Source organism: Peromyscus leucopus, chromosome 10 (genome assembly GCF_004664715.2).
Source record: "Peromyscus leucopus breed LL Stock chromosome 10, UCI_PerLeu_2.1, whole genome shotgun sequence".
Taxonomy (NCBI): Eukaryota; Metazoa; Chordata; class Mammalia; order Rodentia; family Cricetidae; genus Peromyscus; species Peromyscus leucopus.
In genome coordinates this window covers 38,220,558-38,364,736 of record NC_051071.1, presented here as the reverse complement: position 1 = coordinate 38,364,736, position 144,179 = coordinate 38,220,558, and the positions used below count along the sequence as shown (strand labels likewise).

The 144,179-nt window shown below is 42.9% G+C and overlaps 1 protein-coding gene and 1 pseudogene across 2 annotated transcripts; both read left to right on the top strand.

Moving 5' to 3' along the window:
* The first annotated feature begins 25,134 nt into the window (after positions 1 to 25,134).
* On the top strand, positions 25,135 to 133,002 carry Adgra3 (adhesion G protein-coupled receptor A3). Of its 2 annotated transcripts, XM_028865896.2 has the most exons (19): positions 25,135 to 25,585; positions 61,268 to 61,339; positions 69,365 to 69,436; positions 72,944 to 73,015; positions 75,370 to 75,441; positions 77,583 to 77,743; positions 80,194 to 80,407; positions 84,580 to 84,744; positions 87,962 to 88,163; positions 88,918 to 89,073; positions 97,347 to 97,508; positions 100,510 to 100,713; positions 107,518 to 107,731; positions 107,940 to 108,148; positions 117,868 to 117,992; positions 119,075 to 119,198; positions 127,351 to 127,496; positions 130,945 to 131,040; positions 131,179 to 133,002. In XM_028865896.2, the coding sequence occupies exons 1-19, from the start codon at positions 25,371 to 25,373 to the stop codon at positions 132,419 to 132,421; spliced, it is 3,924 nt and encodes a 1,307-aa protein (XP_028721729.1). In that variant the 5' UTR covers positions 25,135 to 25,370; the 3' UTR covers positions 132,422 to 133,002. The 2 variants fall into 2 exon arrangements, with proteins under 2 accessions (XP_028721729.1, XP_028721730.1); XM_028865897.1 differs by lacking the exons at positions 25,135 to 25,585; positions 61,268 to 61,339; positions 69,365 to 69,436; positions 72,944 to 73,015; positions 75,370 to 75,441 and having other exon boundaries at positions 77,587 to 77,675.
* LOC114690892 lies at positions 51,708 to 54,457 on the top strand (annotated as a pseudogene).
* Positions 133,003 to 144,179: the final 11,177 nt, after the last annotated feature.

The following is a 144,179-nucleotide window of genomic DNA, read 5'->3' as shown; positions in this document are numbered from 1 at the left end:
AGGAGTTCATTCCCATCTTTACAGGACTTTAAGTCAAGACTCTCTAAGAACAGGTGAAACATGCTCAGGAACCTTAGGGAGAGTATGTGTAATTTATAATATAAAGTTGGCCAGATTTAGTCATGCATGACTGTATTTCCAGCACTCAAGTGGCTCAGGCAGTTTGGCTGCAGACTTGAGGCCATACTGGACCATGCAGCATATATACATATATACACATAGAAATATAGATATATCACATCACATATATATGCCACATACATACACACATATATATCATATCAAAATCACCTTTGATGATGAAATTAGTGAGTGAAATTGGTCAGAAGAAGAGGAGGAGAAAAAAGAAAAAGAAGATGCTGTTGCTAAGAAAAGCATTCTGGGAACAGATACTAAATCACAATGGGCCTTGTCTGAAATAAAACTAGGCAAGCACACAAGAAAAGAAGAAAAAAGGGGGGAGTCATCTTATCTTTGAAGAAAGAATTGTCTTGGAAATAGTTTAAAGAGTGCTCTATAATTTCAAGTTATCCATCATGAATTAACACAGGCTTGCTTTTGTCTTTGGGTGATGAAGATTCCAGGGCAATACTGACTAGAAGAAGCCAGAAGACACTGCAAAACTTCCTAGTTCTGAATGGAAATTATATGCAAACTAGGCTGCCACAGTATATGTCCATTGAGACAGACAGACAACACATCAGGCAAAGCATATTTAACTCACAGACATGCAGCAACAAGAATAATCAGATGCTTAAGATCCCCAGACAACCCAATTAGCAGCCCAAGGCCAAGGCAAGATGTACAGGATAGGTGGATACTTTTCTGTGCATACTTTGTTTCACACCACAGCTGAAACCACTCTTTCCAGGGTGTTATAGCCTAGACATCACTGGGATCTTCAGAGAGTAGCCTTCACCAAAAAAAATTGGAACACATCATATACTGTTGCAGATATTCCCTCCTTTTTTCAGGATATTGCATTCCTGATTTATTTGCCCAAGAATTGCAAGCAAACAGAAGTCCTAGATCAGCCAAGGTAACCTGGGAGCTTTCTTCTTGCAAACTCCTGCTCCAAAGTCGTACTCTGCACTCTGCATGCTTAAGCCTATGAGGCATTGAACATATCTGCTTAAGGTTATCTTTGGTGGGGACAAAAATCACAACTGTTGCTTTGTTCCTTTCTGTCTGCTATAAACATCACATATGAGGTGGTGTATAAATGATGAATACTGGTTTTAGAGGCTAGCAACTTGAGGACCAAACAGTCAGGTGTTTTTAGATTCGGTGCCTTGTGGGGCTCATTTTCTCATAGATGGCGCCCTCTTGCTATCTCTTTATGTGGTAGAAGGTGTAAATAAGCTCCTGTACACACTTTCGTTGGGTTTTGTTTTGTTTAGAGATAGTGTTGCCCCAGGCCAAACTGAGATTACATGCTGCTGAGTACCTAACCAATACCTTGTTACCACTTTGTTTGTTTGTTACTTTGATGCCAGTGATCAAACCCAGTATCCCCCACACTAGTTAAGCAATCTACCACTGAGCTACAGCCACAGTTCCTTAATGTGGCTTTTTTAAAGAGTGTGAAGCAAAGGACCCAGACAAGATATGCCCAATTCCTGATGCAGAGAAACTATGTGATAAGAATGTTATTTTAAGTGATTTATTTTGAGGTTACTGGTTATACACGATGAGATGCCTAATACATTAGAGTCTAACCTTAGATATCAGCCACATTCACTGCTCTTGAAGACAGAGCCTCCACTCCGCCATCAACAATCATGCAATGCTTTTCAGTTTTACTGGCAGTAAAAGCCAAGATACTTAAATCAAATGCCAATGTGGTCCTACACAATCACCATTCCTGTTTGTTCTCTGACTTGATCTTTTGTGAGTCTCCATTATCTTTGCTTCAAAATAGCCTCTAGGTCATTCTGGAACATGAGCATGTACCCCCTCATTCAGAGTTTCTGCATTAGACTTTCACCTGAGGCTTTCTCCAGACTCTTATGTTGTGGTGGTTTCAATGAGATGCCTCCAAAAGTCTTGGGCATTTGAATATGTGGCTCCAACTCAAGTTGGTGGCAGCACTGTCTGGATAGACTTAGAAAGTGCGGACACATGTGGTTTGCTCTTCCCTGTTTAGTCTCTGCTCGGAGGTCTCCTTGTTAGCCAGGCCTTTACTGGCCATCTTATAGAAAGCAGCAATTATTTGTCCATTGTAATGTCTGTCTTCCTTTCCTACTATGTTTCCTCTCCACTTACCAATGCCTTCACTTGTACATTTCTGTCTGCCCTTCCATTCTCTATCAAAATGAAAACTCCAGGAAGGAAAGGACTGATGGATATGCAGCTGGTACTCCCAGCATCAGAACAGAGCTCAACATACAATAAACATGGAGTAAATGCATACCAAATATATGAATGAAGTGGTGGTCCTTTAGCAGTAGAACTGGTACCCGTGACAGCTGTAAACATTTCATGGGGGAAATGAGGGTGGTACAGGATTTTACTCAGAAGCTGTGCAGCACATAACACGCAAACAACCACAGGAACATGAATTACCATTAACATCCCACCATTGGTTAGGAGACAGAGCAAAATTATAATTCAGTGCTATTATAAACTAGTAATTTTTCACATAAAGAAAAAAAATCTCTTCCATAATCACAGACTGTACCCCTAACCTTGGCTAATCATCTTGCAAATGCATGTGATTAGTCACAGTGGGTAATGGGAAAAGGAGTGCCAGGAGCTGGGGCGGCACAATCCATCACCCACACAGGGGAAATAACTCAGATTTGGTGCCCTACTAATGGTGGGTCAGTAGCATCAATTCTGTTCTTGAAGGGCAATCCAAACCAAATTCCCTAAAGTGCACCAAAATTTGGATAACGCCTCTCTGCTAAAAGTAGCGTTATCTAGCAAAACAACAGATTTAGCATTAAGACAATTTGTAGCAGTTGGGAAAGCAACAGAATTAAAAGCATAAAAATAAATGGTGCAAGACAATCTTGGTGCTTTAAAAAAAAGTCCTAGCTATATAACTATATCTATGTAAGGGGATAGTGTTTTATAAAAATGTTATGAAACCTTACTCATTGGTTTATGGAACCTAATAATTTGTTTGAAATTGTCCTACAGCATGGGTACCATAAATTGAAACCAGGTAGAAAGGTGAGTTATATTGCCCCACATGGAATCATTGTTGCATCAATTCTTGCTGCAATGTTTTTAGGCTAGAAATCTGAGAGAGGCATCTTCTCAGAAATTGAATGCATAAATGTATCAATAACCAAGATTTATCAGGAATGCAAAACTAAATATGTAAAGATACCTAAACTTGTGAAAGAGGACAGAGTGGCTTTTTTCAAGGGAGAGATTGCTGTTTGTACACATGCATATCCAAGTCTCTCTCTCTCTCTCTCTCTCTCTCTCTCTCTCTCTCTCTCTCTCTCTCTCTCTCTCTCTCTGTGTGTGTGTGTGTGTGTGTGTGTGTGTGTGTGTGTTATAATGCTAAAAGGTGACAGCACACTAAAATATTTCTATTTGGTCTTCTTCAAGTTAAAAAGGGCCCAATTTTTAAAAAGGGATTCTGGCTCAAGATAGTGGAAAAGATAATAAAAAAGGCACAGAACCACTTTAAGTGAATTTAAGTCTCCAAGACCAAGCAAATTACATCCTCGGAAGCTGAGGGAATTTGTAGATGGAATCTCAGCACTGTTATTTGGGATGAAGAATGGTATAGAAGCCAGAAACTTGAAGTAGCCTTATGCTGCTGCTTTTTACATGGTATGAAATATATAATGTTTGCGAGGGATAGACATAGGCAGCATTCAAGACTAAATTTTGAAAACACACTTTAAACACCTAGGAAGTGAAACAGTGGATCTGCCCTGTGAGGGTTTATGCTGATTGTCAACATGACAGGTTCTACAGTCACAATGGAGACAAATCTCTGGGCAAGTCTGTGAGGGATTATCTTAAATTGATTAACTGAGGTTGGTTGACCTACCCTAAGTAGCACCTATCCCTGAGCTAAGGTCCTAGACTCCATGAAAAATCGAAAGTGAACCAAACATTAGGATCCATCAATCTGCTTTCTGATATGGCCGATGTTTCAGGTTGCCTCATGTTTCTGCAGGTAGGACTTCCCCTCCATGGGAGACAGCGTGTTCATCCTGAGCCAGAACACCTTGTCCTTTCGTAGGCTGCTGTTGTCAGGTGTGTTGTCACAGCAGTGTGTGACATCATTAATACATGCATCAGTAAAGTGCTTCTAACCCAAGGTGAGGACAGAACTAGTGTGCACTGCTGTTGCTTTGAAATTGTTCTTTTTGCTTTTTATATAAAGAAGGAGCACATCTGGAGGAAGAGGCTCACTGAAGCTGAGCATAGCTTAGAATTCAGGCTAGATTCAGGCTCTACCACCTTCTTCCTGGTTGACATTGTGGAAAACATTTTCTCTCTCTCTCTCTCTCTCTCTCTCTCTCTCTCTCTCTCTCTCTCTCCCCTTCCTTTCTATCCTGTTTGTTCCTTTTCTCTTTACTATTTACTCATGACTGTCTCAAAAATGATTTTGAAGATTTTTTTTTTTATTTTTTATGTGTGAGTGCAAGTGTGTGTGCATGTGTGTGTGTGTGAACTAACACATACATTAGGGTGTCTGTGGAGGCCAGAAGAGAGCATCAGATTCCCTAGAACTAGAGGCACACTGTCCTCTGCAGGGGAAGAAACTGGTGTTCATTGCTTAGCTCTCTACCTCTCTGCGCATTCCTCAAAGGCTTTTGTCAAGATCTCATGGACAAATCAAAGTGAAAAGCAAAGCAAAGCCCCCTTGCACCATTTCCAACACACACCTGGCTTAGTGATGTGAGTCAGTGGAAACACTCCATGTCTGGAACTCTGGAATCCCTCAGAGAAAGCCTTCAATCTTGGCCTGTATTCTGATTCCTCCTGTTAACCTTATTGGTGGGAATAGCAGAAGGAAGGAAGTCTGTCCAGCCCAGATCCTCTTCTTGACTCTTTCAGAGCCAGCTTATTGCAAGGATACAATAATTCTTATGACTGCTTAAGCAAAGCAGACAACTTTTCAGGACAAATTTGATACATGCTAGGAGGGCGTACTTGGTTGTCCAATATTGCCTGTCTTAGTTAGGGCTAGAATTTCTGTGATAAAACACCATGACAAAAGCAACTTGGGGATGAAAGGGTTTATTTGTGTTACATCTCAGCATCACAGTACATCATTCTAGTAAACTGAATGAAAATGGCCCACATAGGCTCATAGGGAATGGCATTTTTTGAAAGGATTAGAACATGTGACCTTGTTGGAGTAGGCGTGGCCTTATTTGAGGAAGTGTGCCACTGGAGGTGAGCTTTGAGGTTTCAGAAGCTCAAACCAGGCTGAGTTGCTCACTCTCTGCCTGAGGATCTGGATATAGAACTTCAGCTACCTCTCCAGTACCATGTGTGCCTGAGTGCCCCCATGATGATAATGGACTAAACCTCTGAAATTGTAAGTCAGCCCCCATTAAATGTGTCCCTTTATAAGAGTTGCCATTGTCATGGTGTCTCTTCAGAGCCATAGAAACCCTAGCTAAGACAATTATCAAAGGCAGTCAGGACAGGAACTCAAACAGGGCAGGAACCTGGAGGCAGGAGCTGATGCAGAGGCCACGGAGGGGTGCTGCTTACTGGTTTTCTCCATATGGTTTTCTCAGCCTGCTTTCTTATAGAATCCATGACCACCAGTCCAGGATGGTACCACCCACAATGGACTCAGCCCTTCCCCATCAATCACTAATTAGGAAAATGCCCTACAGCCTTGCTTACTGCCTGATCTTGTGAAGGTATTTTCTTGAGGTTCTCTCCTCTCAGAAGACTTTACTTTGTGTGAAGTTGACATAAAACTATCCAGCACATTGCCTGTGACTGCATAGACAAAACTACTGTAGAAAAGGTATCTGTAAGGACTCTAGAGGTAGATTAAACCCAACTTAGTTTTTATCAACACAGAACTTGATATTCTAATTCTATCACAAACTGATACCTATGTTTTTCTTACCTTGTGGCCAGTTTAGGGTTGAATCTCAGTTCCTTAAATGTTAGAATCCCCTACTGTGCTTTGATAAAGAAAACGGTGAAGTGTATGTTATTGGTTAAGTAATAAATGTTATAGTGATCATTGATACTTCAGCCATAGGGGTATCTTTCTCATAGGTACTAGCCTATGTATCCTTTTCAACAGCCACATGAAGAAGCAGTCATCTGGTGGCTAAGTGACTTAGTTTTTCCTTTGGAATTTGGTCACAAGGACACAAAAGTCTAAATAATATACCTCAATATATGTATATATACATATATATATACACACACATATACTTATTTTTATTCCTAGAGCTTCAAAATTGCTTACAAATTATTAAATTTCTTTAAATTGTATTGCTTGAGTATGCCAGATTTGACCTTTTGAATGAACCAATGAGACAACTAATGAATTTAAATATTAGGAATAGCTTCTAAACTAAATGTACAGAGATATATTTTTAACTTCATATTACAAAAGTTTTCAAACTTATATGAAATTAGACAGTATAGTTTATGCTAAAATGGCATGCATCCATCTCGCCAATTCAAAATGATCTACACTGAGGCTAAACTTATGGTACTTATAAGCCAGCCCTATCTCACAACCACTGTGAGACAATTTAGCACTAGCAGTAGATAGCATAACCTTTCACACATAAAAACTAAATTTGACCTTAAAACAGAGGAGAGTGCTGTCCTAAAAAGGTACAAGCACATAAGAGCTATCTGTATTCTAGAACTAGCAGACCTGCAAGCATAGACAGATTCGACATCATATTTATAATTGTACCAGTTACTTCTCTGTTTATATTTCTGAGATAAAACACCATGATCAAATACAACTTAAGGAAGAAAGAGTTTCTTTTGGCTCACAGTTCCATAGGGATATGAGTCCATGCTGGTAGAGTGGAGATATGACGGCTGGAACAGGAAGCTTAGGAGCGTTTACACTCTCAAACTGCAAGCACAGAGCAAAGAGAGCCAACTGGAAATGGCATGAGTCTTTAAACTCTCAAAGGATGCTGGGATTATCTTCCTGGGAGAATATAAATTGAGAGTATTGGCTCCATAGGAAGGCTTGAGGTATCTTCCCCAATAGTTATGGGGAGGATCTTTTTTGCTATTGTATATAATACAGACTGTACAGATGCCATGAACTGAGTTCTTGGCAAAGGAAGAGGAGAGGACACACAGCCATCTGCATACCTCCAAAGCCCATTTGAGCGAATAAAACTCAGTCTGTTTCCAATTAGCTTCACAGCCTCAGGTGCCGGGCAGTTGCTTTGCCTCAGATGTCTTCAGCAGAATTTCTCATGCAGGGTGAGCAAGGGGAGGTGTGTCAGTTGAGCAAGAGATTACAGTGTGTTTGTCACCTAAGGAAGTTTTGTGACTTTCAGGGGTCTGCCTATTAGTTTGAGGTTCTTTTTCTTTAACTTGACATTAGATTTTTTTAAGTTTTATTTTTGAGATTATAATAAAGTCACATTATTTCTCCTTTTTACGTTTTCCCCCTCCAAACCCTACCATATACCCCTCCCTGCTTTCTGTTAAATTCATAGCCTCATTTTCATTAACTGTTACTACATGCATTTGCATACATATGCATATACACTCCTAAATGTTACCTGCTTAGCCTGTATAATGGTGCATGCATGCAAATTTTCAGGTTTATTCATTTTAGAGGTGGCACAGCATGCCCAGTTACCTGTGTGGAGGTCAGGGGACAGCTTGCATGCATTGGTTCTCTCTCTGTTATGTGGGTTCCAGAGTGCTGAACTCATGTTGTCAAGCTCGATGGCAAATGTCTTTTCTTATGAAGCCATTTCACCAGCCTTTAAGGTCATCTTTGAAAATCACTAATACAAGTGGTGGTGCACACCTTTAATCCTGTACTTAGGAGGCAGAGGCAGAGGCAGGTGGATCTCTGTGAGTCTGAGATCCATCTGATCTACAGAGTGAGTTACAGGATAGCAAATGCTACACAGAGACACCCTCTCTCAAAAAAAAAAAAAAAACCTAATAAAATAAAATAAAAAAATAATTAACAAATACCTTGGGCATCAATGGACCTCCAATGTCTCCCTACCATCCCACCTAAGCCAATGTCTTGCTATGTTGCCCTGGCTGGCCTGGGACTCACTATGGGGCTATGGCTGACCTCAGATTTGTGAGACTCCTCCTGCTTCAGCACTCAGTGTCAGGGTCACGGTCATGAGCTACCATGCCTGGTACTGCTATTGATAACTGTTCCCTCAAATCCAAGAAGTACTCACTCTCTGTTTCACCTTAAAGCCATGCACACAGCTCCCAAGCTTATCTGCTCTCAGTGTCAACAGCAGCTCCCTTTGCTTCTGCTATGCCTGGAAGGGCTGTGATTTGCTCCACTGTAGCTGATCTCACCTGAACCAGTATAATGGGGGACATACAGGTTGCTATGAGACACCGGGATTTAATGTATATGTTTCTTAAACTTAATTACATCACATACATATTGGTGAAATTATTAAGGCCACTTCATGTAGTTAAAAGGGAGGTTTATTTAGTGGGTAACTTACAAAGGAAGGGATAGGTAGGTCTCAGGGTCTGGGGAAGGTGTATCGCAGTCCATCGATGTTCTCGGTCAACCTCCACCATCAAGGGTCCAGGCCCATCCTGATCTCAGGTCTCCAGGGTCCTCCCTTGGCCCCGCCTTGTAGGTGTGACAGTTGCAGAAGCCTCAATGGGGGTTGGAACTTCCAGATTAAAGCTGAAATAGCTACCCACTACACATACATTCCACACTGAAGTCATTAAAAGAGGCTAAACAAGGCAAAGTATGGGGTGGGTGAGAACGAGTTCTCTCAGGATGTGGCTGTCACCTTGTCAGGGAGTTCTCTTGAGCTTCAGGAATCTACTAATTTGAGGTCTGAATCTGCAGGTTATGAACCAAAGTAAGTTTTCCTAGAGTTCATATGGTGACATCTTTACTCCCAATTGTGAATGTATACGGACACATGACCTTAGAGATGGTAACTAAGGTTAAAATGAGTTCTAAGAGTAGCACTCTGACCCAATAGGCTCAATGTGCATATAAGATCTCTCTCTCTCTCTCTCTCTCTTTCTCCAGCCTTCTCTTCCTTTCTTCCTCCCTCCTTCCATCCATTCTTCCCTCTTTACATTTCTCCTACCTTCCTCTTCTCCTTCTTCCATGTGAGGACCTACTAAGAAAATAGCAGCCAACTGTTTGAAAGACAGGAAGATGCCAGTGCACTGGTATTTGATCTTGGACCTGTCGTCAGCTTCCAGAACTGTGAACAAATAGATTTTTATTGTTTAAGCCATTGAGTCTATGTATTTTGTTATGCTATCCTGAGCTGATTAGGAGAGTACACTATTATCAAAGTCTTGGAGACTTTAAATATTTATCTTCTGGTTGGTGATATGGTAAAATTACCTCTGTAGAGGATCCCATATTTAACCCATATTTCAAAGAAATAAAATAGTGAAAATATGAAACAGGGAAAGAATTGATCCCAGGTACTCAGAACAAATTGGTTTTATATAAAAAATGCATTCTGTGGAGAAATAATGTTGATTTTCTGAAAGGCAGGCATCAGAACATCTTGAGTGTAAACCAGTCAAAAGGAATTTGCAAGAACTCTTTACTTAAATATATGGCAGATAGCCTGGGACAAATCCAAAGAATGAAACAACTGTAAAAATAAAAAAGTTGTACAGGAATCTGGCTGACTAGATAATATTGGTTCAAGGTCATTTCAGGCTAAGGGCTCCTGAGCATTCAATGTGCAATTCAAAAATTCATATTGATTTTGCAGGCTGATACCAAAAGAAGAACTTCATGTGTTAAATTCCCTCTCAAAATGGTTCTAAGTGCTTATAATTACATTTCAAACATCTGCTGCAACAATCACAGCTCCGTGCTGGTTTTTGCAACACAGATTGACTGACAGCATCTCTACTGACAACAGTTCTGATTCAGCTTCAGCTCGGGTTGGGAGAATTTGCAGTTGGGAGCCTTATCTGAACTGTCACCATTATGTCTTATCACCCTCAAGCAAATAGCCATTCCTGGATGGTACTCACCACTAGGATTGCCTTAAATTAGAATGTTGGTGGGGCAAGACGCCAGGATTTGCCAGTATGGTTGCCCCATAAAGTTTAAAACTTTCATTTTGAACAATTGGAATTTAATTTTCCCAACTAGTTGTTGGGGTAGGTAGTCTGACAGGTGGTGATAGCGCAAGTGAACCCCTGCTCTGATGGTCGGTCAGCCTACTATCCATTTATACCAAATCCACTAGCTCTGCTGTCATTTTCCTGTCGAGCATGGATAGAGGGGGTCACAATAAAGACTATCACTGCGGGTACCAGATGGCTCATTGGAATAAAACCATTTCTCTTCCAAACCTGAAGACTTGGTTTGCATCCCTGCATCTCAGAATGGAGGAGAAAACTGACTCCTGAGAATTGTTCCCTGAGTTCTTCGTGCATGCTGTAGTATGTGTGCCCCTCCCCCCACAACACAGTTACTGCTACTACTGTTGCTGCTGCTACCACTACTACTAAAAGTATTAATAATAATAAACAGTTTTAAAATAAAAATAACATACAATTTCATGTCAGAATTATATGGAAGTATAATTTCCGTGTCTGTAAACCGAGTCTGACATGACTTGAGAGGCGCTGATTCGTTCATGCGCCGTTTCCCCGCGGTTTTATCATAACCATACCGCCTCAAAGGCCCTTGGATTTACCATCTGTTCTTTGCATACAATGTTTGCTGGATAATCCATGAGACAAAGGCAACTCCCTGGGAAAGGCAGCCCTAATTCTTTACTTGTTTACTTCTTGCCCCATCCCCACCCAAAGAATAAAGTTTTGCTCCAGGGAATGTTTACAAAAAGACTAGCCTAAATGTTTAAGGGACACAAATGGGCAAAAGTCGGCCCCAGTTCAGTGACTGATGAATGAGGTATTCCTCCGTTGTGGCTTGACGACTCTAGAATCTGGAGAGGTATATCAGATGAATTTTTAGCTGCTTCTCTCAAGGACTCAATAGAATGTGCCAAGAGCTGAAGAGGACTCAGCTGAAAGTCTTGTGTTTTTAGGTAATTCAGAGGCAAGCTCATAAAAGGTTGTGTCACCAATTGAGGAAGTGTATGTTAACCCCTGAGTGGGGACGTGCAGAAAAGTTTGGAAAGGAAGGAGAATTTCTGGGTGTGGCGTGGATGAGGATAGTTATGTGCTTTTGATCTTAGCTTTATTTGTTCCTCACCTGAGCACACTATGTCAGAAACATAGAGGAACTCATTTATGCCTTTCTACAATGTCAGAATTTGTTGACTAACAAGAAAGTCATGAGTATTGGCCATTTTAATAGCAGTGATGTGTCGTAAAATTCACCTGCCTTGGTAGCCTGGCTGAGGTGACTGCAAGTTCCATCTTAATTACTAAGATTAACTCATATCACACACCACATAGCACAGGGTGAATATACATATTCGTGTATATTAAATATGGGTTGCAGAGTGGATACAATTTAAAGAGGAGGCTGCAGCGGCATTACAGAGGTTTCAGAAGTGGGCGGAGAAAGAGTCTGGATTGACGAGATAATGAACCAACCAGGGCAGCGAGGGAGTTGCTGCTGGAGCAGCTGGAGATGGTTTGAGAGTGAAGTTGCTGAGGTCATGGGGGCTGTGAAAGACTGGAGCGGGAAACAGGGGTCAGGTCAGGTCCAGGTCCAGAATGGCAGGTGGTTGAGGAGGCTGCTTTCACGGCAGAGGACCAAAATGAGTTGGGGAGTTCTCGGTCCTTGAGGCCCACAGCGGACACCAGATGACAAGTTGGCATGATGTCATACTATTGACGGTTTAGGTGTTCATCACTTTATGGCATCTAGATGAAGGAGTCACACCCTGTCCTCTCCCTGGTGTGTCTGATAAGTTCTTGGACTGTTGTTCCCGATGTGATTGTAATATGCCCATGTGTGCCCAAAGTCTTAACTCACGCCAATAAACTTATCGGGTGGCTCCCGTTCTCCTCCCAGGAATAAGTCATTTATCAGCCTGTGCTGGAGAGGTGGTGCCTGGCAGATGGTGAAGTCTCTGGGCCCACCTAGGGCCTATAGTCATTCTTTTCTCTGAAATGGAGCTGTAAGCTGCTTGTAACCTGTGGTCTCCTAGGGCAGTGCACAGCTGGAAACCCCACTTCATTTTATACACTACTGGAGTAACCCAGAGTAGAACACAGCCTGATCTCAACAGTTCCTGTGCAGTTTAAACTGGTGTTTGGCTCCTCCTAAAGGCAATTTAGGAGTGGTTAATTTAAAACGTGTTTTTGTTCCTGATAAACAAAGGTTTTGTTTTGTTTTGTTTTTTAAAATCTTATTTGTCACTGAGGGATCTCATTAACTCTGCAAAAATCAGATGATCACAGGGATTAATCCTCAACCCCTGTCACATCATCAACTGTGAAATGCCACATGTGGGCTTTATTCTTCATTTTTTTCCTCCTTTCTTTGCCACCAAATCCTTATCCATTTCCTCCTTCTCCTCTTCCAATAGCTTAAAGTGCAGGGTAGAAAGTAGCTACTTGATTTTGCTTTCTCTTGTAATTTTTCTGCCTAGGAACCTCATATACACTTGTGACTCCAAATCAAAGTTTTGCAGTCCATTTTAAAAGAACAAATAATTCACCTGCTCATTCTGAAAACCTCAGGCTCTTCCTACTGCTGCCTTGACATATAACCATTGGCGTGAAAGTGAACTGAGGTTCAGCATGTCCCGACATAATCCTCCTATGAGAACGGTCTTCCTCCAGGGGTCTTTCCTAAGAGAATGTTGTCATCAATCACTCAGGCAAATCAAGACACTAAATGTGTTCTTGTCCCTCATTCCCTCGACTCAGCCACAAAAATGAGCCTGAGGTTCTCCGAAACACTACAGGATTCAGCTATATCCACTTTTTTTCTCATCTTCATCCCCACTGTCCTACTTTAGATTGTCTAAATTTCTGATCTGTAGCTACAAGTTCCTAATCACTGCTAAAATCCACCCTTGTACAGTTCCATTTCCCCCCAGAATCTCACTCCTGAGTCCAAAGAAGCAGATGACATGTAACTTCTATTGCTTTACAGCCTTCAATGGCTTCCAAGTGTTATTAAGATATGTGTATCTGTATGTGTACATGTGTAATATATGTGTGTACATGGTACTTGTGTGTATGTAGTGTATGTGTGTGTATTCATATTTGTGCACATGTGTGTGGTGTATGTGTATATGTACATGGTGCTTATGTGTATGTAGTATATGTGTCTGCATATGTGTATTCATATGTGCGCATGTGTATGTGTAGTGTATGTGTGACCATGGTACATCTGTGCATGTGTGTGCATGTGTGTATTCACATGTGTGCATGTACATGTGTGTATAGAGTATATGTGTGTACATGGTGCCTGTGTATATACCATATGTATATTCATATGTGCACATGTGCACACATGTGTGTACTGTATGTGTGCATGTGTGTATATGGTACTTGTGCATATATAAGGTATGTATGTGCATGTGTGTGTTCTTGTGTGTGTGGTGCATTTTCTGGAATAAGGTATGTGTGTTCATGTGTGTGTGGTGCATTTTCTGGAAAAAGACCAGGCCCTTGTGCATGACATTCTTTTGTTTTTCAAAACATTATTCTTCTTCTTCCTTTTTTTTTCCCTTCTTCTTTTGGTTTGTCGAGACAGGGTTTCTCTGTGTAGCCCTGGCTGTCCTGGAATTCACAGAGATTTGCCTGCCTCTGCTTCTCGAGTGCTGGGATTAAAGGCATGTGCCACCACGTCCACTCAAACAATTTTTTACGAAAAAACTTGTTTTTTTTTTCTTAAAGTATATAGGTGTTTTGCTTGCATGTATATCTGTGCACCATCGGTGTACAGGCTAGAAGAGGGCATCAGATCTCTTGGTACTGGAGTTAGAGACAGTTGTGAGCTGCAATGTGGGTACTGGGGATTGAGTCTAGGTCTTAAGGGAAAGCAGCCAGTGCTCTCAATCCCCAAGTCATCTTTTAGCTCAAAGTATATTTTCTTACATATTGAAAATATATATTGCATTTTTTAAAAGTCAATTTGTCTTTTGATTTCCTGTGTCTGACTTTAAATTTACAACAGATTAAATGTATCAAGTTGTGGCTTACTGCGGTATAACGTACATATACACAAAACTTGTATGATTATATATGCACATGTAGAAATGCTTTTTAAAATGTTAAACTCATATTTTTGTATTTAGTTTTTGTCTCTGTTTTGGAGGAGAGGAACTAGGAGGAAAGATGTGAGCAATTATAGCTGGTGACTTTTAAATGATCGTTATCCACAGCTGAAGGAATTTAAAACTCTCACGGTAGCAACGAAGTCAATGCTTCTTTATTCTCCCTGATGACATCACTTCACAAAGCAGCATCCAAGTTTTCTCTTCATTTAATTTGTTCTCAACACTCAACTGAGGATTGAATTGAAGGCTTTGCACACGCTAGGCAAATCCTCTACCCCTGAGCTATATTCCAGCCCTCTTAACACTCTTTGAAAGAATGATTTGCTCATGGTAGACTTTGGACAAAAATGATCATTAGTCCAATAAAAGAAATGAATTAAACACAATCCTTAAAATAATATTCATAGTTTATGTGCATTTTAAAAAGCAAGTACATTTTTTAAAAACATGAATTAAAGCTCACCTACGTCTTTGTCATCCAGATATAACCATTTTATTTTATTTTTTTCCTGTTATTTTGTCTATGTCATTTGCAAGCTAATAGGAATGAGAGCAAGATGGCAGACAGCCTTTTTTTGTTTTGTTTTGTTTTGTTTTCTGTTACTATCAGTGATCTATTTGGAGAAACTTTTCTCCCTCCAGGGTGCCCCTGTTCCAGCAAGGGTACATTTAACCCATCTCCACCTTCCCTCTTCAGGCATGTATGCCCCAAGACAGATCAATCATAACCCTTATCAGCGTGCTGGAATGTGCATTTCTGCTCTGTTTTTATTTTACCTTGTCAGGGGATTTTAGAATTCGAGGACACTGTGTGGGGAAATGGCTGCCCCTTTACAGGTGAGTTCATTCTTACTTAAGAACAAAGGTAACACTGAACTAAGAAATAGAAGAAAGCATTGTTCAAGCTACTCTGGATTCAGCTATGCCTGAAGCAACATCCTATTGACATGGACCAATATCTTTCTTTTTAAGTTTGAACTAGTTGGAAATTAAGTTTTTGTTGCTTTTATTGAAATTGCTTCAATTGATATTGGAAGAATTTTGATAGTATTTGGAGTTGTTACAGTAAGGACTCTGATCTCACTTCTCTTCCTTTCCAGATTCTGTTATAGTGGAAAATGGAGGGCTCGGATTTGCAAAGAAAACAATGATAAAAGGCACAAGTTCTTCCTAGCTGACTAAAGAACCAGGTTAAGGAAGGTATAATAGAGAGATGAGTCAGAGTGCTGGACAGAGCCCTAGGCAGAATCTGCTCAAGACTTAACACATTACCGGATGAGTTGCCAGCGAGGTTGTTTTTATTACATATTTCCATCAAAGTGGACTGAGCTTTATTTAATGAAGATTAGAGAAGTTAATTAAGTGGATTTAGAATTTAATATACAGGGCTTTTACTGCCAAACAGCTTTCAAATACATGAGTAATTTTCCTGATTGGGGCTGGCTATGGAGTCAGACGACTGCGATTTTATCATTTTATCCAGCAGCAGTAGCAGCAGCAGCAGCAGCAGATAGTCAAAGCATTTTAAAAAGTGTGACAAGTTCTAAGGCACAGTCAGCTGAGCTGAGAGTCCAGTTCATTAAACAAAAGTTTTGCATAAGTTATCAGGGACATATTTAATTGTGGATACTTGGTAGGTATGAAATGACATGTTAATGAGTGGAGAAATATTATTCATTCTCTTTTTTATTCATTAATCTATTCATCATTCAGTAATTTCTTATGGATCACTGTTGTGGTTTGAATGAGAAATGTTCCCCAGAGGCTCATGTGTTTGAACACTTTGTCTCCAGTAGGTGGAGCTGTTTGGTAAGGTTATGGAACCTCGGAGGTGGGCTTTGCAAGTTTAGAGCCTTCCCTCACTCTCTGCTCTCTCTTTTCGCTTTCTCTATGTGGATGAAGACGTGATCAGGCAGCTCCTGCTATTGTCAACATGCTTTCCCTTACCTTTGCATGCCTTTTCTACCATGAGGGACTCTATCCCTCTGGAATTGTGGATCAGAATACCCCCCCCTTTTTTTTCTTACGTTGTTCTTGTCAGGGTATTTTAGCATGACAACAGAAAACTAATTAATAAAACCACTTTTGGAATGCCTGCTACCATCCGGACCCAATAATAAATCAATAGATGCCATAGACTTTTCCCCATCATGCACCATACATTCAAAACATCTCAGTTACATGGAACTAAACTTAGGGTACATGTGTGTTAATCCGTGTAGTGATGGGTATTTTCTTCCCAAGTGATGCAGGCAATCAAGGTAATTAACTGCACAAATAAAACTGTAAATGTGGAGAACATGGGCTTGCTTTCTGTGAAATCTTCCTTTTGATTGCCTCAATTCTCTATTTTGCTTTGTTAGTGGAAGGATAGTCTAATACTGTGAGGGGTAATTATTTCATAGGAGTTAAGAGATGGAATGATGAAAGAAGATGGTATGTGTAATTATAGTGTTACTAAAGATAAAATATTTTCATAATCTGTAATAATGACATGCTATCACTACATAGAAGTTTTTCCCAGTGATTTCATCTGCGCATTACTTTACCTTTCTACTGTGACCAGAAGGCAGAGGTTATCAGTATCCTTCAGTGGTGCAGACACGGAGTAAGTGATATTTGTAAGTCAGTGTTTGACCAGGTGTAAAAGAAAGTCTGATTATAAATTTAAAGGGAGAAAAATCACAGCCGCAGTTTGCCAGATAGCTGCTTCAGGCTTTTTAAGAACCAGAACTTTGGACACATTCATTAATTTCTATAGGCTTTAGCTTTCATCATCTGGAATATGAGGAAAGGGCCAGACTCCAGTTCTACTTGTGTTTTGAGACATCCACTGTGGGCAAGTCCTGTGCTGTGTGCTTCCAATGTTAGATTATCTTAAATTTAAACCAAACCTCACAACATGAGAAGAAAACTTGTTACCAAAGTATACAATTTGCTTATGGTGACTCAGCTCAGGATGCAGTCAATATAGTAATCTGATTCCCACTTTGAAGATCAGTGTTCTGTGTACTTCTGGGTTTCCTGTATATTTTAACAGTTCTGGATTTACATAAAACCCAACATTTAAACTAAAATTCATTTAAATTTATTAATATATAGGCTAGTGAAATATTAACATTTAGGCTTATTAAAGATGTTTTGTGTCATGTTTAAAATAATGCACCTCAATTTTAATGTTTTGAAGAGTCTATAATTTACAAAATCTTTTTGTGATATAGTAATGCTTGTTTGAGGTCTCTAAGTGATAAAAGAACATGTGAAAAAATAGGACATGAGTATAGTTCTTTGATGAAGCAGTTGTGTAGCATGCACAAAGAAAACCCTAGGTTTGATCTCCAGCTCAATAGCCAAACCAAAAATCAAATTTAACAACAAATTGTGGTGTGTGTTCCAAGAAACAAGATGCTTAGTGGTTCATATTCTGGATTAGAGGCCAGATCAAATTAGTAATTACTTTGTTGACAAAGGAATACTTTCAACATACTGTCTCATTCTGCTTGGCTCAACAAGTCAATTTTGATCATATCAACTGACCCTGAGGAAGCTATTATTGAAAAGAAAGATTTAGGTGGACATTTCATGATTGTAAATCTGCTACTCAGCCTTCCATTAATAGTTATTAGTCTTCTGATTGATGTTAAACACTATGATTTTGTATGTAGGATTGAAGCTACATGTAGATAATGCAGATAGGCAGTACAGGACAGGTTGTAATATATTTGGGAAACAGACAAAATATTATTTTGGAAAAGTCATTATATTTCTGTAGTAGACTATATATAGTTCTACATTTTCCCAAAGATGTTGTACTTTCTGTTATGTATTTTGAATAATAATTGAGGATATTTAATTCTATTCTAGAAAAGAAAAATGTGGAATACATGAGGGAAAAATATTAAGTCTATGAGCAAGGAGATGTGAGACTTGGCAGACATGGGAAAGTAAACAGAGTAGATATGGTAAGCAGATAAAAGTGCTGGAATGTATGAGAAAAGTATTTACACACACACACACACACACACACACACACACACACAAACACAAACACACACACACCATGGGAAGACCCAGGAGACACTCACTATTCATGGTTCACTAATATACATTGGGCATTTGAAGCACTCAGTACTAATTGGCTTGAAAATCGGCCTGATCAGTGACTTCTAATCTAATCTGGACTGACATGTGCTGTGTCCAAAAAGGACATACATGATCTACAGCCCTTTATTGGGTTTTTCGGCTGTTTGTAACTATGGTCAGCACTCACTGCCGCATCTGTCCAGTAGAGCTAGTGGTCCCTAGTGTCTTATATCTGTCAGCTCACTTTGTTTTCTGATCTCAGATCTGAGCCTTAAAATCACACTCATCAGTGGGGGATGTTGATATGTCTGAGTTCAAAGACAGAGGTATAAACACATGAGTTAATCCAGAAAGTGCCTATGATATCATAACTCAATATTGAGATGTAGTGATTCTTTATCAATTTGTGTCATAGTTTTTCCCAATTCTTTTTTTTTGGGGTGTGTGTGTGTGTGGTGGTAATCTAATTGTACTGAAATGTGATTTTGATTGTATGTTAATAAATAAAGTTGTCCGGGGGTCAGAGCTATTAGAGCCATAGCAAGAGTGTGGCGGTGGTGGCACACGCCTTTAATCCCATAGATCTCTGTGTGTTCAGGGATACAGCCAGCATTGGAGACATATACCTTTAAGACCTAGGGGGCTGTACATTCAGACAGTGACGAGGCAGTCACGTGTTTGGGTTTACAACCAATGAGAAGGCAGAACAAAATACTATAAATAGACGAACAGACAGGAAATAGGTCTCTTTCGGGAAGCTGGGACACCGCAGGTGGAAGGGTGAGATTTTAGCTCTGAGCTCTGACCTCTCGGCTTTCTCTTTTACATTGTTTCTGTGTTTCTTATTTAATAAGACGGTTAGTTACATCTACAGGGGGGTGTTGAGACAGGGTTTCTCTGTGTAGCTTTGCGCCTTTCCTGGGACTCACTTGGTAGTCCAGGCTGGCCTTGAACTCATAGAGATCCGCCTGCCTCTGCCTCCCGAGTGCTGGGATTAAAGGCGTGCACCACCACCACCCGCCACCACCACCCGGCTACCCCAATTCTTTTTTTAAATTATCTTTATGTGTATATGTGCACGTGCATGTATGTAATGTATATACAGACATACACTTGTGTAGGCAGAGTGTTTTGTTGGGACTATGGGTCAGGTCTATCCTGCTAGCCACTCCCAAATAACCACACAGAGACTTAATATTAATTTTAAATGATTGGCCAATAGCTTAGGCTTGTTACTAACTAGCTCTTACAACTTAAATTAACCCATATTTTTATCTGTGTTCTGCCATGTGGCTTGGTACCTTATCTTAGTACAGCAAGTTCACCTCCTCTTCCTCTACATCTTATCTCTGCCCCCAAAATCCTGCTTAGCCATCGGCCAGTCAGGTCTTTATTAACCAATGAGAGTGATACATATTTACAGTGTACAAAAAGATTGTTCCACAGCACATGTGTGTACAGATGCTTGCAGAATCCAGAAGAGGTCATCACATCCTCTGGACTAGAGTATCAGAGGATCTGTGCTGCCCAATGTCAGTGCTGGCAAGTGAACTCTCGTCCTTTGGAAGAGTAGCAAGTGCTTTTAACTGCTCATGGTGATTTGGGTAGAAATGACCCCCACAGACTCAACGAATAGCATATTAAGAGATGTGGCCTTGTTGGAGTAGGTGTGGCATGGTTGGAGGAAGTGTGTTTCAGTTCACTTCCTAAAGGTTCTGGATCAAGATGTAGAACTCTCAGCTCCTTCTCCAGCACCATGTCTGCCCATTCACAGCTTTGTTTCCCAGCCCCAATTTAATGTTTTTTTCATGAGAGTTGTCGTGGTCATGGTGTCTCCTCACAGCAATAAAACCCTAAGACACTACTGAACCATCTCATTGCACTGTCTGTGTTTTTTAATATAAAACAACCATGTGATATGAGCATATACTGAGCCTTTTTGGTCTATAAATCGGGGCTACCCTACCTGGCCATAAAACAATTGGTAGGTAGCTGCTGTTCTATCAAAGCAATTCATCGCATGGCAGGGCTGGTTGAATTTTCCCTCGTATTTCTGCTTTGTATTTATAACTGATAATAATTACACTGGAGTGGGGGAAGGAAAATATCATTTCAGAAAAATATTTGGTCACCTAAAGAGAGTACCTTACTGTCACAAAGATACATGCCAATAATAGTCTTGGCTGCCACACATGAACAATGAATTCATGGTTCATTAGGACAAAAATCACATTTTAAACCCTGTGCCAGTTTAAGCACTCATTTCAAAAAGTGAGGTATAGTGACTTGCTGAAGGTCACTGCATCTCATAACAGGTGAGTCAGAGCAGGGGCCAAAGCTGGCTAAGAGGCTGGCAGGATATCTGAGACAGTGTTGCTGATCCATCCTGGTCCTGGGTAATGACCAAGCACACATTCTAGCACATGCTATGAAAATACTAAAAATACAAATCACAGCTGTCACAACTAGTAGATTAACATCCAAGGACACAAAAGCAAACTGAGAATGTCTGTTTATTAGTGAGGCTTTACTAAAGGTGTTACCCAGACGTTTCAAGTGCTAACAATTGCTGTTCTTTGCTGTTGTAAATTGGATCATGACATTACACATTTCTGTCTGATCCTAGAATGAACTTCAGCCATTTCAAATTAGTTGATGTTAGCTGAGAATTTATACCCGGCCATACAAAAAAATGCTTAATTCAACAAAACTTATTCTCTAGCCAACACGGTTGAATGATAGCAGCAGATGTGTGAAACATAAAAATGAGTGTAATTTAAATGACGTGAATTAACACATGCTTTTGAGTTCCTTCTGTGTGCCAGGAATGCCCTAGGTGGTAGACAGCTATAACAATGGTGATGTGAACTTGAGGCTACTCACCATTGAGAGAAAGATGTCCAGAGACTTGATTGATAGATAGTTCAACCATGGTCTCAGTGAGCTGAATGCTTTCTGCCCTTCAATATCCTTCTATGGTTTCAAGTTTTCCTTGAGGCTTTTTGCCTTCTGATCATAAAACACATGTTTCATCTCTAGGTAGCACGTTCTCATAAGACCATGTCCAGAAGCAGGAAAACAGAAGTCATGGGAGAAAGGGATGAATTATTAGCCTCCTTATCTCTCCTTCCCTCCCCCACCACGTAACAAGCACACAGAGTAGTCATTTTTGAGACCTCTTATTAGCTTTCTAAAATTTTTATTTTATTTTTAGAAGTATTTATTCACTTATTTATTATGCATATGGGTATTTTGCCTGCATGTTTACATGTATGCATTACTCATGGAGGCCAGAAAAGGCATTAGATCTCCCGTGATTGGAATTACATATGGTTCTGAGCCTCCATGTGGGTGCTGGGAATCTGGCCAGACCTCTTGAATAGTAGCCAGTGTTCTTAACCTGTAAGCCATCTCTCCAGCCTCTAGCCTCTTTTTAAACAGAAACACACAGAAGCTTCTGGAACAACTGTAAAGTCTGCACAGTCCATAATGGTATTCATCAGTTATTATTGGCTAAAGTGACCTGAGGGACTAAGAAATAGAATTTTTGGTTAAAAATCTAAACTTTTAGCTTAAATTAATACAGACTTAAATTTATATAGCATATTGAACAGTATATTTGTTGACTCCTTTTGATAGGTCACATGCTACCAACTGTAGCAAGGATGGCTGTACAAGCGATTTGCCTGAAAAGTTTGAGAACGGCTTTTTGGCAGCAACCTCTGGTGAAAGCTGTGGGAGGTAAATAGGGAGCATCATGGAGCTGACACTGTAGAAGGGAAGAGCTAACATACACAAATGTAAAATTAATACAGGAGGGAACCATGTTCCAAGTTCAGATAAATCACCAGAATCATCTAGACTGGATCTAAATCATCTAGATTCTAGAGGCACGTAATTGTAATTGAGAGGACAGAAATGAGAGAGCATGATTTGAAAACAGGATCAAGAAAAGCTTCCAGAAGCTCATAGTCTGGTAGAGAAGGCAGATACATAAAAGAAATGCTAGTAATAGATTTGGATAGACACATTATCTGTGAACACACATATTAAAACATTTTTATTACACATATTCATGCAGACATATACAGTTAATAGTTTGTTTTTTTTTTTAAATCAAGAACAAAGCATCTTTGATATCTCTCACAAACATTACAAGATTCTCTAGACGAAGTGTTGGAATGTGGTCCACAGACCATCCCTGAAGCTGATGTGATGATGGACTGTGTGTGTATGTGATGGGTTAACAAGCACCGTCTCAGTTTCTATAGGACTTTCTATATTGGAACAGTCACAAACTCAGTGAGAACTCAGAAAGGACCTATGAAACCCTACAATTTCAAATGTCGCCATGTGCTTGAGGCCTGAGGGGGGGATTAGCAGTCACTAGACCTGTCTGGCAAGAAGCTGTCAGGGCTACGGGAGCTCAATTCAAGCATAGGTTTTGGTGTGACTGAGGGGCAAGACAGCCAAGTTCAGGTAGTATCACCCTCTGGGAGTTGTGCAGGTATAAAAAACTCTCAGGTCCTTCATGCTTCTAAAGAGTAAGAGGGCCCTGCATATTCCAAGGTCTACAGTGTTGGGGCTTTCTTCTTTCTTTTCAACCCTGAGACAGGGGTTCTCTGTGTAGCCTTGGCTGTCCTGGAACTCTCTGTAGACCAGGCTGGCCTCAAATTCAGAGATTTGCCTGCCTCTGCCCCCTGAATGCTGGGATGAAAGGCATTTGCCACCACGGCCTGGCTGTTTTGTGAATTTCTAAAGCCTGCTCCGGTTTGTGATTTTTTAAAAACCGAGTTATGTTTAAAGATGGTCTGAATGATTTCCTTGAAAGAAGGCTGAATTTATCCATATAATAAAACCATTTCCTCCATATTTGTTTTTGGATTCAATGGTCTCATTTGTGACATCCCTTTTTCTGGTAATTTCATACTTTAGTGTTCTCAGCTGTAGTGAAGTACAAAGATGACACCAACCTTAAGGCTTATGCTAAGCACATCTCAGAACACTCAAACACATTTATCTCTGTGATAGGGATCATTTTCATACAGTCTAACTTCACAGGGCTGTCTATAGCTGTATCACCAGCAACACGGCAATTAAAGGCTTTCAGATTATTATGGTAAGATTTTATCTTTATGGGGATACCAGATGATGATGACATTGCTGATGTCATTTTCGTTAGGCAATAATCGTCTTCAAGTAAGTTCTACAGAAATGTGCTTGACCAACCTCATCTTAATAGAAAATACCAGTTTATAACTAAAGTTAGTTATAAATGTTAAAACTACTTAATAGTGGCTATAATCTATGCTGTTCAAGACATATGTAGTAGCGTTTAAAGTTGAGTTTAATTAAAGTGAAATAAAGTAAATCAAAACAACAACAAACTTCCTATAGAATGGCAGATACATTTCAAGGTCTATGTAGCCGTACAAGGCTATCACCAGGTCTGGAGCCCTCTTTCCCCCAAGTCATACGCCAAGTTCCAGATCCAGAATAATTGTATCGCATTGAGTGTATTAGTAGATGCTAGACACTATTAGGTTTAGATATTTGATAGTTCAGTCTTCAACAAGTGTTAACTGATGCGTTATTCACACTTATCTAAGTATACACTTAGATATTTACTATTGAGAAAGCCAAATAAGTATTTCTGGGACACGATCTTGGAAACAATTTTTGGGGCGGGGCTTTTAGATGCAAGTAAAAAAAAATGCCCGCCTTTTCCTCCATGTCTCTCAGTGTAGGACCAAGCAGTTGGAATGTCCACTCCTGAGCCCTTGTGGCAGCCTACGTGTGGCTGTCGGGAGGGTCAGACAGACTGAGTAGTCTCAGGTGTCCACACGTGTGCCACGCCCCTCCTGTTGTTGGGTGAAGCGGACCCAGGAAGCAAAGCCAGGCAGGGATGGACAGGCCAAGGGCCGTGTGATTACATGCTCTCTGACTTATATGTTACAGGGTGAAACTCCAATGTACATGAGCTTTTTGTAAACCAAGCTGCTCTTCCTGGTTGTTAAGGAAGTCCGTTTCCCAAGGGAGAATAAAACTCATTTTTGTTGGCTTGTATAGTGTCTATAAAATATAAAGATAGGGTACGTGAGCCCTGGTCTTGCAAATGTTAGGGTGGGGTCTGCAGCTGTAGGCATGAATAATGAATTCAAATAGGGTTTCTTGGATGCTTCATCACTCTTGCTCCAACTGGTTAACACCCGAGCTTTCCGTGGCCTCAGAAATTTCTGTCTAAAGGTCCCTATGCATCCTCAGCTGGCCCATGGCTGTTGCCGCTGCAGGCCAGCGACAGCTTCCCGAGTTCAGTTTATTGGAGAGAAACCTGTTTCCTGCTCTGGCGGATAATGGGGCAGATGAAAGTTTCCAACCTTGCCTTTCTTCGGAATGATTGTTTTCAGGCTCTTTCTCCTCCTCAGGTTGGAGGAAGGAACTTCACCCCCTCGGGCTAGGGCTCTCCGGGGCGCTCAGGGTGGCTTTGTCTGAAAGGCGGCGCCGGCGCTGGGAAACGTGCAGCAGAGCCGCAGCGCGGCTGGAGTTGGGACTGGTCTAGAACTTTCTTCCGCCCCATGCAAGAGTAGCAGAGTTCCGGCCAGGACCTGGGGGCGTGCCCGGGTCGGGATCGGGTCGGCTGGCGGCCCCGGGAGCGCGCGGGGCTGCTGGGGGAGGAGCGGGCGCGCAGGGAGGAGCCGGCTGGGAGGAGGCGGTGCTCCCGCGGGCCGAGCAGCGAGCTGCGACCCGGCGGCCCTGACCCCTCGTCTCCGCGGAGGCCGAGCGCGGCCGCGGACAAAGGAGCATGTCGTTGCGGAGCAGGAGCGGTCCTCGGGCCGCCGGGAGGCTCGGGCCACCGCCGGGCCGGCCTCGCCCCGCCGCCTCCCGCTAAGGCCGGTGCCGCCGCTCGGCCCGCAGGCCCCGGCCAGCGGCATGGAGCCGCCGCCACCGCCGCTGCTGCTGGCGCTGCTCGCCCTGCTGTTTGGAGGAGAGCGCGGGGCCGTGGCGCTGCCCGCGGGGTGTAAGCACGACGGTCGGCCCCGGGGTACCGGCAGGGCGGCCGGCGCCGAGGGCAAGGTGGTGTGCAGCAGCCTGGAGCTCGCGCAGGTCCTGCCCCCGGACACGCTGCCCAACCGCACGGTCACCCTGTGAGTAACCCAGGACGCCCCGTGGCCCTTTCCTGGGGGTGGGGTGCGCTGAATGGGCGCGGGGGGTCTCCCCTGTATCCATGCTCCTTTGTGTGCGCGCAGCGGCGGGCAGGGGGTGGTGCTGGGAAAGCCCTTTAGCTCAGCGTGGGGACCAGGGTGGCCCATCGCCCTCCCAACCGCCTCTGCGCCTTAGTTTGCAAAGAAAAGTTTTCGGGGTTCCCGGGCGCGCCCCATGCCATCCTTGCTTTTGCGCGGCTCGGGCTGCGGAGCACCACGTGAGGATGCAAATAAACACTTGAGTCGGTGCAGTTAAAGCTCATTCATCCTGGCTTGGGGCACCTGAGGTTGAGCTTGCAGGACACTTGGGCGTGGGATGACTCTTTGTGGTCCCCGAAACCATAGGGAGACCTTGCCGTTTTATGCCTTAGCTTTCGTGCTCTTTCAGAACTACTTCTAAAGTTAAGCTACCAATGGCCGAGAAATGTGAGATAAAGTTGTTCAGCCCCATACTTTGAGTCTGTGAGCTCACACTGGAAAGCCAGGGACTTTGGGATTGAAAACTGTGTTTGTTCAGTGAGCCCTCCAGAGGTTGGAGGGACTTTGGGTTTTCGCGGTAGGTTTCCACCTGGAAGGAAAAAGTTTCGTCTTGGAAACGTAGTTCTTTGTGCCAATTGGACTGAACCGTTGGCCCAGGGAGTTTATATTCTTTTTTTTTTTTCTGTGAAAGATGAATTGGCTTGGAAAAGTTTAAGTCAGAGTGTTTCTAATGGATATTTTGTCAGACTGAAATATGAGTCCCTGGGCTTCGTGTTCCTCTGTGTTTTGGTTGGTAAAAAAGAACCAAGGCTGCCACTATACACACATAAAGGGAAAGAAAGGCATGTGTGACCCATGAAACCACTTAAAAGTAGGATTTTTAATTTAGCCCAGCTCAACAGAAGGATGTATGGTGGGATGGGTTACAAGTAGCATTGTCAAATGTCTTTAATGACTCATTCCCATTCTCTCTCTCTTTCTCTCATACTTTTTTCTTTCTTTCTTCCCCCCCCCCATAAGGAGACATTTAACACAAGAAACTGAGTGTGTTTTTTGTTGACCCAGGTTTATAAAGATGGGTAAAGTAGTTTTTGTTTTGTTGGACTCTTACTGACACAACTGGTCGTTTGTTGCCTTTGCCCTTTGGTGGCAGTTGTGTTTATTTAGTTTTTGGCCAGATGCTTTGAAGTGAAAAGTGTGGTACCTTAATTACAGTCTGGTGGAGAAAGGCCCCCGGAGAAGTCACTTGTGACTGTAAAAATTAGTCACACAAGTGACTTAAGCAACCACTTAAATGCTGGGCCAGTGAGTGACCCTCAGCTTGACTCCTGTTTATGTTCAGTTTTTCTGAAATGGGTCAACCACATGTAAATTGTTGGAAAAAATTGGTGATATTGTAGAAAATCACTTTTTAGCCTATTATCAATTGCCCTAGATTTTACATGAGTGTATGTAGCAAGGCCTCTGAAATGTCACTTTGTTCCTTTTTTTTTTTAATGTCGGAAAGCTGTTTAGATGAAAATAAATTTAATAACACTAAGTGACTAGGAGGAAGTAATTAAGGATCAGTTAAGCTGATGATGTGTGTGTGTGAGGGTATTTCAGGCAGGCTAGAAAACCTTATAGGCTACTTACTTTATTTTGCTAGGCAAAGTACCAAAAGAACTGTGGGTAAGTGGTAGATCCAAGTTCCCATAGTGATTTGGTGTCTGGGTCCTGGTCCAAGATTCCTGCCCTGCACTTACGATGTTTCTCATCAGAGACCCATATCTGCCTCCATCTCTTAGTTCAATGTCCACTGTTTTGAGCGGCTCCTTGGTGGAAGATGTGTGGAAGTTTGGATTGCCTGTTGGTCTGAGCTGCTGTAGATTGCCTCACACTTGGCTCCTTGAAATAATAAATTCCTTCTCCCTCAGTTCAGGAGACCAAAGTCCCAAACCAAGATGTTAGCTTCACAAACGCTAGGATAGACTCCTTCCTTGATTCCTTGCACATCAGATACCCTTCAGTGTATGACTGGAGAGAGAAATCTAGCCTCTGCACCTAAGTTTACCTGCCTCTCTTCCCTGTGTCTTTGTGCCTTAGGTCTCTCCCAAAATGAGCAGACATAGATTGAATTTAGGGTCCACTCCAAGTTCAGGATTATCTCATGTCAGGGTCCCTTATTTCATTATACCTGCAAAGACCTGTTTTCCAAATAAAGTTACAAAGGGTAAGGGCAGTTAGTTAAGACTTGGACTTTTTTTTTTTTTTTTTTTTTTTTTTTTTTGGAATCACCATGTTTCTCATTACAGCATAGAAAAGCAAGGAGGTGGGGGTGTTGTTTTCAGTGGTTGAGTGTGATGGGCCTAGCTCATACAGTAGTGTTTTGAGTGTGCGGTCCATCAGTGCAGAAACTAACAACCTTTCTTCCTGAGGGATGCACAGGTATCTGGAGACCAGTTTCTGAATAAATCTTAGAGCAGCATAGTCAATGTTTTATTATTGGGATGCACATCTAGCAAAAATGACCCAGAGGAAGGCAACAAGCTGTGGTGCTTGGTGTGATCCAGGGTCTGGATATTAAGCCAATTCTGGCTCAAATGAAGATAACTGAAGAAAATAGTGGACATGGTGAGGCAAAGAGGGAGTTGGGAGCCAGCGTACTCTACCATGCCAAGACGGTACTCAGGATGCTGCGCAGTTGGTGGCACTGGAATGTTAGGAGCAAATGTCCATTGCCTGGATGCTTATAAGAAGGAGACATTAGAAGATGGCTGGTTCTCTGGTTTAAGTTTTAGGCCCCAAGTGTGTGTGTCCAAAGGTTTTCAGTGAGTGGCCATGTTGCTGCAGAGAGGAGATTTAATTGGTTCGGATTGTGAGGATGACGTAGACAGGCTAATTTCCTATTTGGTGAGGAACTTGACATTCTTGTACCTGGAGGATGTGACACCCTTCAACTGTGTGAGTGAGCAGCCCTCACTTCCAGAGCTGTATTGATCAAAAGAAGTTGAGCAGAAATCTTTAGTTTGACCATACTTGTTCCCAGGTTCTCTTGTAGAACTTTGGTAAGGAATTAAACCTCATTTATGAATATTCCCTATAAGTTGAACAAAAAATTACCTGTACTTAAGAGTTTTGCAGAAAACAAATTATTGACTACATTCCTATGTTCTCTATGAAATGTTCAACAAATAGGTTGTTTTAAAAATTCTCAGAACTTTTTGAAAGTTTTACAGGTTTAGCCATGCTTTTCCACATTTGCCTTCACGGTGACTCTAGGAGAATAAATAGATTAGAAATTGTCACTGAAGTCTGGTTTTCTCTTAGATGGCTTGATAAATGAAAATAGTGTATGATTTTGGATTTTTAGTATATAAAATGTCATGCTTGTTTTCTGTCAACTGGTAATTATTTAGACATTTCTGGTTTGGCCCAGTATAAGGTCCAAGAAGTAGAATTCTTGTATTCTGGAACTTAAACTTTGTTAGAGAGAAAGGACAGGATAGGGATGGGTGGCATTAAGGTACATTTAAAGAATGCCTGTAATTACACAGTAAGCCCTGCATTGCAGACTTTTCCCATGTTTTAGGAGTCTTGAAACGAGGAGAATTGTGGGTAGTTACGGAATCACTGGGGAATATTTTTTCTTTCCTAGAAGAAGTAAGGACCTGAATATGGCCTCAAAGAAGGGAAAGATTGGAGAACAGAGAACATGCTAGTCATAAGATGATGGACTCGTTGTCAGCCCTGCTGAAAGGGAAGTCATGTGTTGGGCCATTAGTGTAGAGCTAGCTTACAGACACTGGCTTTCACACACCCTGTATTTCACGTACCTGCCTTGTTGGAGTAGTTGGGAAAGAGAAGAGAAGGAGGAGGGAATCCCAGGCAGAAACTAGGGGCTGTTGGAACCAGAGGAGATTGTAAAGGAGACCACCCTCCTGGAGGAGCCACGGAGGCTGATGGGGCAAAGAGAAAACTGACCACGAGAACCCAGAGAAGCTTATATTTCAAGGTGGGAGAAGCTGCCTGAGGATGAGGGTAGGTGCCCAGAGATGATGTACAGACAGACCAGGACTAGTCTCTGACAGCTGAAGGGTTGGGAACCCCTCAAGAGGAGGGTCAATGCAACTCAAGCGAAAGATGCCAGGCTGGGTGGCTTGAAGGGAGCAGGGGTTTGGGAAAGATAGAAAACAGCGTATGAATGAGGCAGGAGTTTGGAATGAAGGAAAGCAGGCCGGTGCGGTGTTCTTAAAGGATTTGAGTTTCCCGGGGTATATGGGAGTACACTGAAAAGGACTGGAGACAACAGCCAGGAGGAGAAACAGTGGTAGAAGGAGAGATAGATGGAGCTATGCCTAAGTGGAGTGTGGCTTTTTTGGGCAGCAAGGACTTTCCCTCCCTGCCAGGGAGATAAGAGACACGGTGTAACCAGGCTTAAAGGAACAGGAGGACAGGCAGATCTAGGTTGCAGGGACGGGGGTCTCCTCATTCATTGCTGCCATGTTCTCAGAGAACAGAGGTGAAGGGAGAGGGCTGAAGGAGCAAGGGAGGGCAGGGGAAAGGAGAGCCCTTTGAGAAAGTGAAGCTACGGGAGTTGCAGAGGAGTCAACAGGGCGGATTCCTGTCCAGTTCTGTCTGTCCTCTGATGGGACTCACATTCAGAAGGAAGTGGCTAGCAGGCTTGCTTTCTTCTAGTTGCATTCAACCTACAGCTCCAGCTCCGTGCGGGTTACAGGTTGCTCACTAGTCAACAGGTATAGTCATAGAGAAACGGAACGGTTTTTAGGGAACAACCCTCTCCCCTTTAATTGACCCGTGGTGATCCCAGATAGTCACTGGGTGAGGTCGCCATCTTTGAATTCAAGATCTTGCCTCTAGCCTGGTTGCTGTATATTCAGCACAGCTAAGTTTTTCTTGCTAGAGGTATCTTCTTGCTGCTATGGTGCTGAATGCTGGTGGCTCTGATCTCCAAGGTATGACGCTTTGCTAGGGAGTCTGTGCCAGCGAAAAGGCAGAGGGGTCAGCAGGAGGGAGTCCTGTCCATTTTCACTCTTTGGTTTCTGTCTAGCCAGAGTGCCTCTCTTGTCCCTGGAGCAGAGCTTGTACTTAGCTTTCTGTAGAACATGACTTTCACCCTTGCTTTGGAATCTGTGCTCTGGTAAATTCTGATCCTTCACAGTCTGCCTCAATTTCTGACTTCTTCACTCACTGGCCATCCTCTTGGTTTGGTCTTAGGTCACTTTGTTTTTGTCTTCTCTACCGTTTTCTCCTTTTTCCTCCTGTTCCCTCTCTCTACTCCCAAGGCCTCATTCAGGCTCACCCCACCCTGGAGCACTGAGATGCATCCTGTCCCACCCTTTCCACGATCCTGATACTGGATAGCCACGTCCATAACCTCGAAGGAAAGGGTTCGGAGGAGGCCTCACAGACACAGCAAGTATTCTTTGTTGGCAAGCATATTGTCAACACAGATTCAAGAGCGGATGGCGGAAAATCAACAAGAGTGGAGGTTGAAAGGAGGATGTGAATTGAGACTTTCACACTGTTACAGCCTTTATTTGTTTTAGTCTGGTTCTGTACTGCAGAGCTGGGGGACCCATGATTCAGAAAAGGTGTAAGTAGGTGCAGCCACAGTTACTCCTGACCTGCTTGATCTTCTAGAGCTACCTAAATTCCTGCCATGAATACTTTACAGAAACAGTATGGAATGAAGGCGGAATGAGGGACAGACGGGCATTTTGGTCCTTTGACTTGCCTATCTGAAGTTTTTCTGATAGATGTCAAGGTTTTGCATAACCCTGCCCCCAAGTCCTGTTGCTTCTTGCCTGCTTGGACGCCTTCAGCCTCAGGAATACTGGGGAGCAGTTGGTAGGTTTGGCAGCATGCCAGGTCCAGACACAAAGGAACCTGGGAAAGTCTGGAGATGTGTGTTCAGGTGCTGTCCCTGCTTCTGTCCCCAGGAACCTGTAAAGATGGGCTTACAAAAACAAAGAAGAGGTAGAAAAAGCAGTAAACACACAAACACAAACTCTTGAAAGTTCCTCAGAAAGTGACCTAGGGTAGAGACCTTCTTTTTATTTATTTATTTGGTTTTCTCATTGGCCTCTACTCTTGGTAATCCTCCTGCCTCTGCCGCTTTCGTGCAGATATTGCTGAGCTTTGCCTTCAAGCATGACCTGCTTGCAGCACCGTGAATGGTGGGTTAGTTTCTTTAATTCAGCTGTTTCTCAGGATGCTGTTTTCTGTTCTGCCTCGACTCTGGAAATCTCATGTCCAGAGTCTACAACAAATGTATTATTCTATTAACATTTATTTTTTCCTGTAAATAGAAAAAACTCAGCGAGTACTGTAAGTTTTAGGGGCATGTTAATTCAGTCTACAAGACTGAAAAGCTATAGAGGCAAGCTTGGTGCTGAAGATGTTGATTGTTGCACAGCAACACAGTTTGATGTTAATGCTCTTTGTAGGGTTTATCTTGCATGCATGCTCAAATATAGTGTAACGCAGAAGGCAATTTGAAAAGCAAGAAGGCCCTCCTCTCAGGGTTTGGTTTTTCCTGTTGACTAAATTTTCATCAATTTTGCTTGTCCGGTAAGGGACTCCCTGCATACTGGGATGATCTCCACAGACTCTCCATCTTCTTAGCACATGGGTGTTGTGCTGTCTGCAGAGCGGACATTGGCTTTGCTTTCTGCACTGTTTTTAGCAAAGCATTTCTTGTCCTCTGATTCTTCCTGTTTAGAGCCTGAGGCACTCAAGTACAAGGTCAGACCCCAGCCTGATGTAGACTCTTCTCTCCTTCCACCCACAGCCTCTTCCTCCATTTTCTACTTGCCTGCATACTGCAAGCCCAAGTTTGAACCTGTGCTTTCCTACATACAGTGAGGACTGTCCAAAGACTAGAATTTGCTTTTAATGTTTACTTTTCTTCCTACTAAATATCTTAGTCTATAACTAAATATCTTAGTTATAACTGTTTGATTTCACTTAACTACTAGCTGTTCATATTTGTGGTAGTTTCAGGTCTTATCTCTGGACTTGACTGTTGTATCTTTATTTTATTTGCCTCCTAGCTGTACAATATCTATGGTGCCTGTCCTTGAGTCAGTCCAGCTCTTCAGGATGTGAGTTAACCCATGCTCTCCCACATGCTCACATTCTGCTGACACAGCAGAGTACCGAGATGGTTCATGGGGCTTTAGCTGTCTTAGAGGGAATAAAAGTTCCTAAAGCAGTGTTCGAAGACAGGTTTAGGCAGGACTTTGTCGAAGGGGCCCAGTGATGGATTCATTTGTTCCACTGACCACGGCTGTGTTGTTTTCTCTTTCTTGTCCATCTCCTGGGCACAAAGCCGATCTGCAGCTTCGAGTGTCTCTGATTTGCAGCCCTAATCATGTCATTATTCGTGGAAGTCTCTCCAAGGTTTTCACGCCAGGACATGTCACCTACAGATGGTGGTGAAGTAAGGTGATGAAGGATGCTCCAGGCCTGTATCCCAGCCCTGGAGTAGAAGGGACCCATTGTCCCCACTTTCCCGAAGCCTGATGGGAGCGTGCTGTTGAAAATTTTATTTGCATCACCCAGGAGCATTAAATATCACCATCCCTGGACTACAGACCTATGTTCTGATGCAGTTGTTCAGGGACGGGGCTCCAGACATTAGAGATTTTCAATTGATGCCAATGCCACCTGGGATTAAAAACACATTGTAAGGGATCCGGTGACCTTAAGGGTTAATTGTAGCTACCAGCTGTCCTCTGCTGCAACAAAGGAAGAGGGAAGAAGGAGCATAGAAACAAATTGAGGGCAGCTGCCTCTGGGATGGGGGAGGGGAGGGGGGGGAGACAAGGAGGGGCTGTTCTAAGTGCAGAAAAGAGGGATGAAGCTAAGAACAACTCCTGGAACAGTTAGAGAGCTGCAGTCGGGGGGGCCTTGTTCACGGGAGACTAGAAGAGGAGTTTGCAGAGCCAGGCAAGGTATCTAACACTGCATTGCATGTCAGGTTGGTTGGTGAGGGCAGGATGGCGTGAGAGATGTGCTGTCGAGATGAGTGAGTGAACCTAAAAGGGCCTGACAGCGGCCAACATTTGTCCCGCTGGTGTGTGAGGGCCCGCTGTGTGTTTGATTTTGGATGGGCAAAAAAACAGAGAGGGTCCCTGCTCAAGGTCCCTTTAATCGTTCCCCTGAGATTTAAAGCTAGAAATCGGTTCCTGCCATAACTCAAGGTCCAGTTTCCATGCATGAACCTTCTCAGAGAGCAGGGCAGACAGTCAAGTCATTGGAATCTTCCAAGAGCTACCGCAGTATGAACAGCTAGTTGCTAAATGAATTCTAGCAGTGTAGCTGAAGTTTTTTTTCTGGTCCTGCTCAGCCCCGTGGACCCTGTAGCCACTTAAAAAATAATCACTCAGAAGCTTATATTAATTACAACTGCTTGGCCATTAGCTCAGGCCTACCACTGACTAGCTCTAACATTTAAACTCAGCCCATTTCTGTTCATCTATATGTCGCCATGTGTTCCGTGGCTTTAGCTGTCTGCCGTTACATGCTGCTCCCTGGACGGCGGGCTGGCATCTACTCTCTCAGACTTCCACTTCCCAGAAGTCCTTGTCTGTTTCTCCCGCCTATACTTCCTGCCTAGCTACTGGCCAATCAGTATTTTATTTATCAACCAATCAGAACAACACCTTCACAGCATACAGAACAGCCCACAGCACCAGCAGTTTAAAAACTAGGATCCCCGCTGTGAAGAACACCACAGGAGAAGAAGAAATGGCAAGCACCAGTTCTGGCCTTTGGACAGTCCTCCCTATGTGTGGGAAGGCACAGATTCAGATGGGCTTGCAGGTTCCTGCTTGCAGACAGGTAGGGAGATGATGCTCATGTTAGCAGGAGCAGGGAGGTTCTGTTCAGGGCTGAGGTCTGCTCTTACATTTGTATTTTCCTCAGGCTCTAAAAGGGAAACAAAAAAGATAACGATTGGTCTAATAAAAGAAAAAAAAATCGAGATAACTTAGTTGTCAGTTTGGTTTAATATAATTTAATGTATGGAAGGGTCATTCTTGTTTGGCCAACTTCCCTTTCTAATTATATATATTTGTCTCCATTGATACCCGAGGTTTCCATGGAGGTTGTTGTTGGTTGTTTTGGCTCTTTACTTTTTTGGGGGACCCACTACCCAGCTCCCAAATAAATACACAAGGAGACGAATTCTTATTTATGAATGCCTAGCCTTAGCTTGGCTTGTTTCTTGCCAGCTTTTTTTTTTTTTTTTTTTTTTTTAACTTATTATTCCATCTACTTTTTGCCTCTGGGCTTTTCCTTTTCTTCTGTAACCTTACTTTCATTTTTACTCTGTGGCTGGCTGTGTGGCTGGCTCCTGATGTCCTTTTCCTCCTCCCAGATTTCTCCTTCTATTTATTCTCTCTGCCAGCCCTGTCTATCCTCTCTCCTGCTATTGGCTGTTCAGCTCTTTATTAGACCATCAGGTGTTTTACACAGGCACAGTAACACAGCTTCCCAGTTACACAAAGGCAACATAAACAAAAGTAACACACCTTAAACCAATATTCTATAACAGGAGGTAATTTGCCGTCTGATGTTTATTTCATCCCTTTCTTGCTGTTTCGGCTGGGCCTGAAGGAGGCATTCCTGCAGGCCTCCTTGCGTTGTTGACGACCTCACAGTTGGCAGGTGTGCTGGGGACATGGCTGGAGATGGCAGAGCACAGAACTCCCTTGCCAGGCTGCGAATCAACTCAGCTCTCAGGCATGTGCCAGTTGCCGTGAGCCTCTTATCAGTTCACTTGACTGGCATTCTTGGTTCTTAATTTAAATAAAACACAAATCATACATCTGCTGTTCTTTGTATTCCTTCCCATATTTTGCCTTCTTAAATTTAAATCTGGTAATATTTCAACATTTTTTTTTGTCGTATTTTTCCAGGGTGTTTGCCACAGGTATGGGGGCAGGGCACAGCAGGTCTGTAGAATTATGGAGTCTGTACAAAGAAGGCCGTCTGTTAAGAACTTTTATTGATCTCATTTAGGCCCTTGCCCAGTGACAATGCCACCATAGCAAGAAAAAACAAATCTTTTTTTGTTGTTGTTGTTGTATTTTTTCGAGACAGGGTTTCTCTCTGTAGCCCTGACTGTCCTGGAACTTGCTTTGTAGACCAGGCTGGCCTCCTCTCACGGAGGAGAAAAATCTTTATAAGGCTTGTTAGCTCTGTATGTGAAAGTGCTGCCCTGCCCACCTGTTTTTTTTTTTTTTCTTTTATAATTTAATTTTACATATCAGTCACGGATTCCCCCTCCTACTCCCCACCTTCTCCTCAGTCCACCCCCCATTCCCATCTCCTCTATGGCAAAGACTCTCCTGAGGATTGAGTTCAACTTGGCAGATTCAGTCCAGGCAGGTCCAGTCCCCTCCCAGGCTGAGCCAAGTGTCCCTGTATAAGCCCCAGGTTCCAAACAGCCAGCACATGTACTGAGGACAGTTCCTGGTCCCACTGCCTGGATGCCTCCCAAACAGATCAAGCCAATCAACTGTTTTACTTATCCAGAGGGCCTGATCCAGTTGGGGGCCTCTCAGCCATTGGTTCATAGTTCATGTGTTTCCATTGGTTTGGCTATTTGTCCCTGTGCTTTATCCAACCTTGATCTCAACAATTCTCGCTCATACAAACCCCCCTCTTTCTCACAAATTGGACTCCTGGAGCTCCACCTGGGGCCTGGCCATGGATGTTTGCATCCCGTTCCCTCAGTCATTGGATGGGATTTCCAGCATGACAATTAGGGTGTTTGACCATCACCAGAGTAGGTCAGTCCTGGCTGTCTCTTGACCATTGCCAGCAGTCTATTGTGAAGGTATCCTTGTGGATTTCTGTGGACCTCTCTAGCATCCTGCTTCTTCCTATTCTCATGTGGTCTCCATTTACCATGGTCTCCTATTCCTTGTTCTCCCCCTCTGTTCTTGATCCAGCTGGGATCTCCTGCTCCCCCAAGCTCTCTTTCCCTCGACCTTTACCCTTCATTACCTCCACTCACGTCCAGGTTGTCCATTTATATCTCATCCATTTCTCTGTCATTGGGCGATCCCTGTGTCTTTCCCGGGGTCCTGCTCTCTAGGTAGCCTCCCTGGAGTCGTGAGTAGCAGCCTAGTCATCTTTGTTTTACATCTAGTATCCTCCTATGAGTGAGTACATACCATGTTTGTCTTTCTGAGTCTGGGTTACCTCACTCAGGATGATTTTTTCTAGATCCATCCATTTGCCTGCAAACCTCATAATGTCATTGTTTTTTCTCTGCTGAGTAGTATTCCATTGTGTATATGTACCACATTTTATTTATCCATTCTTCAATTGAAGGGCATCTAGGTTGTTTCCAGGTTCTGGCTATTACAAACAATGTTGAATTGTGCTTGCAGACTGATGTTTTTCCAAGGGGGATAAGCATGCTGCCTTCTGGGGCTGGAGGGAATGGAGGGTCCCTGGGGGTATTTTCTCCCAGATCTCAACACATTCCCTCCCCATGGACGTGCATGGAATGTGATATACATACATACATACATACATACATACCTGTCTGTCTGAACTCTTGTCAGCGCAGGATGTGAAGACATTCTCATTTGGCATGTGTAGTTCCAATGTGTGCCTGGCCACATCCAAACTGCTGTCCAGAGCTGCTCTGCTCCTTCAGTCAGGAGTACTTACTTGCCATAGAGACAGACAGTTAACAGGACCCCTGTGTTGGCCTGGCATTTCAGTTTGAATCCCCCTTGGATTTATTGAAAGAAACTGAGCCGCCTTTCCGTGGAATGGAAATGAAGGTTCTCTAACACCAGTGTGAATGTTTTCTTTCTTAAGGCCTGCTTGATTCAGAGTCTAATTAAATTGATCCCTTTCCCATCAAGATAAGACTTAAAGAGCCTTCTTGACTGTGCAGTTTCCCCTGACTTCTTATGAAAAAGGTGAAAAGAGATCCCAGGGCAATGTAGAAGATGTCCTTTCTGTTAGTCTTATCTGTTTTTTTTTTTAATGATTTATTTTATTAAGTATTAAATAGAAAAATATAGTGAAGAGTATATCAAATAGTGCCTCATTAAGCACAGGTGGACACACCCTTGGGATTAGTAAATAGAGCTTTCAGGCTCTCCCAGGTTACCCTGTTCTCCTTCCTCAGGTTCCCCGAGCTTTGGCTGCATCATGTTCTAGCTCCTCTTTGTGTGTGTCTTATGTGTGCATTCTCAAAGCATGCACCCCTGTTCTTGCTCATTCCTTCGTGTGATTGGCAGGATGATGCTGTTTCTGTTCTTAAAAATAAAACCATTATGTTTGTGAGCCAGTTCATTGTCCATATATCCTATATTTTTTTTATGCTACTCTATAGGATGATCTGTCTCTCTCCATATATATATACTTATTTTAAAAACTTTCAGCCAAGTGTACCAGGAGGCTCAGACAGGATGTTTTCCTTTTTTAATGTTGGTTTTTGTTTGTCATTCTCTTCTCCCAAGTGTAAACTCTCCCTTCATGGCCCAGCCTAAGAATTCTAATGTGGTTGTAGAGGGAATCTACATTGTACTCTGTTTAAAAGCGATTGGCTCATCTTGCCTGGTACCCACTTCCTACCCGCTGTTTGCTTGTGTTGTGAGACTTGCCATGTTTTTGTTGTCCACTCTGACCAGGCCATGGGTTCCTGATGGTCACATTGATCTCTGTCAGGTTCAGGCACAGGAGCATTCAGTATTTCTCGTTATGGGGGAGATCCCATTTTCCTGATATCCTCAAGTTGGGCTGGGGAGGCACCTGTGTAGCTGAAAGTTTTCCTGTGTCCCACCCGTTCGGCAGCCTCTCAGAACCAAGTAAACACACAGTATTAATTAAAACTGCTCGGCCGTTAGCTCAGGCTAACTATTGACTAGCTCTTACACATAAACTCAGCCCATTTCTGTTCATCTATATGTCGCCACGTGTTCCATGGCTTTACCTGTGTGCCATTACATGCTGCTCCCTGGATGGCAGGCTGGTGTCTCCTGCCTCAGCCTTCCTCTTCCCAGAATTCTCCATGTCTGCTTATCCCGCCTATACTTCCTGCCTGGCCACTGGCCAGTCAGCTTTTTATTTATCAGCCAATCAGAGCAACACCTTCACAGCCTACAGAACCTGCCACAGCACACATCTCCTTGTTTTTAAGTGAAGTGGGATGAATCAGTGGTAGCCAAGCCTTGGAATAAGCACAGCAGACAATTTACATGCGAGAGTCCAAATTTGCCTCCTACATTCTTCATCTGATGGTGCCGCATCGTTCTCTTCTGTATTCCAGTTGCTTCCTGCCTTTTGGGAAGCATGCCTTATCTTTTCAGAACTTCTTGCATGGTTTGTGAAGGTGTCCTTGGCGTCCTCTGGTATGTCTTTCCTCCTTTGTGCAAAGCTCCCCAAATACCCCCGCAGCACATGCTGCGCCCACTCTGCTCCATCACTGAGCTCGCTGGACCCCATGCTCTCTGTTTCCTTCATTCTTCCTTCAGTCCTAGCCGGTTGCTCTCTAGTGTCCGCCCCCTGCACACGCTCAGGCTGTTGAGAGTAAAGCATCTGGCAGCCTCACGGCATTTTTCCTCTCCTTCCGGTCCTTTGGTTTGATGACTGCGTTTGGTATCACACTCCCAGATTAGTGAATTTCAGCAACTGAATCCACCTTTCATCTCATGTGGTTTGAGCTAGAAAGCTCCCAGAAACAGTCTGCGTGGTTTCCGTGCCAAGATAAATAAACCCAAGAAGGATAATGGCCTTTGGGTAGGTGTCATGCAGTGTGGTGTGAACCTCAGAGAAATATAGACTGCTTGGATTATTTTAAATTATTTCTTGCTTAAAAAGACCCCAGTTAGCTCTTCTATTAGATTTGATTTTTCAGGGCTCCTTGGAGGAAAAATTACTTGAATTCCCTCTTTTTTTTTTTTTCTGGTAATGGGGTGTATTAGTAACACTTTTTTGATAAAACAGGTGGCAAAGCTGTACTGTCGAAGGGTTTGTTCTGGCTCACAGTTGGAAGGGGCAGTCCATTATAGCAGGGAAGGAACGGCCAGGAGCGTGAGGTGGCTGGTCACATTGCATCTGGTCAGGAAGTAGATGAACACTCCATTTCTCCTTCATACTCTGTCTTGAATGTAGTCAGTGGAGTGGGGCTGCTCCTCAGGTGGCATGCTTCCTACACCCCAGTTATTCCAGCCTAGAAATGCCCTTACACCTGGGCCCCGAGCTTTGTCTTATAGGGAGTCTAGATCCTGCCAGTCAGTAGTCTAGATCCTGCCAGTCAGTATTTCTCCACTCTACTGTGACTGAACTCAGGGGCTTGAAATAGGTATCTGAAATAGGTTAAAAAGAAAAAAAAGAAGTGTCCATCAACTCAGCTAGAAGTTAGCAACCATCTACTGGACTCATGTGTGTTAAGAACTGTAACATTTAATTTTATGTATTTAAAAAAAATGTACAATCCTTATTTCCCCGTGTTCACTTTTGCTTTGTTTAGCGTTTCAGTGATTATAAAATCTTAATAGATTGGGGTGTTGTGCTGTTGCTGTGTGCAGCAACTGTGGGAGAAGAAATGGGGAGCTCTCCCACTCTTAGTCGTAGTGCCTAGGGACTGGGAGCACGAGGTGACAGCTGAGAAGAGTATAGGGGATCCAGGGTCTGCCCTGGATGAAAAAGAGGCCCCTCCCTTCCTGACCCGGAGGTGGGATAACAAGGCTGCCTCAGAGGTTTTCATGCTCTTGAGTTCCTCTTTAGCACTGTGAAGCATGTGTGTTAGGGAGCCCCATCCCCGTGGCCTAACACCCCCCTTCTTCATCAGAGCAGCAGTGACTGCTTCTAAGAGGTCTGTTCGCTCTTGGCTTTCGCTCAGAGAAAGAAGAGCTGGGGGAAAAGGACCACTGCTCTCTCACCTGAGAGTCTGACAGCTTCCATCCTGTACCTCCCCGCTGTTAGTCTACAGTTCTGTCCTGATTGTGTACATGGTCTCTGGAGGTGCTGGAGTGTAGTTTAAAGGATGAAAAGCAAAAGAAAGGAGGGTGGGCACTCCTTCTATGCAGCTCTAAGGAAGTCATCATCCATCATAGGGTGAGACTTTGAGGTGCTTTGGCAGCTTTGGGGTCACTCATGCTCCTGTAAGTAACCCTTCACCTATACTTGGTAGCTAAGCCAGATCAACTCATTGGCTCCCCAAGGTGGGCTTTGATAGACTGGTACATGGGTTTGTGCCCTATAAGCAGAGGGTAGAGACTGGTTTACAGTTTCCCAGAGAAACAGCTCCTGTAAAATGGTACTGTTATGCCTTACTGTTGTGTTTTGTAATGACACAGTTTATTTTCCAGTGGTGAGTTTGGTTTTTGTTGGGGGTATTGAAGGGAAGGACAGCAAAATGAAAGATCTTGTCCCACCTTTCTTTGAAGGATAGGATTTCAGAAAACACCTCTTCCTGTTGGATGAGTTCATTTTGAGATCCATAGCTTTTATTATTGGAGTAACCACTATTGAGTTACCTCATCCACGGGGGGCCACTAGGGTTCCTTAGGGAAACATGAACAATAGGATAAGATGGAGGGAGAGATGGATGAAAATGATCTTACAACAACTGGCTCATTTGGTTGTTTTCCAGTGTGCAAACTGGAAAACCAGGGGATTCTTGGGATGTGATTCATCTGGAAGTCAAGTCTCCAGAATCTGAGCATCAGGTATAGGAGTCAGCCAGCAGTGATGGCATAAGCCCCAGCCTGGATCTAAAAGTATCAGGCACACAGATGTCCCAGGACCAGAGAAAGAATGTTTACTAGCTACCTGGGCACCCTTAACGCTGCCATGTGGATACAGAACATTCATCACCTGAAAGGATCAGACTTTTTTTTTTCCTTTGCTTTTCTAACTGGTGTGGTAGTTACCTTGAACTGCCGGGGCTTGGGGAGCGTAAGGTGTGTGTAGGGGAGCGTAAGGTGTGTGTAGAGCTCCTTTTTTTTTTAGAACCTCAGCATCCTTGGCTGATTTTCAGATTCTAGAGATAACTGACATCTTGATACTTGTCAGATAGTAGCTACTGTGTTAAATACTTCCCAAACAGCAAATCCTTGGCTCTGTCAGATTTACACGGGAGGTAGCCTCCATGTTTTACAGGTGCTCCAGCTGAGGCACAGACGGGTAAATCCATCTTCTCCAGTTACATAGGTTGCAGGTTGCAGAGCCTGGCTTGTGGACCTTCTCTGTGATGACAGGCCTGTAAGTCTTGACTATTGTTGTACTATGAAAGCCACCATTGGGCAGTAGGGTTGGTCGTAACTTTGTAAAGTAGTTGGCATAGGACACTGGTGTACACCGAACAGGTTCCTTAGAGCTGGTTGACTGATGGGGAGGCGGGAACTGAGAAATCTGCACTTAGCCTTTAGGTTGCAGTGGCCAGTTGAAGGAAGAAGTTTATTATCTCATTTTGTTCGCCTGCAGTAGTTGTGGGAGTGACCAGGACCATCCTGCTTAGGTTTGTAATGTAGTGTTGACTATTAATTAGGTCTGCTCTGCTCATCTGCATCTTGAGATTGACTGATTCACCCTGGAATCACAAATGACTACCTCTAACATAGCTGCCCTGCATACCTGGGAGGACTCAGACCATCTTGGGGTGGGGGTAGGGGGGAGCAGAGCTGCCTTTTGTCTTCATCAGAAGTAAAGCCAGCTTTTGTCACTTGGCCTAACTGTTAGGGAAGGCTCAAGTTTCCCATGATTCTGAGCTCCAAGGTCCCTGTTTAATAATGACAGGAGAAAGGAGGAAGCAGAGACAGTAACACCAGACTGAATGGTTTCAGGGAATTCACACTGGCTTTGCCAAGTGTGGATTGTAGCCCTCAGCTCATTACAACTACTCCGGCCTTCACCTTCCTAACAGGGGAAGTGAGGGTCTGAGCTAGATTGTCCTTAAGGGCTCTTTAAATGCCAGAATTCTATGAATTTACATAGCTCACAAAACCAAATCAGACCTGACAAGATCACTGAGGTGTTTTTAAAAAGGCACAGACGTTAATGAAGCCCCAGTAGTTTTATTAGAAGGGATTCATTGCATCATTATATGGCATTCACACAGTAAGTGCAGGGGCTGTCTTGGCCAAGGCAGCCAGGGAGGGCTGGAGAGGGTGGGGGTGCTGTGATTGGCATCTGGCCTGCCTGGCTCCTTCCCTGTCTTCATTCACTGCTCTTAGCTGCTCTAATTGCCTCCCCCCCCCCCCCTTGCCAGTTGAGACTTGCCCTCCTTCCTTAGGGCTAATGCAACACTGGGACCTTGAGCTCTCTCTGTGTTAACCGGATTTCTTTCTTGTCCCACAGTTCCTGTCTTTAAGACTGGAGCACTTGAGGGGCCCATTTAGTGTGTGAACCCTCGTACATCCCCGTTTCTTCCTTCACCAGAGGAATACAGGCTTTTTTTTTTTTTGAGACAAGGTTTCTCTGTAGCTTTGGGAGCCTGTCCTGGATCTCGCTCTGTAGACCAGGCTGGCCTCAAACTCACAGAGATCCGCCTGGCTCTGCCTCCCGAGTGCTGGGATGAAAGGCGTGCACCACCACCCGGCAGGAATACAGATTTTTAAGTTCCAGCTCCATTAGTAGCCCAGGCTGCTTGTCTGAATTTCTGAGCTCTTGTTGAATGTGTGGGCATCCATCAGTATAGGAATCACAGTAAATGGCCACACACACACACACACACACACACCTACCCTGGAGTTTACTCAGGAATTCTCCTGTCTCTACTTCCTCAACACTGGCATAAACCTTTCACACTTGCCTTGCAAGTAAGTGTTTTACCATCTCTCAAAAGATGGTTCCCTTCTTTCTCTCCCTCTCTTCCTCCTTCCCTCTTTTGGTATTTTTTTGTTTGTTTGTTTGTTTGTTTGTTTTTTGAGACAGGGTTTCTCTGTGTAGCTTTGCGCCTTTCCTGGAACTCATTTGGTAGTCCAGGCTGGCCTCGAACTCACAGAGATCCGCCTGGCTCTGCCTCCCAAGTGCTAGGATTAAAGGCTTGCGCCACCACCGCCCCGGTATTTTTTTTTTTTTAACCAGTGTAATTATTTATGTTCTATGCAGAGTAGTGAGCTCTGTCATTGTCCAAATGTTGATACCCAGCTGGCTGGGTTCTTGAGTTGATGGAATGCTTGCCCAGCATGCAGAACGTCCTGGGTTCAGTTTCCAGCGCTGCATGTATCTGGCGTGGTTGGGCCTGCCTGTAGTCCCAGAAATTCAAGGTCATCCTCAGGTTCACAGTACTGAGCTCTCTGCCAGCCTGGGATGTATGAATCCTTGTCTGAGAAAACAAAAGAAGGCAAACTGAACCCCAAAAGACTCCTCCTCAAAAACAAACACCAGCCAAACAAAAAAAGCAACCCAGTTTGAATCACTCATCTTTTCTCATATATTCTCTCCTGAGAACTCTGATGGAGGGTGGCTCCCATCAGCAATTACAGACCTTTGGGGACTGTATTGTGGGGAACTAAATGAGAAAGCAAAGAACAACAGGCCATCAAAAAGAAGGTCAATCGTAACTTGATTTTGCTGAATGTGCCAGGTCCCGTGGTATATGTGGGAGTGTTGGAGTTACCTTCACAGTTCCCTAATGGGGTCATTGTTATGGGGAGCCCTGGTTCGTGCTTGAGGAAGTAAGGTAGCAAAAGGTTCCAAGGTCACTGACCTGCCAAAAGATGGAACTAGGTTTGAGCTCAGGCAGTTGGCATTCCAAGCCCGTCTTAACAGTGATAGGACAGATTGACAAGGGTGTAAGCTGAGTTTCTGAGGTGACCCTTCAGCTCTCCAGTCTAGTGTGAGTCTGGCAAGCAGTGATCCATGTACCTACATTGATGAGTGCTCAATCGCTTTAATTTCATTTTAATGCTGTTTTAGCAGTTTTTGGCCTTATCATTTCTAAATCAGTCGTACGTTAGCACTTGGTACATGCCTATAGCTTCTCTCTTTTTATCATTCCTATTGATTCTTGGTTCTTGTGTATTTATCAAAGATGCTTCCCCAGATCAGTCAGTTGGTTTAATTTTTTTTTTTTTTTTTAATGTATATAGGTGTGTGTGTCTGGAGTGTGAGCTTGTGCCCCTGGGTTCTGGGAAGTGTCCTCTGTCCTCTGCAGGAACAGTAAGCATTTGTATTCTCAACTGCTAAGATGTCTTTCCTTCTTTGAGGTTCCTTTATCCAGGACAAACAAGATGAATAATTGGTCTTTTCTGACCAGTTTTCAAAATAATGAATTGGCTTTATTTGTAGTTTTTAATCATTCACTCATATACATGCCTTACTAGTTAATAATTAAAAATAATCTTTTAAATTGAAAATGAAATGATTATTTGCTTAGAATTTAGTGTTTTGACTATATGACCCCCCCCCATGTGTGGTGGTGGTGGTGGTGGTGGTGGTGGTGGTGGTGGTGGTGGTGGTGGTGGTGTGTGTGAATGTGAATGTGAATGCAGGTGCTGTGTCATGGCATATGTGTGGAGGTCAGGGCAGCCTTGGGTTTGGGTCCCTGCCTTTCCTCCTTGTTTGAGAGAGAATTTCTTTGTTGTTCTCCTCTGCATATGCCAGGCTACCTGGCCATGAGCTTCCAGGATCCTCCTGTCTCATTCTCCAGTCTTGCTCTATGAGGCTTTGGCTTTATGCAGAAACTGGGTGGGGATTTGATCTCAGGTTTACCCACTGAGCCTCCCCCCCCCCACCTGTCTTTAGTCTGCTAACAAAACAAATCAAAATAGTGTCCAGCTTTGCTTACAGCAAAAATTACAGAATTTGTGGCAATTTCACTCATTATAGTGTGTGTAAGTAGTGCCCTGTGCGGTAGGTAGGTAGGATGGAGCGTAGGCTTTTTAGCAGGTCCTAGATGCCAGTGCACATTCAGCAGGCTTGCTGTTCAACGGAGTACAAGGCTCTGCCTTTTAGGTCCTGATGTTTCCTTCATCCCACTGCTGGAACAGCTCAAGGTACAAAAGGACTGGGAACCTCTATCTTTGATAGAGACAGTCTGCATGAATCGGGATGTCGTATTGGGGACTGTCAAAATTGCACCACCGAGGAGGATCGCGATCTCCCACAGTGCCTGTATTCATGGTGATGCTGTTTGCTTTTGAGACACGGCTTTACTCCATAGAGCAGGCTGGCCTGGAACCTGCTGTGTACCTCAGGCTAGCCTCATGATCCTACCATCTCAGCCACGAGCTGTTACTCCTTTATTAGTTTTTGTTCATCACACAAAGTAGGGTTAGGCTGTGTTATGTTGCTAGTGACATATTTAAAGTATAGGTGTGGTCTTAGATACTGGCTTAGACAAAGATCCGTGAATGACTTTTTCGGAGGTATTAGAAATTTGTTTGTGGCCTGGATATGAGAATGCACTGCCCTGGAAAGGCGGAGTTGTAGCTGAACTAGCTGGCATTTCTGGCGACTGTGACAGGGTCTGTGTCTCAGAACCCACACCTGTCTCTCTCTCTCTGTGTGTGTGTGTGTGTGTGTGTGTGTGTGTGTGTGTGTGTATGTGGTAGACAGTGCTAGGACACCCAGCTGTAGGAAGGTGTGAACACAGCTTTCTGTACATGAGAACTGTAGTTTACTTTTCCTATTCTCGTTCATCTTTGCTTTCTAGTTCTTGGTGTACACAGCCAATGCTATTGTAATAAAAATTACTTACAAACAAACCACTTTTTAGTGAGAATTGCCATTCATCATTGAAGATGGTCTCTTTATCTTAGCTGAGACCTTAATATCTGTTTTTTTTTTTTAATAATATTTTTCTCCAGTAGATCTTTTTTTCCCCCCACCAGCCAGCACACTAATATTTTGCTGATTTGGTTGTGTACCCCTGGCCACTGGTATATAAACTTCGTGAAGACTGGAGTTTTATTTTGATTTGTTTCCCCCAGCATCTCTAATGCTCTCAAGCATGTCGTCGACACTCAATAAATCTTCATCACCAAGTACCTGAATGAGTAAAAATCGATGTGCATGTATATTGAGTTCTCGGAGGGAACTGTGGGCTTCAGTCAAGTTTAAAAGCCATTGTATTAAACTATGTTTGGTAACAAACTGAAAAGCCCTTGAGATGAGTGAGCTTAAGTAAAGTTTACTTCTGTAAAGTTACTTTTATAGGGAAGTTTCTAGAACTGGAGGGTCAGCAGCAGGGGTGGAAAATGGTTAAGTATATGCCACCCCACCCCACCCCACCCCCCAGCAGGGGTACAGGTTATCTTTAAAGCCATTGGTGAGGAAATGACCTCAGAAACAGCCTGATTGGCTTGTTATGGCATGTTGCATGTGTTGCAGCTTTCAGCCCCCTCACTGGTAGGCAGTTTGTCTGCTCTGATTGGCCAAAAGCTGAGTTCTTGATCAGTGGCATACTTTGAAGTTAGTGTTTCTTCTCAGATCAACGTAGGTTCAGTAGGCACGGAGGCTGTTTGGGGCCAAGCTTTAACACTCCAGTGGACGTAATTTAACACCTTCCTTCCTAAAAGTTCTAACTGTGCTTAGGGGCAGATGCCTGGCTCTGATTCTGTGGTTGAAGATCTGCTTGTATCGGATTCACATTCGCTCATCCACCCCCGTCTTCCCTCTTCCTGCATTTATTCTCTCTCTTTCTCTCCTTCTTCTCCTTCCTCCTAATAGAACTAGGCTCGGGGAAATGAGAGGGCAAAGGGCAGGATCAGTAGAGCCCTTTCCCTCTAAGATGCCTTTTCTCAGGAAGCTAATTTTATGTCCCTGTGTTTTCTCCCCACACAGCAGTGACTTTTCCGTGGTTACTATAAAGCCGTAGTGTGGGACTTGCCTTGGAGGGAATTTGGGTAGTAAGGTTTCTTGGCAGCTTGTGTTTCCTGCGAGCTGTACATTCTCAAGAGCTAGGGCAAACACACTCCTGTTCTGCCTGCTTCCGTACAGCCTGGGAGTGAAGAGGGGGTTTTTACATGTGAAATGGAGTTGATGATCAGAACCTCAGTTAGTGAAGTTTTGCCTTATCTCCTCCCAAGAGAAAACTGCATTCTTATTTTCATTTATAGTATGTTAAAGAGAAAGTGATCATGACCCTTGCTAAAATGAGAGCCAAGACTTTTTCTTCATGACCATTTTGATGGATGTTAGTTGGGCCTAGACACTGGGCTCAACTCCTAATATAATCCTAGCAAGTGGGGGTGGATTGCCAAGGAGGTTGGAGCAGAGGGTCATCGGGTGGAAAATGACTAAGTGGAGCCATTGAGGGAGTTGAAAGAAAAAGATTTCTTGGATGTGTGAATCTGAGATGTTCGGCTAAAGAAATCACACGTCCCTTCGCGGGTGAACCCGGCATCTCCTATGCCTTTGATGCCCTGTCCTTCTGTGGCCTGTTTACCTGATAGAGGACCCATCTACACCCTGCCTGGGCTTCTGACCCACAGAGTTGTGAACTGTTGATGGAAACCTTTGCAGGGCTACAAGGATTTTACTTTTCAGTCTCTCCAATCACTTCCTACCCGCTGGAGTGGGGGAGGGGGACGACTTAGGGTGTACATTTAGAAATGTATTCTCCTAATCAGCTTATTTTCAGCCACCCTTAAAGTCTATATTCCCTTTGGACCAGCTATACATCCTTCTCTTCTTATAGCGCTTAATACCTGGACTGACTCACTCTCTCTCTCTCTCTCTCTCTCTCTCTCTCTCTCTCTCTCTCTCTCTGTGTTTATTAGTCCTTGAGGTCTACTTTTATATCCTTGGTTTCACTCCCAGCCCAGAGTAGTTGCTCAAATATATTGAGTTAATGAGTAATTGATACATCATCAAAAATTTCAGCTGAAAAATCAAAACTCTGAATCCTCAAGAACCTCAGTATGGTCCCCATAGAAAGCTTTCTGTTTGATTAAAATGCCAAATAAATGCGCTTTTATTGTAATCATAAATATCAAGTTTCCTGCGTTCTCTGTGATGTATGGACACCTTGAAGAATGGGCTTCCTTTGCTCAAGGAGCTAATGTGTTTGTAAGACATGATCGAGTGTTGTTTAATAAACAGTTTTTCATTTTTAGACATTGTTGAAAGATATCTAGTATGGCGTTAAAAACCTTTTAGATTTTCTTAATCAACTAAAATCTGTGTAACTTTATGTAAACTCAATGTGCTTAATGCTAAGGCTGAAAAATAGGTTATTTACTTTTTATTTATGAAATTGCTAAATAAAGCATTGAAAACAAATGAGGAAAAATCAGTCCTTAATGTGTTATTTTAAGTATCGGATCTCTGAGAAAAATGCCTGGGAACCTGAAAGGTTATTTAATGAGCCATTTGGAGAGTCAGGGTTTACTGTGTACCCGGGTGATGTTTGTTGCGTTCATATGGTTATTAGAGGCACCTTTTAATCTTAAGACTCTGTAATCATGTGTTGCATGCTGATGTCTTTGACTTGCTGTCTCATTTTATATAATTGTTCACTTTGTGCAAATGGAAGTTGGGTGTTGTATACAGCTTTGAGAATGTAGCTAAGTTCTACAGGCTGAACTCTGTCGAAAAGATTTCTTGGATGTGTAAATCTGAGATGTTCGGCTAAAGAAATTCAGGTGTCTTCTCTTGGGGTTGATAGGGAATCCTGAGCATGCGTGGTCAGAGAGCTCATTGGCTAGCTGCTGGTTTGAACTTCCATTCTAGCTCTGGCTATCTTGTCAGTGGGGCCTATGTGTGTCTGGATGTTGTGATTTGCTTGGGTCTTAGGAAGTAGTACTGGTGGCCTGCTTTTAAGTACCTGACCACACGTTTGCTTATGTTCACCAACAACTTTCATTGTCTCTTAAGAGTCCCTAGAATAATTTGTAGATGAGATATTCAGAGGTTAAGAACCTTGTGCAAAATGATGAAGCCAGGGCTTGGTATGAAGGTTCAAACCCAGGTAGTTCGTGTGCCAGAGTTTACCCTCTGTCATGGTGTTACCTACTGTTGGGGGCAAGGCTGAGACTGTAAGCATGACCCTGAACAACAGATTTGTTAGTGCGCAGTTGGGAACAGTGCCACACCGGTCTTCTCAGCTGGTCGTGTGATCCACTTTGGTGATGGGTTAGCCCCCAGTACCATGCCCATGGCACAGAGCAAATGAATTCTTATGCTCAGGGACACCATATTGTTTCATATTGATTTCATAGGGTTTCTGGACCTTTGCTTTGGTCCACAAGGCAATCTTGTGATTAAAATAATAATTCTGTTAAGGAAAAGATGTTCGAAATTCCCCCCTCCCCCCTCCCCTCTTTCTTTCATCTTTCTTTCTCACTTCTGTCCTGTCCAAAACCATGTTGAAAATGATAGCAGAAACCCAAACAGGACTGAGAAATGAGAGAGGTGCTCCCGTGGTCCTGAAGCGCTGGGGACTCCGGAGTAAATACAGCAGATGGATGAGATTGATGGTGAGATGCCACAGCAGGGGGACTCACGACCCAAGAGAGAAAGTGCCGACTCACTAGAAAAATGAATCTTCTGAGCAGCATCCTGGAAGACTCCCAAAAACCGCAGCTATGGGGAGTGGCTGCAGAAATGGGTAATGAGAGTGCCCAGCCAGGGACTAATGACCTTGAAACAGATGCTCTGTTCAGCTGAACCGCTGGGCCCGGAGGAGGAGATGGTGAGCGGAGCTCGCCTCAGCCACAAAAACCATTTTGCTCGGTTTCTGACTGTCTGGTGATCTGCCAAAGCTGAACAGAGTGAGAGACTGCAGCAGGAAGCTTTTGTGTTGGGAGACTTCTCAAACTTGGCATAAAAAGGGAGTTTTTGCTCTATCGGTCTACCCTCATTTTCACATAGCCTAATGAAGTCCTCCTCTGCCCCTCAGTATTGATCAGTCCAGAGAACAACCAGACAGGGTCATTAGACATTTGAGAAGAATTCAGCACTGTGAGCCGGCAACAAACCAGTCTTGGGGAAGCATTGGCGAAATCTGAACACGGGAGAATTCTAGTTTGTATTTCAGATCCAAAAGGATAGCAGATCCATAGGGCAAGAATGGTTCGTGGGAAAGGATGAGAAGGGAGTTCTGAGTGGTTAGTTGTGGGATTGAGATGTGAAGGAGCCTGCCCTGGGGTCAGTGGATGGACTGAAGGGCGGAAGGGAAGCGAGTCGGGATGCAGAAAATTAGTGGTCTGGAAAATTGAGCAGAGGATTTATTTGCAAATTCAAAGCAGAAGGATTAAGATGGGAGTTGTGAAGCAGCATTAAGGACCAGAGGACAGGCTAAGAGATGAGGATTAGCTAAGGCGTAGACAGAATCTCGGAGGCTCATGGGGCTAGAGAAATGATTTATTTCTTTTAATAGCTGGCTTCTCCAAACATGGAGGTTTCTTTGCCCACACCACGATGGTGCTGCATCCTGGGCACCTCAGCCAACCCCCCAGCCCTCTCATCCAGAGTTCCAAGTCGCTTAGCCAGCCAGCATTTGCGTAGGATCGTTTTAACACGATGCCTTTCCAGCTGTGATTAGAAAATAACTTAGGTGAAGTTAAGGAGCACAGGTTCTGGGTAGAAACTACTTACAAATCTTAATCCAACATTACCTGGCGTTTCTATGACATTTTTACCATTTTTATCAGTGCTCTCTTTTTCTTTTTTCTTTTTTTTTTTTTTAAAGTAAATGCCTGATACTTTAATTATTGTGGCATACGCTGAATGTGTCATTAGTTCTGAGGATTTAAAAATTACATTTTGCTTTGCTTTTTGAGTATGAGTGTATGTGTGTATGCAGTGGTGTATACTTGTGTACCATGGTGTACTTGTGGAAGTCAAAAGAATATTCGTTTTCTCTCCACTGTATGTGTCCCAGGGATTTTAATAGTGAGTTTCCTTTTTTCTTTTTCTTTCTTTCCTTTTTTTTTTTTTTTTTTTTTTTTGAGATAGGGTTTTTCTGTTTAGCCCTAGCTGTCCTAGAACTCACTCTGTAGACCAGGCTGGCCTTGAATTCAGAGATCCGCCTGCCTCTGCCTCCAGAGTGCTGGGGTTAAAGGCCTGTGCCACCATGCCTGGCTAAAAATAAGTTCTTAAGAGTGTTTTCAGTCATGAAAATATAAAATATAATTTGTATAGCTTTGAAGCATTTTTAAAAATTTGTTTAGTTTACCAGCCTTCCTTCTCCCCATTCCTCTCCCACCTTCATTTGAATATTGTTTCTAGAAACTTGAGTATTTCTTTCATAGCTGGAGAGATGTGGCTTGGTAAGTTTCCATGGTGTAGGAATGGATCCACCTAGCCTCTCTGAAATATTAAATTCTGTGAGTGGTATCGTTCGTTCTTACTCACAGCAACTGTCCTATCTTCTATTGTACAACTTTTAATTTCAGTGTTGCATCGTAATGAGACCTTGCTGTGTAAACACTACGCCATGATTAAAGAGCCAGACTTAAAATTCAAGCACAGATTGTATGTGGGCCAACAACAGCGCTTCCTGATAAGCTTGTGGCTTCTTCCTTTCCTAGCAGCCAGAGATTTCTTTCCACATCACTTTTAAGACAGTCCTAATGTGAAATGGGCAATAACATGGACAGCATCTTAGGATGTTGGAATAGTAGAAGAGAGACAGCTAGACATTAGCTGGTAGAGTTTCAGAAAATTTCCCCGAGCTTCGGAGAGGAAGGAGAGAGTGGCCTAGATTTATACTTCTCTGTACCACTAGAGGCCAGTAAATTACCTGCTCTGTGTCTTGTGGTCCTCTGGGAAGGATCCTTGAACAGAGAAACTTAAACCCAGCCATATTTTCATTTTATTCATTATTGAACAGATGTTGTGAGCACCTTGTCATGTGGGCCCTCTGGGGACCACAGGTCAGGATGGAGATTGAAATAAAAGATAATTTATTGGGGGAAAATGACTGAAAAAAAAATGAAGGGAAGCAAGCAGGACATGGTAAGGGTCCAGGGTGAGTGTAAGCAGAGGCTAGGAGGACAAGACTTTGCCTCCTCTGCAGCTATAAGCTGGTTTGGACTGGCCCAGCACAAGTGGCAGTGTGGACAATGCCTAGGGGACATTTTGTGCAGTGCAGACAGCTGGAATTCTGTAGTGTGGTTCTTAACCCGCTGACTGGGCACTGCTTACAGAATGAGGACCTTTAGAAACCTGAAAGGGGGAAAGATTCTCCTCAGGCCTGCAGCTGGGCCCCTCTAGCCAACTGCCACCCTGCTGTATGGCTTTGCAAAAGGGGACATGTGCAGCCCCTCAGTGGCTGCAGATGACACATTCTGTGTAGTCCACATTGAGCAGGGTGGCCTGGTCAAGCCTGAGAGGGATGACACCGAGTTCCAGCATCCATGTTTCCTGTGTGGCCAGGAACAGCTCCTTGAGAACATCAAGAGGAAAGTGACCAGCGTGTCCACTTTGAAGAGTGAGGACATAAAAATACGCCAGGACAGCGTCACCAGGCTGTTGATGGACGTGCAGCTGATGAAGGGGAAACAGGAGTGTATGGACTCCAAGCTCCTGGCCATGAAGCACGAGAACGAGGCCCTGTGGCGGGAGGTGGCCAGCCTGCGGCAGAAGCATGCCCAGCAGCAAAAAGTTGTCAACAAGCTCATTCAGTTCCTGATCTCACTGGTGCAGTCGAACCGGATTCTGGGGATGAAGAGAAAGATCCCTCTGATGTTGAGTGACAGCGTCTCAGCACACTCTGGGCCCAAGTACGGTCGACAGTACTCCCTGGAGCATGTCCATGGCCCTGGCCCGTACTCAGCTCCATCTCCAGCCTACAGCAGCTCTAGCCTTTACACCTCTGATGCTGTCACCAGCTCTGGACCCATAATCTCCGTTATCACTGAACTGGCTCCTACCAGCCCTTTGACATCCCCAGGCAGGAGCATAGATGAGAGCAGCACCCTGGTCCGCATCAAGGAAGAGCCTCCCAGCCCACCTCGGAGCCCTCGGGTACTGGAGGCAAGCCCTGGGCGCCCATCCTCCATGGATACACCTTTATCCCCAACTGCCTTCATTGACTCCATCCTTCGAGAGAGCGAGCCGACCCCTGCTGCCTCAAACACAGCCTCTGTGGACACAACCGGAGCCCATGCCCCTGCACCCTCAGCCCCCTCTATTCCTGAGAAGTGCCTCAGCGTAGCCTGCCTAGATAAGAACGAGCTCAGTGATCACTTGGATGCCATGGACTCCAACCTGGACAACCTGCAGACCATGCTGACAAGCCACGGCTTCAGCGTGGACACCAACGCCCTCGGTGACCATGCCCGACATGAGCCTGCCTGACCTGGATAGCAGCCTGGCCAGCATTCAGGATCTCCTCTCTCCCCAAGAGCCCCCCAAGCCTATTGAGGCAGAGAACAGTAACCCTGACTCAGGGAAGCAGCTGGTGCACTACACGGCTCAGCCCCTGTTCCTGATGGACCCTGACGCTGTAGACACAGGGAACAGCGAACTGCCTGTGCTCTTTGAGCTAGGGTAAAGCTCCTACTTCCCCGAGGGGGATGACTACACAGACGACCCCACGATCTCTCTTCTGACGGGCTCTGAATCCCCTAAAGCCAAAGACCCCACTGTCTCCTAGAGGTCCCAGGAGTTGTCAGGATGGCTTGTGGCTGGCTCCCAACCTACCCCTAGGACATGGATGGTCCTGAGGAGACAAGACAGCCGGGCAGTCCAGGGCATCCTAGGTCAAGCCACCACAACCATAGTGGAGCACAGATGGGACTTGGGCCTGGACAGTGCCTCGGGTCAAGAGAAAGGCCCTGAGGGCTGGACACCTGCTGCCTTCACCCCAGCCCCAGGTCTGTTTTCTGTGTTGGAGCTGCTTCCCAGCCACACTTGGACTGACTCTGCAGGTTGTTCATAAAATTGTATTTTGGATTTTTACATGAGAGTCCCCTTTAACCCTTCACAAATAAATAAATATATATATTTAAAAAAAAAAAAAACTCTGCTGGTGAGTATGATTGTCAGTCTGAGTGAACTGCCTAAATAGTCATGCAGATTTTTATTTTTGGAGGACGTGGTATGACCTTTGTCCTGAGGTTCTCAGGAAGGATGGGGAAATCCACCTGAAGGGCAGATATTCTCCAGTGTGGTTGTCTTTCTGTCCCTGAGATTTACCAGTCATGGTCAAACAAGAGAAGATACATGTGCTTTATAGATCTTACCATGGCTGCACTTTACGAGTTGCGTGTTAAGTGAGTGGAGTAATGGCGAACATTTTGATACGTACAAACAAAAGCATGCCACCTGGGATAGTTTTCTGCAAAAGTGAATGAATGGATTCATCTAATCGAGTGGAACCATTGGCGAACAAAGTGCTCAGTTGGATATAATGGCCCTGGACTAATGTTGAGCAGTGTTGGGTTTGTGGTTTCATTAGCAGAAAAACAAACAGAAGAACAAACGAACAAACAAATAAAAACTCAAAACAACAACAACAACAAAATCAAAGCACTACCATTCATTTATAAGGAGTTCTATTCTTGACTTTAGCTGAGGGCAGGTGGCCATAAAGGTTTTGGGTGTATGCCAGAAGAGGCTAATGACTCACCAGACTCTAAACCTGGCCTGCTTTCCTTTCTTTACACTATAGAGAAGGTTGTAGGAAGGGCATACATTAGTCTACACAATAAACTTAATGTGTATTCATTTGTACTATAGCTTGTAGTACAAGAGTAAACTAGACCTGTCAACACATAGACTTACTATATGAAAGAATATATGCCTTAGCTTTCTTTTTCCTTTTTTTTTTTTTTTGAGACTGGGCCTCATGTTGCCCCCACGTGACCTTGCACGTGTGCTCCTCTTGACTGTGCCTCCCAAGTGCTTGGATTACAGGCGTGAACCACCATGTCTAGTTTATGTGGTATTGAACCTAGAGCTTTGTGAATGATAGGCAAGCACTCTGTCAAGTAAACTATATTCCTAGCTCCCATGCCTTGATCCATGGACTATTTAGGGAGTTTTATCTCCTTGAATTTGCAATTCTTAATTGTCTTAATACTCATTTGGTAGGCAGGAAAAAAAAAAAAAGAAACATTGGAACCCATAGTAATATTTAGCAATTAGTTTTTAGTATCTGTATGACAATAATTTTTCTTTATTCATATAATTATGTGACATATAGCATGCAATATATTTTACCTAAGTGCATGTATCTGTATAGGATGGATTTTCACAGATGGAATCAAAGTGTTTTCATTGGTATGTTTTCCTGCCATAGTGGTTATGTTGATTCATTGTACAAATGTGGGGGATTGTTTCCTCCATAACAGGTTATATTTTCCCACTGTGGTAAGTGGCATAGAATGTCTTGATTAAGTCTATATTCTCTTCTGACTGGGAATGCACATTTGTCCATAAAGTCATGGTCCTTCTTTCTTCTTCTTCTTTTTTTTTTTTTTTTTAAAGGAGACATGGGACTTACTTTACATGGGTCTCACTTTGTCCTTGAGCTCCCAGCTTCAAATAATCAACCATCCTGTCTCAGCCACCCTGATAAATGGGGCTACAGGCCCTGCTACATGTTATATTTGGTCTTGTTTTTTATGTGTATTGAGTATTTCTTTGGTCTCTGCCTGTTTTTCTGTTAGGGAGTTCTCTGAGTTGCACTATGATTTCATCTTCTTGTGGTTCTTTCTGCATTTTTTTCTTTTTTCTTTTTTGTCTGATGACACCTCTCACTGGATTTGGGCCTGCTGTAATCCAGAATGTTTTTTATTTCTAGATCCTTAATTATATCTGCATACATCTACTCCTACTTTGGTCCTAAGAGGTCCCTTCCCAGATACCAGGTAGACTTATCTTCCATCCCATTCCATATGTCCTAGATGCATTTGTGATGCTGGACTGAAGCTGCTTGATAAAAAGCAACTTAGAGGAGAAAGGGCCTTGCTGAGGTGTACAATTCCAGGTTACAGTCCATCGTCACAAGGAAGTCAAGGCAAGAACTTCAAATAGCTAGCCACAGCACATCGATAGTCAAGAACAGAGAAAAGTGCGAACACGCTTGCTTTTGTTCAGCTTGATTGATCCACTTTCACCAAGGTCAGGATGCTCGGCGTAGGGAATGATACAGCCCATAGTGGGCTGGGTCTTCCAGTCAGCTTAAGATAAGCCCTCTACAGACATGCCCACAGACCAACCTAGTGTAGGAGACCCTCACCGAGTCTTTGCTCAGGTGATTCCAGGTTGGGTCAAGTTGACAGTTAAAATTAAGCATGACACCCCCATTTATTGCGCTTCCCTAACCCCATTGGATTGTTTACCCGGATTTCCCCTCTAAGATCAACATCCCACGTTATATTCCTGACGTTATGTTCCTGAGGTTGATCCGAGTAGTTAGTGCTCTTGAAGTATATTTTCAAGTTCCTCTCACAAAAGAAATAATATTGTGACTCTTGCCATTTAGGGAATGGTTTCCATTGGTAACTTCCAGGGTTCTGATCCATTTTGGGTCTAATAGTCGCAGGCATCTGAGGACATCTAATCCATATCATTCCTTTTGCTTTTGATTTTTTTTTAAAAATCTGTCTCATTTAAGTCTTGTTCTTTTCCATAGTTGAGTGTAGATGATATAGCATGCTAACTTGGCCCTGTGTGAAATGATAGTGGGTGTCTGACTCTTCCATACAGTTTCTGAATTGAAGAGGTGGGAGCCTGAATCGCATCCTACTCATTATCTATAGATTGTGTCTTGTTCACATCATTAATAAAGAACAGAAATGGGTCTGTATAAGCTCTATAACTCTGGCCAAGTTTGAGATTTCAAAGGTGTCAGCAAAAATATTGATTATGAATGGGTTTTCAGTTCATCTTGATATATGATATTAAGCACCTGCCGGTTCCACAGCCCCCCATTTCAAAATTGAGTATAAAAGCTGTCTGCAGAATAGATTTATTCTTTCCGATCCTGTTTTCCTGCACAAAATCCTTAAACACATCCAGTAATGTGTAGACGGAATATATTAACTTGAGGTTGTAAACTATATTTTAAGGTTACAGTTATAACTTTTTAAGTGTGATGAAATGTCTTCCTTTTTACTTTCCTCAATAAAACCTATCATTTATTGCAGTAAAGGCTTTATGACTGAGGAAATGACAGTCCCATTGCTGAAGCTCTCCCAAATCACAGGCAGAGCCATTCAGTCAGTGCCCACTGGTTCTGTGCAAGTTTCTTCCATATCTGTGTTTCATTCTTCACTCAGAAATGGCATTTGAAGTTACTGAGCTGGGTGAAGTGTATATCCTTCCCCCTTTTTGTTGGGTTAATGCTTACATATTCTTAGCTGCTGTCAAACTTAGCAGCTTTGCCTATTAGAACATAAATTAGTGTAGAAAACTAAAAGAAGCTGGGGGGGATTTGGATATCATTCTGACATAATGTATTCTGTTTTAGTCTTAAGGATGTTGACGACTACTTACAAAGTGAGGTGACTGACATAACCCCAGTCATCTTGGTAGAGTCTCCGTTAATATCTAGGCTCCAAACATGACTGTTCTCTCTACTTCTTTTGGTGCATGTTAAGGTGACAGTGTCAGTCACTGTAAGAGCATTGTTTGATCTAAACCAACCAACCAATAAATAAATAAATGGGACTCGGAAATCTCAAAGCACTAAGCATTTCTTTTAGTTTTTCCTTCTGAGACTATACATATACTCAAAATTGACTCAATTTAAAGCCAAAAGTCCTTAAGGTTCATATGTTTACCACCACCAGGAGAACAAGAAACCCTGAAAGTAAGAGTCTCACTGTAGATATTTCAGAACTTACAGCATGAATATAAATAGTCAAAGAGAAGTGAATGCCAGCCTCGTCACTGAGATAACTAGTCATGTGTCATGCATGCCGTCTGGGTTGTCTCTGTTTTTCTTGTCTGTTTGTTGCTACCTATAGATTCTTTTCTGTCTGTGGTATTAATTTTGGTGTTTGCTCCTAATTGATATGATCATATTTTTCCCCCAGGTAGCAAATTACTGGATGCGTAAATTTGCATTGTTGGATTGTATTTGTCCCCTGGTCTTGGCCCTTTGGTAGCCCTGGCAGCCCTGGTAGCCCCAAGCATTTGTCTGTTAGATGCATCATGTGGAAATCGTAGTGTCAGGGTCAGCATGCACTTGATGTTACGCTATATTTGGTGACTGTGAGCTCAGGCTGTGGCTGTCCAGAGTGATAAGGACTGGGGGCTCTTGCTCCCTTACTACCTGGCTGCTGGAGAAGCCTGCTGGCACAGTGACCTTGGGGCCACATGCATGTGCCAGATTTTCCTTGCCTGAGCCAACTTCCTTTGTTTTTAAGAGCTTTGTCAGTTTCGTTGAAGAAAACACTTGTATTTTAGTCAGAATGTTTTTGCACCTTGTTTTTCTCAGTGCCACTGTTTTGGGCTTTGTCTGTGCTTAAGTGATGCCTTGGATCAGGACAGAATGCTCCCTAATGAGATACTTTGATTGCAAGGTGCATGCTGCACCAAGGGAGGATATATATACTTCAGAATTGGGAAAACAAATCCTGTATCTTAATGGCTGCTCACTGGGTGTGTCATGCCTTTTTAAAATTTCCTGTTAGTGTTTATGAGACAGTCCTTATTCTTCATGTCTTATGAGTGAGGAAACTCTTAGAGAGAGCTGGCATGACTTGCTGCAGACCAAGGTAACTTGAAAGTGGTAGAGCTGTAGCCTGAGTGGGGCAGGCTTGACTCGGAACTCTTAAGCACGTTACAGTAGCTACTCTGCTATATTTATCCCAGGGCAGGGGTCTCCCCCTTTCTCTTCCCCCTTCTCTCCCTCTCCTTTCCTTTCTTCCTTTTACAAATCTGACTTATATCCAAAGAAAGCTAGATGACAGCTGGCTATTTTTTTTTTACTCGTTTTATTAAGAAGTTACGATATACACAGACATGCATATCTACAATCTTGCCTTTGAGTGTGCCCCGTTAGTCTTTGTGTCTCCATGTAATGACTCTTGTGCCTGTTGTAAAGGCTGCTCCTGAGCAGCAACACCCTGTGCGATGCAGTTTACTGACCCAAGTGACAGTTGTGTTGGTTGCGTGTTGAGGAATATGGGCAGAGCAGACACTATCTGGGTTCAGATCTGGCTGATGGAGCTGAAAGGTGGCTCCACAGTTAAGAGCAATCTCCTGCAGAGGACCTGAGTTCGGTCCCCAGCACCAGTATCAGGTGATTTACAACTGCCTGTGAACTATATAGCTCCATGATAGCCGACTCCTTCTGGCCTCTGAGGGCACCTGCGCGTATGCGGTGGACGCACACAGACACACAAATACACATGAAAGTAAAAATAACATCTCCAAAATCTGACCACTGTTTGCTAATCTCATAAGAACTGGCAGTTCACGTAGTTCTTGACTGGAACTTCTCATTTTCCTCATCTGGATGTCCCCACCCTCGTGAACAAGGTACTTTAGCATTTTCACTTTGTTTTTGGAAACTGTTGACATTCAGGTGCTTATCACTGCGGAAAATTCTAGACTGTAAAAGGAAGGAACATAAAATACACAACAGTCTCTTTCTGTGGGGAATCCCACCTGTGGCTCCTTGAAAGCAGGTTTTTGTTTTTAGTTTGTTTTTTAGTGAACACTTTTCTGGCATGTGAGATAAAAGCCACAATGCTGCTGCAGCCACTGTCAGTGAGTGCTAAGGCAAAGCAGGCATCCACACATGCAGATAGCACACTTGCATATCTTCAAACTGCAGGTAAGAGCCAGCATTTTCAACCTGGTATCTCTAATATATTCTTTGTAAGGTTAGTAATTTTGGGGTCACATGTGCTGTGGGATGTTCTGTATGTCCTGTGGGAGCCCTTCTTGGGTTCCTTGTGGCGTTACCCAGCAGGTCCGCATAGAGGATGATTAGGACCATGGGCCTGAGTGCAGGTGTCTGAGATGGTCTGCACTTGGCTGTGCTGGGGGATGGTCTGTATGTCAAGTTGTTCTGATTGATCAATAAATAAAACCTGATCGGCTGTGGCTAGGCAGGAAGGATAGGCGGGACTAACAGAGAGGAGAAATAAAAGGACAGGAAGGCAGAAGGATTGACTGCCAGATGCCGCCAGTACAAGAAGCATGTGAAGATGCTGGTAAGTCATGAGCCATGTGGCAAGGTATAGATTTCTAGAAATGGGTTACTTTAAGATATAAGAAAAGTTAGCAAGAAGCCTGCCACGGCCATACAGTTTGTATGCAATATAAGTCTCTGTGTTTGCTTGGTTGGGTCTGAGCGGCTGTGGGACTGGCGGGTGACAAGGATTTGTCCTCACTGTGGGCAAGGCAGGAAGACTCTGGCTACACACATGTCATACTTTCTATTACATTTTTAGTTGTAACATAGGTCTTTAAGTTCCTAAGTTGACTGAATGTACGTGGTTACCAACTTTACCCTATATTGATCCTGTAGCTATTGTCTGGTCATTTTTCTCCCTTTTTATGTGTCATAAAAGTGTGACAAGAATGACTTAAGATGGGACAAGATCTGGAAGCTTTTCTTGGGAAAGAAACTACCTTATTCTCATCTACCTAAAAAATTCTAGTTAACGATTTCTGAGAATTCTTTCTGTATTTAATCCAAATGAGCTCAGTTACTTTGATATTGATGGTGTGTGCTAGACAAGTTATATATATATATATATATATATATATATATATATATATTTTCTCTTATTTTCTTATTTTTAGGATTCTGAGCAACAACAAGATATCGGAGCTGAAGAATGGTTCATTTTCTGGGTTAAGTCTCCTCGAAAGATTGTGAGTATACTCTCATGGTCATTCCTCCTTATTTTATATAATTAATGTGTTTTCCTTGTAAACCTGCCAGAGGAACTCCCAACAATTAATTTTTTATTTTATTTTATTTTATTTTATTTATTTATTTATTTATTTATTTTTGGTTTTTCGAGACAGGGTTTGTCTGTGTAGCTTTGCGCCTTTCCTGGAACTCACTTGGTAGCCCAGGCTGGCCTTGAACTCACAGAGATCCGCCTGGCTCTGCCTCCCGAGTGCTGGGATTAAAGGCGTGCGCCACCACCGCCTGGCAACTCCCAACAATTAAAAGGTTTTCCCAACATTTTATTTTGCAAAAGTTCAGGAAGTGATGTTTCAAAGAGAAAACGATTACACAGTCAGAGGTCAGCATGCTTTCTGGGAAGAGCCAGCTAGTCATTCCAGTTGGACTTTGTGGGTTCTCTGTTTGGTCACAGTGTCTGCACTCTGCCCGTGGAGTGGTAAAGTAATCTAGACAGCAATGAGTCAGTACTTACTGATGTATTGTACATGACAGCACGGTGCTAATGAAGGAATTCGTGCGGATCTCTTTCAATAAAGCTGGTAACTAAACAAGCCATGGACCACAGTCTGCTGACCACTCACTGACTTAACATAGATAATGCTTTGAAACTGTGCATTCTAAAATGATGTGTATCTTATAAGTAAAACAGAATGCAAACATATCAAGGGGGTTGCTTAGGCAAACTGGTGTTTTCTTCAGTATGTTGGAATATAATAATGTGTTTTACTTAGAAGTTTTCTCATGAGCTGATGTATTATAGGCACTCATTTTAGGTGGATTTTAGGGAATGGATATGCTGTTTACTTGTGTTCTGAATGCTCTTCAAGGGTCCTGTTTAAAATTGACCTGGTACACGTGCATTTACAATAAAACTTACATAAGGGAGCCACACTGTATATGTACATTTCTGTGAAGTTACAATCTAACCTTGTTTTTCTCAATTCTCTTTGCTTGTCTTGATATTCTGACCTTCTCTACCCAGATTTCCCCTCGCCCTTCATCAAACTCTCATGGCTTTTTATTGCTTCGGTTGCTAAAGTATTGCTTGGGCATATATGATCTAGAGTTCTGTGTTCTTTTGTGCATGGCTTTGTTCTTTTCATTTTACTACACGTCTTAAAGTTAGGTTATGTGTATAGACATCAATTTCCATAATAATATAGCAGTACTTTTACATAAGTATATGCATACTTTATGCATACATGTGCAAAGCATGTGGATATGCAGAGACACACTACACACAAACAGATGTAGATGCATAAAAACTTCCTTGGCACTTCAGGACGGAGTGTGCATTTTTCCCCTACTGTTTCTATTGATGTGTTTCTGTCATAGTCCTCACAGTCCATGTGTCCAGAGGATGCTAGCTGCATCCTCAACTCCAGGCCTGACTGTGCTGAGACTAATCCTTTCTACACATTCTGTGGTTGGTTCAGGAATGGGTATTTGGATCAGTTTGGTTGAGTGGAGATGTACCTGGGGCTTGAGGGAAGGGATTTCCTCAATGTCAAGAGGAAGGAAGAAGGAACCCACGTTTGCTAGGACCAGGTCATCAGAGAGTGGGGTGAGGAGTGACTGTAAGCAGGATTCAGTGCTGACTCCACACCACTCAGCGTTAGAATGAAGAAGACAGCGTCTTCTCATCAGCCATTCTTCCTTACAAAACAGTGTTGTTGGCAGATATCCCAGCATGCAGCACCATGCCAGGCATTTAGCATTTGCTGAGCTGATAATTGAAGAAGTTCGTGTGGTCAAAGGAAGGGACATAGGTACTCGTGGTTTCCCAGTGGTGTCTGTCGTGTAGAGAAACACTCTGCTTGGCTTCATGTGGTTGTTCACGTCCACCATAAACAATGTAGCCAGCATGGCTAATACTCTGTGCTGAGCTGTGAATTATGCCTCTCTTCTGCATCGTTTTTAACTGTCTTTGTCTTTGACCATATTTTCTGCCTTTTGTTGATAATAAATCTCTATACATACTACTTGAAACAAATTAAGTTGCCATTGTGGTTGATATTAAGATGAATTAAATGTTTTTAGCCAGAGGCCTGTTTATACCTGAATCCCAAAATACCACCATGCTTTTTTGAGAGAGAAAAAAAAAATGCTTATACACAGACAGACTCTAGGGAAGCTCTCGTTTCCTACTGATCAGTGTGGTTCATTCCCAGTTGTGTTATGTTGGGACCACTAGAGTAACCTGGCATCTCTTTTTAGCTGCTGATGGAGTCTCTTTAGTTCCTAACAGAGAGGGGCTTTGGGGAAAGAGTTCTTGGTTTCTAAGAAGATACAGGAATACAGTGTTTTTTTCTGTTTTTTTTTTTCTTTTCTTCATGGCTGTGCCCAGAGGGTTTTGGGCACCTGGGATACCATGTCACGAATGAGCAAGATGCACTACCATGCAGAGGATGGTGGCTGAGAGGTGTATGGAGCCAGCCACATCTGCTTTGCTTCTCCATTCCTTTTAATATGCAATGATAGTTTTATTATTATTACTACATTTGAGACAGGGATTTAGTTTATAGTCCTGGTCTTGAACTTGCAAAGAGCCCCCTGTCTCCTGGAGTGCTGGGATGACAGGTGTGCACTGCCATTCCTGGCTGAGACGAGGGTGGTGATACTTGGGTTTCAAGGCACCTCATCCCATGTATGATGTGTTCTTCCCTGAAGAAGTCAGTGTTTTCCCACTTTCTGTTGCCATGGTAAAACACGGTGACCAAGGCAGCTTATAGAAGAGTTTCTTTAGGTTTATGGTTCCCTGTGGATAAGAATCTGCCATGACTGAGAAGCCTGGCAGCCAGAGGACAGCAAAGCAGCTGGAACAGGAAATTGACAGTTCACATCTGCAGCCATCAGCTGGAAGCGGAGAGAACAGCCTGGAAGTGGGTGGGACTCTTTGCTCTCAAAGCACTCCTTTGGTGTCGGACTTCCTCAGCAAGGCCACACCACCTAAACCTCCCCAACAGTACCACCAACTGGGGACCAAGTCTTCAAATGCCCAGGACTCTGGAGGACATTTCCCATTCAGGCCCCAGCGGTAATTCTTCCATTGCTGCCAAGAAGATGGTAGACGGATTTGTTTTGGCTTACTGTCGGAGAGGATACGGTTCACTGAGACGGGGACATGGTGGTAACTAGGCGGAACACCTGCTGGAAGCTGTGTGAGATTGTCACTGGTCAGCCACACAGTGATGGCAGACAGGAAGTGGAGTGTTCCACCTGAAGCAGGCTGGCTGTAACCCTGAAAGGCCAGCTCCGAGCGACACATCCCCACCAGCCATACCTCCCACCCTAGTGGTTCCACAATCTCCCCAAACAGTGCCACTAGCTGGGGGCCAAGTGTTTACACACAAGCCTGAGGGAGCACGTTCCCTCATGAGACCAAGCTGCTGTGGATATCGCTCTGTATAAATAAAATGCTGATTGGCCAGTAGCCAGGCAGGCAGTATAGGTGGGACAAGCAGAGAAGAGAATTCTGGGAAGTGGAAGGCTGAGGCAGAGAGACGCTGCCAGCCACCCCCATGAAAAGCCAGATGTAAGGTACAGGTAAGCCACGAGCCACATGGCATCTTATAGACTAATAGATATGGGTTAATTTAAGATATAAGAACTGGATAACAAGAAGCCTGCTGCGGTCATACAGTTTGTAAGCGATAAAAGTCTCTGTGTGTTTACTCGGTTGGGTCTGAGTGACTGTGGGACTGGTGGGTGAGAGAGATTTGTCCTGACCGTGGGCCAGGCAGGACCAGGAATACTCTAGCTACACCAGGCTCTTGAAACAGGCCTTCAGGTTTGTAAAATCACATCGTGTGCTTCTTTTCAGGTAGATTGTTATGACCTAATGCATTGTGATTTAGCACTGCATCCTAAAGTTGGACTACTGTGGACTAGACACACTTTGCATTGTTGGGGAGAGAAATGTTAAATGAGAGAGGCTGACTATAAATATCTTTTGGCAGTGTCTGATTAATATGGCTATTATTAAATATTATATAATATGTCAAGAATTCTTTATTATTAAGGAAAAAGTGTATCTTTAAATCATATTACAGTACTCAGTTATTCATGAGAGGTATTTTGTAGAAACATACACAGTTTATCACTGACCACAGATTTATGAACTGCTTTAGTGAAATCAGTTCCTCTTGTAGAAGCTGTTTAGAGTCTGAGAAGGGAAACTTATCCTTTAAAAAAATAGGGCTGATATTATATATTTCTATTTGCAGAGTTTTTGTTTGTTTGGCTTCCTCTAAACTCTTACCTCTTTGAGGTATGCTGTGGTGGTCATTTAGAGAGTGGGGAGACAGGACCTAGACAGTCAAGGCTTCTGATGTATGCCTACTGTTAAGATCTGATATGTTTAAGAAAGTTGGGACAAAGAAAATTTTATTCTGTGAAAGCTTGCATATTGCTGAAGAATGGAAAGGACCATGTTACCTCCCAAATCAGCAATTTATTCATATTCAGCAGTTTAATAATGATTAACAATTTACTACCCAACATTACTATTAGAATATGCCAGTACATCATGTACGTACGTATTGGAAGTACCACATGGATGTCAGTGGCAGAGATCATGGCATTGTTGTTTCTGAGAAGTGTTAATGTTGTGTGAGACGTTCTTCATTCTGTCTGGCTTGGTGGATGAATGGCTGATTTTGTGGCTTCCCATAGTTGACTGAACAACTATGTATTTGTACAGTTAAGGGTTGCTCATGTAATTTTGTCTCCCAGGTTTGGTTTATTGTTTGATCCATTTATCAGTCTACCAACCTGCCCTCTGTAGATTATCTCATTTCCCTAGGCCACAGTAGACCATGGTCTTATAGGCCTTGACGTTGGTGATAGAAACTAGTAGCCTATAGTGTGCCAAAGAAGCTTTCTGCCTTTGACTACATGTCTAGTGTGGAAATGGTCCTTTCTAGACACATTGTAAAATGTGACCACAGTAAATGAAGATGGGAAGACTTGAATGCAGGAGTGTGAAGGAAGGAGTCATATGAAAGATGGACAAGGTCATGGTCTCAGGGATCCTTGCAAGTTTCTTTAAAGACTTTTTTTTTTCTCAAGTGTCGGGAACTTTTGGAGATTTTAACAGATAGAGACATGATCAAGATTCTTCTCAGGAAGATCACTTGCAATGAAGAATAGCTGAGGAGATAGGATACACTGTTCAAAAAGTCTGTGCTCAATATCCACTGCAAACTGCGTTAAAAAAATCTGTGCTCACATAATGCCATGGGGCTTGAACAAGACCTGAGTGACTTGAGACATTATTATCATATACAATAATTTATTTTTCAACTTCATTTTTCAACATCCAGTGAGGCTGAAAGAATATTACCTCAAGCACCTTGATTTAATGATGACCAACTTCATGGCGTGTTTGGTTATCAATTTTTCAATTGCTCTAGGTATAAATTTACTTAGTTCCTTTAATGAATTCCTGCTGCATGCAAGATGTGCCCAAATCCTGACATCAAGAACTTGACAGAATTTTCTTCATCTTTGTGCATGAGGGTTTGTGAGGAGGAAAGATTCATTTTGCCCCCTTTCAGTCCACATGAACATTGGGTGGGTGTGTGAAAGCATCTCATCCTAAAGCAGATAGGAAGCAGAGAAAGAGAAAAGGCTTGGTGGCTAGCTGTTTACCTTCAAAGTCCCGCCCCTACTGAGCCATTTCCGCCAATGAGGCTTCATCTCCCAGAGTTTCCACCCCCTCCAAAAGTAATGCCACCAACAAGAGACCAAGTATTTAACACATGAGCCCATGGGGGACATTTCATTTTTCAAATCATAACACTCAAGGAAGTAAGTGTACCAGAACTCAGTGGAGGCCAAGACACAGACAGGATTCATAAACGTGAAACTGGAGTGGTCCAGAGTACTTCGTGTCTATCTCATCCCCTGAATGGGCAGTGTGGAAAGCCACAGTGTCAGTGACACATCAGGAATGCTGGCTTACAGTGAGTGAGTGAGTGACTTCTGCCACGGATGAGCACAGACCAGCCTTACCAGAATGTGTGGGTGTGAATTTTCCCAGGAAACCTTCCCAGAATGCAGTCCCTGTATTGTATTTCTGCTGCGTTGGTCATTAGAATAAGCTTTTAGAAGAAAAACAAGAAGGAAAGAAAAGGATGTGTGAGTCCGAATGCACAGCCGTTAGTTTTCATTAGCTGGTAGAGCAGTGATGTGGAATGTGCCTCTCAGAGGGGATGGATGAAAACCCAGGACTCTATGCTCAGCTTTAGTAAGGCTTACTCTTTGGAGTCTGTTCTTGAACATAAGTAGAGAAGGGATCCTGGTTATTTCTGAGCTCCAGTGGGTTTGAGAAGGCTGCCAGAGGACTGTGTCTAAGTCTTATACACTGCCTGAGCATGGGTTCCACTGTCCTTGGTAGAACCATGGTTCTTAGATACCTATGGTGCAGGTTACCTCCATGTTGTAGCAGCAGGTCTTGTCAAAGTCCAGGATCTATTTCCAGGATGGCCTTTTACATCCCAGCTGAATTGGAAGGGACTTTGGAATCTAGAGTGACCTGTCATTCTGGCTTGGTGAACATTCACCTGAGCATCTCTGTTGTTTGGCTGTCAATGTGTATGTCACCAAGCCATGTGTGAAAAGAAGTGGCGCAGTAGAGTCAAGAGTGGCTATGTAGGGACAAGGCTGTTCTCCTTAGAGATGGACTTGGGGAGAAGAACAGCTGAAGGATTTTCTGTTGGCTTGTTGCCATCCATCTTGTTGATGGATGACCAGAGAGGACACTGACTCAGTGGACAGGGTTGTGAGTTGGTCCTAACACACAGGCTTACATAGGGCATCTGGGTGGGCCACCTACTGGAAGGAATGTGTGTGGTACTAGGAGATTGAGGGAAGTACTGGCCTTTCCGCGGAGCTCTAGCTCACACTGGGTTGTCTTCAGAGGCCTGACCCTCTCGTGGATAGGGAGACATGACTCTGAAACTCACCGCTGCCCTGCTGTGGTCGAGTACTGGCATGGAAATGTCCGACTGCTTGAGAAGGAGAATAAAATGACAGGCGATACAGGCCTCCTCTGTCTTTGCTTTGGGCTATGTATTGTGATTTATAATGTGTGTATTTATAACCTCACTTTATGGAGAACTTCAGTATAGAATCCCAGGGAGGGAAAATAAAACAAAACAAATCACATGAATTTCAGAGTATATTTTAAGGATTTTTTTTTTTTTTTTTTAAGAATTCCATTTAGGGATGTTTGGTTACCCTAAGCAACGATGCGCTTAGTAACCAAAGTATAGCATGCTAAGGAAGAAATTACAGACATAGTGGGTGAGTGGTCCTGGAAAGCTGGCTTAGCGGTTAAAATGCTAGCTTTGTAAATGGGAGGGTGAGTTTGGTTCACCCAGAATATAATCCATATAAATGCCTGGTAGGCATGACAGCCTGCCTGTGATTCCAATCTGGGGAGGCTGAGACAGGAGATGCCCAGAGGAAGCTGACCAGCAAGACAAGCCATCAGCAAGCTCTGGGGTTGGTTCAGAGACCCTTCCTTAATGAGTGAGAAGGAAGTACTATTGAGGATGATTCCTGACATCAGCCTTGGGCTTTCATGTGCATACCCACATGCACTTGCACATGCAGCCACATGCACATTGCACCCCCATGTCTGCAAGTATGCTTACAAACAATGCATACCATGCATACATAAGAACGGCAAAAGGAAAAAAAAAAAAACAAAAGAAATAGATCTGGCTGGAACTTTGTGTACTACAAGGACCCTGTACCTTTTATGACATCTGCTTTTGTTGATGAAACAAAAGCTTTGAGGTCAGATTTCTCAAATTTGAATTCTTACTCTGTCACTCACTGCTGGGGGAGATCTTGGCTTAACCTTCTTTGCTGTGGTTTTCTCCCATACTGGAGGTTGTGTCTGTGGCAGGTAAGTGTAGTATGCTGAAATATTTCATGAAGCATTGACCATTTGACTCTTACTTTACCTTTCACAGGGACCTCCGGAACAACCTTATTAGCAGGATAGCCCCAGGTGCCTTTTGGGGACTGTCATCGCTGAAGAGATTGTGAGTTTTGAATTGCTTGCTTGGGAGTCCGAACCATTCCTTTTATCGATAGCAGTGAACTCCAGCTTGACAAAAGAGGCTCCTCTGGCCAGGTCCCCGACAGAACAGAGAGGATTTAAGTGTTCTATCAGTATGCTTTGGGTGCCTCTCTTACACTAACAAACTCATTATCATGTCAGCTCTGTAGCCGTCACTACTGTGGAGACAGTCCTCAAGCTATGATTCCGGTCAAACTGTACATCTTTTGAATCACAGAAATGCAGGCTTTCCACTAATGGTGGACTGGCTTGCCATTTCCTTGTGTGTTTTTACTTCAAAGCCTAAAGAGTAAGCTTTATTACTCTGAAAGCTAACCTCCTGCTAGTTTCTCACATTTGGAAAGTGACAGCACTAAAGGCACATAGAGCATCCTCCACTCTGTTCTCTGTGAGGACAGCTGCTGGGCACTGGCTGCTTCCACATTCCCACTTCTCTGGAACAACTTGCAGACTCAATGTGAGTGAGAAGGTGTAAAGGAGGAGGACTGACCTCCTAAGTGCTTAGTCTGGATTTTTATGACAAAAGACAGACCAAAGAGAGACAATTAGGTGCATACGCTATACAGTGCGGGCAAAGAGTCAGGAACAAATGGCCACCAGACAGTGACTTTTTCCTCTGCCTTCCTGAGCCTCTTCAAGAAGGAATGATACTGTTTTTAGAGAAGTAGGATGAAGGAAATGGGCTCTGAGTCTGTGCATAGTCAGGTCAATGAAGAATTAGTGATAAAGCCCTGTCCTGTTTGAATCATCCCTCCCAGGAACTGATGCTTGCAATCCATAATGGTTCCCCTCCAACGTCTTACTTCTGTTATCATCACATGTTACCTATTTCATGTGTGGTCCACACCACGGTCTTCACAGCTGTTTGGGTGTTGGAAAGGGCAATGCTTCTAACACCTCCATGCAGAGATACAGGCCAAAGGAACTAGACAGTCAGTAAAAGACAGTTTCGTCACGATGTTCTGAAAGGGCCTCAGAAAACCTTGGGTTCTCGCCTTAGTTCCTTATCCTAAATAATGTCTCAAGTACCGCCGTTGAGAAGTTTAATAATCTCGTTCAGTAGCATTTAACTTAATTGCTGGTAATTGTGCTGGGTTTTGCCTTAGCCTGTTTGCATTGCATTGCCTTGCACAGTAAGTGCTCTTCTGGTGTTCCTACCTTGGAAGGTAATTGCCATTTACAGTGTTCTTCCTGCCAGAAAATACATTCTTAATTCCAAACAGCTGACTTGTAATTGAGCTTATGGCATACAGCTTGCAAGCTGAAGAGTCCTACGTGTAGACGTAGTGGGATGTGAAGATAGCCGTGTAGTTAGTAGTTAATGGTTGCTAGCTTTTTTTTTTTTTTTTTAACAGACCCAGACTCTTTCTGGCAAAGCTTTAGGTCATTCATTTCAGTGGCCACACACAGTGTTTTTTGTCAATGTCCATGCTTTTGTCTGTAGTTATAGATAATTGGAGTCAGGAAGATTAAGTAGCTTTTAAAAGATAAACTACCAGGAGTAGTTGAAACTCAAACCCATTCGCTTTCTTCTTTGCTTTATCAACGAACTTAAGCTGATCCGCCATCCAAATGGAAACTCATTATCAATACCTAAATTCCATTTAAGTAGGTAGAGCTATAATGAAATTGTTTCCCGAAGAGTCAGTGGTAATTACATCACTTAAAGCTCAGAAGTGAGCTAGGATAATGAATAGGGACCAAAACACGCTTGTTCAAGCAACAGCCCACAAGATGATACCTCATTTTCTTAAACTGTAAAACCTAGAAATAAAAGGAAAATCCACTTTAAAAAAAAATCCCACATGATTTAATACTCGGCTTTACTATTGTAAGGAGCTTGAGCTATACGAGCCGAGAGCAAGCTTTGTGTGGCTTAAGATTCCTTAAGCCATAAGAGAGGGAAACCAGAGCAAAAACATCCTGTTCTGCCAGATAATGTAGGATGGCTTTGAAATAAGGAAGGGGAAACTCATTGAGGAGGTACCCAGGTCACTTGCTCTGATCTTAGAAGTTATAGTCAAATGCATGTTTTCTTTGCGGTGATCAAGTACATGGTTTGGAATTTAGCAGCTTTTGTTTGGAAATGAGCACTCTAAAGACCCTCCTCCCTTTGTTACAGTGTAACTCTGAGTGTAACAAAGGGTGTGTTTCTCTCTGTCTCAAAATGATGTGGACATTAGAGGAAAGAGAAAAGGTTTTTGGATTTTTTTTTTTCCTGAGACAGGGTTTCTCAGTGTAGTTTTGGTGCCTGCCCTGGATCTCTCTCTGTAGACCAGGCAGGCCTCAAACTCACAGAGATCCACCTGGCTCTGCCTCCTGAGTGCTGGGACTAAAGGCGTGCACCACCACCGCCTGTCGAGAAAAGTATTTTTGAGATTTTCGTTTAGAGAAGCTTCTAATTTCTCTATTAATATTCCAAGTGAATTGAATTATTCAAAATGTAACAACTGATAAAAGGAATGATTCATCATAGTCCCCCCCACACATCCCCCCCAGTTAGTAAAGTCTACTGATGATCGCCAACAAAGATGAAAGGCTTGCCATTGCAGGTGAAAGTTTGAAGTTGCCTTGTTACATAGTTTTCCCTGCAACCCTGGTTAAATGTAAACTCCAGTGTGTTCCTTGTTCCAGGTGTGAACTACAGGAAGAGAGTAAAAAAGGGGCCAGGGAGAGGGGCCATAGGCAAAGCACTTGTCGGTCAAGCCTTGTACATGAGTTCAGTTTACGGATACAGGAAGGAAGGACAGAACCGGCCCCCAAAAGTTGTCCGTCAACCTCCACGCGCATGCTGTGGCACTTGTGTGCTTTGTGCTCATGCTTGCTCCCCCCATGTCATCATAAATAATAGTTAATAGTTATGCATAAATAAAAATGAGGGCACTTGATACAGATTTATGAGAAGGAATTATTTAGAGGGTGACAGGTCTAGGAACCCTTAGACATTAGGGCGGGCTTGCAGAATGACTGGGCTATTACCTAGATGTGGTTAAAAGTCATTTGGCTTGAGAGTGAATGACAGATTTGTAAGGTCAAAGCTAATTTAGTGTTTCTCCCCCTCATTATAGTCAGAACGTCTGAGTATCTAAAGGACGGAGTTATAAAAGACAAGTTGCTAATGCTGTTTGATGATTGGGCTGAGTTCTCGAGCCCTCTCCCTTGACTGACTCTGCAGGGCATCTCAGGGGTGCTAGCACATAGTAAGATAGAGTGAATCTTATTTTACTACTGTAGTTTTATCTTGAATAATTTCATAGAGTAAATGGTAGAAATATAATTAAATAGTATCTTGCCTGTGTGTACCAGAAGGAAGGTAAACCAGAACTATTTTTTGGGAGTGTTGTTTGTATCTCACTTGAAGGAAGATGCAGAAAAGAAGGGTCTTTCGTTCTTGACCTGAATTGGAATCTATCAGACCTGTATTAGCTGAGAGAACTAAATCAAGTCATCCCTCTCCCCCTTCCCTTAGGGACCTGACAAACAACCGCATAGGTTGTCTGAACGCCGACATATTTCGAGGACTCACCAATCTAGTTCGGCTGTAAGTACCTTTTCTACTCTATTAAAGCATACGATATTTGAACCAGTAGGTTCCCAAGAGTTTCTGAAGATAGTGGCCTGTTCATTAAAATAGCATCTGTAGGCCTTGTGGAAGCCACAGCGACAGGAAACTTACTACTGGGTCATAAGATATAGTGTCCTCAGAATAGAAGATGGGTTGAGAATCCCTTACCAGATATGCTTAGGACCAGAGTGTTTCTGACTTGAGGAGAGATCTCATAATGCACAAGGAGATATGTTGCAGGTGAGATCCAAATGTAAATGTGAAATTCTTTTCTCTTTCATAATCACTTCGTAATCAGAGCCTGGAGATAATCTTACACAATATTTTAAACGCTCCGTTGCATGAAACACAGGTTTCATGGTATAAAATTTTCCATGCTGTTGTCACGGAGCTCAAATATTTTGGAGCACGTTGGATTTCAGATTTTCAGATTAAGGACTTATAGTGCATTATCTCACCACGCCAGTCCTATGATCTCCCTGGAGACCATTGTGTACTGATTGTGAGTGTTAGCGTTTGTGTGTAGCAGGGCTCCATCCCAACCCGGGATCCCATTGCATGAGCGGGAACTCCCCTGTAGCAGGAATCTTAAAAGTTCTTATTAATAAAATCAAACCTGAGTCGAGTTATTGGGGTCCATGCTGGTAGATCAGAGAGACAGAACAAGCCACAGCTATCTCACCTCGCCGGATTTTCAGCTGGTCTTGTCTCCTCAGACTGGAGGCCTCTGAGTCCTCATCCAGAATGAATCTCAGCTGAATTACTGCTCAAAAGCCTGAATGCTTAACCAGCCAAAAGCTTCTAGTTTCTGGTCCTCACGCCTTATATATCTTTCTGCTTTCTACAACCACTCCCTGGGATTAAAGGCTGGCTTTCTGGGATTAAAGGCGTGTGTCACCATGCTTGGCTATTTCCAGTGTGGCCTTGAACTCACAGAGATCCAGAGGGATTTCTATCTCTGGAATGCTAGGATTAAAGGTGTGAGTGCCACCATTTTCTAGCCTTTGTATCTAGTGGCTGTCTGTTCTCTGACCCCAGATAAATTTATTAGAGTATACAATATTTTGGGGAACACAATACCACCACACTCCCCCTCCACCATCATTCTCTGCCCTCTCCCCAAAGGTGGCACTCCCTCCCACACTGAGGGTGCAGCCCATACCTCAGAGGAGAGCTTGGCCTGTTCACAACCCCCACACTTGTGTCCTGTACCCCTTTCTGTGTTCTGTTCTGCCCCTGCCTCCCCTTCTCAGGAACTCTAAATTTATCTGTCCTTGGTGCACAGAATAGACCTCGTGGTGTTTGAATGATGCTGCCAGTTTTTCCAGAGACCCCCACGCTTCTTTAATGTCAGGAACCCACAGAGTATGTGCCCTCTATACTGAACATTTATCACCACTATTGAGTTCCCATTTTCTTTCTTTTTTTAATGATAAAGTGAAATTTAACTTGAAGATTACAACAGTACAAGTTAATATCATACTGATCCTCTTACAGGTGTGCCATATCCTTAACCTGTCAAATTTTTAAATAAGATACTTTCCTATGCATGGAAATACCTTATATTTAAAAAAAAGAAGAACAACAACAAAGGTTAAAGAAACATGGGGTACCTATTTTCTACCCCTCCCTGCCGGAAGCACTCCCCTAAATAAGACATATACTGCCTGCTTTACTCCAGCTCCTGAGCGGGTAATCGGGCATGGAAGATACTTTAGTCCAATAGTTTTTGTGTAGCCCTTAGCCCATTTCCCACTGCGACACTAATACTGTTGAGTTTAATCATACAACGTGCTGAAGGGTTTACACTGTAAAGCGTGTGGCTGGGAGCGGGCCAAGAGAGCTTATAGAGTGTGTCTGAGGCCATAGTTGCCCTGTACACCGAGAGTCCTTCCAGCCCCAGGGCTTATTACTGTGATCGTGTCTGCTCAGTCTTGGTGTGTGGCTGGTTACTGCTGACCAGGAAGGGCATTCTTTCAACGTTTATTTGTTACTTTCCTGAATGATCCCAGTTGAACATGTGAGCAGGCATCCTACTGGGGCATCCATAAGGAATGCTAGGTTTTCCTGATACTGGGTAGAAGAATCTTATTTAGCATTGAAGTGTTTAAAGCTTTTGCCTAGTACATTGTGCAGGCTGAAAACTGCTGTCTTCCAGCCTCATGGAAGCATTTATACATCCCCTCTTCCTGTAGAAGAATTCAAGTAGCTTTCATAAATTCCTCATTACATTTTGTTCTGATCATAGGCTATTTGAGACAATATCGAGTAATAAAAGTGATGTGTTGCTAAGTATTTTAAAAGTGAAACTATTTTCTCTTTCCCCCCAGAAACCTTTCAGGGAATTTGTTTACTTCACTGTCTCAAGGAACTTTTGATTATCTTGGCTCACTGCGGTCTTTGTAAGTAAGAATTCTTTGTTGTATTTAATTTATATTCAGTGTTGGGGAAAAAAAAGCAAACAGTGGTTTTGTAGCTTAAGAGATTTCATGAGAAGTGTCTCACAAATTGTCAAAACTTAGGCCTTTGCTGGAGCCAGTGTCTGGCCTGAAGCTCATGAGGTAAATCTCATATTTCAAACCAAGATAGCCATCTCGGAATGTGTCCCTCCCAACTGTAGTCAGGGTAAATAAACTGGTGGCAGTTGTTTCTCATGACTTAATTTTTAGATCCAGAAGTTTCGTTTAATTTCATTTAATTGACTAATTAAATGCCCAAAGTATAGCCCATTCTTCTTTCTGCAAAATGCATCCTGGGACTCCTTCGGGATTCAGTTCTGTCCCATCATTTCTCTCACATAAATCCCCAGCTTGTTACTGATATTCTTAGGAGTGTTTATTGCGAAGTCCCTCTGAGTAAGATCAAATTCACAGTTCTCCGTAATTATATAGATTATTTTGTCTATCTCAAATAGAGGTTGCAAAGGAATCATGTTTGAAAATTATCTATATTTCCAGATAATCATTACTCTATTTCAACCTATAAATTACACTGATTTCTGTGAGAATCACAGTTAAATTGTCTATCACATTTTCATTATGTATAATTTATTGGGTTGAGTCATTTTCCAGGGAACTCTTTCTTTACCAGATGCCTCTGTTCAGGATATATTAACTCCTACCTCCAATGCTGGGAGTTGGATCTAAGCCACGGCACATGCCAGGCAAGTGCTCTGCCACCAAGCCACACCCTTGACATTAAATAAGGTGGCAGAGGATAACCTGGCTTTTGAGCCTCAGTCATAGGAATCGGGAAGTGATTTCATCAAGGAAATGGGAGACATTGGTAATATTTTTACATGGCAGTACTTATGAGTTAGAAATACATCAAGCCATTCTTTTGATTATGTTTTAAACTTCATTACCTTTGTGCTGCATTGTATCCTCCCCCTCCCCCACTGTTTTGGCCGAAATTATGAGATGACCCCATGTGCTAACAAATTATATATTAGAAGAGTGCTCATCTGTGCTCTTTGTTCATTTGTTTTAAGGCTCAACATTCCATAGAGTTGAGTTAATACTGATGCTTTCTTCCTTCTATTAGATATGCCATGCTGGCAGAGGCAGTCTCCACAGTTAGTTTTGTTAGCTAGATTCATTATATTGTGCATCAAGGGATAGTTGTTTAGTGAAAGGAGTGTTCACATGAATGGGCTGATAACTTAATCTGCCTTTCTTACAAGAATACAAGGCCACATTCAAGTGTTCTGTTAAATGCATGGTCTCTGTTTTCATTCATATTGACTTTAAAGTATTGTTGGTCTTACATTCTATGTGGAGTCATCCAGGGCATAGGAGAAGAGTGTCATAAAATGGTCCCCACCTCTGAAGAGCTTACCGTCTACTCAGAAGTCCAGAATATAACCTCAGAATAGTAGTCCGTTATTCCTTTATGTTGTTATTTCATTGCCAATATCAGCAGTAAAAGTGGCAGCATTTAGGCCAAGAACATGGCAGTGATGTAAAATTTGGGAAGGCTTCAAGACCCCAAATTATATTATTGTTATTTTTTTGTTTGTTTGTTTTTGTTTTTCGAGACAGGGTTTCTCTGTGTAGCTTTGCGCCTTTCCTGTATCTCGCTCTGTAGCCCAGGCTGGCCTCGAACTCACAAAGATCTGCCTGCCTCTGTCTCCTGAGTGCTGGGATTAAAGGCGTGCACCACCACTGCCTGGCAAGACCCCAAATTATTATCAAGTGCTTTACAGTAAAAGGTAAAGGCTTGATAGGGTGGGTTAGGATCTTGCCAGAAGGGCCCCAGGGTTTGAGACGTGGTGCATAGAAGAGGGAGAAGCAAGATGCCTGAGAAGTATTTCATTCTGTTGATTTCCATCAACTTTGATCAGAAGTAGTCCTAGGATCATGGGAGGTATTGGTGAGATCCAGCACTCTGGATGACAGGGCACTGAAAAGAGACTCTAACCAGTTGACAGTCTGTGCCTTGCGCTTCACAACGAAAAGGTCAGCTGTTCCAACAGAAAGAAACCAGTACAGAGCCCAGCTGCTACATGATGCTGTTTACTATCGTCCTAATCTGTGTGTTACAGAGAATTTCAGACTGAGTACCTACTGTGTGACTGTAACATACTGTGGATGCATCGCTGGGTAAAGGAGAGGAACATCACTGTGCGGGACACCAGGTGTGTTTATCCTAAGTCACTGCAGGCCCAGCCAGTCACGGGGGTGAAGCAGGAGCTCTTAACATGCGGTAAGGGAGAAAGCAAATGGGGGAGCATTTACTGTGTTTTGATTTGCTACCATGTTTTTCTTGACAGACTGAAGTTCTTTTAACAGAATCTCAGCATAGCAATTAATCTTGAAGAATTTAATAATACTCCATGTAAACCAGTAGTTAGGCTAGCTGGGTTAGAAAACAGTTTTTCCATTGGCCTCTGGGGGTAGCTGTTCTTGGTTCTGATCAGCTTTGCTTTACAAAGACCTATTTCAGAGACCAGCAGAGTGCTCATGTATTCTTCAGTAGGCCAATGGAGAACTCATGGAGAGTAAGAGTCTCAGGATGCTCTCACGCTGTTTATTGGTAGGAATGGGCTCCATAATAGCCTTTGTGGTTGTTGTTTACAGTTTGTGTTTTGCTGTGTTGGGGATCAGACTCGGCCTTGCACATGCTAGGTCAGTGTCCTGCCACCAAGTCACACCCTTAGCTGCATATGACCTTTGAACTATAGTTCAGCGGTTTGTGTCTGTTCATAAAGGATTGATAGAGAGTTAAGATCTAAGAATTCTCTTAGAGTTAATTCAAAGGAATTGATGACTTTATTTGTAAGCATATGCTGAAATTCATAATAATAGAGAAATAGTTGAATGACTTTGGGCACATCCATTCAATATGTAACATACAGTTACTGGGAAAAAATCATGATTTTTGGAAGTTTCTGCAGACATGAGAAAAATAGCACAATTACCTTGTGTAAAGTGATAAAATGTACCATAAGAACTGAAAGTGACACCTGATAGACATGAAATAAATGATCTTGTCCTTCTCCCCTTTCTCTTTATTACCAATAGTATTGTTATTTTACAAGCAAGGGATGTTCTCTGAATGAAAATTAAGACCGACTCTGAAACAGAAACTCAGAGAACAAACTACATATCTGCTTTCATGTTCAGGGATGGTTAGTGTTGAGAACTCAATGTTGGACTTCAGCACCATTTCCTGTATTTTGTGAGAGGAAAAAAAAAGCCATCCTTTTCCTAAAGAGACCTATGTGAAAGTTAAGCTAATGTAAGCTTACTTCTTGGTATAAGCTCGATCCCACTGGTGCATTCCGGAGCTATAATGTTACAGCTTTCTTCTTGCTGCATTTTTAGCTTGTTAATAATTTCCCACTCCATGAATACCACAGTGATTAATTTCTTTGTATATATTTTTGCATATTTTTTTATTTTGATTACTACACACTGCTTCTGACAACAGAATTGTTGTGTTAGATAAATGAACTAAGTATTTTAAAGTCCTTTTAATGAATCAGTGGTATTTGTATACTTTTTAAAAACATATATGTGTAAAATCTCTCCCTTTTTCTGACATTGGAAGGAATTACAATCTTTGAAACAGTGATTGAAATAAGGGACTTTTTTTTTTTTTTTTTGGTTTTTTGAGACAGGGTTTCTCTGTGCAGCTTTGTGCCTGTCCTGGAGCTCGCTCTGTAGACCAAGCTGGCCTCGAACTCACAGAGATCCTCCTGGCTCTGCCTCCCTAGTGTTGGGATTAATGGTGTGTGCCACCACCGCCCGGCTAGGGACTTATTTTTTAAAAAGACTTTTTTCTTTAAATGTTTTAAAATTTTCCACTATATGCATAATTTTTTAACCAGAAGAAAGCATTTTAATCCAAGGAAATAGGATCTTTAAAATGTATCTTAAAATGATAGCCACCAACATTTATTCTTCCATAGCTCCAGTCTCTAGATCTCAGTGCTTTATGATTTGGCCTCTTCCTTTCCTTCTGTGTTTGTCTGGTGGCATTAGGACATCCCTGGGAAGGAAGAGTTCTGAATACCAGAAATGAATGTCAGATGGTTTCATTTTCAACTTGGTTCTACTCCAGTGATCTGTTTGTGTTACTTTGTTTCTGTTATACAAAATATGCAAAGCTGAGTAACATTCTAGATAAGAGAGGTTCATTTACTAGTTCAGTTTTGGATTGAGGGTCAAGATCATGCTTCCGTACTGTTCGGTCTCCCATGAAGAAGGCCTCATGATAATGGCATCGTGCTAGGAGTATGTGTGGAAGTAGGAGATGACATCTCAAGACAGGAAGCCACATTGTTAGGAGCCAGGCTCTCGCTGCTATACCAACTCATACTCATAAATTCATTCCAGGAGACCAGTTTCTGAGGGCAGCACCCCTAGTGCCCTGATAACCTCCTGGGAGACTTATCCTTTTAAAAGTTTCATCATCTTGTGCATCGCCATACTGGGCACCAAGTTTCCAGGACGTGACTGTGGGAGGCTGAGAGCACAGAGCTGTGACTTGATTCAGCAGTGCTGGTCCCGAGGACGTTAGAATGCTGGTCCCGAGGAGTGCTTGTGCTTCAGTTTTTATATCAATTTCCACAGAGTATCTGTAGCTTCTAAATGTAGCGCATGGGATGCTTTGGCCTTTGTTCACTCGGTTCTTCGTTTCTCTGTCTCCAGATCCCCCCCTTGAACTGCCATCCTTCTACATGACCCCATCTCATCGCCAGGTTGTGTTCGAAGGAGACAGCCTTCCTTTCCAGTGCATGGCTTCGTACATAGACCAGGACATGCAAGTGCTGTGGTATCAGGATGGGCGCATCGTGGAGACCGATGAGTCGCAAGGGATCTTTGTGGAGAAAAACATGATTCACAACTGCTCCTTGATTGCGAGGTACCATGTCCCTGGCTTTGTTGCCCTCTGGGAGTGGCAGTGTTGAGCTGGAAATTAATTAACCATCTTCTCATCCAGTTTGGGGAGAAAAAGCTGAATATAAAAAGGAAGCACTTAAAGTTGGAAGTCTTTTTCTTCTAAGTTTTAAGAGGAAAATGTAAACTTTTAGTGCCCAACCTAATTGCTAACCATTTCTGCTACTAAACTTTTATTTCTCTTTTAGGAATCACCACACTTGTACTATTTTGTCTTCTGATTAATGCTATGTTTTTAACATACTTTATCTCCCCACCTACTTACTGTTAGTGTAAGAGTATAATTCTGAGCTGTCAGTCTCATGGCTGGTTAGTCTGAATGAACTCTATAAAGTATGGAAAACAGCTTGAGAGCGTGTGTGCTGTTACTCTTGGGGTGCTGGTCAGGAGTGTGATGTTTGCTTTCTCTCCATGTCTTGCTCACTGCCTGCTTGTCGGTCTAGAGTTTGGCGAGAATTTCTGCTAGAGTAAGCTGCAGTTCCCACACTGCCAAGACAGGGATGCTGTGAAAAACTTGCTGAGAAAGGAAGGCTTCTTCGAACTGCAAATCAACTCTAGGAGTTTTGGGGATGAATTCTCTACTTTACGGTTTCTCTTTTGAAAACTCTGCCCTCTTTCCTGGAAGCGTATTTTCTTTTTATGTCTTTGAATGCTTAGAATGGATGCTTTTACACCCTTGCTCTCCAACGCCAGTATCTGAGTAATCTTGAAGGAGTCATCACTCATGACTACTTTTCTTTTGAATATGGTCTTTAAAAATATTTGTGCAGTAACCATGTTGGGTTAAACCTCTGACGTTATTATAAATGTATAATGAAGAGGATATTGATAGAGAATTCAAATTGTGGGCTGACTCTGGCCCACTGTGAATTGACATTTATCAGCAGTCACATTTCGAATGGTTATATAAGTATTTATGTAATGTCATGTTTGTGTTGCCTCTTAGCTCACAGAATCTGAAATATTTAGTCTCATCAGGGAAAATCTTTTCTGACTCAAGTCTTCTGGGTTCTGTTGTATTCCTCTTAGGAGAACTAAAGTTTTGTTTGGCCAGGCAGTCAGCTTGGCCAACCTTCCACTTCCAGCTCTGTGTCTCTGGTAGGTGGCCACTGAAATCTGTGTGTGTTTAATGCTGGCGTCACTAGGGTTTAAACCCATGGCTTCACACATGCTAGGGAAATGCTCTGCACTGAGCTCCATCCGTAGCCCTTGAATGCATTCCCTGTGTAAGACATCTGGACTTTTACTTCGCTACCTCTGGTCTTCAAACTTTTTGAGCTCCAAAAATTGTGTATGTCTGGTGTTAGAGGAGCCTTGGGCCAAAGCCATTGAAGAATGCCCAAGTTATTTCCCCATTGCAGTTCCTTCTTCCTGCTTCAAATCGTCTTTAGTTTCTATCTGCTTTTGGTGACTCTGCGCATCCCAGTACAGTGTCCACGTACTCACACTTCGTTAATATGTTCAGAGCTGCTGACTGCAGAAAGGTTGGCTTCCTGTGGGCTTGGCCTCCGCAGCTGAACTCCTTATTGGGGGTGCTGTTAATTGTAAGGAATGATGTATTCATTGTTACACTGTCTTTGCTGTGGTGATAATTACACAGGCATATACATATGTCAAAACTCATCTAATTACACACTCTTAGGGAGTTTATTGTATAAATAGGTAATAATTGACACAATACAACAACAAAACTTTAAAAATAATAGACTTTTCTATATGCAAAGAGCTTTGGTTAATTTAAAAGTCTAAGTTGTATGACTAAAGTGGCTTTACTTTATAAATCTGTTTCTGAAGTCATGCTTAAAGTATATATAAATCTTTTTTTCTACAGCAGCACAAAACATAAATTCTAAGAAAAACAAGGGGGCCTAACATTTTTCTTGGTAGAAACATTTGACTGACATGACAGTCTTTCATATGAAGATAGAGAATCCTGTACACAGAGTTCACCCCCGAATGTGTAGAGAAAGGGAGCACGTGGCTGTTGAAGTGGGTGAGGTTGTAGCACATTGATTCCTTATCGGTCTCTTGATGTCCTCCATCCTTCATTTGTAAGATTCGGTGGTTGTAGTTTTCTTACAAGATGAAACCCAAGCTGCTGCTTTTCTTCTTGAATCTCCTGTCTCCAGACCTGCTGTCTGGAGGATTCCTGGAACTTTTATCCCAGTGGATGCTTTTAGACATTGAAAGCATTGTTGAAAGCTATCCACAGAAAAATGTCTGCATAGTTTATGAGGATCTGTGCAGAGTGCTGCTTACACTGGGGCCCACTTTCATGCTCTGAGGCAGTGACACTGGTTGGACACCACATGGCTGCTAACTGCTAGTACTATACAGTGTCCCCATAGAAACAGGTCATATTCTTTTTGATGGTACCATGTTTTGAGATGTGGGACTTTAGGCAGTTATGGTGGTCCAAATGAGTACTGTGTCAAAATCATGGAAGAAAAGTGTCCTTTGCCTAATTAGATTCTAAACTATGATTATTTCCATAGTGACTGGTAGACAGTCACATCCCATGTGGAATCATTGTGTTTATTTAAAAATAAGGTAAAATTTTCATTTTTTTGTAAGTTTCAATTCTTTTTTTTTTTTAAACCATGTCTTTCAAATTACTAGGCTAGTAATTTATTAGAATGTAGAAACAGGGTATTTTTGCTATTTTATGAGCTTAGGCTGGCCTTGTGATCATCCTGTCTCACCCTCCTGATACTGGGATTGTAGGTGCGTACCACTATGCTTGACTAGATACTCGGTTTTGACACTTATCTTACTAGTTGGAATACCAGACATTTTTCTTTTTGAGGATCAGGCACATAGTAAAGGAGTTGCATAGTGAAGGCTTTTGAGCTGAGCTTGCAGCCTGGATTATGGGGAACTTCATCACCGCAATTTCTGTGGATTTCATCCCAGTTCAGTATAACTCCACAACATAGAATATCTTTGGATGTAATGATTATTTAATAAAGAATTTTGCTTTTTATGTCACTCATCATTAAAATATTTATTACAGCTGTTGACTTGTTTCTTAACTTAGGAAAGCTAATATTCATTTTCTTTGATGATTCAGAATGTAACAGTGCCTCAGAGTCTTTATTAGAATGCTAGCTAGCCCTTGGTGATTTAGGAGACCAGACAAATGTGTATTCATTTCCAGACATAATTTGATAAGTTAATTAAGATGATACATGCTTTATGTCTAATTATTTCTTATCATTTATGTCTACATAACAGCAAAGCATGGTGGATCATATAGAGGAAAGGAGGTTAATTGAAGGTTTTGACTCTTGTTCTTTAATTAATAGGTTTATGTTAGAGAATTATGATTTCATATTGAGAATGAGATTTACTGACCATCATGGAGAGATACTGCTCTAAGGAGAAACATAGTTTCATATAGACACTTCTTTAGGAATCATTAACTGATCATTTACTAATCTTTTTTGAGAGTTACATTTATTTAGTCTGTGCACATGTATTCTTCCATACATGCCATGCTGTACGTGTAGAAGTCGGAGGACTTTGCAGCCATTGATCCTCTCTTGCTCCTTGTGGATTCTGGAACTCAAACTAAAGTCACCAAGTGCAGTGGCAAGCACCTTTGCTCGCTGATCCACCTGTTTCTAGTATAATCTTTCTCAACAAAGTATTTCCTGTTAAATCCTTTTATTTGTTTATTTATTTTTATGTGTGTGAGTGCTATGCCTATGAGTATGTATGGTTACCATGTGCATGCAGTACCCTTGGAGGCCAGAAGAGGTCATTAGACCGTGTGCCACTGGGAGTTACAGATGGTCTGTGAGTTGCTGTGTGGGCTGCTGAGAACTTAAACCTGGTCCTCTACAAGAAAAGCAAGCACTTCTAACTATGGAGCCATCTCTCCAGCCTCATCTCCTTACATTGTTTTTTTAAAAATCACTTCATAATGGTCCTTTTTGTTCATTTGTTCAGAATCTTTGAAAAGGTGTGGCTTACAACAATATTTCCCCCTCTGGACTGGCTGTTGTATGTCCCTCTAGCTTCTGGAATTCCTTAGTGTTATGAACCATTGTGCTCTCTTCCTGCCCCTGTTATGGCTCTGCTTTGTCTTTAGGATCCTAATTTTTCTCTTTTACATTTTTTTCTTTTTTTCTGCAGTGCCCTAACCATTTCTAATATCCAGGCTGGATCTACTGGAAATTGGGGCTGTCATGTTCAGACCAAACGTGGGAATAATACAAGAACTGTTGATATTGTGGTATTAGAAAGCTCTGCCCAGTACTGTCCACCAGAGAGGGTTGTGAACAACAAAGGTGATTTCAGGTCAGTGACATGGAAAATACTGGAAAAGCCTCGTTTGTCCCAAAGTTCGTTATTCTCAAAGACATATAATTGGTGTCTCATGCTCAGTAGCAAAACTTGATGTGTGTGTGTGTGTGTGTGTGTGTGTGTGTGTGTGTATGTGTGTGTGTGTGTGTGTACACATATATATGGATATTCACACATAGATATATGTCTAAGGAATATTCTTTGCAATGATAATTTCAGAATCATATATAGAAAAATGGTAAAAGATACTTGAACTTTATTTGATACCTATTGATTTAAGAGTCTCTGGAGAAATAGTTATTTTAGAAAAAGACATATGTTTTGAAAATTTTCATGCATGCATGCAGTGTATCTTGATCATGTCCACCCTTCCCTTGTCCCCTTTAGCAGATGGTTTGTTACAGGTATTACAAACTCCTTCTTCAGGGAGACAGTCTTCTGACAGGTTGCTGACAGTCATATATATATATATGGTTTATGATGAACTTTGAAAGGTTTTGTATTCTTAAGTCACAGTCACTTAGTTCTAGACATCATCGTTGGGGGAGACACATAGACCTACTTTTCTTCCCCTGTTCAGTAATTCTGGCAATTGAGTCAGAAGGGACTTGGGAAAGGAACACCACTACATAGCCGGAGACAGCTGTTTGGGATCTGGAGGACACCAGGAGTCTTGTGAGATCTGCGGACTCATTTGAGATCCCTTTAGATGGAGGAAGGCCTGTGAGAGTGAATGAATTTTCCAAGCTGCTGTAACTCATCTTTTCATTGGTAGTATCCTTTGTGTTCAGAAGCTTTTAATAATGAGTTTCTAGTATAAGTGAAAGAAATACATTGCTTTTATTTTATTTTATTTTTTTATTAAGAATTTTTTTATTCCTTTTACATACTAACCAAAGATACTCATTTCTCCTCCCTTCTCCCACTCCTCTCCAAGCCTCCTCCCCCAACCCCCCCCCCAATCCTCTCCTCCAAAAAGGTAAGGCCTGCCATGGGGAGTCAGCAAAGCCTAGTACATTTAGTTGCGGCAGATCCCCCCCCCCCCAAATCAAGACTGTACAAGGTGTCCCACCATAGGTAATGGACTCCAAAAAGCCAGTTTATGTACCAGAGATAGATCCTATTCCCATTGCCAGGGACCCCTTAAACAAACCAAGCTACACAACTATCTCTCTTATGCAGAGGGCCTAGTCCAGTCCCATGCAGGCTCCACAGCTGTTGGTCTAAAGTTGATGAGTTCCCACTAGATTGGTTCAGTTGTATCTATAACTTTCCCCTTCATGAACCCGAAGTCCCTTGCTCATAGAATCCCTCTTCCTTCTCTTTGACTGGACTTCTAGAGCTCCGCCTGGTGCTTGGCTGTGGATCTCTGCATCTGTTTCCATCAGTTAGTAGATGAAGGTTCTGTGCTGACAGTTAGAATGGCTAAGATCAAAAACACTGATGACAGCTTATATTGGAGAGGATGTGGAGCAAGGGGAACACACCTCCACTGTTGGTGGGAGTGCAAACTTATACAGCCACTTTGGATATATTGTTTTTAAATCATGTATAAAGGTTGTTTAATTCTAAGTTTGCATTGTTTCTGGTGGGCAGGCTACTGCTACCTCTTGGCTGTAGCCTTTACAGTTTTAGAGTATGAAAGACTTTTAGTGTATGTCTTTCCAGTCTGTGGAACAGTGCAGCAGTAAGGTCTTTCACTTACTTTATTCTCATTTCTGTTATTACTGTTCTTTTAAAACGTTGGTGTGTGAGTGAGTCAGCATTCATCATTGCCACTGAGTGAGTCTTCATGTGCACTGAACACAATTTATGCTTATATTTAGTACTTAAAAGTATAATGTGCAACATTTGTTAATTTTGTGACATTCAACATCTTTTATGAGGTAATCATGTTTTCCATTTATGTTAGGTTTTGTCTTTCATTCAATTTTTGAGTGTTTTGCATGCTTAATTGGTGAATGAATTATTTATCTTCTGATCCTCCTTAAGGTATTGCAGTATTAAAGCACTGCTGCATTAATGACGTTTGGTATAGTGTTGCTTGATTTGTTTATGTAGTTTTTGATCATGGCTTCTATTTTGATATGATTGATCTCACTCAGCAGTTCTACTGCTATACATCAGTTATAATTTGTATTAAGTGTGCACAACTTCATTTTCGATTTTAGAGAAGTAAGAGTTCAAATACCAAAGCTTTCTCCCAGCTCTGACACGTGGTGTGCTACGTCAGCAGGACTGAGTGGCTCCTGGTAGAGTAGCTTTTCACTGATAAATTCTGTTGAATACTGTGAGGGAGGTGTTCAGAAATTCACTACAAAGTCTCCTCTGTGAAACCTTTATAGGGTCTCTGTGTAGACATAGTGGGAGCTTAAAGGTAAATGACATAGGCAGGTTCTGGAGGAGTCCATGGGTAAGCTTCACCCAAAGTTACTACTCCAGTAGAATCAGAAAGGCAGCCAAGAGCCATCATGCAGTGTGTCTGCCCAGGAACACCCCTCAGAGACTCAGCACCCAGGCTGCTGTTGAAGCCTGCTCTTTTCAGCTCTCTCTGCTTAGCACAGACCAGAGCCCCCAGACTGCAGGAGGGAAGCCGATCTTCAGCTAAGCCTGCCGTGTAGACACAGCCAGTTACACTTAGTTAAAGAGATCACAGGAATTCACCCCTCCCGTTCCCCAGCAGCCACTTATAGGGTTAATTGTGCAAACAGGGTGTTCTCAGGATAGCCCTAAAGGACATGCTATGTTCTTCACTCTTCATATTTCCTACTTGTCCAAAAGGCCACACTCTGTTTTTATTGAGCAAGAATCTTCTCCCATATCACACTTGTTATATAATTCCAAAGATATAATAACATTTATTAAACAGGAACATAAGCTGATACATAGCACCCATTTTCATTGTTCTTGGCTATAATATCATTTACTTGAACATTTCTAGTAGTATTTAGATTTTAGATTCTTACTTTAGAAAAATTATTTTATTGCATTATGCTATGAAAATATTCTCAGGTGACAGACTGAATAAATCTGTAGTAACTTTGAAAAGCATTGTGTCTTTACCCTCCCAGGAGTTGTGTTTCTTTGTGGTTTTTCTCTGTGATTGTATTCATGTCTCAGTCCTTTCTTTTTTTTTCCCCACGCCATCACCATTCTGGTCAACCTCTGCCATTCTAGGTTTTCTGAGACGATTTTCTTTCTACCTGTGTAGATGGCCCAGGACGCTGGCAGGCATCACAGCATATCTTCAGTGTACCCGGAACACTCACGGCAGTGGGATCTACCCTGGAAACACACAGGATGAAAGGAAGGCTTGGCGCAGATGTGATCGAGGTGGCTTCTGGGCAGATGACGATTATTCTCGCTGCCAGTATGCAAATGATGTCACTAGAGTTCTGTATATGTTTAATCAGGTAACTATAGGATGTTCTGATTCACCTGGGGTGTGAATGAAGTATGGTGTATTTTAAATGCCAGACAAAGAGTGAGTGTTGGGTATATATTCTTTTCTATCTTTGGGACCAGGTGCTGTGTGATACCCCATCTTTGCCCATTACTGCTTGACCAGCCAGAGCCCCAGACATATCTGGGTTGTTAGTTCTATATTTCCATAACCCCCTTGTCAGAAGGGATCCCCTGGATCTCGGGGCTGACTCTCATGTTCGCTGCTTCTGTGTTCCTTTTTTAACCTTCCCTGGCCAGAACGTGGTGTCTGTGTGGTGTTTTCTCTGCTCCTCAGTACCCGCTTCCCTTCTGTGCATCAGTGGCTGCTCTCAGGGTGTCAGTCAGGAAATTAGCCGATGAAAAACAGCCCTGGCAGTGCTCTAAACCATGGAGATCAGGACTGAATCAGTGGCTCCTGCTTTTACCCGGCCCTCGAAGCTGGAGAACTGGGAAGGCCTTTCCTGAGCACCTGGGAGCAGAGAGTAGATAAAGCTGTATGTTAACCTACTGTGCCTTTAGCTATTACTTTACTTATTTCTGAGTTTGATTTATTCCCCTCAGTTTAGTTTTTTTTGGTGGTTGTTGTTAAAATGCAACTTTTTGAATTGAAAAAAAACCATTTGAGAAGTCTCTTGGTTTTAGTTCCTTGGTAGGTTTTGCAAGCCGGTTAGTGATGTCAATGCCAGTCCTTAATGTACAGTGCCTGTCTGCCTTTTTCCATAGATGCCCCTCAATCTCACGAATGCTGTAGCTACAGCTCGACAGCTTCTGGCTTACACCGTGGAAGCGGCCAACTTTTCCGACAAAATGGATGTTATATTTGTGGCTGAAATGATAGAAAAGTTTGGAAGATTTACCAAAGAGGAAAAGTCAAAAGAGGTACGTTCGTGAGTTCAGACTTGCGGCGTGCATGTCACCCAGTGGTAAGCTCTAATGGGATCGAGCCGGGGGCTTATTTTTAACGTTGGTTTATGTTTTCTGTGTTTGAACTCCGGGCACGGTTTTTGATTTCCAAACTTGCCATTGAGAAGCTTATGCACCGGTAGTGATGAGGACCAGTGTATCTGGGAGATGGAGGTGAACTGTTAGCTCTTGAACACTGAGGAGCCATGATTAGCAGAGGTGGTTGTGGTAAGAAAGAAACCTCCACGACCTTGCGTGTTAGCCAGATGCTTCTTGTAGCATCTGGGGTTCCCATTGTCTGCACAGCCACATGCCCCTCTTTTTGTTTTGCTCAAGCAGACCTTGTTGTAAACTGCCCCTTACTTTCATTATATAAGAGAAATGAAAGTCTACCAAGGAACTTCTGAATACATATATGCAACATCGTGGTACCTGTAGACCTACACAATTTATATGTGTCAGTTAAAGGAAACAGGGAGTTTTGAGAAGGTGTATATTTAAATAGGACCCATTAAAACTAAGATAAGTTTGTTAACATGGCATTCTTTAAGGGGTCGGGGCGGGGGGGCAGACAATACCAGATTTCAGAGCAGCAAGTAAAAGAAAAATTATTTGCATTTTTGAGGCAAAAGTATGGTTTGCTTAAGTTGTGGTTTTGAGCTCTTTAAGAACTTTGAATGCAGTTTCTCCTGTGCTGCAACCATGTAACTGAGGTGGATTTAAAGGTGGGTAGAAAGAACTTAGGTCAAGTATGAACTGAGGCCTATTGAAAATGGAGTGACTCAGGAGCGCACACAGCCCGGCTAGGGCTGAGCTGGACTCAGGTGGTGGGAAGCCTCACACAGCCCGGCTAGGGCCGAGCCTGACTCAGGTGGTGGGAAGCCTCATGAAGGATCCAGCAGTGTGTTTTGGAGTGCCACCTTGACTTTGAGCCTTGTCCTGTCTTGTATAACTGCAGGGAACTTAAACAGAGTCTATACATTTCTTCATGGAAGACACCATAGAGTCATTGCTGGTAGTGTTAAAAGATAAACGGCATATATACCCTCTGTCTCCCCATCATTTAGCCAAGGATTTTCTTTTTTTCTTTTTTAGAATATTACAGTCCTTTATGTTGCTAGTAAGTTGTCACTACATCCCTAATACGTTTGGCATTTCCTGGGGAGGGTATAGTTGATGAAGGAGGGAAGATGACGTATGTCTATACATGGAACTCGGGTACCAGGCAAGTTTGCTGGAAAGTGAGACTGTTTGAGCGTGGTTGTCTGAACTCATGGACCCTGGTTTTCAATCACACTGTCCTATGCTTTTGGCAAGGGCCACTTCCCCCGCTGGGGAAGTTTTGTTAGCCGTGGGAGAAACTGCCTGGATTCTGCCTGGTACTGATCCTCTCTGTTGGTGCTGATAATCACAGGGTAGCTGCCCACATGATTGCTCCTGCTTCCTGAAAGCGGAGTGCTTCGAGTTAGCAGAGTAATTACAGTGACATTTGGAATATGAGCACTGAAACCTTATAATGTATATTCCTCCTGTGCTGTAGGCGAATGTGGAGAATTGCTTTCAGTTCTCAACTTACAGGCCAGTGAGATGGCTGAGCATGTAAAAATGCTGCAGCACAAACCTAGTTGCTGCCTGGAAGCCACATAAAGGTAGAAGGAGGGAGAAACAACTCCTGAAAACTGTCCTCTGCCTCCACACACACTTGGACAGTGCACATAAGCAGCAATCATCATAAATAAAACTTTTTTTTTTTTTAAACAAGGGCAATTAGGCACCACAGGTTAAATGATTGTTGTCCGGTGCTTCTGATGAATAATCTTGCCTTCGTGTCTTAAGTGGCAGCATCTTGTTGGGTTACTACGTAATGGTTACTGTGGACCTTTTTCATTTCTAAAATTAGGATGCTATTGGTCCCGTTTAGCTTACAGAGTTTCTATATACAAGTAAAAGAATCCAGGGGAAATGATGTTGCACAGTAGTTTCAAACCTTGGGTCTGTTTTTACAGAATTATGCAATGTTCTCATCTCAGAAGGTATTTGTTTATTATACAGTACCATGGGTCTGATCTCATGGCGTTGTGTGTTCTATATGTAAGGTCGATCCCAATCCAAGGATGGCCTTTCAACTCCTCTTATGGGCTTCTTACTTCTCTGAACACGTAGTTTGGGATATATTTCTGTCAATTTCTGGTTAATATAGTAAAGTTTATAATTTTTACCAAAAAGATGTGATGTCAACTTATTAAAAAATAAAAAATAGACTCCATAGTTGAATCCTGGAAATATAAATGTATTCCCTGTGATAGGGTGATTGTCATCCTGTGTGATCCTTTGGGAACTGCAGGCCTTGCCTTTCACTGTTTACTAGTGTAGTAAATAGAAATCATGGGCGTTAAGGACTGTGTTTTAAGTTAATTACTGCTGCATTAAATTATGCTCAGCTACTCTGAGATGCACATACCTCAGATAGACAAGCAGTTAAATGAATTTCTCAGTTACATTCAACAAGGTCTTTGCAGTGGGTATGCCCCATGCTTTCTGTACATAGCTAATATATTTTGAGGCGATTACTCCTTAAATCCTGGTTGATTTCAGCCAGTCCAAGCCAGGAGCATCGTATCAAGACAGCTCCTGAAAGAGCACTCTTATATGCTGTGGGATTTTCTGTATGGCAAATGTGTTGCTCTGATTGGTCAATAAATAAAATACTGATTGGCCAGTGGCTAGGCAGGAAGTATAGGCGGGACTAACAGAGAGGAGAAAAGAAAGAACAGGAAGGCAGAAGGTGTCACTGCCAGCCCCCACCATGACAGTCAGCATGTGAAGATGCCAGTAAGCCACGAGACATCTAGATTTATAGAAATGGGTTAATTTAAGCTATAAGAACAGTTAGCAAGAAGCCTGCCACGGCCATACAGTTTGTAAGCAATATAAGTCTCTGTGTTTACTTGGTTGGGTCTGAGCGGCTGTGGGACTGGCGGGTGAGAAAGATTTGTCCTGACCGTGGGCAAGGCAGGAAAACTCTAGCTACACTTACACACCTGAGAGGTATATTCATAGGGAGGCAGCCAGCGTTGTCTGTCTGGGTGTAAGTGTGGATTCCATAGTTACTAGGAGAATTTTTCTCATGAGGCCGGTACTTCCTGTGTCCAGTGATGAGAAGGTTCATAAAGAGCAGGTTTCAATTGGCTTTAGAGTCAGTTTGCTGTGCTCCTGTTGACTGTATGAGCAAGATACACACACGGGCCAGGCTCCTGTGAGTTCACTCAGCGTGACTTTATACATCTATAGTTACACATTTGTACAGATGCACTTACATTAATGTAATCACATCCATTCGGATGGTTCTGGTTACCTTTATTTCATTGTTTCCCATTTCTTTTGCTTACCCTTGCTTCAGAGACCCAGTGCCTAGTAGTGTGAGCCGCCTGGAGGAGTCACCTGCAGGGTTGTTAACAGAGATTGCTGTCCCTGGCCTGCCAGTCCTGTCCCTAGCCAGGTTCTGAGTCTTGTTATCCTGGGATGGGTTCTGGGACAGTGCTGCAAGTGATTCTTTAGCACGGGCTCTGAAAATGGTTGCCAAGTGCTCAGTTTTTACATTTGATTGTTGGTGTGAAGTTTTTCCCTTTGAGGTTAGGCTCCTGTGAACATGTTATTGGAAGACTTAGGGAGTCTTGAGGATGTTATTGTTAGTTAACTCCTGTCCTCTGCTCTCACCTAACTCCGACAGTGTTCAATCATCAGTTTTGTTGGTATGGCCTGTGCATTTTTTCTTCTCTCCCTCAGTGATGGAGTATTTAAACGCTAACTTTACTTGTGTTTGTACATAATTTTTCTAAGATAAAAGAAACTTTGGGGCTGGTGAAATGGTTCAGTGGATGATGGAGCCTGCTACTAAGCCTGAATACCCGAGTTGGATCCTGGACCCACATAAATGTGTAGAAGTCATGAAGCAGTTCTGTGAAGTTCTCTCTCTCTCTCTCTCTCTCTCTCTCTCTCTCTCTCTCTCTCTCTCTCACACACACACACACACACACACACACACACACACACACACACACACACTCACTCAGTGTAGTATGGCCAGAATTAGCTCTGAGTCCTTACTGCCATTAGACATGTGGTCTCTGTTTCTGTCTTTGATCAAGCATTTGTACATGTTTCTGGTTGGTCCTCTTAGTTTAGTGTGATAGGTTTTTATGAAGAGGACCCTTTCCTGAGTGGAGTGGCCTACAGGGAATGAGCCCAAGGAGATGCTTCTTAACACCGGCTGAAGTTTTGTTTTGTTTATTATTTGGGTGTCGGCTTTCAGGAATTCTTTCTAATCTATCGTAGCTTTTCCTGCTGCTGTGACAGATTCTGAAGTCTTTCCATAACTGAACCATAGAAGCATTGGGGCATTTTGTGATGGTCTACAGTAGGGAATATTTGGTGACAAATCCTTTTCCTGAGTTTTTAGCCATTCGGTATGGAGTAATGAGAAAACTTGCTCATTCTTAGCGAAAGCCGTCACTCTTGTTAGCTCTGTACCTCTTTGTAGGTAATTTTTTTTTCCCTCTACAGTGATGAGCACAAGTTCCTGTCTGATTCTGGCATTATCTGGAAGGCCAGAGCAGGTGTTCTTTGTTCATGTCATAATCACAGGACTTCAGCAAGGGTGACAAGTCTCATGTCAGACCTCATGTCCGATCCTCAGAAAGTTCATGTGCTTAAGTCTGCAAAAAACACTAAACACATTTCATTATAATCGTGCTAGTCTGTAGTAGCTCGTATTTGTGGTTTTGCCCTAAATGCAATCAGTGCTTTTGTGTATGGTATCTCTGAAGTTGTCATAACCAAAACCATTTCAATTCTGGTGGTCACTGGGTGTATCTGAGGACTTCATCACACTACCTGTTACATTTTTGCATAAAACCCTAAAGTAACAGCAAGCCAGAATAAAAGACTAATAAAGAACATTATTCCAGCCATTTTGAATCTGCATTTAAGGCTGGAGTTCATTAGTCTATTTCTGTCAATGTCTGATTGACAGGTGCAGGCAGAGGTGCCTGTAGAGTCAGTACCCATCTTCATATACTCAGAAATAAGGACCCTGTTGTTAGTAGGAATGTGTAGGGTGGGGATAGTCCCATGTCTCATGTGAAATCAGATGAATGAAATTGTGCAAATGGGCCCTGGCTGGCTGCTGTTGCTCCTCCTCCTCCTCCTGCTCCTCCCTCTCCCCCCTCCATTGCCTCCTCTCCCCTACTTCCTCCTGTTTTCCTGCCTCCGCCTCCTTTTCTTTTCCTCTTGTTCCTCCTTTCTCCCCTCCTTCTCCTCTTCCTCCTTACTTTTTCTCTTTTTTCATTTGGACATGAGGTCTCACTCTGTTGCCCAGGTTGGTCTTCCCAACTCTTGAGCTCAAAGAGTCCTCCACCTTCCAAGTACCTTCGAGTGTAATTGTGCAGCACTGGACCTGCCTGATTCTTCCTACTTATTCTGTCAGTTGATCTTGTTGATGCTGTATGTTTAGGAGATATGTCCCTAGAGAATGTGTGAGTCAGTTGAAATGGAATGTCTTGATATATTTCATTATTCTCCATAATACATTTACTCTGCTTAGTCCTTCATTGCAGTGATCTCAATGGGAAGAATTCCAGGCTTGTTTTCTTTCTTTGCTGGGCATGTGTCCTGTCTCCACTGCTCGGGATAGCGAGTCCCTGTCAGTCAGTGTTTATTCAGTGGTCATGTAAGTTAATACCACTAATGAACATCGAACCATGGAGTCAATGACCATTGATAGCCATTGGCAGTTCTGCTGAGCCTTGTACAGGGACTAAGGTATACATATACGGAACACACATTTTAGTTCCCTGACTGCAGAGAATTAAAATTAGGGCACAACTATGATGTTCTATGGTAAATGAAATACAAAGTTAGGAACTTTTTTATAATCAGCAAAGTTTGTGGTTGAGTCATTAAGTCTTGATTATCTGAACACAGATTTACAAAGTACCCCTACTTTTTCTTTTTAAGCATGTGAAGAAAGGCATTTATTTATTAGGGATGAGGAAACACACATGAAGAAACAGGCACACAGAGGAAAGGGGGGCTCAGAAGCCCCAAAATGTGGTCTGTTCTGGAGAGCTGGGCGTTTTAAAGCCTCTCCAGAGCTTTCCTCCTAATTTAGGGTTGGTCCGTTTGAAGAAAATGAAGACGGTTGATTGGCTCAGAACTATTCTCTGACATATCCTGAGTTGTCCTTGAGCCAGTTCACCAGCAGGGGCCTGCTGGTGGGAGACAGCCGCCTACAGAGCCTTTGTCTCAAGCTCCCAGACTTTTGTCTCCAGTCAGGAGGGCGAGGAAGGAGCTGGCCATCTTGGAAATTCACCACCTTTATTCCCTAGCCACGGCTCTTCTCCCTGTCTGTTTGCTTACCAGGGAGTCTGCCTAAGGTCTCTTACTGCCCTCCTCTTAGAGATCACCCCAACTGCTGTTAGGACATTTGAGGGGTGAAGATAGCTCTTAGCTGCTTCAAGCTGACAAAGGGTCAAAGATGGAGGGGCAGCAGTCGGGTGCCTGAGCAGAGGATCTATTTAAGAGGCCATGGTAAAACTTTACTGGTGTTGATGATCCAGAGCAGAAGACAGACATTTGGTGATGGTGTGTATTTTTGGAACTTGTCATGTAAGTGAAGTAGCATCTTGATAAATTGGTCATCCCCAAAAGAAATCTGAGATGAGCTCCCTAAATGATACAGTCTAGGGGTCTTGATCAGGTTCGTTTCCTCTTTCAGTTAAAGTGCCCGTTTTTGGCCTCCTCTAGTACAGAACTTTCTGTTTTAGAAAACAGGCCTGCTTTGGAGATTGAAATGATTATTTTTATTTTTTTTAAAGCCCAATATTATCGTGAAAGTAGCCCACATAGTTCATGGGATTGCCATGAGGCAGGCTTGTTTTCAGGAGCTTGGTATTCTGGAACTTAACGTGCTTAGCATTGAGAAGACACAGGTCTGTTGTTTCCTCTTTCCCAGTAAAGGGATTGCCTGATCCAAGAAGTCTGTTCACCCATGTACTTTCTGAGATTGCTCTGCCCCGTGGTCATAGAGCTGGGATATGATACATTTACATTAACCTGTTTTCTTTGTAAAGTGGACCATGGTGGAGTGGGTGGGCTGGACTTCTTTCCAAACCCACACCGCCATCATATTCACACTTCCTGTGCAGAGTATTAGATGCAGAGCAGGCTTGAGGACCTTAGCTGGGATCTTCTGAGATGATCAAAAGCCATGTGCTAAAGCAGCCCCGGCTTTCTGGCTTGGCATTGCAGCTTAACACCTTTGATGGTTGCTTGGTGGTATGAGGACCAACCAGCTTGCAAAGCTCTGCTCCAGCCTCTGGAATGTTGTTGTTGTTGTTGTTGTTTTTTCCCCTCTCATGAACATTTGGTGCTCCTCAGAACTCCGTTGACGTCAATGGGTCTCTTAGCCATTAGGCTTCCAGTGCATTTTACTGTGGTAACGTGGCTGCAGTAAACAGTAAGCAAGTGACTTATTCCTGGTATTGCCTTATGCTGATGCCGATAAGGTGCAAGGGAGCCATCCCAGCAGAGTAAATGAAGTGAGAGAAAGGAGTAGCAGAGAAGTGAGCGCCTCCTAGGATCATTTGTTGCATGGGCTTTGGGCTTTCAAGTGTCTTTTGAGTTGGGATGCATAGAAGGAGTTCATTCACAGTGGGGGAAGTCATACATGTACATGTTTGGGAGCACACAGTCCGCACGGTACTCAGAGTGGTGAACATGAGCGGTATCTTGAACTTGCTAGGAGATGGAAGAGATACCTTACGTAGTGTGTATTTAATAAGAGTTTAAGCTACTACACAAGAAGTATTCATAATGGTTTTCGAGATGATGAGCTGAAGTCTTTCTGTGACAGTGTGTCACATTCTCCTCCTTAATTAATCTAATTGCCTTTCTTTTCCTCTGAGGTGCCACACAGCAGCCTTGTCAGTAGTGATGTGGTGGCTACTTAAGGACTGTTTTGAGCTAAATATCACCAGATGACCATAATTGAACATGCTGTTCATGTCGGAGGGCTTTAATGAGCAGCAAGTGGGCTTTCTTACAGCAGATTTAAACAGAAACCAGTATCACCCTTTAATTTTTAAAAAATTTTATTTATTTACTAATTTTTTTTTTTTTTTATTTTGAGTCTATCCAACAGCTTGCTCTGGCTTGTAACACCTTTCTCGTCTTCCTGGTCTGCTCAACAGCTCGGTGATGTGATGGTTGACGTGGCGAGCAACATCATGTTGGCGGATGAGCGGGTCCTGTGGCTGGCGCAGAGGGAAGCGAAGGCCTGCAGTCGCATTGTGCAGTGCCTACAGCGAATCGCCACACACCGCCTGGCCAGTGGGGCTCACGTGTACTCCACGGTAAGTGCCACCTTGTCGTAGGCCCGCGGGAGGATTTGATTATGGCCGCCCCAACCTAGAAGGGCCTCGTCTCTCTAGCGCATCATGGTGTTGCTCTCTCTTGTTACTACTGATTAGCACAGACTATCTTTCTCTGAAACATTTGAGATGTTAATTTTGCTCCCGAGTAATCTGTTTTCCTCGGTCACCGGAACATACTTTCATATTACGTAATGTGAATGGCTGCCACTGTCTAACCCACTGAAATGAATCCTACAACAAATATAAGAAATGTTTTCTGTGGCTCTGCTGGCATGTCACCACTGTCCATCCAAGGTAATACTCAGTGCTGAGCCCTGAAGGATGCTTTGGGAGATTGCCTGATAACTTGTCTAAGGTTTGGTCTTGAAGGTCTGGGATGCCCTCCAACCCTTGGAAAGCTGTTGGCACAGTATAATAATCTCTCAGTTAAACAGTATTAAATTATGCTCATGCTAATTTGGACTTGTAAATTATTGTGTTCTAAAAATGGGATAAACCAATGTGTTAATTCCTTTAGCTCTCATACTCCATCTGATTCATGGTTTTCAGCTCCTGACTATTACAGTGACGTTGAGTGTCCTACACTGTGGCCTGTGTGCAGTTCTATGTAAATATGTTCCTGGGACCGTTTTGATCATGCTGTGCATTATTATACCTTTAGCTCGATTAAGATTAAAATTTCTTCCTTGAATAATTAATAGAGGCTTAATGTAGCTACTGTCTCAAAGCCAAGTTCATGGTAGTTTCGCTTTTAGATGCATGGCCTGCCTTGAGACTGACTTGTCATTCTGTAGCCTCCCCAACTGCTTACACCTGGTCCCATCTTACAGCCTGACTTGTTCCTCAACTTAACCTCACAGGTCCGTCTGCCAGAGAAGGGTAGAATGAAAGTGGTGGTGTATGAGTGACGGCCGTTTCCACGTGTAAAACAGGCTCCAAGAGTTACACATCTGCTTACCCAGCTGCCTCCCTTAACCCTGGGAAAGTATCCTAAGACCCTAGTGCATGCCTGAAGCCATGGATAGTCAAGAGCTCTGCATATGCTGGTTTTTCTTCTACATTCAGACCTGTCAAGCTCAGGCACAATAAGAAACTGATAATAACACCTAGTAGTTAGGTGGAACAATTGTAATAGTGGAGAAAGTTAGTTACATCTTATGAGTTGCTTATTTCTGGAAGTTTCAATCTAAGTCTTCAGGATAGTGGATGACCATGGGTATTTGAAACTGGAGGAAGTAAGCCAGGGATGTTGTGGAGGTTGTTATAGTAAGGTGGCATGTTCCCAGAGTATTGAAAAGAGGGCTTCTCCAGGACATATTTGTTGTTCTCCATAGGGAAGTTTCATGTATCTGCTGTGGTTGGTGAGACTTACCAGCAGCTGGACTGGGTTTTTGTGTGTTGTGATCCAGCAATAAATTGGAGTGAACATTGTTAGTTTGCATATATAATTAATGCTGATTTCACAGGGTTGGTGTATGAAGCAAAGACATGCATACATAATTATCCTCACACCCAGGAGAGTCATCACGTTGTCCTTAGATTTACAGTTAATCCTGCCACCTTGGCAGGTTTGACAGTGGAGCTTGTCACCTTTTTTTGTCCTGTGTCTTCCCTGGCCTGGGTGGTGAGTGGGAGCCATACTGGGGTTCCTCCTGGGTACAGACATGGTGGCTCGTGGATGGACAGCTTGTACATTTTAGTGACCACCTAAGTTCAGGTCACTTTTGAGTCCCTGTAAAGCTGGAGGGTCAGCAGGTATCATCTGTTTTAGGCAATTATTTTGACCTAATTTACTTTTTGATTCTGTTTATTTCCTACCATTTGGATCAGCATCTGCCTTACTTTTCTAGGAGTAAAAAAAACAAAACAAAACAAAAACAAAACAGCCTTTGTTTTTGTAGTTTTTCTTTTTTTCCTGTGAATACAGTGCATACAGCCTGCTTGTTCTCCTCCACACGAAGAAACAGTGAGGGTGGTCTGAATCTCTAGAGTTCCCGCCACTTCTTCCTGGAGTTATTAAGGGGTTACTGATAGCTCGTTCTCTCGCTCACTTGCTTCCTTCTTTTGTTTCTTTCTTTCTTCCTTTCTTTTCTTCCTTCCTTCCTTCCTTCCTTCCTTCCTTCCTTCCTTCCTTCCTTCCTTCCTCCCTCCCTCCCTCCCTCCCTCCCTCCCTCCCTCCCTCCCTCCCTCCCTCCCTCCCTCCCTCCCTTCCACAGCTCATTGTCTAAGTACTTCTTTCGTGTGTTAGCTCTATATAGGGTATTTTCAAATTAGTTTTATTATTTCATTCTATCTGTAATGCTGAGGTCCAGACCTGACCTTGTATGTGCTAGGCAAATGCTCTATAACTGAACTATAGTGCCTGTCCTCAGGTTATTTTTATTTTTAATTTCTTTTATGTAATTCAATATTACATCATTCCCCCCTTCTCCCTTCTACACTTTCCACACATGCCTCCCCCACTTTTCTTCCAGATTCAGTCTTCTCCTCCTCTTCTTTAATGTGTGTGTTTCTGTGTGTGTGTGTGTGTGTGTGTGTGTGTGTGTGTGTGTGACAGAGTGTGTTGTGCCTGTGTATGTGTGTGCCTGCATTTGGGTGACTGTGAGTGTGTGTGTCTGTGTGTTAGTGTATATGTCTCTGTGTGTGTCTGCGAGAATATGTATATTGTGTGTCTGTGTGTGCATGTATGTCTGATAGTTTGTGTGTGTGTATTTGTGAGAGGCTGTTGTGTGCCTAAGAGTGTGTGTCTGTGTGTATGTCTGTGAGAGTGTGTATTGTGTGTCTGTGAGATTGTGTATTGTGTGTCTGTATATGAGTGTGTGTCTGTATCTCTGAGAGTGTATTGTGTTTGTGTGTGAGTGTTTGTACAAGAGAGAGAGAGAGAGAGAGAGAGAGAGAGAGAGAGAGAGAGAGAGAGAGAGAGAGAAATCTTTGAAATCCTCCTTCTTCTAAATCTTTCAACTCTGGTTGACTTTTGCAGTATTCGCCAAATATTGCTCTGGAAGCTTACGTCATTAAGGCTGCTGGCTTCACGGGGATGACCTGCTCCGTGTTCCAGAAAGTGGCTGCCTCCGACCGCACAGGCCTTTCTGATTTTGGCCGCCGGGACCCTGATGGAAACCTGGACAAGCAGCTGAGCTTCAAGTGCAACGTTTCCAGCACGTTCTCAAGCCTGGCACTGAAGGTGTGCTGGGCTCACTGATCATTTAAAACTATCTGTGCTTACACTTAAAGACACAGTCTGGCTTTTCACAGAAACTTCATTGAAGGGTTACTTTTTTGTTTTGTTTTGTTTTTACGGGGGTGGTGGTGAGAGTTTTTGGAATATTGTGTTGCCGTTTTAAAGGAAACTCTGTCAGGGGTAGAACCGAAGATTTCACTGACCTTAAACATTTTTTTGCCTTCACACTCCCTCTCTCCATCCGCAAATATCAAAAACTACTGTTTTTCTGATTGCCATGGTTTATTGATAATATCGTATAAAAGGCAGATTTATTGATAATATCATATCAAAGTTTTCTTTTGATTTTAAAACATTAAAGCATTTTCATGGAGCCTTAGAATTCTTGTGGGCTCTTGGCAGTGTACCTACAGTGTCCACAGAGGTCAGCCTTAAGGCTGGGCATTTAGTCAGTCATGATGTAAGTCAAAATTTTTGGCAAAGAAGTGCAAATACGTGACATGTATTTTTTAAAAATCCAAGTCTGTGGTATATACTTTTAAAGTGCTTTTTGTTGTTGTTTGAGCAGTGAAAAGAAAAGCTTATCTCCTGACTTTCAGAGTTTGCCTTGGCTACATTGATGCAAAGAACTCTAGAAGCAAGTAGCAGCCCTTGATGGACCCACACATCTTTCACTTAGCTCCGTTGTGTTCTCTGGCCCTTAGTTATGCGGAGCCTTGTTTCCATCTTTCCCTAACTGGTGTGGGAAACAGTTTTTTAATACCTGCAAAATAATTGATCACAGAGGTGCTCTGGTACACTGAAGGTCCCTGCTATGTGTCCAATCAGAGAATGGATGATTAATGTACTTCCTCATAGCTTACCCTGGTGCTCTTCATAAGGAAAGCAAATATGCTGAATGTAGAAATAACTGCAGCTATCCAAGGTAATCTGAGGTGGGTGGGAAGGTCTGAGGATGCTATGCAGTTACTCTGTTTGGTGTGCTCAGAGGCAAACTGGCCAGATTAATCTGTTCCTTTTGGCCTGATGAAAGAGAGTACATGGTACCCCATCCTACCACCTGTAAGTCTAGCTTAGCTTACCCTGCTGCACCTTTTATTGATAAAACATACACTGTAAAGAGATGCTGAGACTGTAGTGGGCAGAGCCCGTGAGAGATAGGCCTGTGTTTCTGGGGAAGACTTAATGGATGTCTTACAGTTGGTATGAAGGGAGAGAAATGACGCTGCCCGACATGTCACCAGGTTCACAGCCTGCCGCCTATGTCCAGAGAGTATTCCCAGCTAGCAGTGAGGACTTCAAGTGGATACCCAGCGATCTGCCCATTTCAGACCATTCTCCTTTTAAGATCATCCTGTGGCTAGAGAACAAGGCACTCTATGTCATTTTTCCTATTTCATAGATGGTTCTTCTACTGAAGCAGAGTGGGAAGGATCATGCTGTTCACGACCCAGAATTAGGTAGTTGAATGTCAGTAGTGAAAAATGTCACTTTAACACAGGATTTTCTCCTCCCTTAAACATTTATTCTGGGCAGTTGTTTTACTCGTATTCATACTTTAAAAAGTGCATTTAATATACGAACTAGACCCCCTGGACATCCAGTCATTGATTGCATCCCCCTTTAGTGTGGACAGACACTAACACATGAGTTGAATCTGTACAAAAGATGCCTTTACTTAGCAGAAGGTGTCTGACTTGTTTACTTCTTGCAAATTTTGTTTTGTTTTTGTGCATCCCTTCATGCCCTCACCCTAGCTAGGTTTAGTGTTTCCATGCATTCTCCTGGCTTAGAGTGTGGGCTCGTCTGGATAAAATGATTTTTTTGGTTGAAAATATGCTGTTTGGGATGTAGAGGATATATTTGATTTCCTGTATATTCTAGATGAATAGCACATGATGCTGTAGAGTCTTGGAAGGGTTTTCAGTTGGAAATAGCTTCTGGGTTAGGGATGGGAGCTTGAGTCCACTTTCTCAGCACTGGGACTCCATCTTCCATATGTTCATATATCTACCTCAGTCCTTTTGTGTCTAGAAAGCCATTAATCCCAGCATTTGTGAGGCAGAGGAAGTAGGATTTCTGTGTCCTTGAAGCCAGCTTGATCTACATAGTAAGTTCCAGGACAACCAGGGTTGCATAGTGAAACTGTCTCAAAAATCACAATAAATAAACTTGAACTAACAGTGAGACTCAAAGCAAAACTAAACATATTGTTAATAGATGAGTCCTATACTAATTATAAAACTTAAAACATGATTACAAAATTAAACAAATCATATATATATGTATCAAGAGAGTGTTAAAATATATATATATATATATATATATATATATATATATAATATAATATATCATATAATTTATCATGCTAGGTGGCTTTTACCCTAGCTGCAGTCCCCTCTCCATTTCCACACCAGTCATTATGCACCTTCAGGATTCCTACCTTGATTCCTGCTCTTTCTCAAGTGCTTAGCTCTTCCCTGCCTGGAAGACACTCTTGCTCTCCCTCTGGGGCCCCGGGCAGGCTGCTTTTCCTTCTTCACACAGAATTACCCACTGTTAATCCCAAGCTGCTTTGTTCATTCCATGGGCTAGTTGCAAGTCTTCTGATGGTGGATTGGCTCTCAGAGGTCATGTGATATGGTTAAGAATGTGGTCCCTGGAGCTCTGTAGCCTGGGTTCATGTTCTCCTTCCCTGCCAACCAACTGTATAAATGGAGGGAGTGCTTTAGCCTCTCCGACGGTCAGTTCCATGCTGTTGACAGGGGCTCATGATATGGTACCCAACTCAGAAGGTTTGGATACGATGAAAGCAGGTCAATATGTTGACATTCACAACAGTACTTTCTCAGTGTTAGCTTTATTGTTACTACTTTGTGGTGGCAGATGTCACCTCTCCCTTATTCTGTGAGTATTTGATAACAAGGACATGATGTCTTTGGATTCTATACAGGGCCAACCACAAAGTAACCTGTTCTCGAATAATTGTTGAATGAAATTAACAATTAAACTTAATAAAGAAAGTCAGTTGAAAAAAGAAAGTCAGTTGAAAATGAATTCTAAAAGCACCCCTCCCCCAATTATCTATAGCAAGAAAATATATTAGGACATGTCACTTTTTTACAGTTACATCTGTAAATAGGGAGCCGTAAATAAATTGGTATTTCATTGTTTTGAATTCAGTGGTTTTGACTCATCCTGATTTTTGTGTTAGAATTTTATAAATATTAAAAAGGTTGTTATTGCTTAACATTTGAATTTTACTTATGGATGAAGCCTGTCTTCTCTCAAAAGATGCTGACATCCATCCAAAGTACTTTCAGGTTTGAGTCAATATCCGTCATGCCTCTTTTTTAGCGGACTGCCATGCTTGATACCAAAAGGCACAAGAGAGCATGCCTTTCATATGTTTTTAAACTGCTTTTGTATTAAAATTAATAGTGAAACAAAACTCCAGATGTTAGACCATGAGGCTCTGGCTTATTGTTAAGTCACCACCTTTTATCTTCCTGGTCCCTGACCACCTCCTTCCGCTGCTCGAGGAATATAAGCGTAACATCCCAGCTCTGTGGGCTTTGGTGCCCCTCATGGCTACACTTCCCTCCATCCTTCTTACAGAGGTCATTGAGTCTGTTCCGAAGTTGAGATACAAAGGTTGAAGGAAACTGAGCAGTGTTGCTCTGTCTCCCAGGTGTGAGCAGCCACCTAAAACATGGCTGCCTGCTGTCCTATGTAAGGCCCGTCATCTTCCTACAGTGAGTGCTAGAAGCTAGAATCATGCATTTCTCAAAGCTTCTTAAGAGACGCTTCCGGTTTATTAGCTGTAATTTGTATGTGTATTATCTTACTCCTTGCTGTAATTCACACATTTTTAAAACCCACATATGATTAATTGAAATTATAAACTATACTTCCTGCCTTAAGGCTAGCAGACAAAAGGTAGAGTCATGAGGAATGTAACAAATTAAATGTTCTTCAGTGATTTCTAAAATTAGATTTACAGCCTTCCCAACAGTAGTGAGCAACACTTCTTTTAAAGGAAGGAAGCATCATTTTACATTCTTACTATAAATGCTGGACATTATTGATACAGCTGGAATTCATCTTATCAGCCCCCCAGGGTTCTGTCTCTCATCCCAGGAAACCTGTAATAATTATTTGGTGATATTCTTTATTGGGCTTGGGAGGGAGTTTAGAAGCTCTGAGTATGTAATGGCCTTGGGTCTGTAGCTCTCGATATGGACTCTTTGTTTATTGTTTTTGATTAGTTTTACAACCTTAAGAGTGGACTTTTTAATTTCAAAGTACTACGTTTCCTTTTTTTCAAATCTCCTTTACAAAATGTTAGCTCTGGCATTTTAAAATTCAATTTGGTTTATTGTTACTAATACTCTCCTAGAGAGCTCTATATACTGTCAAATAATTTTGAGTTCTTTAGTGAGATTATTTTATGAATTTTATAGTTGTTAAGTTTGAATAGATGTCCATTATGTAGGATTATGAACTCTTAATTGATTGTTTGATTTTCATCTTCTTGTACACTTAACAGAAATTTATATAGTTTTATAGAAGTTTACTAGGTTTATAAATAGGTGGATTTATAGTAAATTTTGTTTTTATAAAATCTTATATTTGGTTTTTATTTTTTCTTTTTTTCCCTTTTATTGAAAATAGATTCTTTTCTCATACAATATAGCCTAATTATGTTTTCCTCTCCCAGCTTCCTCAGTCTCCCAGATCAACCCCCTTTGTTTCTCAATAGACAAGAACAGGCTCCTAAGAGATAACAACCATCATATTGAGGTTGGACAGGACAGCCCAACAGGAGGAAAAGAGCCCCAAGAGCAGGCACAAGAGTCAGGGACCCACTTGCTCTCCAGCGCAGGCGCCCCATAACAGTACTACGCTAATAGTTTTAGTATGTATGCAGAGGACCTGGTGACCCGTGTTGACTCTATACTTGCTGCTTTAGTTCCTGTGAGCTCCTATCAGTCTTGCTCAGTTGAATTAGAAGGTCTTGTTCTCTTGGTGTCCTCCATCCCCTCAGGCTCTTAACATTCTTTCTGACTCCTCTTCTCCATGGGATGCCCTGAGCTCTGAGGGAAGGGATTTGTATCATCTTATATTTGTAAGAATAGTAGGAACCTTTGCATGGTTTTTCTTAGACAATAATTCTGACAGGTATTTTCATGACATCTTCAATTTAAAAGTAATATGTAAATTTCTCAAATAACACCCAACAGATTATTGTCAGATATCTGCTGTGCCTGCATTGTAAGCAGAGCACTTAAGTAAATATAAAATCAATCATGTGCTTCACAGTGGAACCTTTAAAGTCTTTTTTTTTTTTTTTTTTTTTTTTTTTTTTTTTTAGTAAGCATGCCATGTTGACTTGGTTAAATTTATTAACAGTGAGCTATTTTCAGTAAATGTAAGTGACAGGAAGTAGTACATAGGCAATACAAAAATGAATAACAGAAAAAAAGTTATCTGTAGCCCAGATTCCTTCCTGTCTAGCTCATGAGCAGAGGGTGAAGCATGTGTTGAAGCTGCAGGCTTCGATTGTGTGACACAGGTATGCACTCTGTCCAGAAGAGGGGACAGTCACCTAGGAAAGCTACTGGAATGACTCTTCCACCAAAGAGCACGCTGCTCAGACCTTGTGGAGAGTCTTTCTCTTGTCTGTCAGCCATGTTTTCTAATCCGCCTTCCCCAATGTCATCAGAATTATCTTGTTAATAGCAAGTTGAATGGATGGACTGAAGAGTTTGTCAGACAACAGAATAGCGCGGTGTGGTGGTCAGGGCCCTGTCTGCCAAGCATGAAGTGTGTGGAGAGCAGAGGACTCCAGCTGTGGAGTTCATGTTGCCACAAGTGTGGTAGGACATGGATTTAAGCAGTAATCTTTAGTCAAATTATATGGTGGCTTAGGATTTGGTACAGTATTCTCTAGATAGCTCAGAACCAAAGTATTATTAAAGTAAAATGATAGTCACCTTTGTCCTTCAAGAGGAAATTCTTTTGGTGCCCTGAAGATTAGCTTTGAGGTTAAAGGGGTTGGTGGCCAAGAAAAGGACCTCATGATAAATTCTGCCCTTAGTGAATATTTTCAAGTTAGTTGTTAGCTCCTGAGTATATAGATTTTGTTGTTCTTGTTGTTGTCGAATGCTGTGTAACTTAAAATCTGTAGCAAACACAGAAAACGTTGCTGCTTTGCTCTTTGGCTGAGGTAGAGTGTGGAGAAATGGGGACATGTTCTGTGGGCAGCCAGCCCTTTCAGTTTCTCCTGTTCGTGTTTTTCCAAGCACAGGTTTCTTAGTCTGGAGGAAATGGATGCCGAAATGAGGGTGTGTTGAATTTAAACCTCCATTTTCTCGGTAAAATTCTGTTCTTTTATTGTGTGAACCTGGCTGCGTTTTCTTCCCCCTCTTGATCGCTCTTAGTCACTGTAAAACTGATGACCGACCACTGAAATCCTTGATCTGTTTAATTCTTTCTGCCACAGCCGTGTGTGCTATTATAGGAAAATTAACAATTTCCTTATTCCTAAACGCTTGGAAAAAGAACTTGGATTTCTCTGTGTTTCATACTTTTGTTCTAAGCTGTACTATCAGACTTTTTTTTTTTTGCTGAACTTGTCAGTTGTTTTAAATCTTCACTTTTTTATGTGCACTTTTAGAAAACATGTTTAGCATATAATTTGAACCTTTTCATGACAATCTGAGATTGTTTAGGTTTTTAGTCATATATAGTCATATGCTGAACTTTATAATATATGTATGTGTTTTTGTTTTGTTTTTTCCCCAGAATACTATCATGGAGGCTTCCATTCAGCTTCCTTCCTCCCTCTTCTCACCAAAGCAAAAGCGAGAAGTCAGAGCGACCGATGACTCGCTCTATAAGCTCCAACTCATTGCATTCCGCAACGGAAAGCTCTTTCCAGCCACTGGAAATTCCACAAAGTTGGCAGATGATGGCAAGCGACGGACAGTGGTGACCCCTGTGATCCTCACAAAGATAGGTCCGTGTGGCAGATGTTACCCAACAGCTGCGAGGCGCCATGGCTTTATTGGTTGCTCTTCCTTAAAAAAGCTTATTTTTGTTCCTCTGTTGTTTTAATGAGTCACTCGTGAAAAAAGATCTTGCCGAGTGCCCATCAGTGTGTAAGCTGGCATTTAATTGTTTATGAAGTTTGTTTGAGAAATCCCGTTCTTTCCCATTTTCTCCAGATGGTGTGACCGTAGATACCCACCACATCCCTGTTAATGTGACGCTGCGACGAATCGCGCACGGAGCAGATGCTGTTGCCGCGCAGTGGGACTTTGATTTGCTGAACGGACAAGGAGGCTGGAAGTCAGACGGGTGCTGTATACTCTACTCGGATGAGAACATCACCACCATTCAGTGTGGCTCCCTGGGCAACTACGCTGTGCTAATGGTGTGGCCGTTGTTAGCTTGATGCATAAATACTAAATATTCTAATGGTTCTCTATGCATAATTAAGCTCAAACGAAGAATTTACTTTTTAACTTAACGTAAATGGCTCCATTTAATTATGTAAGAGGTGATTCTGGATTTCAAGGGAAATTGAGTTACTACCCAGTGAAGTAAAGGAGACTGTTTTGTAAAGGATGCTCTCGTGAACCCTGTAAGGAAATCAGATCAGCCAGGCTCTGACCTTCTTAAAATACGGAGATACCTTGGGTTTATATAGTTCAACTTTGTCAACATAGGGCAATCTGTTTGCCAAAGGATGCACAGCCAGTAACAACAACAACAACAACAACAAAAAAAAAAAAAAAAAAAAAAGATTTTCCTTTCTGTTTTGCCTACTCCTGGCTTTCTGACCACACACCCATAGTGCTGGCCTTTTTAGTTGAGGACAAACATGGGGATGAATGGTGATGACTGAGTTTTATGACTGCGTGAACAGTATTGAAGGCGTGTCTTCACTTTGATTGGCAGGCAGCCCCGTTCTGCCCACTGTTCACATTGTTCTTGCCGGATAGTCACTATTTTGTAAAGTAAGTTCTGTTAATACTCCGGATCAGGTCTCTTAAAAACTGAGGTACCTGTTTCAGTCTTCTCACTCCTGAGCACATCCTGCTGAAATGAGCCCTCTTTGTTACTGCTGTAACTAACTATGTTGCAGTTTTTCTGTGGTTGTTTCATGGTGCTAACATCTTGGTTGTGTTTGTGGAGCAGACAGGAATCACTGCAGGTCTGAGAGACATTGCCCAGAAATGGCCAAGGCTTCCTTCCCTGTTTTATTTAGTTTCAACTGGGAATCTGGTATCTAGGCAGTGTTTTATCCAAGTATAAGTGTTCTTGAAACATGGTTTATTTTATACTTGCTGATTTTTTTTTAAACAGGTAGCATTTACCACTAGAAACAATCTTAAGACAAGCCCAGATTATAGTAATCCTCCTCAATGTTTGCTTCATTTTCCTTTCTTTATTTTGTTTTAATGCCTTTCCTGATCTGTTGGCAGATGAGGCTGCAACATGGATAAGTTATTTGCAGGTGATAGGATTGTCTTGTCAGTGACACCATGAATCTTTGCAGACAGCTGTAAACAGTGTACTTGAGCCATATCCGACATGCCCATACTTTACCCTTAGTACTCTTGAGATCTTCCATGGGTAGTGGAGCATGTATCATTAGAACCAACTTTTTATTATTGTTACTATATTTACTATATTTTTACTATATATAGGTACTATTTTTTTACCCCCTTTTTTTTTTTTGCTTTAAGTTAGTGTTGCTGGCTAATGATTTTCTTCACAAGGTGTGTGTCTGATTTCTGTAAATTCACATTTCACTACTTTGTAGCTGTCTTTAGTTAAGCAGTAATGGGCCTGTGAGCTGGCTCAGGGGATGGCATGTTTGCTGCCAAGCCTGAAGATCTGAGATTTCTACCCCTAGCACCTATACAGGGTGGAAAAAGAGAACTGACTTCCTCAAGTTACCCTCTGACCTCTACACATGCCACATGGCATTCAACACCCCCCCCACCAATACTCATGCAAGATACATAAATAAAAAGTCACCCCCCCCAAATTGGTATTAATTAAAGTTTGAGACAACTTCTTTTTAGGCCTTCATTTTTTTTTTTAAGATTTTAATACAATTATATCATTCCTTCATTTCCCTTCCTCCCTCCAAACACTTTCATATACGCCTTCTTGCTCTCTTTCAAATTCGTGACTTCTTTTTCCCTTAATTATTGTTGTTTGTGTGTGTGCACTCTTGCACGCTTCTAAATACGTAAATACATTATGATGTTACTTGTGTATGTTTTAAGGGCTGAACGTTGGGTACTGGATAACCAACCTATTGGCATGCTCTTCTGGAGAAGACTCTTTCTCCAGTTCTCAACAATCCTTAGTTGCCTGTGGGTTTGTTTTTTTTTTTTTGTGTAGGGTTGAGGCCTGGTGAGTTCCCTTCCCCTTCCACATTAGTTTATGTATTGGTGTCCTCCTTGTTCAGCAGTCATGGTGGTGAGACTTCCTGGGCGTAGCTTCTGACCTACCTAAGAGACACAATCTCACAGCCAACTCCAACTCCCTGTTCCTTTGTCTCTTCAAAGTTTTCTGCTTCCTCTTCCTCAATGATCCCAGAGCCCTCGGAGCAAGAGTCATGGGGTAGGTGTGTCGGTTGAGACTTGCTTTCACAATTCTACATTTTGATTGGTTTTGGCTTTAAAATGTTTTTTTCTCTCACACTTTGAGGATAAAATAATCTGAAACCATGTAGCATTTGAAGGGGAAACAATAGGAATTACACAATTGTCTGAAATGTATATAATACTAATCAGAAGTTGAGCAAAATAAATGAAACGCAAAATACTGCATTTATAGGCTTCACTGTGATACTTCACTCTGTGAAACTTTTGTTTTTGTTTAATCTAATACTAGTTGAAAGCTTCTATTTTTGAACTTCCTAACTGTTCTTCTAAACTATTTAAATTAGTATAATCCTTTTCTAGAAGGAATAAGCTATTCTTTTATCTTTCAGACTTTTAATCTTTTAAAAAATGTAAAACACAGTTTTTCAAAGCTGAAAGACTGCTAAGATCTTTCCCCTAGTTTCAGAGTATCTTGTTTTATGAGATGTAACTGCCACCTAGAGGCAGAAACTGGAAACACATTTTGGATTGCTGACAAAGTTGAAAAGTTACAGTAGAAAGTGGAAAATTTGGAGTTGCTCCTTCATCATACAGGCATGTAATGGAGTTAAACTCACTTAAGGCTGTAGGCATATCTCTGAGCACTTATTTAGGATGTATGAAGCCTCCAGACTCCAGCAAAAATTAGACCTAGCCTATAGTAATTAGCATCAGTTAAGATAGAGGCAGCATCTTTTTAAAATTGAAAACTTTTGTCTTTGTTTTCTTCCAAACTTCCATTGCGTCATAAAATGTAATCCTGCCTTTCTCCTTACGACTTTATGTGAAGTCTAAATGCCCTTCTCTCTTGGGAGATAAGCCATGTGCTTCCTTTTTATGATCCAGTGTGAGAACTGGGCTTTAAAGAGTGAGATACAAATACTATTTTTGCTGCTGTGTCTCGAGTAGATGATATCCTGGTTGGTTCTGATCATCCTGCTACACATAGTTACAGAGAGGCTGTCCAGAGGTTGGCGGGGTAGTAATCTCAGATGTTGAGATTACTGGATTGATATAATAAATAGCCAGTGGGGGTAGGAAGAATCGAAGAGCTCTGGGCAGTCGGAGCAAATAGGAGTAGACACTGTGTAGGACCTTAGTAGCTCATTCAGTACTAGTTGTGAGGATAAGTGTTCACTGTTCCTACTATATTTGTGTTACTAGTATCATCTAGATCACTAGTTCTCAACCTGTGAGCCATGACCCCCTTGGGGGTCAAACAGGGGTCATATATCAGATAGTCTGCATATTTACATTATGATCCATAACAGTAGCAAAATGACAGTTATGAAGTAGCAACGAAAATAATTGTATGGTGGTCGTGGGTCACCACCACATGAGGAACTGTTCTAAAGGGCTGCAGCATTAGAAAGGTTGAGAACCACTCTTCTAGTTGTAAAGGCCAATGCCACTTCCTTGTTCCTCTAATAATGCTTGCAAATTTGTTTCTATAGAGCGTGCTAGTGAAAGCAAACCAGTTCCATTTAGCCCGTAGTTGACCCAGAATGCCAGCTAGGTTTCTGCTTAAACAGTCTTTATACAGCACACTCATCTGCATCAAATGTTTTAATTACTTCTGTATGTGGGTATAGAGTGGGAACTCTTCAGCTATCAGTTTTAAGTAACCACAGTTAATAGCTTCTTGCATATTGAAGAGATTTGTGTGTTCAGACAAGATGAATATGTAGTCTTGTTTTCACCCATTTTCCCACATGCTTGCTTGCTGTACACATTATCCTAAATCATGCTTCCTGAACGGAGAGATGGCGCAGTGGCTAAGGTGCTTGCTGTGAAAGAATGAGGACCTGTAGGAAAAGGCCAGATATAATTGTGGGTGCCCTTAAGGACAGCACTGAGGAGGCAGAGACAAGAGGACCCATGGTGTTCGCTGGGCAGCCAGTCTACTTGAATTGGCAAGCTCCCAGTTCACCAAGGAACCCATCTCACAATGTAGGAAGGAAAGTGATCTGGGAAGACTCCTGATACCGACCTCAGGACACATTGTGGTGCTGACGCTTGTAAGGAAGTGGAGATGGAGTGCTGGTGGCTGATCTTCAGTAGGCATGCTTGTATCAGGCACCTCCTGGTGTCTTTGTGGTTTATGGCAGTTGTCATAGCCGCCTGTCCACAGGTCTGGAGCTAAGGTAGGTCAGCTTTGGAACAGTGGTTAGAATCCAGGCAGTGTGTTCCAGAAGCTCTGTTCTTAACCACACTGCAGCACCTCGTCTCTCGAATCTCACATCTCACAGGGAAATTTTTTTTTTTCAAGGCTCTGAGGAACATCTCCTGACTCTGTCCTAATTGCCTTAGATTTTCTCTGTTGGGTCTATTTCCAGCAGTTTGCTTACGTAGTGTCGTTTTACACATTTCATGACTTCTCTGCAGGATAAATTTCTCGAAAATGAAAGTAATGATCCTAAGGACTAGCTCTTTTCACTTTTTCGTTAACATTTAGTGCTTGGCAGTGTACAAAAAACCCTTGAACTAGAATTAATACTATGTGTGATATGCCCACCACTAAAACTGTCATGGTTGCCACTCCAGCATATAGAAGCCCCGTGATTTTTTTTCTCCTGCCTTTCTGACATAGTGTGCCTAAGGTAAGAAGTGATTGGGCTCAAACATTCCACACTTGGCCAGCATGGTGTTTCTTTGTGTGTCCGCTCTCTTCTCCATCACGACATTGGAGAGATTTCTCTTTGTGTGCAACAGCAGTTTGCATAGTTTAAAAGCTGTGTATCAGTCCATGCAGAGAAAATACTGAAAACTGTCTGTTATATTGATGGAGGCATTTGGTGACTGAGTGGAAACTGGTCTTGATGAGTCACATGCTTGCTTTTGATTGGCTGTACATCCTCAGGCGTGGAGGCTGGGGTTATAACCCATTCACGTGCTCAGCTTCAGTATTAACGCCCCACAGTGGACCAGGTCATGGGTACCAGTTTGGTCTCGGTGGTTAGGAGGTTTCTCGGTTGCTCCATCAGCCTTTGCTATGAGTGGTTTCACTCTCTCTGGGCCTTGTGTAACCGGGCTGTTGTTCTCATTTAAACTCTGGTGACTGAGATGTTGAGCCTGTGTGTGGATTCTTAACAGACAGTTGGTGAAGGCAAAGCCCAGCCTGAGTGTGCCTGGGCTTGTTTCCCGGGGATTCCTGAGGGGAATCCTGAATACAAGCTCTTGGGCACTTAGGTTTTGCAGAGCTCTTTTCAGGCTTTGCTCTTCTCCCCTTGATTCCTGTATAAACAGAATTCATTGATGGCTTTGTGCCTGACTTCTTAGGGTTTTTATTTTGTTTTGTCTTTTTGTGATCAGTGATTTTATATTTTAACATCCTGTTCAAGAGATCCTAGCCTATGGCAAGTTCATGAGGATCTTCATACTTGTACTTTTCTCCCTTTAAAATTTTTTCCTTTCTTTAAATTTTTTTTTTCATTTTTGGTTTCTTCAAGACATTCCAGTATGATTTTACTAACACATTTAGTTTCACTCTTCAGCCAACCCTAATTTTGAGTGTTGTGTGAAGTAAAGGACCACAATCTTTAAATGATCCTTCCATCCTTAATGGGATTTTTAAACATTAGTTTTTAAAATGTTAAATGCTTTTATTTTTTTAGCCATGTATTTGAATATCATGACTTTTTCCTTGCAAACTTCATAGAAATCATTGTCTGTTTTCCTTTTTCCTCTTTTTTTTTTTTTCCATTTCTGGTTTCAGATCTGTTTTTAATTTGTTGTATTGGTAAGAGTATATCTATATTGTGACACACGGGGGTGCCCTGAGATAATCCTTTTGTGAGAGCAGCTCCTGGACTGCTTGGGAAGTTGCTATTTCCATTGTTCTTGTTCATGGCATGATGATCACGAACAAATTAAAACTCATACCCATTTCATACTTAGCCTTCTTGGCCTTGAAGTGCCTCTGGTGCTCTGCCAGGTGACTGCACATCAGAACCTGAGTGGGGGTTGTTTCTCTGCTGTTCTGTGGTCTCTGTCTCTGCGGCGCACCCTGCTTGGGTTCTGTTCCCCTCTGCTGGAAGAATCCTGACTGAGGTTACCATTAGTCTCAGGCTGTGCGTAGTGTTGAGAGTGTCCTGGGTCAGGGCTTCTCCTGTCTCTGTCACAGTATTACTAATAGGAATGATAGTTTTACTTTTTCTCCTCTTAGTGCTGGTTTTATACAATATATTTAGCATATTTTTATTTCACAATCTGTATTACTTTAATATGTGATTCATAGTAACCTCACCCATATTTCTCTTTGGTTTGTTGATCTTTAGCTTTTGTACTGTCCTATCCTAAGCTTTTCAGTGGCCTCTGGTTCTTATATTGTCTTCTAGTACTCAATCCGGCAAGCTGCTCCCTCCGCCTTCCCCCTACATACTGAAAACCTAAGGGTGATTTTGACGGTTTGGATGGTTCTGTGTCGAATTGTTAGTAAGTACCTACAGGACACCCTGCAGATCCTGAGGTATTTACTGCCTGCCCTCAGCACATTCTTTAGTTCTCCTGTCAACTAGATTTTCTTTGCATCTGGGCAGGTCACTGTGCCTGTGGACTCTGAAGCAAGCGGTGCCTGAACAGAGTGTGGTGGCTCCGTCAAGATACTGAAAGTTTATCCCCAGCTCTTAACTTCGTGCTGGTACAGCTGCTTCTCATAGAAACGGAGTGCTGTTAGATCGCTTCTTCTGGGCATCTAACTGATGTTCATTACTCAAACATTATAGAGTCTCCCTCTTGCTAGACATGTTTCTTGTGGCCATGCTCCATAGATCCACACCGTGGACCCCTTATGAGGGCACTCAGCAGGGTCATTGGTGAGGCCTCTGTCTGTTTCCCTCTGTGTTCCAGGTTCACCCTGTGTCCTCCAAGGCCAATGACTGCGCTTCCTATCACTACATGTCTGCTGCTCAGCACTGAGCCCGTCTGTGATGGGCCCCCAGTTCATGGCTGTTAGGAAATGGAGGAGTTGCAGGCTGGAGCTTGTCATGGTGCAGTGAAACACCAAGGCTGGAATTCAGTGTTTGTTTCCCCTCTAGCTTCCCATTAGCTGGGATTTTGGTTTTGTCACTTGTCATTAACTGTTCTTTTTTGTTGCTAAGGTGTTGGTTTTAAGATGGTCTGATACCATTTTTTAAAGCTGTGGTTTTATATTCTTAGCTTCCACTTCATCCCTAGAGAATTTGCTTGCTTTCTCACTGCCCTGTTCAGGGTGTTCCCTCTTTGCTCCCTGCTCTGTTGAAGATGTCCACTCCTTCCTTCCTGCTCTGTTGAGGGGGTCCCCTTCTCTCCATGCTCAGTAGAGGTTACTAACCCCCTTCCTGCTCTGTTGAGGATCTCCCCCCTTGCCTCCATGCTCAGTAGAGGTTACCAACCCCCTTCCTGCTCTGTTGAGGATATTGCCCCCTCCCATCCTTCTCTGTTGAGGATGCCCCCCCATCCCTGCTCTGTTGAGGATGTCCTCCACTTCTCTCCTTGCTCTGTTAAGGATGAGTTCCTTTTCCTTGTGTATCTGTCCACTGTCCCATCCTTTTCCATCTAGCTTTTCTTCCTTTAGACATTGTCAAGAGCTTTCTGCTTATAGATACATCGCCGTGAAGTCCTTCCTCCATCCAGCCATCCTCTTGTGCCCCCAGGACTTATTGTGGGAAGAGAATTTAGTAGGGAGACCTGCTGGGCCTACAGATTGACCCCTGCTGCATACTGCCAAGGGTGCAGGTGACTTTGTGATCCTGGTCTTGTCTGAGGAAGGCAGGGTTAAGATGTTTGCTCTCCCTGAGCAAGAGTGTCCGTATTATGCTTGGGTATCACACTTGGCGGCTCAACTTGTTTGGATCTAATCCTCACAGTCCTTCATTTCTACATGCCTCAGTTTTGTGAGCTATACAATGGAGCTAGTCATCTACCAATGTCATAGCATTGCTCTGGGTAAAGTGTTGAATGGTTCGTGTCTGGGTTGTGGTGTTAAGTGCCTTGCTGCCATTGATGGCTGAGCTTTGCCTTGTACAGGGCATTTTGTAGATTGAGCTCCAGCGAGTGCAGTCGGGCTCTGTCTCTCTCCCCCGGTGGCTGTGAACTGCAAGAGCAGGAAACACACCTTGCATCATTTTGGGTCTGTTTATGTTTTTGGAACTTGAACGTAATGTCTGATGGTTTTGTAGCCTTGGAGACACTGTCATCTACCACATTCTCAGCTGGTGACTAGGAAAGTGTTAAGTGGTGACAGACATTAGGGAGGGTGGAATCTGTACTTTCCTGCAGTCACCTCCTGTGGGGTGCTGCTCCACAGTGGAACAGTATTCTAGAGTTGAATGTGACTGTTGGACTCAGTGGGTTATTCTTTTAAAAGGATATAAACTTGGGAAGGAGCTGTGTTGCCGGAGACTGGAGTTGGCAGAAGGGAGTAGGGTGTGGATATGATCGAGATACATTGTATATGTGTATGAACTTTTCAAAGAATACATTAAAAAAGTCCAGTGTAGATAAGTGTCCTCCAAAGGTCTGCCTGCTAGAGGTTGGGTTAACAGCTTTAACCACTCTGGATGGAGCCACTGTGAAGGGTGGGTTGTAGTGGGGAGGCTTTTAGGTGACTGAAGGGCCTCTGTAAAGGATATTAGAATCCTCATCTCCTCTTGATATTCTAGCTCACATTAGGCAAGCACCTTTACCTACTGAGTACATGATATACATAAGGAGTACAGACTATATGATGTGCTACCTTGCCACAGGCCCAACAGAGAACCAAGTATTTATGGGCTGAAATCATTAGTCAAAGTAAACTTTTTCTCTTTGTAGGTGGATTTATCTTAGGTGTTTTGGTCACTGTTTCAGAAAGCTGGCTAATGTGTTACTTAATAGACTCATCATTAACATCTTGTGGGATACCACTGTGTATTCATTCTGTTAGTTACCAGTGATTTCTTAGTGTATGCAGTATATGTTCTGTTTTTTAAACACAGAGATGAGGCTTAGGTTGCGGTGACTGGTTGATCATCATGTCCATATGATACCAGCTGTAGACAGTGTGGAGGTTTGAATGAGAAGTCGCTTCCTTAGGCTTATGTATTTGAACATTGGGTTCCTTGTTGATGGTGTTGTTTGGAGGTTCTGGAACTGTTAGGAGGTAGAGCTTTGGTGGAGGAAGTACATCACTTGGGTAGGCATTGAGCATTTATATGCTGGCCTCACTTCCTGTCCTGTTGTTTTTCTCTGTTTCCTGTGTGTAAAGGAAATGTGATCTGCCAGATTTCTGCTCCTATGGCCATGGCATGCTTTCCTGGCCATGATGGCCTCTAATCCTCTGAAACTGTGAGGCCAAATGAACTCTTCCTTTCTTTAAAAAAAAAAAAAGTATATAGCAAGAGACATTATTAGTCACAGAACCAGAGACGTCAAGGCCAGAGGTTTTAGTCAACAGCATGTTTCAGGTTTTCAAGAAACTTCCAGTAGCTAACTGTCACTAACAGTCCATGAACTTTTTTTGTCCCCTCAGGATCTGACAGGGTCAGAGCTGTACACTCCAGCAGCCAGTCTCCTGCATCCTGTGATTTACACTACTGGCATCATTCTCCTCTTGTGTCTCTTGGCTGTTATCATCAGTTACATGTACCACCACAGGTAAGGGAGTGCACCTGACCATCACAGCTCTGTGCGCTTGGATGGGGACTTCATTCCAGATTTCCTGGTGGCAACAGTGGTTCCCTTACAAACTAAGGAGGCTTCATTCCATGTCCATCTGGGATGTGACGTGTCATTACCTGAGACTCCAGAGCTAATTTCAGCCCTGAGGAATATTCTCATTCCTTTTGTACTCTGGTGAGGACATCTTCCCCTTTCCCGTTTGCTGGGGTGCCTGGAAGAGAATATCAAGTGTGTCCTGGAGGCTGGGGTGGTGGACACCGGAGCAAGAGGGCCTGAAGGAGAATGGTTCTGTCATCCGTAGGGGTCCCTGAAGAGGTGGCTCTAGGTACTGTCTGTACTTGTATTTTATAGCTTTTTCGATGTTATGATGTCTTTAAAGATGGCACTTTTAAGAAAGTCGGTTTAGAGGACTTGGTTTCTGTTAATTGGAGACACACCTAAGGAAACGTACTTTCTGATTGGAGGTAATGAACTAAAAGCGTTTGCAAAGCAGGAAACTCACTTTACAAAAGATTCTGCTAGAACGTATTTTTCCGATTTAAGTTGGACATATGTGGCATTTCTTGACATTTGCTGTGGAAACAAAAGGTGATTTTGATATATTAGAAGAAAAAGAAAGACTTCAACATTTCATTGCAGAAGGCCAGGAGGAAAAGCATGTGTGCTGTCCTCCCTTGTCAGGATCAAAATCCATTGGCACCGCTGCAAACATCTCCCCATAGCCAAGCACATAACGATGTCTTCTTAGATGTCATTCGTGACAAGTATCCAGGTTCTTCTGATGATGGAGAATTTGTATGGCTTTACTGGGTGCTGTGATTCCATAAATTTTTTTTTTTTTTTTTTTTAACACATAAAGCTAACAATGTTAGGTTACATGGTTCCTCAAATTGTTTGTGTGTCTGTGTATTTCTAGTATTTGCTCGGGTAGTAATATTTTAAAATGTAAAGCATTAAATGTCCCCTTTTGTGCAGCTGGACTTAACCTGTGGATGCTTGTGAGAGCCCTGCTGCCAGTGTTCCAAACCGAATGTTCACGCTCCTCTTTTTCCCAACAGCTTGATTCGGATCAGTCTTAAGAGCTGGCACATGCTCGTGAACTTATGCTTTCATATTTTCCTGACCTGCGTGGTCTTCGTGGGAGGAATAACCCAGACCAGAAATGCCAGCGTCTGTCAAGCAGTAAGTCAAACTTGAAAGGTTTTAGGATGGAAAAATATTATGATTCTAGAAAATAACTGTGTTTCGTTAGCTATAAAACAAAAAACTTGTTTCTTTGGAGTCTTCCCTTTACCTGCAGCCCAGCCTGATACCTGCCCACTAAGCAATCTAGCAATGTTCTTGAAGTTTTGATTACCTATTCCCAGCTTAATGACCAGCTCTAAAAGCTTATTTCGGTCCTTGGCAATTGCCTGTTATCTGTCAAGTCCTTTACAACGCTTAACAGTTTATTTAAATGTTTAGAAAGTCCCAACTTTGAATAAAAGACAAATGGCATTTTTTTCTGACAGTAGATTTTAAATAACTTAATCCACTGACGAAAGCAAGAGGAACTGGGCAATACAAAGAATTAGGTTTGGTAGATGTAAAGAATTAAATGTTTAACTCTTGTTTTAAATTATCACCTCTGCACTTCGGGTATGACATAGTTACCGTATCCTCTTCCCCATAAGAACAGGAGATAACGTAGCTTTATTTCCTTATTTGTACATTGCTTGCCTAAGAATAAGAGGCATACTACAACGGTGAAGAGTCGGACTCTGTGGATTGGCATCTCAGTTCTACTGCTTGTTGGCTGTGTTGGTGGGGGCAGGTTGTTGACTTGTTTTGAAGTTGTGACCTAAACCAGAGCATGGGAGAGCTACAGTATACAGGTGTGCCGTGGTGCAGTGCTGCGTGTGTGTCTGATCTCGGGAACTTCCTGCTTGGTGTCACTCTGTGAACGTTCCCTCTGCGCCCACCAAACAGCTGCTCCCACGCTCTTCTCCACCAGGTAGCTAGCGGTTTCTCTCCTTCTGCTTCACTGTCCTTGATTGCTGGGGTTATGTAACGGTTTATACTTGTTTATATTGTATAAACAAGTTTGTGTTGTGGAATATGACATAATGTCCTTCTTTATTATGATCGAATAGTATTCCATGTTAGAGCCTTTGCATATTCATTATAAACAGGAATCGTTTCCACCCCTTGGCTGTTTTAAAGCTACAGTGAACATAGACTATAAATATCAATTTGAAGTCCTGATTCTCATAGTCAGTATGTCTGTCTCATTTCTGACCTGCAAATTGAGGTAATAATTGAATTGTTGGGTGATGTGATTGTATATGTTAAAAAACAAAAATAATTCACACATATATTACTAGAAATGACATGAAAGTTTAGAAAAGACTAAATATGACTTTAATGTGCAACAATCTCCTGCCTGATATTTGGTTACTTTCTTATCGCTGCCGTAAGACACCATGACCAGCTGGGCGTAGCAGCTCACACCTTTAATGCTAGCACTTGGGAGGCAGAGACAGGCAGATCTCTTGTGAGTTCAAAAGTTCAAAGCCACCAGCCAAAAAAAAGACACCGTGACCAAGGTAATTTTACAATAGACAGCATTTAATATGGGGCGCACTGTACCGGCATGGCAGCTATGTAGGTATGGCATGGCACTGGAGATAAGTTGGATGTCCAGAATAATCAGCTCCATTTAGACCAGAAAGATTTCTGGTGGTTAGATAAAAGGCGGCCAAAAGGAGTCATTTCCCTTGTCTGGCAGAAGGGACACATGACTCTCCAATGACATATACCTATGGTGGTTTATCCAAGTGCATGCTGGTGTTGAGACCTCCTCAGTCCTTATTCACAAGTACCTGTTAGACACTTCAGAGCCCCCATGCTAGCCTCCTGGCCCTGCTCACCTCCCCCAGACTCTTTCAGTCCCTCCCCCGCCACTTATGATGGCAAGGGTTTTTCCCCCCTGCTGTCTTTTGCTATTCTCCCATCTCACACAGATAGCCCTGGCCAGTCCAGTCTGTGTCTTTTTCTCTCTGCTCTCATACAGGGTGCTTACAGGGTAAGCACTCTTATACAGGGTGCCTACATCTAATCCACAAGTACGACTGATGAACATGTAGATCTCAGGATCCTGTATACGCTGTTGGTTTGAGTGTGTTGTAGACATATCCTGTGAGGGAGGCTTCACCTTGTGAAGTGAAAGGTTTGCAAACCGCGGGGCCTGCAGTTTCACTCTTAGGTTTAATGACCTTGTTCATGTGGGTATGAGTATGCACATGGGTATGAATATTCATGAAGCGTTCCATGCAGTAGCAGAAACCTGGGAGCAACTGAATGAATGCCTGTCACAGATAGTGAGAAACTTCGGCATAGAGTGAATAGTGAAGAACATGACCAGTGAGGCTTAGGAAAAAAAGGCTGAGACATCATATTCACACTGATAGCTCTTTTTATTAAGGTAAAAATGACTAACGTCACCCATTTTCAACAAAGATGGGTAGTTGCAAGAAAATGGAAGCGTAAGATCGAGGGTGATAGTTACCCTGAATTGGGGGCTAAGTGGTTAGATGAGGTTGTTGTCAGGGTCTGGACTTTATCTTGCTTTTGGATTTTCAGATGATTGTTACATGATGAACAAATTTATTAACACAGACGGAGGCCATCCATGCTTGGCCCAGTCATGTTGTATTATGGCCTGTTGGTGATAAGTCCATCACTGCATTCTTGAGAACTAATTGAAAATATTCGTGTGTGTGTGTGTGTGTGTGTGTGTGTGTGTGTGTATGAGTCGCCGAGAGGATTCAGTGACTTGAGTGTCAATGGTAGCAGGCTTGTGCTAACTTCCCAGTAAGTGTTATCTGGAACTCCTGCTTGTGTTATTGACACAGTCACGTCCCGGCTCTGTGATCTGTTTGTGTCAGCCATTCCTCTGCCCTGGAAAGCATACTTTTGGCTGAGGAGTCTCGGGTCAGCATAATACGCAGACAGAAGACAGCTTCTTTGTTCTTGCTCCTTTCCATTCACGTCACCGCTCCGGCTTAATGGGGAAGGTGCTATCAGTAACAGTTTTAGAGATACTGTCCCTGTCTCCCACTATCAGGGCTTGCTATAATCCCATCGTGCCTAATTACTCTTCCTTTTCTCAGGACTCCTAAGCTGCCGCTGGATTCTTAACTTCTCTCTAGGTGAGAACTGTATCCGCTTGGTTCGTCCGCATTTTCTAGGAACCAACACAGGATCTGACCCATAGTAGGTACTCTACAGTCGAGGAGGAGGAGGAGGAGGAGGAGGAGAAAAAGAAGCAGCAGCAGCCGCCGCCTGTGTTTTCGGTTAGAAATCAGGCCCCAGGTGCATAGTTCCTCTTAGGAGAACCTGCAGCACACATTGGTTCAACTGTCCTCAATTTCATCCCAAAGTGCTCCTTGGTTTCCCGAAGCAGACACATTAATTTATTCATCAAGGAAATGAATAGGAAGAGACCATTGTAAAGATGACCAAATGGTGTTCTGTAGCCTCTTTGCAATGAAAAGGAGTGAGATTGCATGACTTCCCAGGACCTCAGAACAAATGCTCCAGTTAAAGGTTTATAAAGGAACTTTCAGTGTGTCGCAGACGTAGCAGCATTGTTCTGGTATTTATGACTCAAGGCTCCTTGCTTTGCTCTTACATTGTCACAGGATTCGGTTGCTTGGTCTGGGAGGAATATGTGGAGTGCAGAAACCTGGCGGAGAATTCCAGGTCCTGGTGGGTAGATAGTCATTCCGTGCCTGCCTCATCCACTTGTACTAACTAGTCTCTCAACTTAGTTGAGGCCTCTGTATTTCGCCTGTAAAATATGGGTCAGGCTGGCTAAATAAGCATGATCCTTATGTTCTTCCAACTCTAAAACTGAGCCCTGCTAGGCATACCTTTCATCTAAGCACTTGGGAGACAGAGGTGGGTGGTTCTCCAGTTCAGGGCCAGGCTGGTCTACATAGTTAGTTCTAGGCCAGCACAGTAAGACTCTGTCTCTATATAAACAAGAGTTTTAGCACCAGATATATAAGCTGAGAACATGACTGCTCCAAGCTGTGGTTGAAGAGAAGGATTTTATTGTAGATATGAAAGCAAAGTCCAGAGGTGAGGGAGAAAGTATACTGAACATGGCCAGCAGACTGGACTTGGCCATGAGAGGAGAGAGAGAAGGGGAGGTCGAGATAGGAAGCGAAAGAGGGTGCCAGCAAAGGCAACCAAGAGAGGGACCACGAGAGGAAGATTAAAGAGAGCATCAGGAGAGCACGTGGCTGACATGGCAGGACTGTATAGGAATGAGAAGCTGGGGGGAGGGAGGCCCACCAGTTGGAGAAGTTTAGGTCCAGTGAGAAGAGCCACAGGTAGTTGTGATACTGAGAAAGCCCCCAGGCCAGCATGTGCAGTAGTATGTTAAAGGCATCACAGTTAGCCATTTTCTTTCCGACCTCACAGCCTCAAAGCAGACCAACCACCCAATCACTGAGCCCTAATGTGTTCATTTTTAGGTGCCATTTTGCATATGCATGTAATTTACACAGCGATCTCTTTCTTCCATCCTTTAGGAGTCATATACATTATCCACAGGATGGTGGTACTCAAACATTCTGTCCCATGGTGATTGGTGGAGAGTGTTAGAGGTGTCATCTGCCGGCTTCCTAAATCACTTCCTCTTTTCTGCTGCCTTTTACTGTTGTTTGGAAGGAGCCGGAGGAAGAAAACAGGCAGAGTTGGGAGGTAGAAAAGGCCCGGCCCAGGGTTGGCGGGAATCTGTGTTCCAGTTCACCATGTACCACTGAGTAATTGCTTGATTGTTCATTTTCTGCCTTTGATTTTCTTAGCCATGTATTAAGGGATTTGGCTGGACCTTGTTTTGTTGTTCTACTGTTCCATGATTAAATCTACAAATAGAGTGCCAGCTGCCCTTCTCCAGTGTCCTTTTATATCTGTAATCTGGGGAATTGCTGTGCTGGCACGGGAGAACCAGAAGGGAAAATCTAATCAGGAAACAGGAAGAGCTATCTACTTGCAACTGTGTCTTTAACTTTGCTATTAACCCTAGGAGGTAGTTTTTGCGCATTTTCTAAGTATTTAAACTGAATTGTGTAGAGTTAAAGTGCCCCAAATCACTAGTGGTGTTTCACAGCAGAGACATAATTAAAATACTGAACTGTTGGATCTGATACCCCGCCCCTGCCCCGCCCCCCATGCACACCTCTATTTCTGTGCTCTGCTAAGGCCTAGGGCCTTGTAGACTGTCACAGTTGAGTGTGAAGAGCCTGTTGGCTTGTCAGGGGACCTTTGTCTGGCTGCTCCCAGTTAGTAGAGCTGACTTCATGGTGATGCCAGGAGCATTAAGGCAGATAACTTACAGAAATATTTTTGTGGGCATGTGATTATCACTTATTGCTGGAAGTTCTTTTTTTCCTTCTTCTTTCCTTCCTTCCTTCCTTCCTTCCTTCCTTCCTTCCTTCCTTCCTTCCTTCCTTCCTTCCTTCTTTCTTTCTTTCTTTCTTTCGTTCGTTCTTTCGTTATTTTATTTATTTATTTTGTTTGTTTATTGGTTCTTCAAGACGAGGTTTCTCTGTGTAGTGTTTGGAGCACGTTCTGTAGACCAGGCTGACCTCAAACTCACAAGATCCACCTCCCTCTGTCTCCTGAGTGCTTGGGTTAAAGGTGTCCACCGCCACCACCCAGCCTGGAAGCTGTTTCTCATCATTTTTGCCCATTCACATATGATTCTACTCATCATACAGGGTAATTCTTTTTTTTTTGCATAGTTGTGTCTACTGCAGTGTATACTACAGTGACTTAGTTTAAAAAAACAAGTATTTCAGAGTTTATGTTACTATATAAGAGGGGCTTACTCCTTTTTATGTAAGATTTAGTTATATTTTAAATTATGTGTAGGCATGTGTATCTGTGTAGGCGTAGGTGCCTGTGAGTGCTGATGTCCAGAGGCCAGAGTCACTGGATCCTCTGGAACTGGAGTTGTAGGACGTTGTGAACCACCCAACATGGGTGCTGCTTCCTAAAAAGAGCAGGATACCCTTTTAACCTGTGCTCCATCTTCCAGCCCTGAGGCTCATACTTTTGTACCTATATGTAGTGTGGAAATAATTGTCCTTTCTTCCCCCAATCACTTGTGTGTGTGTGTGTGTGTGTGTGTGTGTGTGTGTGTGTGTGTGTGTGTATGTACATGTGTCTCCCTGCTTATAGAGGCCCGAAGTTGACATTGAGTTTCATTTTCTACTTTATTTATTGAGGCAGGGTCTCTCTCAGAGCCTGAAGCTCGCTGATGTGACTACATAGTCTCACTAGCCCACTTGCTCTAAGGATCCCCTCTCTCCTGAGTGCTGGGATTGTAGGTGGCTACCATGCCTACCCAGCTTTCCTGTGGGTTCTGGAAATCTGAACTCTGGTCCTCAAACTTGTAGGGTGCTTCTCTCTGGTCCAAGATACCTTTCTTCAGGAATGATATATTACATTTAATAAGTCCTTTACATGCCTCGTGAATTTCTAAATTTCTAAACTGTTTAGAAAATTTCCAGGCTCTGACTTATGTGGAAGTGTGACCACCAGATTGTATTTTATGCACTGCCCGAGTGTTGGGTAGAAAGTACCACACAACAAGGGAGCCTCTCTGCTGGATCTCAGTTCTGTTTTCCTGGTTCCTGTGGATTGATGATTTGTTATGTGACTCTCTGAATGTCTCTATTTTCATGATCATTTTAGTGGAAGGTATTCTGAAAAACAAACACTTTTTTTTTTTTGAAATTTAGAAATGCCATGGAAAACACAAAGGCTGACTCTTGGAGTTTTTCTCCTTAGGAAAAGTATCTGCCTTGCCCCTGTTTTGAAGTATTTATAACTTCCTGTATTTAACAGTTCTACTTCTCCAGAGATAGGACCTATCAGTTTGCACACAGACTCAGTGATTCCTCTTGAATTCACTGGTTTCTGTGGAACAAGTTTACTTACGCTGTTTTTACTTTAGGTGCTTAGTATGACTTCGGATGGCACAAAGGGATGTGTCATCTTTTATCTGTGAACTTTTCTTTCCTAGCAACTCAGCAAAACTGATGGGAACCAAGGAGCTCTTTCTGTCTGTGGGAGATTGCCGTGACTTCTGACTTTTCTAGTTGAGCTAAGCAGGGTCCGCTGACCCCGCACTTCCAGTCCGCAGGCTGTATTCCGGGCAGGGACTGTCCTGGTTACGAGTCGTGTGGGCTTTTGTGCCACCTGGACATTAGCTGCAGATCGGCTCTTGTTCTTCTGTTGCTGACCTGGATTCGGCAGTGCCAGCTGGAGTTTTCTTGACGCTTTTCACTTCTAGAACTTTATCTATAATAATTGTGTGAGGGAAAAGTACTGATCCAGGATTCGACCCTTAGCACTGTGTAAAACCATGTGCAGTGAAATAATCTGTACTTCGGAACCCAGGAGGTCGAGGCAGGTAGTAGAAGGCATTTAGAATCATCTTCCACACAGTGACATTGAAGTTAGCCTGGGAAACTTGACATCCTGTTTCCAAAGTAAGCAAAGAAACAAGAACGACAATTAGAAAAGATAGCAAGTCATTAGTTTAAAAAGCTGGCCATAATAAATCTTATCTTATAAATCTAGCACTGTGGAAGCCGAGGCAGGAAGATTTCTGCAAGTCCAAGGCCGTCCTGGGTTACATAGTGAGTTACAGGCCACCCTGAGTTATAGACTGAGTCTGAGTCTGACGCTCTACCCCCACACCATAAAAGAAAACAAGATTATTCTAGATTGTGTTCTTGCTCTGGTGATAAAGAGTGCTTATTTTCTTTTTCTTTTTTTTGAAAAAAAAAAAAAAAAAGTTCCAAGCCTCTTGTGTTCCCTTTCATCATCAGCTAGATTTTCATCCTCATCAGTGGCGATGTGACAGGTCCTATGATCAGCATACGTCCTGTCATTACTAACAAATGAATTTGTCGGTGTCATGGACTGGGCTGCAGTTATACTATCAGGTGCCTAGTGTGCACGTGGTTTGTGCCCATTCGGTCTCCAGTGCTGTCTGTTAGTGAAGTCCTGGCTCTCAGTCAGAGCCCCGGGGGCCTTCTCAAGAACGTGTTAAGTGCTGTTGAGTTCCAGTTACCTTGTCTTCTCTCTTCCTTCTTTCAAAGACAGTTAGAAGACAAACTAACTGATAAATTGCATGTTCTGTTAACAAGCTCGATTTCTTCATGAGCATGTAAAGGAGTCGATTACAATATACCTCCGTATGCTTTTTAATCAGACTCGAGGAAAACATTTCTTCTTTCAATTTTCATATGTTGTCCGATCTGTCTTGTAGGTTGGGATCATTCTTCATTATTCTACCCTTGCCACGGTATTGTGGGTCGGAGTCACCGCTAGAAACATCTATAAACAAGTCACTAAGAAAGCTAAGAGATGCCAGGATCCTGATGAGCCACCTGCTCCACCACGGCCGATGCTAAGGTAGCCCAAACCTTTGGTGTATATGAATGTGTTCATTAAGTATTGTGTTTGCTTTAGTTGAAGCACAATCATAAGTTACAACAACAAGAAACATTGGTGTGGATTTTGAGAGGTAAAAGGAAGGACATATAAGCTGGACTGATTGGCTCTGAGTGTTATCAACATCTCCATCTCCACTGTGTGCCTCCAGCTCAGGAGGAGTGAGTTGGTTACATGCAGAGCACGGAGAAGGGATTAGCTCTGTTGTCAGCGTTATGAAATGTTAGCTTTTTGAATTTTTTTGAGGTCACGTGTCATTGACCTTAATCTCAAGAATTAATTTATTCTCTCTACAAAAGACAAAATGAGCTTGGAGTTATATATCCTTCGTGCACACTATAATAAAAAGAATTGTGAATGGAGCAAAATGATCAGTGGTGAGTGGGTTCACAGAAGGCCTCATGTGCACTTGGCTGGCGGCATCCCCTGCCCTTGAGTTGGCAGAATGGGCTGTGGAATACCTGTTCAGGCCTCTTGAAAGTGGAGAATTGCACATGCAAAGAAGAGCCACTCATTTGGGAGGAGGGCATAAGCTGAGCCGCAGGCATGAGCCTGGCTTTGGCGTTAAGGTCATGGCAGAGGTGCACTGTAAGTAAGAGAGGGGACAGAGGAAACTGAGGAGTGTAGATTGCTGAGCCTCGGGTCTGTGGCCTGGAGGAGCGGGAATTCAGGGTGTGTGTGTGTGGGGGGGGGGGGAGTCTTTGAAGTTAATTTTCCCGGGGAGTCTACTTTTATTCACGTTAGAGAGGAGTCAGTGGGAGACCAAGTAAATGATTTTAAGTCCATCGTGGGGGGCTAGTGCATTTGTTGGACTTACCTACAAGAGCATGGGTGAATGGGACAGCAGTGTCACTAACCAGCCCCACCGCAGCAGAGGAAAGCTGCATGGCTGTAGTTTCTGTGGAACTGGCAGATGGCTTACTGGAGAATCGACTCTGCTGTAGGGATTGCTCACCGCCTAGCGTCCCTCAGGGAAGGGCCCCCTCCGTTGGGTAAACTTCATGAGTTTTGTAATTTCTCGAGTTTCATGCATCTGATGCCTGCCTCCTCCAGGGTGGAATGTTGCAGTCTGGAGCAAAGAGCTGCACGACAGATATAGTCTTATTAAAATATGCATAGCTGCGGGAGATCTTTAACTCAGGAGGTGGCCTCGCATGTCATTTTACGACAGTGTGGCATTAGTACGGATTATACATTGGGATGCCTGAAAATAAGAAGTGTCAGTGAGTCACTGGGGTTGTCCCCAAGAGGACTGAAGCTAGAGAGTGTATGCTAGATGTGTGAGGCCAGTTCTGTGGAAACGGCGACTGGTTGGCTTGAAGAGTGTGAGGATCAGAAAGCTGAGGGAGTCTGGATGATTCCCGTGAGCTGGCCACCTCCGCGGGTGGTGTTTTCATCCGCTGCAAACGCTACAGGAAAAGTAGCTATGGTGGAAGGGTCTGGGAGTGAGCACCAGGGAGGTTTACCGGTGCTCAGCCCAGTTCATTTCCACACGCTGCTGTCACTGAAGCCCCGATAATGAACAAGGTCTAGGGAGAAGTTAGAAGTGTGGCAATCCTGGGTCACGTCTATGTTCAGTAGAAGGGCTGTGGAAGAAATGAAAGCAAACACTGGCTTTCTATCTCCCAGATAGAGCAGGTAACTCCAGAGCTCGTCAGGTTTGCTCACGCAGCCTGGAGAAGTCACATTATAGGATGAGGACAGGTACCTCTGTCACTGTGTGAACGAACCGAAGAATGTTGACTTTGCTGAGAGTCTGGCAAATCCCATCCTCCACAGTTCTTCCTGCTGGGTTCTAAGAAAAGCACCAAGCATTAAGGAAAAGCATCATGAGATCCAAACCCTAGCACACCCTGCCCCCTAAGACGGCCAACAAGTATTCCCTCTGCTTCCAACATGTAAGGCTGGTGCTTGCTCCCCTTGCTCTGAGTCTTGGACTTAGTTAAGGCACCTAGCGGTGCTGCCAAATGCAGGGGCAGCTGCTGCATCACAGGGCTGCTGCATGCAGGGGCAGCTGCTGCATCACCATAAATTGGGAAATGGGGCAGGTGATGGTAGGTGCTTCTGTGGGTGTGACAGAGAAAGACAGTAGCAAGTACTTCAGGGAAAGACAGAGGATGGAGAAACTGAAGGTGTGTATAAACAGAGCATGAGAGACGGTGAGGGAGATCCAGAGCTACAACTGAGGGACTCGTAACAGGACACTAAGGAGAGGTAGTGAGGCAAAGCAGATATAGGAAGAAGCCTGTTTTCAAGGAAAGCCGATGGGAATTAGTGTGGCGGGGAAGAGAAGGGCCACAGCTCCTGCCATTCATTCTATGTGAGAAGCGGAAGGCGTAGTGCTAGACATCCAGGGCAGCTCATGACTTCAGCAAAACAGACATCATGTTTAAGATATCTGTAGCTGAGTATGATGAAGAAAAATAGGCTGCAAAAATGTTTCAGACATGGTTTTTACGTGGTCCATTCACATTTGGAGCTGCTTTTCAGGAAAGGGTAAGTACAGGCTTCTCGCTGTCCTGGGTGCAGACTGGAACCGAAAAGCCTTTTTAGGGGGTTGGAAAATTCAAGAGTTGGCCTACCTACAAGCAGAGCTTTTCTTGGCAGGATTATCAATGCCTTGTTTACCACAGTTCATTTAACAACATTTATTTATGATTATGTTTATATGTTTGAATGTGCGTGCTAGTGTGTGTAAAGGCCAGAGGATAGCTTGGAGTGTCATCCTCAAGAATAAGGCTAGACTAACTGGCCAGCATACCCAGCGATCTCTGCTTGTGCCCAGCTTTTTACATGGGTGCCAGGGATCAAACTTAGGCTCTCATACTTGGAAGACAGACTCTTTACCAACTGAACTCTCTCTCCACCTTCCCATAGTTCTTATTTTCCACTGTGTCTGCTCCGAGGGGAAAGAGATAGGTTTTTGTACTGTGGAAGCTGCTGGGGTCCCGACCCCCTCCCTACTCACAGTTTGTGGTAGAGGTCTTAGTTGGACATGAGCCAGGCTCTGATACATAACCATATTGTATGTGTGTGAATCATAAAAGTTGCTGTGTAATTGACAGTTTTGGTTCACCAGCTGAATTTAATGGAAGCCGCTTTCCCTGAAAACATTTTTACCTAGTCCCAAGTGTTCTTCTGCCTGGCCACAAGGTGGCAGCAGCTGACCAGCTTTTCCTCAGCTCAGAGCCTTTTTGAAAAAGAAACAAGCAAACAAAAAAGGCATGGCACAACAAAAACATCACAAAAAAAAATTGGGGGTCATTAAAAAAAGCCATCACTGAAAGTTGCCTCAGTGTGTTACTGGAATGAGAGTAGTTAATCTTCGCAGAATGACCTGTGAAGTGTTCAGATGTTGCAGTATGTCTATCTGCCGTATAGACGGGTAATGAGCCACTGTCCCTCCTAGGTTCTACCTGATTGGTGGCGGGATCCCCATCATCGTGTGCGGTATCACTGCCGCAGCGAACATCAAGAACTACGGCAGCCGGCCGGGTGCACCCTAGTGAGTACCCTTGTGTCCTCTGTACGTCTGACCCTCTGCTTCTCGAGCGCTCTGTAGGCATCACAGTCGGTGGCAAAGCTCCTAAGCTCTGTTGAAACTCAGTGTCTAAGCTGCTTCCTTCCCCATGTTCTCTCCTAGTTGCTGGATGGCCTGGGAACCGTCCTTGGGAGCCTTCTACGGACCTGCCAGCTTCATCACTTTCGTGAACTGTATGTACTTTCTAAGCATATTTATTCAGTTGAAACGACACCCTGAGCGCAAATATGAGCTCAAGGAGCCCACAGAAGAGCAACAGAGATTGGCAGCCAACGAAAACGGGGAAATCAACCATCAGGACTCCATGTCTTTGTCTCTCATCTCTACATCCACGTTGGAAAATGAGCACAGTTTTCAGTCTCAGCTTTTGGGAGCCAGCCTCACTTTGCTCCTATATGTCGCCTTGTGGATGTTTGGGGCCATGGCCGTTTCTTTGTATTACCCTTTGGACTTGGTTTTTAGCTTCTTCTTCGGAGCTGCTTGTTTAAGTTTCAGTGCCTTCATCGTGGTGCACCATTGCGTGAACAGGGAGGACGTGAGACTCGCGTGGATCATGATGTGCTGCCCAGGGCGGAGCTCCTACTCCGTGCAAGTCAACGTCCAGCCCCCCAACTCGAGTGGGACTAACGGGGAGGCACCAAAGTGCACCAATAGCAGCGCGGAGTCTTCGTGCACAAACAAAAGTGCATCCAGCTTCAAAAACTCTTCCCAGGGCTGCAAGCTCACGAACTTGCAGGCTGCTGCAGCACAGTACCACAGCAATGCCTTACCGGCGAACGCCACGCCCCAGCTTGATAACAGTCTCACCGAACACTCGATGGACAACGACATTAAAATGCACGTGGCCCCTCTAGACGTGCAGTTTCGAACAAACGTGCACCCAAACCGCCATCATAAAAACCGAAGTAAAGGAGCCCGGGCCAGCAGACTCACAGTCCTGCGAGAGTACGCCTACGATGTCCCGACAAGCGTGGAAGGAAGCATGCAGAATGGCTTACCTAAAAGCCGGCCAGGAAACAATGAAGGACATGCGAGGAGTCGGAGGGCGTACTTAGCCTATAGAGAGAGACAGTACAACCCACCCCAACAAGACAGCAGTGATGCTTGTAGCACACTTCCCAAAAGTAGCCGGAATGTGGAAAAGCCCGTTTCAACTAGTAGTAAGAAAGATGCGCCAAGGAAGCCGCCTGCAGCCGACCTGGAAAGTCAGCAGAAATCTTACGGGCTGAACTTGGCCGTTCAGAACGGACCAGTTAAAAGCAATGGGCAGGAAGGACCCTTGCTAGCTACTGATAGTACCGGTAATGTTAGGACTGGATTATGGAAACATGAGACAACTGTGTAGCATTACAGGGCTTCCAAGACAGAAGTTGATACAAACTGTGATACTCACATTCCTTTAAGCTATGAACTCTTAGAAACAAACTGTTTACAGCCACCTTAGGGATTTAAAACAGTTCCAAATATGCTTGTGAGTCTTGGTATTTTCTTATTTTATATTCCTAAATTGTCACCCCACCCCCCACCCCTAAGAATTTTAAAATCCTTTAAAACGTTTTATTTGTCAAAGCACCAATAAGATATTTTGGAAGTTGAAAAATATAATTTCTTAGAATCTGTTGTATCGACTTAACATTTCAGGCTTGTATTTAATGAAATAAATAGGAGTTTGTTTTTGTGCTGGTGGTTTACTTTTACATTGTAAAAAGCATTTTAGGAGCTGGTGAGATGGCACCATGGCTTAAAGGTGCTTGCTGGTTTTGTGAGTTGTAAACTTAGCACCCATAGGGTGGAAGGAGAAAACTCTCGTAAGTCGTCCCTTGGCCTCCATAGGTGCCTCCACGCTCACATATACATACACATAAATGAACAAACAAACAAATAAATAAATGTATTTTAAGAGCACTTTTAGCTCATTTTAATAAAGTTTGTGTAGTGGTGTCTTTTCAAGGTGAATCAGGCATAAATAATCAGTCGAACTGTTGGCTTAACTGTACTGATTATCACATTCACGTCTAAGGGATTTCTAAGTTGATGTTTCAAAAATTCAGTTTTAAATGTTACTGGGGTTTAAAAGATCTCACAGAATGTTTTTTAAGAATGGGAATGCTATAGAAACCTGTGTGTAAATCACATAATTTTGCCATATCACTTTTATACTATTGATGCTATTTCCCATAGCTTCTCAATGATTTATATTTGAGTTCAGCTTCTTTTATCTTCCCTTCCTTTACTTCTTTCTTCTCATGTAAAGGTCTCATGCATCTCAGGCTGACTTCCAGAGTGCTGTATACCTGAGGATAACCTTGAACTCCTATTCTTTCCCCACCTCCCAATTGCTGACATGGCAGATGTTTACAGCCAGGTCCAGTTTTTATGGTGCTGATAATCAAACTCAGGGCTTTGTGCGTGCTGGGAAAGAATTCTACCAACTGAGTCACATCCATGGTCTTGAGTTTAACTTTCTTAGTGGTTCGGTGTGCCTGACATTCCTGCGCTTGTGCGATTTCTTGATTACACAGGAAGCTCACATAGGTTCACATTCACTCTGGGGTCTCGTAGATTGGCTCTATATTGACTTATGCTTTGTGCTTAACAGAAACTGTTCTTTGTTACATGCTAAAGTACTGGCCTTTATCGTCCATCCCAATGGGAAACAATTCTGTTACAGAAAAATCATTAGTTGTCAGAGCTCTGTGGGCCTTAGCCATTCAGGTGCCCAGTCTTGCCAGGTTCCTTTCCTGTGAAATACAGTGCTGGGGGAAATAATATCACACAGCTTAGCCATAGAAGTCTCAAGGTTTGAATCCCATCAGACTCAACAGCACATGTCCAAGAGGTACTAAAGGAGGCAAGCAGCTTATTTTAAATGTCAGGCTCAGAGACTGTCGTGCTCACTGTGGGCAGCATCCTCAGCCTCATTCCAGACCAACCACTCAGGGCCATGATGTTCTGTATATTCTCGGTGTGCTGCTGGAGAAACAGCTGATTTTGGTTTGCAATAATAAAACTGACAGCTCTGTTTAAACCTTTATTTCGTGTGATGTGAGCTTTTGAGACAGTCTTTCTGGCGGGGAAGCAAGGCAGGCAGCCAGTCGATTGCTGGTGGTACACTCTGTCTACTCTTCAGCCAAGTGTTGGAAAACTAAAGTCGCCAAAGAGCAAAGTGAATGGTTCTTATTCCAAGTCTTGTTTTTCCGCTATCCCTCAGGGTGTGAGTTTAGTACTCAGCCCGTTTGTCTGTGCTGCAGCTCAGCTCTGCTCATGACAAGAACGTGACCATTGTTCCTTCTCTCCCTCTCCATAAGAAACAAGAGGGAATTCACTTGCTGAAAGTGCTCTCTTCGGTGGGTGTTACTAATTTAAACAACGTTCTCCAAGTAACAGGCAGGAGGGATTATAAAAGAAGTTATGCACTTGGAGAAAATGAAGCCTCTACTTTCTAAATTTGGTTTTATTTTTTTTTCTTGAGCCAGGTTGCCGTGTAGTCCAGGTTCACCTTGAATTCTGCATGTAGCTAAGGATGACCGTGGGTGCCCTGCTCCTCCTGCCTCCATCTTCCAAGTACTGGGAAGATTTCACTATGGAGTGACAGTCTGGTCCCTGTACTCAGTGCTCATATACACAGGCCTTAGTGGGGAGGGTTGTTACCACACGGGAAGCAGTGAGTGATGGCTTTCTGCATCCTTTGTATTTGATGGAATTAAAATTTGGTGTTCGTGTATAGGGTATGAATAATGCACTTCGTTTACCCCAACCTTTCTAATTCATGATTTATGGTTGTTGCTGGCAGAAGTTCCTGTACTTTTCATAGACTTGTAACCCGTTGACAGGTATTTCAGACCTAGAGGTCAGCGCTTCATTAAAAGAATTTGACAACTGAGATTCACAAATTTCTGAGTTTTTGCATTTCCGCTGAGTTCTGCCGACTCCAGGATGAAGGGTAAAGATCTTTCCTGATGGTGAAGCTGTTGTACTTGGTGCCACCTTTGGTGCTGTCACTCCTGGGAGGTGGCTGTGTATCATTTCCTCAAACTAGACGCACATCTTAGTCGCTCTGAGTTTTACAGTGAAGCATAGTTGGTCATATTTAGGGGAATGCAGATGTTTATTATGTGAAAGCAACTCTTTAAACCATGCCATATAACAAGAATTATACATGCTCTATATACTGTATTACATTTGTATTTAGTATTTTGTGATGAGATGGCGTGGGCGGAAGTCAGAGGACAACTTCAGGAGTTGCTTCTTTCCTTCTACCCTGTAGGTCCAGGGTGTCAAACGCAGGTTGTTTGATTTGGCGACAAGTTCTTTACAAGCTTTGGCCATTGTACCAATCCCATATTACATTACTATTTACCTGCATTTACATAACTCAGTGTTATAGTGACCTACTTCTTAAGAATTAGAAACATAGTCTGTGTATGAGTATTTTGTGTGTGAGTACTAGAATTAAATGCTAAAGCAAATGTGTTTAATATTTCAGATGATTAATTGGTGATTAGCTGATCTCCAGATTTATGCTATTTTGCATATACATTATAGCACAATCATGTTCAGTTTATTTATATAAATGTTGGATGTAAGTGGAAAGATGTATCTAGATGCTGATTGGGCTCATTCAGGAGGAATAATGCGAAGTTTGACTTGTGTGTTTCATGAATTGATTTCACAATGCCCCAGCTGAAGTTGGTTGAGAACATAAAAATGGAAGAAGGAAACAGAGCCTGGAACATGGTGTATACTGCATGTATACTGGCCAAGAACTTAAGGTCCTCCTACATCAGCCACTGGAATACAGAGGTTATGAGTGTGCACTACTATACCTGGTTTACTTAGTTTTAATGGAGTCAGCCTTCTTCATCTAGGTGTTTGCTTTTCCTCTAAATTCAGCAAACTTTGAGTAAGATATAATTTAAAGAAGTCTTTGTACGGAACAGTGCGTATCTTCTCTCATCATCTCCTAAATAGTGCAGAGTAACTACTGAAGATGGACTGTTGACATATAATGAGATATGAGGTGGTCAAAGTGTGAGGCAATGAGGATGTTATATGCAAATGCTGTGCCACATGTGAGTGATTTGAGCATCTGGGATTTTTGTGGGGGAGGGGTCCTAGGAACAAGCCCCAAGATACAGAGGGATGAGGTTTCTATTTTTTTGATACAGTGATGGTATATTTTTAACTACTAATGTTTTTGCAATTTAAAATTTTCCATCATTGCTTATTTTTCTGTGGTGTTACTAACATCTATATCGATCCATTCATGTGGATTGACTAAATCATTTTGTCTTCACTGAACTGTAAGTAGGAATAAGCCCAAAGGGTATGTTTGTATATCCAAAGTGAACTTCTGAAGAAAAATTTGTAATTGTTCATCATTTGTAAGTGCTAAAATCTTGACTGTGATTGTTTTTCCAATTTCATTTTAGGCGAAAATGAAGCAACAATCAGAAGATTCTGTTCTTTGAATCTTTCTAAATATCTCCACTGTTTAACCATGTCTTTTATTGGCCATTGGTCTCCTAGCTAACAGGAGTATTGGGATGTCGATGTTTTACCCAAAGTCCAGAATCTCCAAAGACCACCAAGAGACCAAATCTGAATGCAAAAACAAAGAGTCTTTATTTTGAATTTGAACTCAGGTCCTCTGCCCATCTGACACAGTGGTGGAACAGGAGGGACCCCAAGAAGTAGTAGGACAGGGTTTATTGTGGTTAGGGCAGGGGGAGAGGGGATTTTCAAATCCACATTGTTACAGGCTCAGGATTGGTGCTTACTCAGGTCAGGGATGTGTGGCTTAAGCTGATTGGAGGGTTGCAACTTCAAGGAAATTGGCACATCCTCTGATGGGTATGGTATTCTGTCTATATTGGCAGGAAACTCACATCCTCTGACAGTTATGGCATTCCATCTTTATCAGCAGGAAGCATCTGTAACTCGTTTTGCACAGCTTCTGGTTCACTGGGTCTGTGGTGAAGGGACCTGTTGCTGGACAGACTTCAGTTTGGCTCACAAGGAAGTATTTTATGTGCATACCTTGGAAACTGGTTTGAGCCAATTTCCTTGATCCTATGAGCCTGTCCTACTATAGAGGCCCTTGCGTTATTTTTTTTTTTCTTCTGGAATTGTTTGTACAAGGACCTGCTATCCCCTATTTGCCACCTTCCTAAGATGGCTGCGATCCTTTAAGATGGCTGCAGTCCTGTCAAGGGCTCTTCATCCCCCCCCACCCCCCACCCCCGCAGAAGTAACTTAAGAAGGATCCAATCATGAGTCTTCTCTGAAAGTCTCTAACTGATGATATTGAGACACCCCCATCAACTGCACTGTGTTTAACCAATTTAATTATTCTGTTTAGGATGCATGGACCAAAGGTAAGAATCAGTATTAGAATGTTTAAGGGGCCAAGTAGAGTGGAAATCAGGATAGTTAGCCAGGGAGTCCTGTTGAACAATGATTCAAACCATCCTTGTTCTTTTTTTTTTTGACTTCATGAGACCCTCTCTAACCTTGCCACGGACTCTTTAACAACCCCAGAATTTTCTATGTAAAACCAACATTCTCCCAGAGTGGTGCATAACCCTCCTTGTTGTAAGAATGAGGTCTAGCCCATGCCTGATCTGTAGCTCAGGCTCAGAAAGTGAGGTGAGGGATTCTTGCAGGTGAGATACAGATGTTTCTATCCTTTCAATGTCTCTATCTGTTGCTACTCTCAGGCTAGAATAGTACTTGTTCTCCAGTGTGAGGGCAGAGCTCTCTGCCCCTGCCCCCACCAGGCCTAACCCAAAGAAAGTGACAATAGTAAGAGCCGTTAGAGGTTCTCTTTTTGCCCAGATTGCAGGGAGTGGGACTTCTAGCCATTGATATATGTCTTCTTCAGAGTGGTAAATGAGTTTAGGGAAGAGCTGTACCATCACACAGAAGCTTTGAGTATTGTCAAGCATAGTTCCATGAATGCAGTGTACTAGCCCAGGAGCAGGCCCACCATCCTTCAGCTGGTGGGAGATAGCGGGTCTAAATTACGGTGGCCTCCATCTGATTACAGAGATGTTTATATTGACTGGGCACATGCCCTAGACATATCCCTTGTCCAGTGATGGACTGCTTGATCAGTTAACAGTTCCCTTCTGCCACCAGCAGCATTGGCTGACATCCGTAGATGTATTGAAAGGTTTTACCATAGCTATGCCCTCATAGTATGGTGGAGGCATAGCATAGCATAACCAGCAGGATTGAGTGTATTCTGGCTTAGAAGCGTTTAACACCTGGTAAGCATGGACCAGCAGAGCCCATAGAGGGTCCCCTGGGTTAGCAGGTATGGGTGGGGATAAGTGAGAGAGTAAGGGAGTATTCCAGCAAGTGGCAGGTGTGAGGTTACCCTGTTCACACTTCCGCTGACATGGGATACTGGCATACACGTGCTGGGGTAGTTCCCAGCTCAATTCTATCAGTCCCCCTGTTTTCACAAAGGCCTTTGGGAACTTAACCAGCCAGGACCCTATTTCTTGGGCTTAAGGGGGGTGATTTGAGGAGTATATATTCATCTAATCATACTATCAAGACCTGTATTGGCTTCCGTTCTGGATCTATCACAGTGATTTTGCCCCTTTCAAAGGGTGTTTGGGCTCCAATTTTTGTCAGCAGGTCTCTACCCAAGAGAGGGTATGAGCAATTGGGCATGACCAGGAAGGAGTGGGATACCCTACCCAATCTGAGATCCACTTGTCTTTGGGTAGTCCATGAGTATTGGTCCATACCAGTAGTCCCTTGTACCCAGGCTTTTTTTCTTTGAGACTGGCCCAAGGGACTCTGTTAGGACCGAGTGTTGTGCATCCATATTCACCATAAATTAGATAGGTTTCCCCTCCAGCCTTAATGTTACCCCAGGTTTGGGGAGGGGGTCTGAATTCCATCCCCTTCAGTCACTTTCTTCCCCATGTTCTGTCACCATGGCATGACAGGGCTTTCTGTGTCCCTCTTTCTTGGGGCATTCTTTTGCCCAGTGCCTTATATCCTTGAAATAGGCATATTGGTCTTTTTGAAGGTAGGGCCTACCTCCATTTCAAGGAGCCTTACTTTGGTCCTGAGCCGGGTGATACAGCTGCTTGCGTTTCTCTTCAGGGTCCGAGGTTGTGGCCACCAGGAGAATACGGGCCATGTTGTGAGTCTGTTTCTCATTTATGGCCACCATCACCTTCCATTGTTTTTCATTTTCCTCAGCCCTTTGCCTAGCCTGTCTATCTTCTGGTGTTCCTCTATTGTTATAGATTCTGTTCGAGACTTCCATCAAATCACTTAGTGATTTGCCTGCCAAACCATCTATTTTTTGAAGTGTTTTCTGATGTCAAGGGCTGCCTCCTTTAATAAAGGCCAAGACTACAGCTGGGCTATGCTCTGATGCTTCAGGGTCCCTAAGGAAATATGCCCTGATGGTGATTTATTTGTCCCCTGCTGAACACTATAAATGTTATCCATATTAGTTGGGCTCCTGGTGGCTGCCCTGAGACCCCCTATTAGAATTTAGTAGTAGATTTTGAGAACTCCCTACCTCCGGGTGAGCTGAAGTCCCAATCGGGTCATGCCATGGGGAATCCTTAGTCAATGAGTGCCTGGTTAGTGGTAGGGCTCCCGTTAGGGGAACCAAGTTCTGAGCCTTGGTCAGGACTGGCTCCTTCTCCTCTTTTGTAAAGAGGATATACAGCAGTTGCTGACAGTCATCCCAAGTGGGATGATGACTAAAAATCACAGAATCTAAGAGGTTAATAAGACCCTTGGGGTTGTCTGAAAATGGGGGTTTCATGTTCTTCCAATTATAGAGATTGGCCATAGCAAGTGGCCAATATTGGTAATTCTCATTTCCCTGGGCTTCTCAGGGGCCCTACCACCTGGAGGGGCAGAACTGTAGAATCAGGCTTATGAACGGTGGCTTCATGGAGGGCCCACCTGAAAGTTTGTGATGAACTGACCAAATCCCCAGCTTCCCTAGAACTTAGTGATGGTGATTGGGGTGCTGGCCGAAGTTGGAGGTCAATGGGAGGAGGTAAGTTGTAGGGTGATGGGAAAATGAGGAGGTCATTCTTCATTCCACCCTGGAGTACTGGCAGGGCAGACAACTTGGACTCTCTGAGTCCTTCATGCTCCTTCTGGGCAAGGATTGGTGGTCAAGTGGTTTGGTTGGGATTAGTGGCTTGATCCAGAGGAGAAGAATAGACTATATCCTCCCGTATGTTGATATAGGGAATCTAGTCAAGATGCCTGGGTTTTCCATCTTTGATTTTTCCTGTAATGGAGAGATCAAAAGTGCCCTCTGTGGTCCAATTAGTATCCTATGTGCCCTAGTATCTCTGCAGGGACAAAGTAGGTCACTACCACAATCTGGTGTAAGACTGGCACACTTTTTTCAGTTTTGCCTGTAGGCACCTGTTTTACCTGTCATTATCTGTTTTTTCCTGGTCTGTTTTCTGTGCCTTTTCTTGTCCGAGCACTCTGAAATCATGGGCCAGTCTTCTAGTGACCCCATGTTCCTAAGACTCTTTCTTGACCATTTTAAGGATTTCAGAGAGCACAGACAGCAAGATGGAATGAATAATCTCTAGGCGGGTCACCTGAGGAACCTCTGTGTCCCCCTGCCCTTGATCCTCTAGCACATCTGCCTAGATTGTCTGTGAGCCAACAGAATGAGCTCAATTTCAGAACAGACTCAGATTAGAAAGACTCATTGGAGGGTGATCATAGTGGGTTTGGAGATCCTGGATGAGCCCCCAAATGTTGTACCCAAAATCCAGAATCCACAAAGACCACCAAGAGACCAAATCTGAATGCAAAAACAAAGAGTCTTTATTTTGAGTTCAAACTCAGATCCTCCATCCATCTGACACAGTGGTGGAACTGGAGGGATCCTGAACAGTATTAGGGCAGGATATTTATTGTGGTTAGAGCAGGGGGCTAGGGATTTTCAAATCCAGATAGTTACAGGCTCAGGATTGGTGCTTACTCGGGTCAGGGATGCTTGGCTTAGCTGATTGGAGGGCTGCAGCTTCAAGGAAATTGGCATACCCTCTGATGTTCATGGCATTCCATGTTTATCATCAGGAAACTCACATTCAGCAGGAAACATCTGTAACTTGTTTTACACAGCTTCTGATTCACTGGGTCTGTGATAGAGGGGCTCTTGTGGGTTTTCCTGGAATTGTTTGTACAAGGGCTTGCTGTCTCCTGTCTGACCTCTTTCTAAAATGGCTGCAGTCCTTTAAGATGACCCCAATCCTGTCAAGGGATCCTCATAGGAACACCCATTGATACACATGTATATGTGCAGTGTGCACTGATTTAGTCTGTGCTGGTTACTTTGACCTTTGGGTACCCACCTTGATGGAACACAAAGGTCCAGGCAGCCTTTTGTGGGAAGTCAAGGAAGCCTTGAGTGAAGAGAGAATATGTCAAGATTGGATAAAGTGTTCCCAGCCAATGAGTATTGTTTGACATGGACACCACCATGTCAAGGATCCCAGTGTCTCAGACCCATGAGAGTAGCAAAGCCTCCCCCCAGGGTGAAGCTCAAGTTGATGGCAAAGGCTTCCTCTGGTCTGAATGGGAATATTGACAGTTGAGTGTAAAAAACAGACAGACAAAAAAAAAAAAAAAAAAAAAAAAAAAAAAAAAAAAAAAAAAAAAACCTAGCAACTGAAGCTCCCTTCTCCCCAATGGTTGCAACCTGAGGCTGCTGCCTTACAGAGAGCTTCTGAGACTAGCTAACCCTTCCCACTGTTCTATACATGATAAAGTTGCTGGGTTCTAGGTTTTGTTGCATTTGCTGCTGCTCCAGCAGAGCAAGCATAGCCCATCCCATGATCCCATCTTTTCTGTGTGTCACCCCTTTTTTCATTTTCTTATTACTTTAGTCAGGTCCAGTCCCAGCTGCATGGACTTAGCGTTTGATCAGTCTCTTTTCACTGGAGATGGAAGAGATGGAGAAATAGATATTGACTGAACTTCTAACACTGTGTAGTATTAAGAAGCTCTCAATGTTTTCTGTAGCCAGTGACCATCCACTGACCTTTCATAGGGCTGAGTGCTTAGCATTAATTCTACATATTACTTCAGGATCATCGAAGTAAACTTTTGCTTCATGCTAAGCAAGACACAGATTGACCTTCTGCTTGTGTCCTATTTATAAAGTGATTGAGAATGTGTATGTGTGTGTTTTATCCATCATCTGCCTCTGCCATCTGGGTTAATCCATTATCTGCTGCTACCATCTGGTCTGAGAAGATGTTGAAGACCTTTATCAGAGATCCCAGGTATTTTTAAAAGGTATAGAGTATTTTTAGAGGATTCTTCAGCTCCCCAGGTAGGTTGTTTCAACCATGTAAGGAATCCAACTAATAAAAATATAAAATCTTCAGTTTTATAATTATTGTATTCTCTCTGGCCTGGTATTCAGTACTAATGAAGACTTGCTTCTGCAAATGTACTTAAGACTTTTGAAATGAGGCAGTGTATTTGCAAGATCAGATTGTTTTCAGAACTAGTAGTCATGAAACACATTGTATATAAAAGTACTGGACTCCAGTACTGAATAGTATTTTATTAAGCCAGTGATTAACTATGACATTTTATTGCTTGATGAAAACATACCTTTTGTGATATGTGAAACAGTAAAATGCACAAATGTTATATATGCCTCTTACTATGACAGAACATATGTGAGGAATCAATTACCACCCAAAAGTTCACTATGTTCTCTTCTAGCCAGTGTGTTCTCTCCAAATAACTACCATCCTAACCTTCATTTCCATCTGTTAGTTTACCTTATGTTTGTGTATTTTATAGGTGAATAATCTTCTTTGTGTCCTACTTTTATGCTCAATTACTTCTATTCAACTTTGGGGGATTTATCCATGTTGTGGGAATCCATTCTTTTACTCTGCAGTGTTCCATTAAGTGACTCCAAGGACTATTGTCCTTCCATATTGAACATTCTTACCTTGTCTGTCAGTGGATGTAAGCTCTCTCTTCTCTTGTATGTATACTGAGACTATGAGACATGTCTGTAACCACTATGGCTAAGCCAGGCCCACCAGTATAGTAAGAGAGCTCTCGCTGCGCCATGTCCTTACTGCCATTTGCTGTTCTCGTTAGGTGGATTGATCTCTTTTTTAAAAAAACATATTTTTATTTTATAATTAATGTAATTTTACATATCAGCCAAGGATTCCCCTGTCCTCCCTCCTTCCACTCCCAGCCTTCCCCCCCAACCCCCCCCCATTCCCACCTCCTCCATGGCAAGGTCTCCCTGGGGAGTCAGCCCAGCCTGGTATATTCAGTTGAGGTAGGTCCAGTCCCCTCCTCCCTACACCAAGGCTGAGCAAAGTGTCCCAGCATAGGCCCTAGGACAGGTCCCAGTCCCACTGCCTGAGGGCTTCCCAAATAGTTCAAGCTAATCAACTGTCTTACTTATCCAGAGAGCTTGGTCCAGTTCCATGGGGGCTCCTCAGCTATTGGTTCATAGTTTATGTGTTTCCACTAGTTTGGCTATTTGTCCCTGTGCTTTTTCCAATCATGGTCTCAATATCTCTTGCTCATATAATCCCTCCTCTCTCTCACTGATTGGACTCCTGGAGTTCTACCTGGGGCTTAGCTGAGGATCTCTCCATCTGCTTCCATTAGTCACTGGATGAGAGTTCTATCATGACAGTTAGTATGTTCGGGCATCCGATCACAAATGGTGCTGGCATAACTAGATGTCAACATGTAGAAGACTGCAAATAGATCCATATCTGTCACCATGCACAAAACTTAAGTCCAAGTGGATCAAAGACCTCAACATAAATCCTGTTACTCTGAACCTGATAGAAGAGAAAGTAGGAAGTAGTCTTGAATGCATTGGCACCGGAGATCACTTCCTAAATATAACACCAGTAGCACAGACACTGAGAGAAAAAATTAATAAATGAGACCTCTTGAAGCTGAGAAGCTTTTGTAGGGCAAAGGAAACAGTCAACAAGACAAAATGACAGCCTACAGAATGGGAAAAGATCTTCACCAACCCTACATCTGACAGAGGGATAATATCCAGAACATATAAAGAATTCAAGAAA

Coding starts and splice junctions, on each gene's coding strand:
- Adgra3 (XM_028865896.2), top strand. CDS start 25,371: ATGGAGCCGCCGCCACCGCCGCTGCTGCTGGCGCTGCTCGCCCTGCTG. Junction 117,993..119,074: donor AGTTACATGTACCACCACAG/GTAAGGGAGTGC, acceptor TTTTCCCAACAG/CTTGATTCGGATCAGTCTTA. Junction 127,497..130,944: donor CCACCACGGCCGATGCTAAG/GTAGCCCAAACC, acceptor TGTCCCTCCTAG/GTTCTACCTGATTGGTGGCG.